Consider the following 144,179-nt stretch of genomic DNA (forward strand, 5'->3'; position numbering starts at 1 on the left):
GGAGAAAAGATTCTCCAAACTTATAGTTATTATTTGTAAATTAAAGTACGGGCTGTATTGTTAAATATTGTACGTTATTAAGTCTCGGAGTTAAAATGACAGATGTCTGGGATTGGTGTACATTTGATTGAGTATCTTTAATGGTATTTCTGTACAAATTATACGTCACTAATGACGTCCAGAACTAAATGTTCGAGAAAACTTTCATTTATCGTGTCACACTTTTCTGACGTTGGTAATCGTTTCTCAGTTGCTGAGATTTATGTATTTCTGGCTCGTTTCGCAAAGCACATAAAATGATTTTATTTATAAGAATCCGAGAGATAATTAATGCTCTTCGTAGCTGTAAAATTTATCGTTTTTGTTTTATCGATTAACGTTCTAGACCGTTAGTGCATAATTATATCGCTAGTAACAAATTAGTCCTAACTAGGACTACAGAGATATAATAGTTACCTTCATCAACAACCTGGCAGTTGCTAGGCGCCTGAAAACACAAAATTCGATATACGTAATTCACCTGATTTCTCATTCACTGATGTTAATGTTCCTTAAAACTAATGAATAGAATTTGAATAAGATTTTCTAGACTGAGAAAATTAGACATTTTCCATTTAATATATTTGTGGTTTTATTGAAAACGAATAAAGATATTTTTTCTTTCTTGTGATAAATGTCAAAGCTAAAGAAACTGATTATGGTTTATCTCCACAAAAACTTTTTTATTACAATAAAGAGGTCATAATTTTTACATCTACATTTATAATACTCGATTGTTTGTTTACGTATCTTGGTGGCCCGGCATTGCCAAGCGTGTTAAGGCATTCGACTCGTAATCCGAGGGTCGCAGGTTCGAATCCCGGTCGCACCAAACGTGCTCGTCCTTTCAGCCTTGGGGGCGTTATAATGTGACGGTCAATCCCACTATTCGTTTGCGGTGGGTGGTGATGACTAGCTGCCTTCCCTCTAGTCTTGCACTGCTAAATTAGGGACGGCTAGCACAGATAGCCCTTGAGTGGCTTTGCGCGAAATTCAAAAAACAAACATACTTATCTTGGCACAAAGCCACAGACAATGGGAATCAAACCATGGATTTTAACGTTGTAAGTCCGTAAACATTTCGTTAACCCACCGGAAAACTTCATACATTCGAATAAATAAGACAAAGAAAAAGAGATTTGTTTAAAGAACAAATGACCTAGCTATTTTCATTGCTAGTTACAGTCTCCTGGATATCCCCTCCCATTTTGCTCCTAACTAACTACGTCTTTGCCTCTTTTGTTCTCTCTCCACCAAAGAATCCTGTAGATGTCATTGCAGATGTTTTAGAAACGAAACGTAAGAAATTCTTTCTCTGAAAATAGCCTATAAAACAGACCGCTCACTAAATATAAACTTCCTTTTAACATGAAGGTTGCCACCCACCTATCTCCACCCCCAACTGCACAGCGGCAAGTATGGACGCTTATAACGTTAAAAACTGGGTTTTGATGGCTGTGATGGTCACATCACAAATAGCCCATGTTGTAACTCTGTGCTTAAATCGAAACAAACCAATATACGTGAAGGACAGCTTAAAGTGTGAATTGCGAGGTTTGTGTCAAACGTGAAAAGTGAGTCATCACAGAAATAATTTAAAGAGTAGACAAAACAAATGTGGATTACATTAGAATCCTTATTTACAATTGGCATTATATTTCCACCGAATTAATAATAGATAAAACAATGCATTTAAAAAAAGAAATATAAAACTAAAGTGAGGAGGTTACTTAACCCTGACTGTCATAAACGTGTCCCTCTTTTCGTTGAGGAGGTTACTTAACCCTAACTGTCATAAACGAGTCCGTCTTTTCTTTGATGGATGAATGTTTTATAATTCCTTTATAGTTGTGTTTGTTATAATTCAATATAATAATTCCAGTATCTATAATTAACAAAACTTTTCAAGCGTCATCACATTAGTTTGGACTAAAAATTCACAAGGATTTTATCCGACATATGTGTCACATCTTACCTGCATAAAGAAGAGATGTTTATAATAATAAATCCATTTACTACACTAAATAGAAGATTTTTATGTGTATTATCGGGGAACAAATAAATAAATCTTTAAAATACGAATTGTAACTAAACATATGTTACTGCACCTGGAACAAATACTTTAAATTCTATTTTTAGGTTAAGAAGGTGAGGACAGTTAAGATGGAATTGTTCCTCCTGGATGGTACAAGTGTTCTGAACGAGCGTTAAGTGAACATTTTAACAGCCCACATTTACAAACTTTATCCCAGGTGGTTGAGGCACTCGACTCGTAATCCGAGGGTCGCGGGTTCGAATCTTGGTCACACCAAACATGCTCGCCCTTTCAGCCATGAGGTTATTATAATGTATGGTCAATCCCACTATTCGTTGGTAAAAGGGTAGCCCAAAAGTTGGCGGTGGGTGTTGATGACTAGCTGCCTTTCCTCTAGTCTTACACTGCTAAATTATGAACGGCTAACGCAGATAGCCTTCGAGTAACTTTGCGCAAAATTCCAAACAAACCAAACCAAATCTTCTCAAGTTACCGTATGCGAAATTAATTGGTGACCATATAAAGGACATCGTAGGGATCATAGGTCATGAAATTATGATACCTTACATACACATATATGGCCAAGCTTTATCCCACTGAAGATGTGAATGAAAGATGAAAACTGTATAACGTGTTGTTTTGATAGTTAAGCAACTGGTGTTATTTATTAAACTCAGATATCACTAACATGTGCACAAATCTGTCAGCTGTGTAAGGACTTCAACTACTTGATATCTTTTATATTAATTTAGATAATTTTCCTTCTTTTTAATTTTTAGTGAAATTGTTTTGTGACATATCGTGTTTCTGCAATGAAACGTCACGAAATTCGTTATAAACGGCCATTTTGTTTGTGCTGCCATCTAGAAACAAATTATAATACTATTATGAAATATGGAAATATTAAATGTTTAAACTCAACTCACTGCTAAATATTAGTTATCCTTCACATTATTTCCCCATAAGACATATGTGTAATAAACAAAGAGAATAACATTACTTGACCTCATCTGATTAATGGAAGGTATTTTTAAATTTAGAAATATGAACAGTAAACAGCAATACGTTAAAAATTCTAAAAGTTAGTTGCCTACAAAATATTTCTACACGTAAAATATACATCACATGCTCCATTATTTATATTGGCAGTTTGAATATACTTAATACAATCAAATTTAGGAGTATTCATACAGAATATACAATATAAATCAAAGATCTATATTATCCATTTCACAGTTTGTAATTATATGTCTTTTCTACACTTAAGTCAACTGATTAGTGAAACAATGAAGATATTTATGAGTAATTAATCGTATTGTTTGTTTGTTTTGAATTTCACACAAAGCTACTCTAGGGCTATCTGTGCTAGCCGTCCCTAATATAGCAGTGTAAGACTAGAGGGAAGGCAGCTAGTCATCACCACCCACCGCCAACTCATGGGCTACTCTTTTACCAACGAATAGTGGGATTGACTGTCACATTATAACGTCCCCACGGCTGAAAGGGGAGCATGTTTGGCGCGACGGGGATGAGAACCCGCGACCCTCAGATTACGAGTCGCACGCCTTCACCCACCTGGCCATGCCGGGGCCTAATAAAATCAAAATTTATACGTTAAAAATTCCTCATTACACGCTTGGCCATGCAGTGCCGATAATTGGAAGGTTTCGGTGCAGTTTGTAACAGAGAAGCACCTCTACCGTTCAACTCGAAAGACAAATCGATATTGCATTGAGACAAGTGATAATAAATTACCTTAAATATTAATTATGTGCTATTTTAAACAGCTTGTCTGCTAAATAATAACTCACAATAACAAATTAGTAAGAACAAGGTTGTATACAGATAAAATCAAACAACAATATAGAATCATTGTGAAAGAAATAAAAAATTTCAGTATAAATCACACATAATACACATCTGAGTACGAAGTTTAGTGTTAGCAATTTACATCTGCTGCTGTTATTATACAAGGTTCCCTTAATAGTCAAAGCCTTTGGACAGTTGATGGTTTTGTATACTCTAAATGTTAAGTGAGTTTTCGTGATACAAGGCTCTTAGTTTTCAAAGCAAATTCGACGATCCGAAAGGTCCGATGCGAGATTGTTGTTTAAACTTTTGAATAACAAGTGGCAATTTAAAACAGTCTTTCGGTCAGTTATGGAACGTTCAAAACTTTCTTTTATTGGTCACTTCTTGTTTCACTTGTGTTTTTCATTTGTTTTCCCAACATCTCAATGGATTATTTACACACATATATTTACATATATATATATATATATATATTTCTCTCCAAGTTAGCACAATTGGAAAAACCAGACAAATTATTTTATAGGATCTTTGAAGTACATTTGGTTTCACATTATCATGTAGCACGTCAGCAAGGCCCGGCACGGCTAAGTGTGTTAAGGCGTGCGACTCGTAATCCGAGGGTTGCGAGTTCAAATCCCGGTCGCACCAAACAGACTCGCCCTTTTAGCTGTGGGGGCGTTATAATGTTACAGTAAATCCCACTATTCGTTGGCAACAAGAGTAGCCCAAGAGTTGGCGGTGGGTGGTAATGACTAGCTGCCTTCCCTCTACTTTTACACTGCTAAACTAGGGACGGCTAGCGCAGATAGCCCTCGTGTAGCTTTGCGCCAAAATTCAAACCAAACCAATAAATATTGTAAAATTAACACGTAAAAAAAACAGTGAAATATTTCGCTAGTTTTATTGTTGTACGTGAAAACTATTCAATACACTTTGTACAACTAATGCTTAAAAACAACAACAGCAAATGTTCTTCAGTTTAACCTTTCAAACCTGGTGAGTATTATATTGGTGCAAATACAATATTCGCACATTGGATATGTCGCGACTGATGCGTGCGAATATGTAACTAGTTTATTTTAATTCGTAAACAATTTAATATTTTATGTGAAATAACTTGAAATATTCTGGAAAGGAAATCTATAAATATTCGGATAAATCATAAATTGTTATATCTAAGTTGTTTTGAATTCCCAAATTATATAAAACACCGTACAAATACAAGTCTACTGCCTGCGCTAAAAGTGTTGTTGCCAAGGGGTTGTCAGTTGTGGTAGGTAAGAGTTTGAAATACGTTGAACGAATAGTGTTACGGTATCCAAGACAACATTTAAAAACCCGTGTATAATCAGCGCTCATTACATTAAACTGTAGTTATAAATGGGCTCTCTGTGCCATGCCCATTATGGGTATTGAAGCCCAAGGCTTTTATTTATTCGCAACCTTTTGTTGAGAGTGTTTTAGCGATGGAGTTTCGGTAAGAAACACCTATCGTGCTTATTTATCTCCTACCTTAAACAATTTATTCGATGATTTAACATACCAAAAATAATCCCTTAGGGGAAAGGTCTTAGTTGCGAATAATTCTGTTTAAATAGGTATATATTTGAAGGGGAAAAAATGCCAGAACTAGTTAGAATATGATTTTGAAAGGTAAAATATTTATGTATGTATCTGTAATAATCTTGTATGAGCTATTTCTGACTACACTGTGCCTTCCGACTTGCATTTCCGGCGACGGATGGGAAGTTTCGATGTGCGATATGCCACTGAACATGCGCTATATATTTTCAGCTGCGGGAAGAAGGGCTCTAATAACTCTTACTTTCAGTTGATATTAAACATTAAACATAGAGGTAGCTGTTGGTGACTGGTTGCATTTTCTCTAAATGAGTGATGGCGAAACCCTAAACTTTGGATGTTCTGACCGATTAAGCTGTGTCTTGTGTAAAACGGTTCAGGTTAAAAATACCACATTGTTTTTGTGTTCAAAATATTTATCACGTATCAAAGTTGTCGCATATTTTTTATAAATATATATACGTGTTTATGATTAACATTAATGTGGTTTTGGTTTTGTTTTACTGGTAAATGAGAGTTTGTTTGGTTTGAATTTTGAGCAAAGCTACACGAGGGCTATCTGCGCAAGCCTTCCCTAATTTAGCATTGTAAGACCAAAGGGAAGGCAGCTAGTCATCATCACCCACTGCCACCTCTTGGGTTACTCTTGTTATCAACGAATAATGGGATTGACCATCAAGTTATAATGCCCTCACGGCTGAAAGGGCGAGCATATTTGGTGTGACCGGGATTCGAACTCGCGGCCCTTGGATTAATAGTCAAATGTCATAACCACCTGGCTGTGCCATGGAGGTTTTGTGTGTTCATTAAGTTTGTTTGTTTGTTTTTCTAATTTTTAATATATTTTTATTAGTATTACCATAATATTAATTAATAATTTTTGTCTACAAAAATATATTAGAATATATTGTATGAATTAGAGAATTAAAATAATTCTAGAAATTTTAAAATTAAATATACTACTTAAATTCAGCACAAAATGTTAAAAATTATTAACTTTCCAGATGTCGCTAGAATAGACATTTCTAACTGTTTCGTGATTCTGATTATAATGCTAAACTCTGTGTCAAAGGAAGTACAGGAATACCACCATAAAGAACTGTAGTAACGAGTTTCCATGTTTAATCTTTTCTCTAAATTTATTCAAACTTGTAGTTCAAATTTCGCCCTAAGTTAAAAACGGAAATAATCATGTAACGTATCGTACTGGCCAGATTATGATGCGATATTGTTTTCATTAAAAATTATACTGTAAAATTAATGGTCGCCTTATATTTGCGGCTGATACGGTAATAAAAATAAATGGTTAAAATGAGTGAAATCAAACTTCTTCTATCTAATAATTCTAAACGCCACGATCTTGCACAAATTGCTAGTTTATCCTGACTGCGTTCCGTTGTTAAACTAGTTGCGAAGATTTGTTGCTTATAGTCAATAATAATTTTGAATAATTAAAGATTTTTTTCTATTTTATAAATTTATATAAAACGTTTATTAAAATTTATATCTTCAGCAATCAGTCGCTTTTCTAAAGTGCTTTAAAGCATAATCGAAATAAGGTCTAAGAAGTAACAACGAAAGTTTATTTTTAAATAACATTTTTTCTCGCATACTATGAACTTTGGTGCTAAATTTTAAATATTTATAGAAACAGAGAACAGATGGCGACACATTCATAAATTCTAATTATTTTTCCACTTTCTTTTTTCTGTATTTTATATTTATTTCGAAAACGCTTGAATCATAAAATACTTTGTACAGTTGAAGATGTTTCTATTTTTTTAAACTCTCGACAGGAATATGACACAGTAATAATTTTGTATTTTTAACTATTTAAAAAAAAACACTTCAATTGCCAATATTATTCACGAGATACCAAACCACAGCTGTGTGATATGTATTAGTAAATATGCTGTGTGTTTCATTCTTGCGTAAAAACATTCGGTGTGTTTGACTCGTAAGTCACACACAGATATAATATCTGGGTATAGCAATTATGTTACTTTAGGTGTCAACATAGACTAAGCTAGGTGAAGAAATAGTCCAATATTTCTAACTGTTTCATCCTGATATTTGACTTTAACAAATACAGTACATAACAGAGTACAGCGATATGGATAAGCTTATTTTAAAGTGACAAGATATATTTCATTAAATCGAATGCAAAAGGCTTTGTTAAAGCACCTGTTAAAGCAGTTACATAGATAGTCCTTATACCTTGTATTATTTTTTATTTTTACCAACATATATTGTATTAACTTTCATTCTCTTTCTTAAAATATGTCAGCTGCTAGGATAGCAATTAGTCTACGGACTCACAATGTTAAACATCCGGGGTTTGATTCCCTGGTGTGAGAATAAGCAAACACATTTTTCAAAGTATGGCCGTTATTTTCAGAGTAAGGCTTAAAATTCCCCCTTTATTATTCGGATATTTCAAGTATTTATTGTAACGACGTATTACGGTTTTGTGACTTATTTGAATGTAATATGACACTGGTACTTGTTTCAAAAGATACGAAAATAAGTGAATCAGGGATAATAACGAAATTAGGACTAGTCAAATTGTGAATTTGACTTTAAGAACGGTTTTAGATTTTTAGTGTTAAAACATATACGTTGTCGAAAAGTGCAAAATATCCCTGTTCTGAGGGAAAACAAAAACTTGCCTAACTTCAATGTCACTGGGTTGTCTCAGGGTATTGTTTGTTTCTTTTGTTGTTGTTTTTATTTTCGCGCAAAACTACACGAGGGCTGTCTGCGCTGGCCGTCCCTGATATAGCAGTGTAAGACTAGAGGGAAGACAGCCAGTCATCACCACCCACCGCCAACTCTTGGTCTACTCTTTTACCAACAAATAGTGGGATTTACTGTTCACATTATAACGCCCCCACGACTGAAAGGGCGAGTATGCTTGGTGTGACCGGGATTCAAACCCGCAACCCTCAGATTACGAGTCGAGCGCCTGCCCTAACTTCCTGGCCATCTTGGGCCATCTCAGGGTATCAAATGAAACTTTGACAATGGAATATAAATAAAACATTTTGTTTGCTTGAAGTTTCTAAGATTTTAAAAATTTTCGATATAATGGCGATAGGCTTAAGATATATTTTTATATACATGTGTATAAAAACAGGATTCGATCCAATCCCTGTTGTGAATGATGTTGTTTTTGGAAAAACAACTGGAAACAGTTTAGTGTGTAATTACCCACTAGCACTTACTAGCCACAGAAACACACTCTGCCATGTGAATGCGCTGTGCTTAACGGTCAAATCACACAGCTACGAGTGCAAACAAACCAACTATCACCATGACAGTTAGTGCCATCTATAGACATAAATTGTAACTCTACCTGTTGTTGTTTTTTTTTTCGTGATGACGAGAAACCCACTTGAAATAAAAATGTATTCTCAAGACAGCTGGTATGGGTATCAAAACTTTAATTAAAATAAAGTACATAACAACGTTTCGACCTTCTTAGGTCATCTTCAGGTTAACAAAAGAGTTTGCAAACATGAATATGGTGTTGGATTCCTCGCACACAAAAACATCCTGAACACTGTAACGTATTGTTATCCAATCTACAGCAGGTTCATCACCAACCACCTGAGGGCAATTCCATTTAACATCACAGTAATACAAGTGTATGTCACAAAGTCTGACTACGACAACAGTGAAACGGTTAACATCACAGTTATGCAAGTGTATGTCCCAAAGTCTGACTACGGCAATAGTGAGATGGAAGACTTTTACAACCAACAGCAGGACCTACTCGATCAATCATCCAAAACGAACAAGGATACTCGTCGTACAAGGATACTGGAATACAAAAGTTGGCTAAAGTGTGCACCCAAACTGGCAAGACATCTGCAGACCATTCTGTAATATTAAATCAAATGAAAGAGGATTCTGGAGTTTGCCACATACAATAACATCGTGCTGATTAATAGTTTTAGTCTTCACAAATCATCCAGAAGATGGACCTTGACACAGTCCAAATGGACAACATCACAATTAGTTTGACTATTACATCATTGCGAGAAGATGAAGTAGTCCATTCTTTATGATGCCTTTTTCATTGGTGGACAGAATATTGCTCAGAACTGTACAACCACAAGGTCAGCCAAACCACAATGATGCTACACTGCCTTTGGTAAGAAGTAACAAATACAGTGAGATCACTCAAGAAAGGGAAATCGTCAGGAGTTTACAACATACCAGCAGAACCGGTTCAGGTTGTGCAGAAGTCTTAGTCACTGCTCTCATAACAGTGAGGTCTGGAACACAGGAGGATGACCCACTCCTTAGACCCAATCTGGGTCACCATCCTTCCAAACATAGGCAAGCTACAGCTGTTCCAAAACTACCAAACAGTTATCAGTCATTCGAGTAAAGTCATGTTGAATATCTAATTAAAGATACTTGAGCCCCAAGCGTTAAAAAACATTGCTGAAGAATAGGCGGGGTTTCGAGCAGGACTAAGCACCCCAAAACAGACCTTCAACCTGAGGATCCTTTGTGTGTAGATCTTTGACAAGATATAGCATGTAGGCTTGTGAGAAACCTTGAGGACGTCCAACGTCAATCCCACTCTTGTTTGACTCATTGGAAACCTATACAACAAAGCCATGCAGTCCTCATCAATGGCAGCTTAGAGGACTGGTTTCAAACAACGGTCAGCATTCGACAAGGATGTCTTCTCTCACCTTCTTTCTTTAACATCTTTCTAGAAAAGAATTATAATTAATGCCTTGAAAGCTCATGCAGGTAATATCACTATTGGAGGCAAACCAAAGACTAACCTTCACCTTGCAGATGATATCGATGACCTAGTACAAGATCAAGAACTTGTCATATTGGTGGAAAGTCTCTACCAAACATCTACTGTTTACAGTGTGGAGATCAGAGATCAAACTGATGGCAAACAGCATCAGTGTTGAGATCATAAAAGATTTAATAAGAAAGTTTCAAATATCTGGGATCAATTGGCACAGATGGTGGGGGATTCCAGAGCACGATTTTACGGACAACAACAGCACTGGCAATGTTGAAACCAATATGAAATGACGACAACATCGGTCTTAGTTCCAAAATTAGGCTGTTGCTCTCCCTTATCATACCCATATTTCTGTATGTTCGTGAAACATGGATCCTTGCACAAGATCTAGAAACAAAAATACAGTCCACGAAGATCCAGAAACAAGAATACAGCCCACGGAGATCGAGAAACAAGAATACAGTCCACGAAGATCGAGAAACAAGAATACAGTCCACGGAGATCCAGAAACAAGAATACAGTCCACGGAGATCCAGAAACAAGAATACAGTCCACGGAGATCCAGAAACAAGAATACAGTCCACAGAGATCGAGAAACAAGAATACAGTCCACGAAGATCGAGAAACAAGAATACAGTCCACGGAGATCGAGAAACAAGAATACAGTCCACGGAGATCGAGAAACAAGAATACAGTCCACGGAGATCGAGAAACAAGGATACAGTCCACGGAGATCGAGAAACAAGGATACAGTCCACGGAGATCGAGAAACAAGGATACAGTCCACGGAGATCGAGAAACAAGGATACAGTCCACGGAGATCGAGAAACAAGGATACAGTCCACGGAGATCCAGAAACAAGGATACAGTCCACGGAGATCGAGAAACAAGAAAACAGTCCACGGAGATCGAGAAACAAGAAAACAGTCCACGGAGATCGAGAAACAAGAAAACAGTCCACGGAGATCGAGAAACAAGAAAACAGTCCACGGAGATCGAGAAACAAGAATACAGTCCACGGAGATCGAGAAACAAAAATACAGTCCACGGATATCGAGAAACTAGAATACAGTCCACGGATATCGAGAAACTAGAATACAGTCCACGGATATCGAGAAACAAGAATACAGTCCACGGAGATCTAGAAACAAGAATACAGTCCACGGAGATCGAGAAACAAGAATACAGTCCACGGAGATCGAGAAACAAGAATACAGTCCACGGAGATCGAGAAACAAGGATACAGTCCACGGAGATCGAGAAACAAGAATACAGTCCACGAAGATCGAGAAACAAGAATACAGTCCACGGAGATCGAGAAACAAGAATACAGTCCACGGAGATCGAGAAACAAGAATACAGTCCACGGAGATCGAGAAACAAGAATACAGTCCACGGAGATCGAGAAACAAAAATACAGTCCACGGAGATCGAGAAACTAGAATACAGTCCACGGAGATCTAGAAACTAGAATACAGTCCACGGAGATCTAGAAACTAGAATACAGTCCACGGAGATCTAGAAACAAGAATACAGTCCACGGAGATCTAGAAACAAGAATACAGTCCACGGAGATCGAGAAACAAGAATACAGTCCACGAAGATCGAGAAACAAGAATACAGTCCACGGAGATCGAGAAACAAGAATACAGTCCACGGAGATCGAGAAACAAGGATACAGTCCACGGAGATCGAGAAACAAGGATACAGTCCACGGAGATCGAGAAACAAGGATACAGTCCACGGAGATCGAGAAACAAGGATACAGTCCACGGAGATCGAGAAACAAGGATACAGTCCACGGAGATCCAGAAACAAGGATACAGTCCACGGAGATCCAGAAACAAGGATACAGTCCACGGAGATCCAGAAACAAGGATACAGTCCACGGAGATCCAGAAACAAGGATACAGTCCACGGAGATCGAGAAACAAGAATACAGTCCACGGAGATCGAGAAACAAGAATACAGTCCACGGAGATCGAGAAACAAAATACAGTCCACGGAGATCGAGAAACTAGAATACAGTCCACGGAGATCTAGAAACTAGAATACAGTCCACGGAGATCTAGAAACAAGAATACAGTCCACGGAGATCTAGAAACAAGAATACAGTCCACGGAGATCTAGAAACAAGAATACAGTCCACGGAGATCTAGAAACAAGAATACAGTCCACGGAGATCTAGAAACAAGAATACAGTCCACGGAGATCGAGAAACAAGAATAGAGTCCACGGAGATCGAGAAACAAGAATAGAGTCCACGGAGATCGAGAAACAAGAATAGAGTCCACGGAGATCGAGAAACAAGAATAGAGTCCACGGAGATCGAGAAACAAGAATAGAGTCCACGGAGATCGAGAAACTAGAATACAGTCCACGGAGATCGAGAAACTAGAATACAGTCCACGGAGATCTAGAAACTAGAATACAGTCCACGGAGATCTAGAAACTAGAATACAGTCCACGGAGATCGAGAAACAAGGATACAGTCCACGGAGATCGAGAAACAAGGATACAGTCCACGGAGATCGAGAAACAAGGATACAGTCCACGGAGATCGAGAAACAAGGATACAGTCCACGGAGATCGAGAAACAAGGATACAGTCCACGGAGATCGAGAAACAAGGATACAGTCCACGGAGATCGAGAAACAAGGATACAGTCCACGGAGATCCAGAAACAAGGATACAGTCCACGGAGATCGAGAAACAAGGATACAGTCCACGGAGATCCAGAAACAAGAATACAGTCCACGGAGATCCAGAAACAAGAATACAGTCCACGGAGATCGAGAAACAAGGATACAGTCCACGGAGATCGAGAAACAAGGATACAGTCCACGGAGATCGAGAAACAAGAATACAGTCCACGGAGATCGAGAAACAAGGATACAGTCCACGGAGATCCAGAAACAAGAATACAGTCCACGGAGATCCAGAAACAAGAATACAGTCCACGGAGATCCAGAAACAAGGATACAGTCCACGGAGATCCAGAAACAAGGATACAGTCCACGGAGATCCAGAAACAAGGATACAGTCCACGGAGATCCAGAAACAAGGATACAGTCCACGGAGATCCAGAAACAAGGATACAGTCCACGGAGATCCAGAAACAAGAATACAGTCCACGGAGATCCAGAAACAAGAATACAGTCCACGGAGATCCAGAAACAAGAATACAGTCCACGGAGATCCAGAAACAAGAATACAGTCCACGGAGATCCAGAAACAAGAATACAGTCCACGGAGATCCAGAAACAAGAATACAGTCCACGGAGATCCAGAAACAAGAATACAGTCCACGGAGATCCAGAAACAAGAATACAGTCCACGGAGATCCAGAAACAAGAATACAGTCCACGGAGATCGAGACACAAGGATACAGTCCACGGAGATCGAGACACAAGGATACAGTCCACGGAGATCGAGAAACAAGAATACAGTCCACGGAGATCGAGACACAAGGATACAGTCCACGGAGATCGAGACACAAGGATACAGTCCACGGAGATCGAGACACAAGGATACAGTCCACGGAGATCGAGACACAAGGATACAGTCCACGGAGATCGAGAAACAAGAATAGAGTCCACGGAGATCGAGAAACAAGAATAGAGTCCACGGAGATCGAGAAACAAGAATAGAGTCCACGGAGATCGAGAAACAAGAATAGAGTCCACGGAGATCGAGAAACAAGAATAGAGTCCACGGAGATCGAGAAACAAGAATAGAGTCCACGGAGATCGAGAAACAAGAATACGGTCCATAGAAAAGTTGTTGCAGGAAAATCTTGCACATCTCGTGTGAAGATCGTGTTACCAATGGAGGGATCCACAACAAGATGTACGACCATGCGAAGATCTCTTGACCACTGTCAAAAAAACGCAAACTGAAACAGTATGGTCACGTCTTACGGTCATCTGGTAAAGGCCATATTGCAAGGCACCATGAGAAAGAAATGAAAAAGTGGCAGACATAATAATACTTATTTATTACTGAACTCCAATGGTACATCTGCGGATTTACAACACTAGAAAGCGTGTTTTGATATCCGTGGTGGGCAGAGCACAGATAGCCAATTGTGTAGCTCTGTGCTTAACTACAAACAAACAAGTGTTGAAACGTTTGTCGATGTTTTGGATTTCAGTTCTAAACCCACGGAGGCAGCTAAGAAAATGTTCTTCAAAACAAGTTTCTTTTTATTTTACTTTATTGATTGATTTTGACGTTCATATACGTGCTTGTGAAACCCATCACATGTTAGAAGTGGTTATAAACACAATAGCTCTTCACGCTAGTTAGTCAGTTAGTGGTTATAAACACAATAGCTCTTCACGCTAGTTAGTCAGTTAGTGACTCACAGATCTATCTGAAAATATTCAATTTTTATCTAACCTTGTACGACCAACACGCAACGCGAACAATTGAATTTGTCATTGTTATCTCATCTATCCAGCGAAACGTTAGGAAATTTCAGTTTGGTATTGTCTTTGTGGCCAAAATGTCCCTAATTACCAACCAACAGGAAAGCACCACCATATCAACCACCATCCACACTGACTGTTACCACCATATCAACCACCATCCACACTGACTGTTACCACCATATCAACCACCATCCACCCAACAGGAAAGCACCACCATATCAACCACCATCCACGACTGACTGTTACCACCATATCAACCACCATCCACACTGACTGTTAATCCTCTTATAGCTCATCGACAGCTTAAACTTCAAGGAATATTCTGTGTTACCGCGTGAGTTCGAATTTGTGGCCTCGTTTATTATTGTCTTTCATGCTCAAATTATATATTCACTGGCATAAAATAAGAGGGTGGATTCCCATCACTGAACATGCTCGTTATTTCAGACATGACGTGGGGGCGTAATAAACTGATGATCTGTCCCACTGTTGTGTCTTACTTCTAGTTTAAACCTGCTAAATTAGAGACAATTAACACAGATGACCACCAACATGTTGAAGTTAACATGTTAAAGGAATTTATAATAGAATTAACACTCTATACTATGGAACATTAAGTCTAGGTATTATTTTTAGGTGCTTAATATAATCTATTTCATACTACTGTCCAAATATACATCTCGGGTTAACTTAACCATCAGCATGTAAAAATAACTTGAAACGACGTTAACGGCTTCAGTCGGTTTGTTTGTTTTGAATTTCGCACAAAGCTACTCGAGAGCTATCTGTGCTAGCCGTCCCTAATTTAGCAGTGTAAGACTAGAGGGAAGGCAGCTAGTCATCACCACCCACCACCAACTCTTGGGCTATTCTTTTACCAACGAATAGTGGGATTGATCGTCACATTATGACGCCCCCACGGCTGAAAGAGCGAGCATATTTGGTGCGATGGGGATTCGAACGCCTTAACCCACCTGGCCATGCCGGGCCGTTTCAGTCGGTATTAAGAAATAAACAGCTAAATTTCTGAGACATGCTTCATCAATATTTTCCGAACGCGAGGAATCGTATAGACATTCAGGGCCCTCGATGTAAGTTGGTCATTATGTCGCTTGTTCTTTGCCCATGTCAGAAAACTATAATTTTTTTTTTCTACCGATTTTCAATAGTAGGAACACAGTTTCTCGTCGGTAGACGATCACGCACGTTGTCACGGACGTATCTGTATTTGACTACAGATACAATAAATAATAAAAAAATAAGTACTTATAAATGTTAAACTATTCCAATATTTCTTATTGTTTTACCGAACGTAAGGAAATCATTATTGGTTTTATCCAATGACAATTCAGTATTTCATTGTTTATGTTCTGCTTTGTATTCTCAAGACGGCCGGTATGGGTAATAACACTTGTATTAGAATAAAGTGCAGAACAACCTTATGTCATCTTCAGGTCGAAACGTTGTTCTGTACTTTATTGAGAATATATTTTTTACTTCAAGTGGGTCATTACAAGTTGTTCTGCTTCTTTTCCATTGTGCTTGATTTTTATTATTGTCTTTATCAGAATCGCTTAATGAGCGCTAGTTTCTTAATTTGGTTCGTTTATAGTTAAGACAACGTTTACAATCAATCGTGAAATGACTTAAAGGTTGAAGGTGTTTTGTTTTTTGAAACATACTTTTGTTTTCAGCTGTTTCGAGCATAAAACTGTGCTGTGTGTTTACATGTGCTGTGATCGAGTGTGTTTCTTTTTGTATTTTTTCTTATTGCAAAGCCACATCAGGCTATCTGCTGAGCCCACCGAGGGGAATCGAACCCCTGATTTTAGCGTTGTAAACACGTAGACTTACCGCTGGACTAGCAGGGGGCCGCTGTGATTGAACCCCGAAGTTTAACCTCTTAAGCTCTCTGGCTTATCGCAGAACCACCAGGTTGTTTAGGACGAAAACTGGTCAGACTTTTAAAGCGCATCTGCAAAACGAACTGACCTATCGTTGACACCAAGAACTGTTCGTTTCTTGGAGCATTATATTGGCTATCGAACATGTACAAGTTTCACGTGACAAAGTAGTTTTAAACAATAGGAATAAAATGTTGAGTACTTCAACACATTCAGATTTCTTAATAAAATGTTGAGTACTTCAACACATTCAGATTCCTTCAACAGTAACACATGTAATCCAGATACACACAGTCTGTGGTAACAAACGTTTGACAAGAACTAAGCCTTTTTAGTGATACAATAACGCCACCTAACCGTGCTTTAACTGATCGTATAGAAACGCTTAGCATGTTTCGTCTGTCATTCAGTTACGAGTACTAGATCCTAGTGCTATTATTATATGGACACGTATGTAACAAAACTTCGATGTTTTTACAGAAATTATAAATTTCCCGTATTAAGTGTATTAAATACAGACTTCTAGTTGTGTTATTTTCCCCTAGGATATGCCAGATGACTGCTTCCCATTAAATATACAAACCAGCATAATTTGGTATTGTCATCGTCTCCCTCTCACCCCCATACAAAAAGGGTGTAGCGCTAAAATAAATAAACACTCGACCCCCAGATTGGAGTCGAGATCCATAATCACCTGGCTATGCCAGAACAAATAGAGTAATAATAATAAGACAGATATAAGTGTGGATAATTCTATATATATATTAACATTAGGCCCGGCATGGCCAAGCGTGTTAAGGCACTCGACTCGTAACATAAGGGTCGCAGGTTCGAAACCCCGTCACACCAAACATGCTCGACCTTTCAGCCATGAGGGCGTTATAATGTTACGGTAAATCCCACTACCCGTTGGTAACAAGAGTAGCCCAAGTGTTGGCAGTGATGACAAGTTGCCTTCCCTCTAGTTTTGCACTGCAAAATTAGGGACGGCTAGCGCAGATAGCCCTCGCGTGGCTTTGCGCGAAATTCAAAACAAAACAAACATATAAATTAATATTTAATTTGTTTTGCTGAAAACAATAAAATTTGAACATAAAATCGCTATTTACTTCACAAACAATTAAAACCAATTTGCATATTGGTATAAGTTACTGAACTTACGCCTTTATAAGCTCTGTTCCTCAAACATTCGTTGGTTTAAAACCAAACAAATAATCTATATACATACCTCGCATATCTGCTTAATTATTCAAAAAGTCGTCTTTCATTATTCAAAAACGATTCATTGATTTCTCTAAACCGTAATCCAAAACCTAGTCTTACAGTAATAATGAATAATTTATTACTTTTATAAATGTAATAATCCAGTAAGTGAACAATAGGTATGCAAACAACAGTTTATAAGCATAGGGAAAAATTTTATTGATGGTGTAACATACTTGAATATTAATAAATAATTTATTTATTTCTATAAGCACGATAATCTAGTAAATTATCTACCAGCTATGCTAAAATATCGATTGGCAAAAAGTTGGTTTTAACACTGCTCAAGAACACAATTCAAATAAGCACGAATGTCGTTAGAAGGGCCCCCCGCTAGTACAGCAGTATGTCTCCGGATTTACAACGTTAAAATCTGGGGTTCGATTCCCCTCGGTGGGCTGAGCAGATAGCCCTTTGTGGCTTTGCTATACGAAAAACACACACGTTAGAAGGACTATTTTTTAATGCGGTTAAATTCTAAACACATGCTAGTAGATCTTAATACAGCTTTTATCGCTTCAATTCTCGCCGCTAGGTTGAGTGATTGGTTTTGTCACGTCATTTCAAATTGTTTCATATTCGTCATAATACAACATATTATTAAAAAACTTTTCTTGTAATAAAGTTTCGGGAAAAAAGTACTTTTAAAACTCAATTCAGACTTTAGTAAATATTATAGTAACTTTTCACATTTATAGTACAAACTGCTACTCTCGTTAACAGAATACCATATTTTAAAGAAATTTTTTTTAGCGCGTGTGTCCATAGGTACGTATACGAGCCATTGTTACTGTTTCTCTGGAGAAGCCAATAAAATACAATGATTTTTGTAATCGCTACGTGTTTACATATAGAACACACAGTAAACACGATTTAACATTTTGAGCTAGAAAATAATTTCTACTGTCACTTTCACCACACTAAGAATACTCTAATGGGTCCAAGGTTCGAGAAGACAGAATTTTGTGTTTCTATTTTTTTTATTTCACTTCAAAGCTATTAAAGCTATTTCTATCGTTCATAATTTTGAACTACCCATCAAAGTAAAGACATTCAGACAATAGCACTCTATCATCCACGCTAAGGGATTGACTGTCACTTGTATAGCGCACTCACAGCTTAAAAGTGCGCGAAATATTCTTTGTTATCACATGGATTTGAACACGCGCTCAACACTATTTAAATTAGTTTTTAATAATTAGTGAAAACGTAAAAACGAAACGTGCAGCGATAGAAAGTTTTTGGTTTTTTTTAAACAGACGTATATCACAGAAAATAGTCTAGATTTAGCTAAGTGAAGCTACATTAAGTTAGGTTAAAATAGTATTAATTATTTTATGTCAGCATAAAAGAAACTATGGTTGGTTGTGTTCGGTTATATTTACTATAACTTTAAATTAAGCTTATCAACAGTTCTTTATTGGTGAGCGATAAGTTTATGGAGTTCCAACGTTAAATTCACGGTTTGATTCCCTGTGGTACACAGAACCCAGATAGGTTATTGTACAGTTTTGAACTAATAAAATGAGCACCTTGAACCATACATATTTTATTTACGATTTTATAATAAGAGAAACATATTTACGTTTTAATATCATAAATTCAGCGTCATGTAAGTGATATAATTGGGAACGTTTAAAATCTTCAAAATAGTTTTATTAAAATATGTAACTGTAATTAACTTGTACGAAACTATCTAAAGGAGCGTATAAACAAGTAACTGTTTTCTTAAGGTAAGCAGATGTGGTAAACATATTTTATTTATTTGAACATCTAAAAAAGCTAACTGGTTGCTTTTAACGGTCTCGCACGAACAAACAATCCCACTTTAAAAAAACAAACAAACAAGTCAAATAATCACTAAACAGTTATTCCTAACCGAAATAAATTCGAACAGCTTTTTTTAAAATTAGTCCACAAGGACAATTACTTCGTTTTTAACGGTCAGTTTTGTGTCCAGAAGTGGTAATGGGATCCCTTTGAGGTCAGAGGTCAGACTCTTTATGAATATTGTTTTCCTCTGTTATTAAGAAATTCGATGACTAGATAATTGCCCCTTTACTTCAAATCAAAATTACAGAAGATACGTTGACGATATCCACTCTTTCAACAAGCCAAGAAGTTATTAATATTTTGTTTGTTTATTTTGTGAATTTCGCGCAAAGCTACACGAGGGCTATCTGTGCTAGCCGTCCCTAATTTAGCAGTGTGAGACTAGAGGGAAGGCAACTACTCATCACCACCCACCGCCAACTTTTAGGCTACTCTATTACCAACGAATAGTGGGATTGACCGTCACATTATAACGCCTCCACGGCTTAAAGGGCGAGCATATTTTTTGGAACTGGAATTCGAAACCGCGACCCTCAGATTACGAGTCGAGTTCCTCAACCATCCGGCCATGCCGGGCCAGATAAAATTGTAAAAAGAACTGTGACGTATAGACCTAATGTATTCTTTGACTGACAGCACCATCTGGTGTACACTGGAGTTTTGCCTATTTAAGACTCGTCAAAAAGCCAAACCGATACAGTTTGGCTTCGTATAACAGTGAAACTAATATAATATTTATAGGATTTTGAATCCTTTTTAAATCGCAGATTTCCTTTCAATTTTACCTTTGTCGAAAAATAAATGTTTAACACAGACACTTACAAAGTTTTTATTCACATTTTTAATAGTTGTATATCTAGAACTATTGTTTAGCAAAACATTAAACATCTGTGAACAATTTCATTTGAAAACAATATTTATAACCGGTTTGTTTCTTCTTTCGTGTTACCCCCGAGTACAGCAATAAGTCTACGGACTTACAACGCTAAAAACAAGGTGTTCGATTCCCCTCGGTGGACTCAGCAGATAGCCTGAGGCGACTTTGCTATAGGAAAACACAGACACACACCACTTCTTTGTAAATACTGGTTTAAGCGTGTTCTAGTGGTTCACGTCCCACTACCGCATAATCGCGATTTACACTTTGGGGCCGTGGGTACTTTATAAGAGTGACAGTTAAATCTCACTATTCGAGTAGACAAACCCCAAGAGTTGCGAGAGTCAAGCTCCACTAGCGATTAGACTAGCCCAAGAGTAGGCGATGGATGCTATTGTGGTAATCTTCTTATATCTGTTTAAAATTAGGAACTGCTTGGGTGGCTTTGTGCGAATTTCCGAAACAGACAAACAGGTAAGGGTCAAAGATTAATTTGCTGAAGATTAAAGAAACAACATTAGCGAAATATTGCGCCCTCTATAGTCAAAACCCTTAATTGAAAATATATCGTTTTTCTTTAGGACTTTTTTTCCATAATTCTCGGGCATTCTACAACAGTATTCAAATAAACCTTTATTTTCCTTTTTGTTCTTCGTTTATTAGTTGTTTTTTTTCTATCTTTACGGAAAACCAAAATTGTTCCGATGTTTAAAAAAAAGTCAAATGTTCGTTTGTTAAGTATGGGGTTGATGTTACGAAATGTTGCTTTCAACACATTGTTTCTCAATACAAAGATTGGAATACATTTAAACCAAAGATCACAGAAGCGCTACATTAAAATCATATCAAAAGATTTGGTTGGTTTGTTTTGAATTTCGCGCTAAACGAGGGCTATTTACGCTAGCCGTCCCTAATTTAAAAGTGTAAGATTAGATGGAAGGCAGCTAGTCATCACCAACAAATATTGGGCTACTCTTTTACCAACGAAAAGTGGGATTGACCACAACATTATAACGCCCCCACAGCTTCAAAGGCGAGAATGTTTGGTGTGATGGTCGAGTGCCTTAACCAACTGGTCATTCTGGGTCCCCTTATAAGTTCTATTTTTGTATATAAAGATAATCCTAGATGTGTAACTACATTTGATTTTATAATGATAGTCGTGATTTGTGCATGCTAATTGAATCTTTCTAAAAAGTCCTGAAACTTGTATTACACGGTGTTTATTTATTCCGTAAAATGGATATGGTTTTGTTCAGGGGACGATCTGGAAAGTTTGTCATTAAACCTTAACAAACAAACAAAATATTTTAAGACTTAACCCTTTCTGCCTTCGTTCTTTGCTTTAATATTTTCAAGTAAACACATGATTCTGTAATAAAAAAGATCGTTGATAAACCTAATCCGGTTGACAGACAGTAGAAAGCACCTCGAAGATCTTCAATCGCGAGTGGACGAAAAGTGGACGGAAGAGGCGTGATACATCTTTCATAATTTCTCATCATCATGTGGACCCAATATCCAAACAGATCGTTGTCCACCGCAATAGAGATTCTGTAGAACATAAAAATAAAAACATCGGCATACGTTTTTATAACCCTACTATTAAAACCACAACGTTATGTTTTTCATAATAGAACAGGTTTTGTAAAAAAGTACATTATAAAGTGCATTGTTTCTTTTTAAGTTATTTTTTAGCATTTCACATTTCAATATTTATTTGCGTGAGAATGATCAAATGTATCAGTTTTGATGATGGAAATAATTATCTCGTAAAATTCCTGCCATTGAATATACAGCACAGTTTTAGCCTAAAACACAGGAATATTTTAGCGTGATGCACAGCACAATTTTAGCCTAAAACACAAGAATATTTTAGCGTGACGCACAGCACGGTTTTAGCCTAAAACACATGAATATTTTAGCGTGACGCACAGCACGGTTTTAGCCTAAAACACAGGAATATTTTAGTGTAATGTATAAGAATATCCGTCAACCTGTCACGCACGTTCTCATTACCGGCAGTTCGTTAATTAAAAAAAATTGATTGTTTAATATTACCCAAACAACAGCTTTGTAAACGAATGGTTACATAAACTTCTGGAAATTTATTTATTTTAAGGCATTGCAACCGATGTAATATCCTGAATTACCAGAAGAATAATTTGAATGAATTTCGTTACTAGGCGAAAGTTGCAAACTTAGAACGAGATAGTTGAGTAAGTTTCAACGAAACAGTTGAGGTTTACACATCATATGTTGATATTATATTGAATTATATATTCAGACACGTTTACCTGAGGGTAAGATATCAGACCTGGGATGGTTGTAAGTTACTTATAATATTCTTAGTTTTTAAAATTAAACCATCTACTAACTTTTGCTTTATCTGAGTCTTCAAGATATTTGGAAGACCTCTCCTCATGGCGGCGACTGTTGTCTTTGGAAAGAACTGTTTTTTAGCAAGGTACAAGGAACATGAACCTTTATCGTTGAAACGGGTGTTTATTCTCGACCTCAGGGTTATGGACTGCAGTGAAATAGCATGTGTTCTGGCTTCTATTTTATCAATCATTTCATCTGTTAACATATCTCTCATTGGTTTTCGATTCTCTGGGGACTTGGACAAAACATCCCAAAACCGTTTGTACACTCCACTCTCTTTATTCTAGAATTAATATAAAAATGTATGTGGAATATTTCTTTCTGGAAGATGACCAAATTACTATTTTTACTGCAACAGTAATTCTTTAAATACAAGATTTCTAGAATAATACAAAAAATTCTGACCTCGGATACCGAAATCTGTAAGTCCACATGTCTTAGGCCTAACAACATTAGTTAAGCCTATATTTGATAAAGATAAAAATTAGCTCTATACTTTGTGTACGTTGTTTGTTTTGATTTAATTAAGCCTAAGCATTATCATTTTTAATATTGTTAATAACTAAACTTAAAATGTTATTCTCTGTCCCAGTATTTGATCTTTTAAAAACTTTAAAGTTTAATGTTTTAGTTCAAAATATCTACTAAAGTTTTATTTACATCAGTGGATATGTGCGCGTATTGTCAGAAGAGATAAAATCTGAATGTTATTATAACAGATGCATACGTTGTGAAGTGCATTGAGTAACGCACACTATAGTTATTATAAATGCATTTAATCGAGAACGCAAGAAATATTTTTTATTTAATTACTTGGGCCCTAGCATGGCCAGCTAGTTAAAGCACTCGACCTGTAATCCGAGGGTTCGAATTCCCGTCACACCAAACATGCTCACCCTTTCAGCCGTGGGGGCGTTATAATGTGATGGTAAATCCCATTATCCGTTGGTAACAAGAGTAGCCCAAGAGTTGGCGGTGTGTGGTGATGACTAGCTGCCTTCCCTCCAGTCTTACACTTCTAAATCAGGGATGGCTAGCGCAGATAGCCCTCGTGTAGTTTTGCGCGAAAATCAAAATACAAACGTGTATAAATTCAGCTTAAGTGGTGTATCCAAGCACGTGCTCGGCAGATGTCTGAGCGAACAGTCATAAATCATCGACCTATAAGGAACTGAAATGCGAAACATCTAGTTCGCTGATTGGATGTTGAAGGCGCTGAAGAGCTCACTCGTTAGTAGATAACTGCTTACGACATTTAGATTGTGAGATTAAGTTTCATCCAAGCATATGACGAGCAGCATTACTACTTGCTTATAAAATATTGTTTTTATGTAGTTGCATACAATTCCAAAGCATTACACGTTTTTTCATTTCTCTGGGCCACAGAATCAGTTAGATTCTGTACATACATTCGTGTAAAGAGACCAGACCAAAGTGGTTCTTAGTGTAACCTGGTGGTTCCGGGCAACATTGTCTTTTCTATGTCTTGTTTGCACTACCCTCATTCCGTCATCAGTGATGTCTGAAAACGAGAGGTTTTAGCACAAATTCAGTAAAATCCAAACGGAAACATCAAATTTATAGCCCTTTGTACGGTTTTGTATTTTAACTAAAAACAACCAATCAAAACATTCATAATACTGTGAAACTGAACAATAAAGCAAATAAGTACCTACCAAAAACAGCACAAACTAGAAATAAAACGTTAATATATGTTGGTTTCCCTACTAATCGTCTCCAAGAGACATTTTAAAATACATCCGAACAAATTTGCAAGTAAAATTTTGCAGAAAACGTAACGAAACTTTATAATTGTTACCTCAGATGATACTGACCGAAAATTTTGCAAACAAAAGAAATTGAGAAAATTCGTTATTATACAAACTTCGTTATTCACTTTTAGCCTTGAAATGTTTCTACTCAAAATACGCAATGGTTGGCGTGTCCAGACTGTAAGTAAGAGGGTTCATGGTTCTTCACTCGTTGACGCAAACACACGCGTCACGCTTTGGAACCACAGGTGCTGTGAACGCGGAATACGAGTGACTGTCAATTCCTACTATTCGGCCAGAGAACAGTTGTCCAATACTTAGCAGAGGGTGCTGTTGACTTACCTGAGAAGTACAGGCCTATTTTTGATTTTTGTTGTTGTTGATTTTGTATAACCATTCTCTTAAGAATTGATTTTCTATACAGAGGATGGAAAAACAAAAGTTACCTTTATAACGGACTCGAAGAAACCTCCTCTTTCAATAACTGGAGTAATATGTGGTCGATCTAGGAGATCTTCCAAACTATCAATCCTGTCCGTGGATTTTCGTAGTGTTAGTTTCGAAATTAACTGACCACTGAATGCTGTCATGGTCACGAAACAGCCAACCAACCAAACTGCGATCAGAAGCCGTTGTGAGGAACGGGAGGGCACGTGCTCGAAACCTGTTTAAAATGTAAGTTACTGGCACTGTGAAGATGTTTCTAACGTAGGATGTTGTGGTATTATAAACCTCTGAAAAAGTATTAAAAACACTGAACTATATTTGTATACCAATTACGTTACAGCAGGTACAGCAGTAAATTTACAGATTTATGATGCTAACATCAGAGGTTATATTCCTTTCAGTGGACACATCAGACAGCTCACTGTTGCTTTGCTATAAAAGAAACACATACATGTATCATTTAACAAGTGTTATACACAGAATAACATACTGACAGTAGAAGTCGACAAACTTAACGACAAATAAAAGGGGCAAACGTTTACAAACAACCCTCTTTTAAAAAAAAATGTTTCTTTTTCTGAACCTGTATGGGTTTCTAGTATCATCCTGACCACAGACATTTTGTTCTGCACGTCACTGCTGACAAGGTTTGTTCGTTCGTGCTGGAACTCATCAGATCAATTGATCGTGCAACACGCAAAGCTTCAATGTAAATGTTTATAACTTAGACCTAACAAGCAAAGTAATAGTGATCAACACACAAAGATTGTAGGCTTGATATTTTGTCCTAAACTACTCGCAACCCGCATAACAGTAGTAAAGAAAAATTCGTTAAAATTATTATTACTTCTATTCTAATGTCATTTTTACACAAATAACTAAGCTATGGATTACGTTTCGCCAGAAAAGGCCTTTATATACCATAACAATAGAACACGACCCTATATCAAAATATATATCGTTTGGGTGCAGATATACAGATATTTTACCATATCTTGACTTCGCTTGTTTTATATTTGGATACGAAATTACGTTGAATTAGATACATATTATAATGACCTGCACGTGGCGTAATGGTTAATGCGCCCGTATGTGAATGGAGTCAATCGTAAAGAAACTGTATATAAAACAAAAAACAACCAAGATGATAAGATATACTATCTTCAGAAACGGAACATTGATATAAAATATTTCACCCAAAGTGACTCTCTTCGTTCTACGCAGTCATTTCAATGCGGATATTCGAACTTCTCATTTTAGCGTTTCAACTGCGTAAAATTACCGCTGACTCACTGGAGAGGGGTATACATTAGAAGATACATGATCAGGATGGGTGTACAATCAGTTAGAACAGTTAATCCAACGTCTTATGAAGTCGGCCATCTTGGTAAGTTCTAAAACCATGCAGTAAACAATTAATACAAAATATTATTCGTAAAAGAAAAAATGAATAATAGAAATAATAACAATAATATTAAAAATCAATTTAAATTAATTAATTAATTAATATGGTAATAATAATAAATATACTGATTCTAAAGAACGATCATTGGTTTCATTGGAAAAACAATTGTTTTGAATTATTTGTATTTACAAACCTGAAAATATAATATTTTATGTGTGTTTTTTATATTCATCCTAAGCTACGATAGGACTAGCTATCCATAGTTGTCACGCATTTTTCAGGCCCGACATGGCCAAGTGTGTTAAGGCGTTAGACTCGTAATCCGAGGGTCGCGGGTTCGAATCCCGGTCGCACCAAACATGCTCGCCCTGTCAGCCGTTGGAGCGTTATAATGTAACGGTCAATCTGGTCAAAGAGTAGCCCAAGAGTTGGCGGTGGGTTGTGATGACTAGCTGCCTTCCCTCTCGTCTTACACTGCTAAATTAGGGACGACTAGCACAGATAGCTCTCGAGTGGCTTTGCGCGAAATTCAAAAAAACAACCAACAACAACAACACTCATTGTTAAGTTGTACACACACGTTAACCAGCTGTTTAACACGCCCACCACCAACCTTTGAGCTACATCCAGTCCCAGGCAATATACGTATAAGCTCGTGCAGCTCAGATTCTATTGAAAAAGTAAGTGCTTATTTCCTTGTAAATATTTCTGTTATGTTCCCTGAAACAACAAGTGATGAAGTCCAGTAACTATATCGGTACAGAAATACAAAAGATAATAAAAACTACCCTGAACTTTTGATTCTTTGTAAAAAAAAAAAACCAAAAAAAACTTGATTATACTCTATTAGAACTGTAACAAATACTTCCCACAACTGTAACACGTGTAACAAAAAATCAAACTTTACTGTCTTAGTAACGGGAAGACATTCTCCCCTCAGCTGTAAAACATATAAAAGAAGTAGTGTTCTAATAATTAATATAACAATTAAAGTATAGAAACGTAACAAAATTATTTTCGAATAATTTTACATACATACTCGAAATAAAAAAAAATACAAATAGTTTTATTTTGTTTGTTGTTAGGCGTGAACTTACAAAATGGGCTGTCTGCTCTGTATTTACCATAAATATCGAAATCCGATATTGGGTAATAATAGTCTTACCGCCAAACCCGAAGTTATAAATAATGTTCCTAACTGTATAAGTGAACCAAAAATGATTTGGTATATTTTACGTCCATCTTCACACAACCAGTTAGTCAATATATTTTAAATCGATGTTTTCCCATGTGTGTCGCTACCTGATTTTAGAATAAATCAGTAATGGTAAAAAAAATCAAAAAAAAATCGGTGATATACACATCTATAAATGAATAAATAGCTGGGTAGAAAACAAACAATCTAAAGTTTAAATAAATTCCGATAGGGGATCATTAATTTTATAAATGGAATATATATACACAAACATACTGTTACTGAGTAATATTTATTAAAAGTTAAAATGGGCTCGGCATAGCCACGTGGTAAAGGCGTTCGACTCGTAATCCGAGGGTCGCAAGTTCGAATCCCACTCGTGCCAAAAATGCTCGCCCTTTCAGCAATGGGGGCGTTATAATGTGCTGGTCAATCCCACTGTTCGTTGGTAAAAGAGTATCCCAAGAGTTGGCGGTGAGTTGTGATGACCTTCCCTCTAGTCTTTACAATGATAAATTAGTGACGGCTAGCGCAACTAGTCCTCGTGTAGCTTTGCGTGAAATTCAAAAACAAACAAACAAATTTAAAATGATTTTTAAAAATATAAATTTAACCCATGTAACTGTTTTTCACTTTCATTTTATTTTTGCTAGAACCAACTAGTTAGTTTTCCTATCATTTTAAAACTTATTACAAATTTGAACGACATTGGTCCATTTGTTTCAACTTCAAACTCTGCTAACAAAGCGAAACGTTGTCTCCAAATACGTTTCGGTCAGGTGGACAAGAACCTACTCTAGCGAATCTAATTGTTGTCATACCGAAACGTTATTTTTGTTCCACCATTGTTCTGAAATGTGTTTAATACTGAACTACATCATCCTTACCTTGTAGTAAAATACAAACACAGAAGTTCCACCATTGTTCTAAGATGTGTTTAATACTAAACTACATCATCCTTACCTTGTAGTAAAATACAAACACAGAAGTTCCACCATTGTTCTAAGATGTGTTTAATACTAAACTATATCATCCTTACCTTGTAGTAAAATACAAACACAGAAGTTCCACCATTGTTCTAAGCTGTGTTTAACACTAAACTACATCATCCTTACCTTGTAGTAAAATACAAACACAGAAGTTCCACCATTGTTCTAAGCTGTGTTTAACACTAAACTACATCATCCTTACCTTGTAGTAAAATACAAACACAGAAGTTCCACCATTGTTCAAAGCTGTGTTTAACACTAAACTACATCATCCTTACCTTGTAGTAAAATACAAACACAGAAGTTCCACCATTGTTCTAAGATGTGTTTAACACTAAACTACATCATCCTTACCTTGTAGTAAAATACAAACACAGAAGTTCCACCATTGTTCTAAGATGTGTTTAACACTAAACTACATCATCCTTACCTTGTAGTAAAATACAAACACAGAAGATCCACCATTGTTCTAAGCTGTGTTTAACACTAAACTACATCATCCTTACCTTGTAGTAAAATACAAACACAGAAGTTCCACCATTGTTCAAAGATGTGTTGAATACTAAACTACATCATCCTTACCTTGTAGTAAAATACAAATAAAGAAGTTCCACCATTGTTCTAACACTCCAGAGGTCTCCTCTTTAGGGAGTTGTTTCTCTTTAAGAAGTTCAAAAGTCCAGCTGACAACTGACAGACAACACGTGCTGGCCAGAAGTGTAAGCCACACCTGGAGTTAATAGCAGATACATTCTAAAGAATTCGGACTGAACAAGTTAATTTTTCACTTCAGGTTGTTTATAAATGTGACTGAAGAAAAGTGTTTTTGCACAGTGATGAATAAAGTAGTGCCCTCTATGTTAAATTGAACAGCTTATACTAGTATTTATAAACACAGTCTCAGGTAAAATGGATAACAACTCTGTGTTTCTAATCTAGTAGCTGGGTGTAATCATAACATAATTTAGAGGAGGTTTGTACTTACCTGCCAGTTCAAAGAAAAGAAGAAACCGAAAGCATCGTTGGCCTCAGCTGGACTAGCTACCAACAAGCCTTGTGAGTCAACCATCAATGGTACTGTAAAGTCAGCTACCTCAAGTCTGTGAAAGTTTGCTGAGACAGGTGTCACAAGGAACTCTGCTTCCTGGAGAAAAACTTAAAGTTATAGTTACGATGTTACTGAGACAAGGTCCTTATTGTAGTTGCGATGTCACTGAGTCAAGGTCCTTATTGTAGTTATGATGTCACTGAGTCAAGGTCCTTACTGTAGTTGCGATGTCACTGAGTCAAGGTCCTTATTGAGTTACGATGTCACTGAGTCAAGGTCCTTATTGTAGTTCCGATGTCACTGAGTCAAGGTTCTTATTGAGTTACGATGTCACTGAGTCAAGGTCCTTATTGTAGTTACGATGTCACTGAGTCAAGGTCCTTATTGTAGTTACGATGTCACTGAGTCAAGGTCCTTATTGAGTTACGATGTCACTGAGTCAAGGTCCTTATTGTAGTTACGATGTCACTGAGTCAATGTCCTTATTGTATACAAATGGTTGTCTAGCATAAAATTACTCTAATCGAGGTTTTCATAACATTATAAAGCTTTATCCAACCACAATACCGCACTATGTTCCATCAAGGTTTCGCCAAGTGATGAACCCTTAAAAGAGCTTAAAGTCTTATGAATAACTAGAACTTTTCGTTTCTTTCTTTTATAATTTTTCGCCCAAAGGTTATGATGTTTCTTCTTAAAGGTATTATACTTGTTGCCTATGGATGATTCTCCAGATGTAACACACATGAAACATCAATCACACCACAAACGGATATAACTCTATTACAAAGTCATCATCATTTTTAATGTTTATAGAAGTGTATACTTTGTACCACGAATGGATGCTTTGGATGTAGGTTTTTGTTTATGTTTAGAACTTCGAGGAAAGCTACCCGAGGGCTATCTGCGCTAGTCGTCCCTAATTTGGCAGCGTAAGACTAGATGGAAAGCAAGTGGTCACCATTATCCTCCACCAACTACTGGACTACTTTTTACCAACTCTAACATAACTTAAAGTTTACTGTCACATTATAATCTACAGAGCCGAAAGGGTGAGTACATTCAGAGGCAGGATTCGATCCGAAAACCGGCAGATTGTGAGTCGGGCACCCTGACCACCAAGAAATAAGTAAACGTTTATTGAGTCAAACTAGAGATGAGTGAGTGCTTATTGAGGATAGGCTAGAAACAGACGAAGGCTTCAAGGGTCATTTGAATCTTTGTGCTAGTCATTTTCGGTTTGTGTTTTAGTGAACGTTTCTAAGGAAGATGTAAAGAGAAACGTTGAGTGCCTAATTAATTAAATGAAAATATGTTTGTGTTATAAGGTCGTTTCTTTCTATAATAAAGGCTTATTGAATAAAATTAGAGACATACAAGACTGAACAAAGAAATGTCTAAACAAAGAAATTGCAAAGTTTCATGGATTTCTCTTTGTCATACTATAAACAGATATGCTATTTCGATGTATTAAATACCTTAGGCGTGCTGATTCATAAAAATATCAAAATAGATATGTCGTCCATAGTAATCAGATCATCCAAAGTCTTATGGAAGTGCATTGTAACTCAAGCTACAGACAGAAATGGTAGAAACTGAGACAGTGTCAAAACTATGGTATCAAAAGGTGCAAAACCACAAAACCGACTACCTGGACTGTCCACCACAAACCTGTAGTGTAGCGATTCAAATCCATAAACACACTGCTGACCCCTGAGGAATATTCTAAGAAACAGTTTAAACATCTAGAAGACTATGACGTACCTTTCTGTGCAGCAGACCAACCATCCCACTCCACCTACCGTCAGGTTTCTTGGACCCCCACTGGTGGTCGTCAGGCTGAATGACGGTGTAGCTAAGAGACACGTGACGAAATGAAACTTGGTGATTCGTTACTATCACAATTTTGATATACAATGAACATGATATTAAGATAAACAACGTTGTTTATTTCTAACAGAAAGATAAACGTTTAGGAATTCTACAGATTCAATTTTTAGTATTTAAAGCAAAAATTGAAGAATGACGTTATTTCTAAGTAAATAACTAAAATATAGCTGTAACATAAAAATGTGTTAGGACAAGAGAATGTTTTGTTATTATTTCTATTTTCTAGTGCTAGTTCTTCTATATCATTATAGAATGTAAATCTCAACACTATAGTAATGCTTCACTAATCTCTGTTAACAACTGAATGAGCCAGCATGAGAATATTTATCATTCTTTATAATTCCCATATACTTGTACCATGTTATAAGGGTTCTGCTTGAATGAGAATACTGATCAAATTTATCATCTGAAATAACTGTCTTGGTACCCCATGTTGTGTTTTCGCTATATAGAAAGAAGCTAGGAAAGAGCTAGCGTATGGTACACAAGAAGAAGTCAATTTTGTAGCATTCCACAAATAAATCTTGATAAAAACAGAGTTTAAAACTATATATTAAGTTTTGTTTTCATGTCACAGCCAAAACACATAAATAATTGTCAGTAGACCAGAGAATTTACATAAAAACTTTACATAGTGCTGGTTGGACTCTCTGACAAATTTCTGCAGGCTTGAAATGCTCCCCTAACATTGTCAAGTGCAGTGAGACCAAGACAGGTGAATTTGAAAATAGTAAAGGAATAGGTAGAACACCTAAACTCAATAATACTGATGGTAAGTATCTTGGTTTGTGCAAAGCTGCGACTGATGTCAAGCCTGAGATAAACAACCGTCCAGATCTACAGTGTTAAGAAGGCTTAACGAGATTTTATTGATAAAATCCTCGTTTAATATTAAAATAATGTAATTACATTAATTTGTGTATCTTTTGGTTGCATTGTTTCTCTAACAAAACCAAAACCTACCTAAAATTCAAGTTAGTGGCTATGAAATGAAGAATTTCCGCCATTGGTCCTCTGACCGCCAGACACGCCCCAATCTTATCCACTTTGACAAAAGGTAGCCACTGTAACATAAAAAAAAAGAACCAATGATGTTTTAAATGTTTTTATTGGATAAAACAAAGCTAAGGATTTAAAAAAAAAACTAACTAAGTTATGTGAATGAACGTTCTGAACAACTATGTTAATCTACTATAGTAACATGTCCATCATTATTGAAGAAACGAAACGTGAATAGAGTTTCGGTCAATATTACATAGTGAACTGTATGGGGAAAAACCAGAGTACTCGTGTAGAAGCTGATCAAGAAGACACGATTATTTTATATTGTTGTTGTCGTTATGAATCGCAAATTAGTATGTGTACTCGTGCAGAAAGTTTTTCAGAAGACACGATTATTTTATATTGTTGTTGTCGTTATAAATCGTACGTTAACGTGAGCTCGTGTAGAAAGTAATTCGAAGAATAACACTTCGAATGAAAGTTAATATGAAAACTTTAATTTAAAAAATATTCAAATACTTCATATTTTATACGTGCGAGGACACCCTTTCTAAATCGGTGTTCTTTTTCAAACATTATATGTTCATCTGATATTTAGAATCAAGCAAAATAGTATAGTTTTATATATTTACACATACTCACACACACACACATATATTGGAGGTTAAGACTAATATACAGTGTATTCCCACCGTAATGTGGGTCATACTTCTTCAGTCTCCTCCAAAACCTAAGATACATTTTATAATCCCATGTTCATCACCATGAAGACAAACATACATATATATAGGACTAATTACGTCATATGAAAATGATTTTGAACACGAAAATTAGTAAATAATCTGTTTGTTCTCAAGACCTAGATTTTTTTTGGTTGTATAAGTCGTGCGGTCGGCCTCAAAATTATTTTTAAACTCGATAAAAAGGCTTAGGTTTTTTTTATGTTACCGTTGCGGTATCGAAAAGTTGTAGAGATAAAAATTCCGAGTGTCACAGCCTTCTGTGTCTCGCACCGATAGATGTCACTTCTGTAAATAGAACATAGCGAAACAAGATTTTTGAGCGTTAGTGTAGAAAATATGCAGTTTACAACAACATATGAATAGAAAAAAATAAATAAAGAGAATGACTCTCCTTTGACCTTTGACCACCTGCCCTTGACCAAGTTATAACGATATGCTAGGGTAGGGAATTTTGAATTTCCTCTATCAAATAGTATTGGAAAAAAAAATTGTATCAACTTGGGACGAAGGGCCTATCTAAAACGAGACCTGAAAAAAGTCGTACTTTAATTGTTGTAGCGGAGTTTTGAAATGGGTGATAATTAACGAACACAAAGGGAATTGGCAACTGAACTGTAGTACATACAATTGCAGTATAATCAACACAGTTTCACCATCTGGAAACAAAAGATTAAGTGGGTGTGAGTCCAGTCATAACAAACATACCTCAAGCAGCAGAATCAAACAGATAGTCATCAGGCCCAAACGAAATATGATGAAAACAGCGAAACACACTGACGTCTACGGAAAATGTGTGGAAAAACAGAATTCGGTGAAATTGAATGGATTTAAGTGATGTGTGAAATAAAAGGTGTTGACATCTGTCACACTGCCATAATTCATATTCATAAAACAACATATTCACTCACATAAAATTACAGATGTTTGTTTCTGCGAAATCTAGGTAAAATGTTCCCCAGGTTCTGTCTAGGTGTGATACTAATCATACTATTCTATACACAGACATACTGTTCAATACGTACAGTCGTTATGTGTGACCGGACACAGTGACATGAGCTTTAACGACGTGGTGTGGCTCCAAAATAGTTCTAACATAACGTTCTGTATTATCACTGTTACTCATATCTCACGACATTACTTATTTTAGTACTGAAATCTCGCTAAAATTTATTATTGAGACTAGTATTTTTATAACAATAACATACGTGTCACGTTTCCTATCCAAAGATATATAAATCTTCCAGGGTAAAATAGGAAGATCAACATTACCCTTTTTGAATACCCCAGGAAAACCCTAAAATGTCGATGAACTGTGTTATAGTAGGCTGTTTAACTAGCTTATTTATTTGTTGTTTTTGTTTTTAAGTTATAACCTAGTCTGGTCAGTAACCGTAGTTCTTAACCGAGATATAAAACCGAAACTTTAGATTGTAAATAAAATAAATGTTATTTTAATTAGTGATGACGAGAAAACCCACTTGTAGAGAAAAATATATATGTAAAAACGGCTCGTTTGGGTTGTGAAAATTTTTATGTAGAGGAGCGAACAACGTTTCGACCTTCTTAGATCATCGTCAGGTTCACGAAGAAGGTCGAAACGCTGTTTGCTCCTCCACATAAAAATTTTCTCAACCCAAACGAGCCGTTTTTACATATAAATGTTATTTTAGTTTAACAAAAAACAAACAAACAAGAAAACAAAACAGTTTATTTAAAAGTGTCACAACCCACCCCAAACTTAGCTTCTAATATTGTATTTCTTCCTGTACCAGTACCAAATTCTATTGGATGATTACTACTTGTATCTATATCTTACATACGAAGGTCAAAGATAAATGAATACACGGAATGTAGGAAAACTGTTGTGGTTATTTTGAACTTCTTTAAAAGATTTTTGTCCAAATAAAAATATCCAAAATTTATATCATTTTCCATCGTTAAAGACGGACATTTTCTCTGACTGTTACAGTAAACAGCGGACATGAACAACCATTTCTGTTTACTCTTACCTCCTCCGCTACAACCCTGATATGTCGTGGTTGACTGGTTGTGTTTCTCGGGGGGAACGAGTAGTCCAGACTGGTGTTACAACTGGATTGACGGACTGGGAATATTCGCTGGAATATGGGATCTGGAAGAAGAAAAACATTTGGAAAACATGTTTATGTTTGTAATGCAAACATAGACGTACATTTAAGATAGTTACTGTCGTTTTATCCTTCATTGGTTATTTTGTAGTCTCCATATGGCTCAGTGGTTTGCTGAGGGGGCTTGTAGTCCTCATGTGACTCAATGGTTAGCTGGGGGGACTTGTATGTGGCTCAGTGGTTAGCTGGGAGGAGCTTGTAGTCCTCATGTGACTCAGTGGTTAGCTGGGGGAACTTGTATGTGGCTCAGTGGTTAGCTGTGGGGCTTGTAGTCCCCATGTGACTCAGTGGTTAGCTGGGGGGCTTGTAGTCCCCATGTGGCTCAGTGGTTAGTTGGGGGCTTGTAGTCCCCATGTGGCTCAGTGATTAGTTGGGAGGGGCTCAAAATACTTTTCTTTATTTAACAGAGAAAGCACTTCTCTGTTATGAACCTGACCGAAGAGAACATAAAAACTGAAAGTATTTTAAGTAACTAGAAATTCTATTTTAAAAAACATACTCATCTGTCACATTACTGTGTTTAATGTTTAAAACTAGTTTCGTGGTTATTATACCAATGACGTCTGCACATGACCTGCACATTGTTTGTTTGTTTAGAACAACGTCACATTGAGCTATCTACTGTGTCCACCGTGAGGAATCGAACCTCGGACTTTACCGACATAAATCCGTAACCTTACTGCTGTCTCACCAGGAGACATGAACGTACATTCTCTTACGTCTTAAACAACTACATTTGCAAGCACTGAGTTTTCCAAATGGATTTAAAAGCTACGGGTACCAAACGTATATATATACACAGTTATTAGGGTTTGTGGCACATACAAGTATCTGATATTGTGAAAGCAGTACAATTTATGTGTAATAAAGTGAGTCGGGCGTTGCCTAGTGATTATCATTTTCAGACTGCGAATCCTTAGATTCGTGGTCCATCAGCCGTAGCCGAAAAAATACACCCTACACTTCGGGTCCGTGAATGCGCTATAAGAGTGTTTATTTTGAATTTCGCGCAAAGCTACTCGAGGGCTATCTGCGCTAGCCGTCCGTAATTTAGCAGTGTAAGACTAGAGGGAAGGCAGCTAGTCATCACCACCCACCGCCAACTCTTGGGCTACTCTTTTATCAACGAACAGTGGGATTGACCGGAACATTATAACTCCCCCATGGCTGAAAGGGCGAGCATGTTTGGTACGACTGGAATTCGAATCCGCGACCCTCGGATTACGAGTCGAACCTTAACACGCTTGGCCATGTGACAGTAAAATTCTGTTATACGACCAAACAAGAGTGGGCCGATAAACGGCATTAACTATTCTTATCTGTCAGCTCAAAAACAGAGACAGCCGTGGATAAAGAGCACAAGCATGAAATCCTGGAGGCGAAATTCTGGAAAATAAAAAAACGTAACTTAAAGTACTGGGTAGTTTTGAAATAATACAATATTAAACTACATACTAGCGTGTGAAATGTTAGTACATTCAATGTGAAGTAACGGTATAAATGTTTGACCAATTGGAGTATCGTGAAACAAATTATATAGAATTGTTGTTGTTTGTAGTTAAGCGCAAGCTATCTATCTCTGCCCACCACAGATATCGAAACCCGCTTTCCAGCAGTATAATCCGCAGACCACGGTAAGGAAAATTATTAATAAACTAACTAACAGAAGAAAAAGGAATCATAATATGCAGTTCGATTTTCTTAATAGTTTGATTGTTTTAGTATATAGCCACACAAATGAATAATTGCATTGTGTTCACGTCAGGGATTGAGCCCCATATTTTAACGCTTTAAGTTTATCGAAGTGTTGCTGGAGGACACTTCCAAGAAAGAACATTTTTTTTTCTCGCATGGTTAAGAAAGGTGATGTCAAGACGTGTATAGTGTAACCTGTGTGTGTTTTCTTAATAGGTAACAAATTTTAACAAATTAAAATTTAAAAATCTAGATGTACTTACCGTCTAAAGACGCCTCCGTACTAGGAACTACGTATATTAGTGGCGTACACCACACTAATACAATGTTTTCTAACTTAACGCTTCTCATATTTGAGTGACAAAGTTTTACTCCAGTTTGTGTCGAAGGAGTGCTCGGGTTTTATACTGATTCCTATCGTAAAAAAAAGTTTAAAGCGATGACGAATAGGTTTTAGCCTATGAAGTTATGTGGAGAAAGACGAGCACGTGATGTAACTCGATAAAATATACGATAAAATATGTGCCACCTGTCACACACACGAATGTACACACAGCAACCACACAAATATAGGCTTGAAACTAGCGATTTTGTTTTATAGTGAGGTTTCAATATACAAATGGTACACGGTTTTAGCTCACGTTTGAAATCGAATCTTTAGTAAGGAATTATGTTTAGTCAAATAACGAAAAGTGAAACACTGTTATAAATGAAGGTACATGAACTTATTAGTGGTCAGTAAAGCTGTTTCATCTTTATTTTTTAGATTTTAGGTTAAACAGTTGTTACTCAAGATCAAATAATCTTTAATGAATAATTACAAGTTCATTATGTTATTTAAAAGAAAATTAAATATGAAAAGGTCAGCGTATCGCCAATCGCTTAATCTCTGAGTTTAACCGTTTTAATAATTCGTGTATTAGACATAGTTAGCATCACGTGTGTCAATCTTTCGTAATCAGATTTTATTAAAGTTACCGGATCAGACACTGTTAAACATTCTACTATCAGTCTGTTGTAACGATTCTCAATTAGACACTGTTAAACATTCTACGATCAGTCTGTTGTAACGGTTCTCAATCAGACACTGTTAAACATTCTACTATCAGTCTGTTGTAACGATTCTCAATCAGACACTGTTAAACATTCTACGATCAGTCTGTTGTAACGATTCTCAATCAGACAGTGTTAAACATTCTACTATCAGTCTGTTGTAACGATTCTCAATCAGACACTGTTAAACATTCTACTATCAGTCTGTTGTAACGATTCTCAATCAGACACTGTTAAACATTCTACGATCAGTCTGTTGTAACGATTCTCAATCAGACAGTGTTAAACATTCTACTATCAGTCTGTTGTAACGATTCTCAATCAGACACTGTTAAACATTCTACTATCAGTCTGTTGTAACGATTCTCAATCAGACACTGTTAAACATTCTACTATCAGTCTGTTGTAACGATTTTCAATCAGACACTGTTAAACATTCTACTATCAGTCTGTTGTAACGATTCTCAATCAGACACTGTTAAACATTCTACTATCAGTCTGTTGTAACGATTCTCAATCAGACACTGTTAAACATTCTACTATCAGTCTGTTGTAACGATTCTCAATCAACCGTTATTACTGATAACAAAATACGATCAACTCTTATTAGCACTTCACAATGATCCATTATTAACATGAATAGATCCGTAATTCTCAGCATTACTGAACTATAACACTAATGTGTCACACTACAAGATTAGCCGCTGCTGAAACAATTCGATTAGCGTTACACGATTATCCATTGTGAACGTGATAAATGATGTAATTCACGATTTATTAACCATAGATATTTGTTTTACAAATCTAACGATAAAAAACCCTTTTCAATTTAATAAAAAAAATTATCACAGCCCTTTGCAAGCAGAATTCCTATAGATGATATCATCCACCTATTATTGTAATCTATTTTTCATTTACCTTCTTGTATGTTTGTTTTGTTCACCTATTGCATCACATGATGGGTGATCTTATATTTCTTACACTTACATGTAAAGAAACGAACAAAAATAAGACGAAATCAATATGACCCGATAAGACCCGATGGTTAAGGCACTCGTTTCATAATTAGAGGGTCGGGGGGGCGTTATAATGTAACGGTCAATCCCACTATTTGACTATTTGTTGGTAAAAGAGTAGCCCAAGAGTTGGCGGTGGGTGGTGATGATTAGCTGCCTCCCCTATAGTCTTACACTGCTAAATTAGGAACGGCTAGCGCAGATAACCCTCGTGTAGCTTGGTACAAAATTCAAAACAAACCAAACCTATCACTTATCTACTATCAGCTTTTAAGAAAGTTACCTGAAATTAAGATCATATTAACAAGATATGTGTGTTTTCTTATAGCAAAGCCACATCGGGCTATCTGCTGACTCCACCAAAGGAAATCGAACCCCTGATTTTAACGTTGTAAATCCGTAGACTTACTGCTGTACTACCGGGGGACAATTAAGAAATTTACATATAGTTAAAATCAGGTTAATTATATGCCCACATAGATGGATATCATCCACCTATTATTGTAATCTATTTTGTATTTACCTTCTTGTATGTTTGTTTCGTTCACCCACTTCTTGCATGTTTGTTTCGTCCACCTATTGCATCACATGATGGGTGATTTTATATTTCTTACACGTACATGTAAAGAAACGAACAAAAAATAAGAAGAAATCAATATACAGCACCCTGCAGGGGGCGTGTTTTCTTATAGCAAAGCCACATTGGGCTATCTGCTGTTTCCACTGAGGGACATCAAAACTAATTTTGTTATCCAAAGACATACCGCTGTCCCACCAGGTGGCCATTCCACTATTTTTGCTTTAATTTATTTTCGTTAAAAATGGGTGTTAAATGGAACATTGTACTTAACAAAGCCGTTAGACCCACAATGCATTTGTTGTATTAATAATTTAGAAAATTGTGTCTTCAGAATTCGGTAGGGACCACGGATCCAGTCAGAAACTCAACAGGGTTAAACCACATTTAATTTAAAGTATAAATGTTACCTATTAATTGTGCAATGCAAAATATGTTGAGTGCATTTCAGAACATGAATCGATCGTTGAGAAGGATCAAAGTTGGGTTTTATTCACTTTATATTAAAACGAAAGAAACATTCAAACTATTGCTGTATCCACAACGCAGATAATTTCATAATATATAAGTTACTTTAAAACAAAATATTGTTGTTATTTTAATCGTTAATTTAACTATAACATTCATACCTTTCTTCACCGGCATGTGCAGAAACTTCCAGAAGGTACAAAATAGAAAGTTTGATTAGCACAAATCGTAATAAAAGGGTTTTATTTTCTGATCATGTTTATATCTTTGTTCTGTAACATTTCTTCAATATAACTGGTCCGGCACGGCCAGGCAATTAAGGCACTCGACTCTTAATCCGAGAATCGCGGGTTCGAATCCATGTCGCACCAAACATGCTCGCTTTTTCAGCTCTGGGGGTTTTATACCGCGACGGTCAATCCCACAATTCGTTGGTAAAAGAGTAGCCCAAGAGTTGGCGGGGGGTGGTGATTACTAGCTGCCTTTCCTCTAATCTTACACTGTTAAATTAGGGACGGCTAGCACAGATAGCCCTTGTGTGGCTTTGCGCAAAATTCAAACGTAAACGTTATTCGAAATATATAATGTGGGCTAACGAATAAGGCACGAGCTTTAACGTTATTCAAATACCTAAATTATTTTAGTTCACTTTATTGGTAACTAAAAATGATTTTAAAACATCATTGATGAATAATACATAGTTTAGCAGCAAGATATCTGCACAGTAATTGCGGTCCTGGCTCGAACGATGGAAAAACTAAATGGAAGAAAACGTTTCGTTAATGGAAAAGACAAACTGGGATAAATTTCATGTTTCAGTTGTAACTTTATAGAAAAGATAGCACGTAAAATTACTGAAGTTGATAATAGAGTTGGTTCAGTTGGAAACCCTGGACTCTCCAGATGTGATATTTAGTAACTCTTTATGTGATATACGATTATTAAATAACCTACAGGTTTTAATGCTATATCTGTAACAGTAGGATGGATACATGTCAGCACAGAGAGGTCTCGACTTGTGTGTAACTGTTCAGAAAAAGCACTGTCCTTCAACTTTGCTCCTTTCGTATTTTGAGTTCTGGCGTTTTTTGTTGTTTTTTTTTTTTGGTTTGTTAATCTCTCCTTATGGATAAATCCAAATTAGAAACATTTTGAAAGAATCAACAGTAGTTTGGTTAAAGATAGGGAAAGAAAGATTTCATGGTCAATGAATCAATGGTGAAACATGATGATGGGAGGATAAATAAGGCATAGGCTATATGTGAAAACGTCTAAAAAATGGATGGCACCCTGACAGCAGAAAGGTACAGCATTTCATTTCATCTCGAACAAAATATGTTGAGCAAGGAGTTACTTTCCAGCAAGACAATGATTCTAAGTATTCAATAAACAATGGTGAAACAATATCTAAAATTAGATACTGGCTTATAGAACAGTATGTCATGACATGCATCATGTCTTGGTGTGAAAGTTCTTGAGAAAGTAAAACTGCAATCAAACAAAGTTAACTGATTAGTGAGTAGTAGTAAAAATGAACAGCACTTCAAATCATATTTGATAAATTTATACAGCACTGTGTACTACTCTGTTTAAAGGAAGTAAAAATATTGTGCATTGAACAACATATTTTATTTTATATTTTCTGCAAAGTTGCATTACAGTAGTAATAAACTGACCATCCAGTTGCAATTACTCATTTTTTGCGACTACTGTACGTTTATGATTCAAGAATATCCACAACTGTTTCCAACGCTATTTATTAATGATAATATGTTGATAGAAACTATCATCTTTTGGTTTTAAGTAAGCTGTGGAAAAACAGACCACTAGAGATTAATGTGTCAGGCTGCAGATTGGAAGGACCAAAGTTCTAAACGCGATGCTGCTCGAAATGCCTAATTTAGCAGTGTAAGACTAAAAGGAAGGCAACTAGTCATCACTACCCCTAGCCAACTCTTGAGCTACTCTTTTATCAACGAATAGTGGGATTTACCGTCACATTATAACGCCCACACGGCTGAAAGGGTGAGCATGTTTGGTGCGACGGAGATTCGAACCCGCGACCCTCGGATAACGAGTCGAGTGCCTTAACCACCTGGCCTTTCCAGGTCACCATGAAAAGAAACAATGGTGTCATAAGTTATCTTCACATAATCTCCTTATGACTCGAGCCTGACAAACTCTTTCGTAGAGTTGGTTTAGGTTTTGTTTCAACTTTATTGCGCACGTCCGATCGTTTCACCAGCTGTATCGTAGTATAAGTTTAGGTTTTGTTCCAGTTTATTGTGTCTGATTGAATACTTTTCTTTATCCATTATAAACACGCCATTTTTTGAGTTTCCAATCCATATATAGATTTACATCTGTTGAGTTCAGTTGTGCACTTGTCCTTTCGTTCTTCAACTGAACATAGAAACGATGTACAAACTGTTCTTTAGCTGTTATCGAGTTAACAATCCCATCTGACCATGTCACTTTATTTGTACTATACAATGCAAAGTATCAGAATTAATGGACATATTCGTTCTTGTCTTGACAAGTAATCTTTGTTAGATATAGCATTTTTGTCTTACCACGTCCTTCTGTTTGTAGTCGGTTCATATTATTGGAATTACTAAACGTATAACTTCTTCTGGGTTACCTTACATAACAAATCTTCGCGTACTCGTGTATTGATTGTGTTTCTAAACCAGGCCTTATAACTCCTCCTAGTTCTGTAGGAGCCCCAATGTTCTTTGTCAATGTCGTAACACAAACACTTGAAACGGCACAACAAAGGGCACGTGTTAGGTGTTAACAGTAAAAGAATCTAACGCTGTCTAACGCTTAAAATCGAACACATACTTCGCACCATTCAATAAAGAACTTCTAAAGGAAAAAAAAAACACCTGGATTTTATTAAAGCAATATTGAAACTAAATGCGTTAGATTTTATTAAGGCAACACTAAAACTAAGTGCATCTATTCAAAACGAATACAAATTAAGATATTATTTACCAGTACGCTATCAAAACAACAATAGAAACTTACCTTTCCATAATATTTTGATTATTATTGAATAATTCCTCAAGGATTTCCTTTCAAAATTAACACGTATAAAACCTTTTTAATTCCCGACTTACGCATCGGATATAATTATTGTTTCTACTGGAAAACACGAGGAAATAAAAAGAACATCATATTTCTAGGGTGTTTTATAATCAGAACACTTCTGAAAATGAAACTGGGTACAAATATAATCATTAACTTAATGAATTGGATCTCAAATCTTTGGTTTGTGTTCTGACAAAAATATTAAATTAAAACCCTCATGAACCCCCAAAAATTAGGATATCGGGTTGAACGTGTCTATTGAAACACTTTAGTCATATGAATATATCTCCAAGCAGTGGCTTAGTTAGAGGCAGGATTGAGGTTTAAATATCAGGGTTCGAACACTGCAACAGTCACAGCGTAGGTGACCAATTATGCAGCTTTGAGCTCAACAACAAACAAACAAGTACATGAAATTATGACCACCGTGGCTCTGCAGCAAGTTCGGAATTCGATCCCTTCAGTGGCCAAAGCGTATATAACATAGTTTGCAGTTTTGTATTTGACTATAAACCAACACATCAATAAAATCATTTGTAAGTGTGGGTGTGACATTATAATACAGTTTCTAACAAACAAAATAAATAGTACTCAAACATGTAAATATTGGAAGTACGTCCACCTGTAGTCATTTCGTTTAGACCTTTGGTCTGCACATGGATGACAGATAATAAAGGTGTGAAATACAACGTTATATAGTAATCCTGTAATAATATAGTAATTATATAGTAATTTTTTTCCCATTTATTACATTACTTACTCTTCCTGTCTCATTTGTTACTATCCTGCGTGACACTGGATTCCATGTCAATTAATAACACTATGTAACAAAATGTTTACTTTTTATTGTTCCTGGGCAGAAAGTGTTATTTCCCAATTGCTTATGCCTAAAGTAAATGTGAAAGATCTATTTTTATCTTCAAACTTTGCTTTTGTCACCTGGGTAATGAAATTTTCAAATTTACCCATTTTCCAGAACATTCCAGGTAGATTCAGTGCTGAGTAGCTGATAGAGAATTTTCTCGAACTTATAAGAATTTTCTAGAATGTTGTAGAACTTACGAGAATTTTCAAGAGCATTTTATAATTTTCTAGAACTTTCCACAGTAATATATATACTCACCGCTTCAGTTTAGTTCTAGCTGTCTAAGTGAACACATAGACCTATCTGATTTTATCAGAGATGGCATCAAGAAGCTACAATCATTCTCCAGACGCATTCTGCTATGTACGTGGCCAACTTATCAAGACATGAGTGAAAAAGTACTCTGTGACAGCATCTATTAAAATGTGTGAAGCCTACAAGACATATTTTATCATGTCTGTCTGGTATCAAGACAAACCCTGGGTATCTCATTTTACCTGCGAGCACTGCAAAAAACTCTAGAAGGTAAGAGGGACAATTTTTGCTTGAATAGTAATATTTTATATTATATAAATTTTAGACCTTTTAAAATTTATATATCTTTTAATTAGTTTATTTTTTTAAATTTCCAACAGTTTAGAAAAAACATCACATATAAAATATTTTGCATGAACCTCTTACACATTAGTTGTGGATGAAATAAATTTATTCTTCATAATAACAATTTTATTGTGATCTTTTGCAGGATGGTACAGAGGGGAAAAGAGAGCCATGAAGTTCGTTGTTCCAAGAATTTGGCGTGAACCCACTGACCACTCAAGCAATTGCTAATTCTGCCTGGTGGACCATTTCGAACGTCTGGCTGGCAAGAATACATCTGCTATCATGTATCCGGACCTTCCATCATCCGTCGTCCCAGTGCTACACTGCCCTGAGCTCTCTGTACCCACTACACCAGAGAGAAAGCAGCCATCCTCAAAAGAGAGCAGCAAATCAGAAGAGGAGGTAAACGTTGAAGATACAGATTAAAATTTCAGAGATGCAGCTGGTTAGAGAAACCCACACTACCCCAACCAAAGAGACCTCAATGACTTGATTAGAGATCTTGGTCTAACTAAGTCGAATGTCGAGCTTTTGACATCTAGGCTCAAGGAGTGGAATTCGTTAGATAAAAGTGTGCAAGTCGTAAGTCAGAGAAAGCGTCACCGACATTTTTCAAGCTTTTTCACTAATCAAGATGTGCTCTGCTTTGGCCCCAATGTATCCGGTCTGTGCAAAGCAATTAGAATTGTCTGTAACTTGAACGAGTGACGCCTCTTCATTGATAGCTCATCCAGAAGCCTCAAAGCTGTGCTGCTCCATAACGGGAATAGGTATCCGTCTCTTTCCCTGGCTCATTCGGTGCGCCTCAAAGAGGAATAAAACAACGTCAAGACCTTGCTAGAAGCCTTTAAGTATGATAAATATGGCTGGGAGGTTATCGGAGACTTCAAAATGGTGGCATTCCTGATGGGTCTCCAAGGAGGCTTTCCCAAGTTTCCCTGTTGTCTTTGCCTTTGGGACAGCAGGGATACCGCAACGCACTACAACATGAAGCACTGGCCACAACAGAGTTCTTTGTGGGGAGGCACAACGTCAAGTGTGAGCCACTAGTGGACCTCCAGAAGGTGTTGTTCCCACCATTACACATAAAATTGGGTCTTATAAAACAGTCTGTCACAGCTCTTGATGAGGAGTCTACAGCCTTCAAGTACCTTCGAGACTTCTTCCCTAACCTGTCTGAGGCAAAGGTCAAAGGTTGTCTTCGTTGGACCACAAATAAAGAAGATCCTGGAGTGCACAGAATTCCCCAAGAAACTCAGTAGGAAGAGAAAAAAGCATGGGGCAACTTTGTAGCAGTGGTTCGGGGCTTTTTGGACAATCACAAGGCCGAAAATTATGTGGAACTGGTTGAGGCTCTGGTGAAGAACTACGGAAAAATGGGCTGCAGGATGTCCCTGAAAGTCCATATCCTTGACGCTCATCTTGATAAATTCAAAAATAACATGGGAGCATACACAGAGGAGCAAGGCGAGCGCTTCCACTAAGATATACTGGACTCTGAACGCCGCTATCAAAGAGCGTATAACGAAAACATAATGTAAGACTATATTTGGGAGCTGATAGGTGAAAGTGATTTACATTACAGTCGCAATTCTCGAAAAACTACTCACTTCTAAATATTTGTGTTCATTTTTATATACTTTTAGTATAAATACATGTAAATCTTGATTCATATGTTGTTTTATTCAGACCTTATGGCCCTTCGCTAGTACAGCGGTATGTCTCCGGATTTACAACGCTGAAATCAGGGGTTCGATTTCCCTCGGTGGGCTGAGCAGATAGCCCTTTGTGGCTTTGCTATATGAAAAACACACACAAACACAGACCTCATGTAAATAAAAATGTGCAAATGTGTCCGTTTTTACATAGCAAATAGGTTAATTTCTAAATTTCATTATCCAGGTCACAAAAGCAAAGTTTGAAGAGAATAATGACCATTTTCTGTACATAAGCAATTAAGAAATAACACATACTATCAGGAACAAAAAAATGTGTTATAGTATAATACAATGCCTTTTTATATAACGCTGGGTCTTTTCACTGGAAGTTTCATTGGCTTTAGCTGACGACCCAACAAATATCGTAATTTCGATCCTCAAAAAATCGGACATCATAATGAAATCCTCCAACTGTTCATAGTTACTCAGTTCGACAGTTAGACATTTTGAACAGCCTGCACGCTTTCATTTCACGTGCTGTATTTCCAAACAGCTCAACAACTTAGAGACTAAAACATTCAATAAAGAGTTCCCGAAACGTGATCGAATTCTAATTTGGGGTTATTAATTTCAGAGTATATTACACATTTACTAAACCGTTAATGACGGTTGAGATATTGATGTTTTCTAAGCGTTAGGTAATGTAAGAAGATGAATAATAAACAGTTACTAAAGTTATAATAAAAATGGCCTGTATTGACTCGTTTTGTGATAAAACTGCAATTAGTTTGTTTAATTATCTAGAAACTTCGCTTTACAATAAATATAGCATTTCTCTCATAATGAAAATATTTTGTCATATAATCTCGGTGTTATAGTGATATAAATTTATATATTTCATATTAATTTTGTACACAGTGAGCCTACATTAATTATTACTACCGTTTCGGAGAATTTCCAATAACTAGTGAGAGACAGACAGAAAATACAGAAAACTTTGAGTTTTACCTGTAATAGAATTTGAATTTAAATCACGTGTTAATCATGTGATCATGTGTGACTACAAGATTGATTGAAAACGTTACAGAGCCGTTACTGTTTTTAGATCCAAAGTGATCAAATCTTTGTTCTGTGATTAACCCAAGATTCAAAGCGAGGGTCCAGGAGCTGGATATGGAAAGAAATGAAGGTGAGACACAAACATACACAAACACTTTGGCAGTCTCCTAGACCTGACAGGATTGTTTGTTTTTTTGAATTTCACAAAAAGCTACTCGAGGGCTATCTGTGCCAGCCGTCCCTAATTTAGTAGTGTAAGACTAGAGGGAAGGCAGCTAGTCATCACCACCCACCGCCAACTCTTGGGCTACTCTTTTACCAACGAATAGCGGGATTACGAGTCGAGTGCCCTAACCACCTGGCCATATATTTCATAATACAGTATACTTGTTATATTGATTTTACTAAACTTAGCCAGGTCACTGTCTATGGTTAATTAAAAGTGATCAACCTAAATTTCCATTTCTTGTTGAATTTAAAGGTCATATAAAATAAGTTTTGGTCAGTATCAGATTTTACGTTTGCGAGTATATTGATTTTTAAAATAGGATTAACCGTTGTTATTTACACAGCATTCATCAACTTGTACCCAAGTTGTTAATGTTCCTTGAGGCGTGTGTGTCAAACACGACCTGTTTCTCCTCTGTAACATTAACTGGAACATGGATATGTTCCTTGAGGCGTGCGAGTCAAAACACGACCTGTTTCTCCACTGCAACACTGAGAAGTTCCTTGACGCGGATGAGTCAAAACACGACTTCTCTATTCATTATAAAATTGAAATGTTTCTCGATGCATCTGTGTAAATCACGACTGTTTCTCTTCTGTAACACTGACGTGTTCCTTGACCGGAATGAGTCAAAACACGACTTGTCTATCCATTATAAAATCGAAATGTTTCTTGATGCATCTGTGTAAATCACGACTGTTTCTCCTCTGTAACACTGACGTGTTCCTTGACCGGAATGAGTCAAAACACGACTTCTCTATCCATTATAAAATTGAAATGTTTTTCGATGCATCTGTGTAAATCACGACTGCTTCTCTTCTGTAACACTGACGTGTTCCTTGACGCGAATGAGTCAAAACACGACTTGTCTATCCATTATAAAATCGAAATGTTTCTTGATGCATCTGTGTAAATCACGACTGTTTCTCTTCTGTAACACTGACGTTTTCCTTGACGCGAATGAGTCAAAACACGACTTGTCTATCCATTATAAAATCGAAATGTTTCTTGATGCATCTGTGTAAATCACGACTGTTTCTCCTCTGTAACACTAACGTGTTTCTTGACGCGAATGAGTCAAAACACGACTTGTCTATCCATTATAAAATCGAAATGTTTCTTGATGCATCTGTGTAAATCACGACTGTTTCTCCTCTGTAACACTGACGTTTTCCTTGACGTGAATGAGTCAAAACACGACTTGTCTATCCATTATAAAATCGAAATGTTTCTTGATGCATCTGTGTAAATCACGACTGTTTCTCCTCTGTAACACTGACGTTTTCCTTGACGTGAATGAGTCATAACACGACTTGTCTATCCATTATAAAATCGAAATGTTTCTTGATGCATCTGTGTAAATCACGACTGTTTCTCCTCTGTAACACTGACGTTTTCATTGACGTGAATGAGTCATAACACGACTTGTCTATCCATTATAAAATCGAAATGTTTCTTGATGCATCTGTGTAAATCACGACTGTTTCTCCTCTGTAACACTGACGTGTTCCTTGACGTGAATGAGTCATAACACGACTTGTCTATCCATTATAAAATCGAAATGTTTCTTGATGCATCTGTGTAAATCACGACTGTTTCTCCTCTGTAACACTAACGTGTTACTTGAAGCGAAATGTAAATGACACAAGCAGCAATAGCCATCTATTTACCCACAGCAACCTCTTTTGTTTATCTTATAATATAAGATAAACCTTGCTGGTTTGATTCATGAACTATCCTGACGGTGGCAGCAGCTGATAAAAAACTGTCGATACTGTCATCAACTGGAAAGAGTGAGCTAAGCCTAAATAAAGCTGTATTGGATGTTCTTCTGTTTCTGCAATGCTTTCTTTTCTCGTTGCAGGTAAAGGTATTAACTTTATAGAATAATGTAGAATTAATTCAAAAGGTCATGAATAATATGGGTTTTAAAAGGCATGTTGGGTTTATTATATTTGATAATAGCGTGCAGAGTGTGTACATCATTGCGTGTAGGTTTCAGTTTCAATTTGATAAATATGAAGGAATATTTATGTTCCTTTAATAACTGTTTTACTATAGGATTCGAACCGAAGTGTAGGCCTTCTCTCCTATATTTGACAACTTTCAGAGCTGTTTACATGTTGTTCAATTAAAACGTTGTTTTCTAAAATAATTATTGCACTTTGATGACGTCTGTAAGATTTCACATCGAATTAAATTACTGTAATCTATATAATTAATTAGTGCATATGTTATATGGTCGCATATTATGTGTTTTTACCCACTTTTAGTTATTTATAATTTACTTAACATTTTAAATTTATTTAGTTTCTGTACAATTCTCTCACAAACATGTGCTTCAGAAACTCATAGAAGCTGTATTAGTCACCTTGATTTCTTCAGTTGTTCTCTACACCAGATAATGTATATTCTGTAACACAGCACACATGTTGAAAGAATCTGCAACTGTGATATCCTTTATTGGCCAAATTGACGATGTCTATATGGTATAGACGACTAGTACTGTAAGAGAACAAGGATTAGGAAGTGGGTCTGTTGTTTGGACAAAGAAACTTAACTGTTTGTTTGTTTTTTGGAATTTCGAGCAAAGATACACGAGGGCTATCTGCGCTAGCCGTCCCTAATTTAGCACTGTAAGGCTAGAGGGAAGGCAGCTAATCATCACCACTCACCACCACCTCTTGGGCTACTTTTTTACCAATAAATAGTGGGATTTACTGAAACATTATAACGCCCCACAGCTGAAGGGATGAGCATGTTTGATGTGACGAGGATTCGAACCCGCGACCTTTTAGATAGTAACTTTTCTGTATAGGCTCTTCTTTTACTGTGTAAGATATTAACGTATAAAAGAACCTTAAAGGCTGAAGTAATATGTTAAATGTAAGATTTTATTAACCCATACGGCTTTGGAACTGGAATATTTGGAGGTTAATAAAACCTTATAATTTAAGATAGTGCTTGCACCTGGAACTTTATTTTTAAGTTAATAAATCTATGTTCAAACGACATTAAAACAATATGTAGAACATGATTGGTTTACTTAATAAAAGTAGTAATATACCATTTAAACTACAATTATTTTGTACTGCAAAAGCAGAGCTATAGCCAGGTGGGTTAAGGCGTTCGACTCGTAATCCGAGGGTCGCGGGTTCGAATCCCGGTCGCACCAAACATGCTCGCCCTATCAGCGGTGGGGGCGTTATAATGTGACATTCAATTCCACTATTCGTTGGTAAAAGAGTAGCCCAAGAGTTGATGATGACTAGCTGCCTTCCCTCTAGTATTACACTGCTAAATTACGGAGGGCTAGCGCAGATAGCCCTCGAGTAGCTTTGCACGAAATTCAAACAAGTTATTTTTCTAGATGTTCGGGCCATCATCAGACCGAGAGTTAATCGATAAGACATCAGTTTTTAAGAGAGGACAACTTTGAACGTAACAGTAGGTACAGACAAGATGGTTCTTTCATTCAAATGTATTATAAATTGAACACAATCTTCCAGTGAAAAACAAAATTATACTTTGTCGTGCGTAGCAGAACATGCCATTAATTATAAGTATTGTATCCCATGAAATGAAATCGACTTAATGTGTTCTTTGAGTAATTACACTCAACTGACTATATGAAAGTCACTAAAAATAACTAAACACAAAGAATTTTCTTTAAATAAATATTTTTTAACACAGAGCCACAATGGGACATCTGTTATGTCCATCACTGGAAATTTAATCTCGAAACTTAGCAAGTCCCTACATTTGTTGCTGTGCCATGGGTTTGTTTGTATTTTTAGAATTTCGCGCAAAGCTACACGAGGACTATCTGCGCTAGCCGTCCCTAATTTAACAGTGTAAGACTAGATGGAAGGAAGCTAGTCATCATCACCCACCGCCAACTCTTGGGCTACTCTTTTATCAACGAATAGTGGGATTGGCCGCCACATTATAACACCCCCACGGCTGAAAGGGCAAGCATGTTTGTTGTGAAGGGAATTCGAATCAGTGACCCCAGATTACGAGTCGAGTGCCTTAACCCCCTGGCGAAACTGGAGCACGGCTCTCCTGAAGACCATGGGCACCAAGTCCTGTTTGAATATAATACATAGAGTGAAAAAGAGATTTTTTCAAAATACAATTATATTTATATTTTCAATGGTTTTCTTTTGTAGTATGTTTTCTTTGGAATAAAATCAGTAAGAATGTGTGATGTATTAGCTTTCCTGTTTCAAACAGGATGGGATTCCTTGCAGGTGTGATCCAGGGTAACTTTCCTGCAATTATGAAATAGCATGTTTGGTGTGACGAGGATTCGAACCCGTGACCGTCAGATTACGAGTCGAACACCTTAACCCACTTGGCCATACCAGGCCTGAAAAGGTTGAAAAGTTGTTGTTATTCGGGTCACATTTTGTTATACTAAAAACGTTGACAACATCTGGCTGTAGATTTCTCTAGACCAATCACGACGTGAGAGCCTTATTGATCGTTCTGGAACCCAAGCATAACAATATAAAATGTTCATTGTGGTAAAAGAAATAATAATTTGATCTAAGTAATAGCTTTTTTTTTTATTCACGATTTCTAAAAAAAATTCTTAAGTAATAGGAAAAAAAACGGAATATTATTATTGGAATCTGTGTAAAAAAAACGGAATATTATTATTGGAATCTGTATAAAAAAAAACGGAATATTATTATTGGAATCTGTGTAAAAAAAACGGAATATTATTATTGGAATCTGTGTAAAAAAAACGGAATATTATTATTGGAATCTGTGTAGCTGAATTATGGAAAATGCGTTATCAAAACCAAAACAACTTTCATGAAGTTTAAATTCGTTGGCCTGTTTAATCTATAAACGACAGAAAACATGCAGTTATTTACAAGAGTAAACACATATTTACAGAAGTGAAAAATGTTAGTCATGTATTTCATTGCACACAATTCTCAGCCCATTTTATGTATTAAACTTGTATTCACCAACCCGTTTCAATTGTTATAATGTCCTCTATTTCATTTCGTATTATTTGAGTTTCTTGTTTGCAATAGTTCGTTTCGCAGTTCAGTGTTCGTATTTGTAACAAAGTTACTAACGTAATTTCTTACTGATGCTATTTTTGAACTACTGACCAGAGGCAAGCAACACCACACCACCCACCGTCCACGCAACTTAAACTGTGTGAATACGTTGCAATATCACACGGATTCGAACCCCGATTAACATCTACGACAGAAACAACTCACGCCATCCATTTCATAAAAGAATTTTCAATTAATAAAAGATACTTGGACATAACTGAATAGAACCAAAGTAACTTTCAGATCTGGTGAGTCAAGCCGTTATTTTAAATCATTTATGAACCTGCAGTGATTGCATGTTAATAAAACTTACATTTGATAATACGTTGAATTCTATGAAGACAAAGAAAAGGTTGTAATTCTGTTACGTTGAAAAGTATCGGTTATTACATGGCTCACTGAAAACCTTTGGTATTTTCCATTAGTGCAGTAGAAACCTAAGCCAAGTACAATATTCGTAAAGTTGAGGCAATCCAAAAGTAAGAAAAAAATGTTCTATTCCTACAATTTAAAATATTGGAAGTTAACGAATATAATCAGCAAGCGATGACACCTAGTGACGTAAATTGATTTTACATTCGTCACTTAGATATCACGTAACGACTGAGGTGAGCGTTTGTTTCATTTTCAGCTTAAAACTAGACTATCTGTGTTCTTCCCGCTACAGGTATCGAAATCCAATTTTTAGCGTACCAGTTCGCAAATCTACCGCTCAGCTACAGGGTAGCGTGGTTAGTGAAATACTCAAAAATTGCTTTTACCATTAAACATCAATACGAAAAACATATTTTCAAAATGCTGCTGACATAATTGAAAACAGTTCGGATTTATTCTAAGTATGACGAGAAAAAAACAACTCTGACGAGACCATATTAATGACCCACCTCATTTTAAGGCCTTGAACACAAAATAACTGTATACATAACATAAGTGAACCACAGATTAACTGTAAAACCATTGTATACATAACATAACAAGTGAACCACAGGTTAACTGTAAGGCCATTGTATATATAACATAACAACTGAACCACAGGTTAACTGTAAGGCCATTGTATACATAACATAACAACTGAACCACAGGTTAACTGTAAGGCCATTGTATATATAACATAACAACTGAGCCACAGGTTAACTGTAAGGCCACTGTATACATAACATAACAACTGAACCACAGGTTAACTGTAAGGTCAATGTATATATAACGTAACAACTGAACCACAGGTAAACTGTAAGGCCATTGTATATATAACATAACAACTGAGCCACAGATTAACTGTAAGGCCACTGTATACATAACATAACAACTGAACCACAGGTTAACTGTAAGGCCACTGTAAACATAACAACTGAACCACAGGTTTACTGTAAGGCCACTGTAAACATAACAACTGAACCACAGGTTAACTGTAAAGTCATTGTACATACTCATAACAATACAAACAAGAATGAATCATTTAGTCTTTTACGGCTGTTTCTGTACAACTAAGAAACAAGCAAACATTTAAAATTCATTATTTTTTAGGAAACCATTTACTTCTCTATGAAGCTCTTCTTAATAGTTAGTGTTATATGTAAGAATGTTATGTATGTTCCACCTAGTTTTATTAATATAGGATTTTGTGTGTAAACACATGATTTAGAAAACCACCATAATTGTTTCTTTCTAGTTGTCTTTATTTCTCTATCAGACAATATCTAATTCACCTGTGGAGATGTTATATTTTTACACATTGTAGAACAGTTCATTGACAGTGGCTTCCTTCACCAGCCAGGAAGATGACATATAGAGGTTATAAGAATGACCAGCACATGTCAATTGTTAGCATTTCCTTAATTCTCAGACTTTTGGTTCCAGAATCAATAGTTCGATTGAGATGCAACAGTTAAACAGCAAGCCTTTTCAAATCTTCCACAAGTTTGGCTAAGATAACTTCTTTCCTCTGCAAGCAAGCCTTTTCAAATCTTCCACATATTTGGCTAAGATAACTTCTTTCCTCTGCAAGCAAGCCTTTCCAAATCTTCCACATGTTTGGCTAAGATAACTTCTTTCCTCTGCAAGCAAGCCTTTCCAGATCTTCCACATGTTTGGCTAAGATAACTTCTTTCCTCTGCAAGCAAGCCTTTCCAAATCTTACACATGTTTGGCTAAGATAACTTCTTTCCTCTGATTATCTGTAACTTGATGCTTTTTTGGGGCATATCTATCCAAACATGTTAGATAAGTCAACTACCAATGGTTTACAGTCATCATGGCTTTCAGTTGAAAAGTTGCTTAATGTCATTAGGTAAATTTATAAATTTTGTTTTCAGTCATCTGTGATCAAAATGTTGTAACTCTTACACACAGAACAGCCAGATTTTACCAGGACTTTGAAACAGAAAATAATTATAATGTAAGTAAATCCAGGATTCTAATAGAGCAGATGTGAGGCTACAAAAATATGGTTAATCAGACATAGTGATTAATAATTTTAAAACTATGACGTATTTCTGTGTCACTGTATTGAAAATGTGTTTTTATATATTTATTGCAGTTTGAACTGATCATTATATAAATATTCACTTATTTTCTTTAAAAGTGACTAAAAACAAGAAATGAAGCCATCAGGCAACAACTAAAAGTGACTAAAGAACAAGAAACAAAGCCAACAGACAACTAGGAGTGACTAAAGAACAAGAAATGAAGCCAACACACAACTAGGATAGACTAAAGAACAAGAAATGAAGCCATCAGACAACAACTAGAAGTGACTAAAGAACAAGAAATGAAGCCAACAGACAACAACTAGAAGTGACTAAAGAACAAGAAATGAAGCCAACAGACAACAACTAGAAGTGACTAAAGAACAAGAAATGAAGCCATCAGACAACAACTAGAAGTGACTAAAGAACAAGAAATGAAACCAACAGACAACAACTAGAAGTGACTAAAGAACAAGAAATGAAGCCATCAGACAACAACTAGAAGTAACAAAAGAACAAGAAATGAAGCCAACAGACAACAACTAGAAGTGACTAAAGAACAAGAAATGAAGCCATCACACAACAACTAGAAGTGACTAAAGAACAAGAAATGAAGCCATCAGACAACATGTAGAAGTAACTAAAGAACAAGTAATGAAGCCATCACACAACAACTAGGAGTGACTAAAGAACAAGAAATGAGGCTATCAGACAACAGCTAGAAGTGACTAAAAAGAAGAAATGAAGCCATCAGACAACTAGGAGTGAACTGACTCCTTCACCACATCCAAGTATGACAGATGAGGTAGTCTTAACTATACCACAAAAACGATACTTAATGGGAGACCACAAGAAATAAATGGATTAATGACATAAAAACACTAAAAATGAATTGGTGACATGACAATGTAAAATTGTGAATTGGTGCAACAATATCAAAATGTTAATAACTGTCCTCAGCCACCCAAGTGATCAGAAGAAAGACATTTCTCTTTTCAAAACCCATGGGGTCCTATTTGTCTACTAGGAATATTACCAGTTTAGTTTGTCTACTAAATTTTACTAATTCATCTCAATTTAATCAGATTGGTAAGCAATTCAAAACTAAGTGTTAAAAAAACATCATGTCTCTCATATTAACCAGTCACCATTAGTATATTGTTCATTTTGTGTCAATAAATTTCACTGTAAATAGATTTAGGTAAATATAATAATATTTACATAGTATTGTGTCGGAAAGTGATTCAACACATGCACTGTGCACCAGACTCAGTATGTGCAACAGAAAGATGACACTACCAGTACTACCCTTGAACACAAGGTGGTGTTACGTTGTAGGCCTTAATTCACCAACTTCCAAACTTTCATTGTTCCAGGTTTAAATTTCACATATAATGACATGAATATAGATCACCATAATTACAGTGTTAGTAAAATCGTTAAATAATAAGTTAGTTAAACAAAATGACTCGTTGCTGTCTACAGTAAAGCATACTTTGGCAACAGCCTGGGTAAAAATATACTAAAAAAACAAAATAGTTTGAGCAGAAAAACGTACGATTAAATTGCATTGTTTTTCACATTATTAGTCTCACATTTACATATGATGTGTAAACATTAAAAACAGATGTGAATTTCATAATTTTATGTGTCTTTATACTGCCTGGCCTGGCATGGCCAGGTGGGTTAAAGCATTCGACTCGTAATCTCAGGGTAATGGGTTCGAATTTCCCATCTCTCCAAACGTGTTCACCCTTTCAACCGTGGGAGCATTATAATGTTATGGTCAATCCCACTATTCATTGGTAATAAAGTAGCCCAAGAGTTGGGGGTGGGTGTTGATGACTATCTGCCTTCCATCTAGTCTTACACTACTAAATTAGGGACGGCTAGCACAGATAGCCCTCGAGTAACTTTGCGCAAAATTAAAAAAAACAGAAAACTTATACTGCTTCGACTGCTCTTTATTTATCACTTTCACTATTCCAATTTAAACACATAAACATTTTCTTCAACAATGTGTTAATGTATTGTTGTGATAGTAAGGTGTTTTGCTTTCATAAAATATTGATTATTTCACTTTGTTTTTTGTTGTTGTTTTTTTACATTTTACACATAGCAACATTGTTGTACTTATTAAAAGGTTTTAATAAATAACAGGGCCATTTTCATAAAAAGATTATGTGTAGAGATATATACTACAAGATTTTGTGATTGAAAGATATTCATCCTGTAAAACATCCTGGCTTCACATTCAGCAATGTATCATGTTGTCCAACAGTATCTAGTCACGTTGAAGAGTGAATGGTTTCATATCATGCCACTAAACAGTCAGGTAGGTATACCGATGCCCAGCAGAGTAGCCAAACGTTTCTGAAAATATAGATTTGAGACTTTTAAGTGTACAGAAAACATGCAAGAACAAGTGTAGATTTATACACAAAATCTTTCACTGACAAACCTTCATTGTGTTACCAAAACTTACTGATCTTTTCTACCGTGTTGCCTGGCTACTGAGATTTAGGACCAAAAATCAAGGTATGAAAACCATCAACAAACTTGAGAGACAGAATTTTGGAAATACCAAATTTAAATACTGTAGCAGAACAAAGAAAGTCAGATATCCCAAAGTCCACAGAAAAGACTCCACAAATTTATAAAAATATTAGTCACAGTATAGTTGTTTAAAAACAGGTAAATTTTATAATGCTGTCTATTTTTATTTATTAATAAAGAAATATCTTACTAAAAGCACAATACAGTTTATTTCTACATCATATAAATTCATCTTTTTGAATGTGTATTTTTAAGTATATATACACATTTTCCATACAGAAACATGTACATGTTGGTTTAAAACTGGAACACAAGTGCAGTATGTATCCTTTAGCTATGTAAAAGGATTAGTGCATGTGCACAACCCTGAGACGACTAGTCGTCTTGGTACTGATGTGCATGGAAATCTAGAAGAAAAAAAAAAGCAAGTATTGCTGAATAAAGAGAAATTGTACACTAAGATATGAAATAGTAAAATTCATGGATAGTTCAGTTATTACATAAAAATCATACATCTTATAAAAAAAATGGTTCCATGTCTTCTTTTGACTTCATATTCTTCTAATTTTTTGAGAAAATTAAGAAACCCAAACCTTTTTTTTTTCAGAAGTTTACAAGTTCTTTAATTACATTTAAAGAATTTAATTGTAGCAAAGCTCCACAATGTTGTAAAAATATTAGTCATGGTGCAGCTATGTAAAAACAGGTATATTTGAGGATGGGGTCCTTTTCTTACATGTAGAACTATCCAAAACACAGTGCAGTTTCTTTCACATCATATAAATCCATCTTTAAATGCATATTTTAAGTAACTATAAATTCCCTAATAAACTACCTACATCAAGTATGCAACTAAACTTGAAAATCAACTTGCACACACAGGTTTCCACATTTTTATCTTCTCTTCCATGCCCTTTTTATTGCAAAAAACTAAACTAGAAGAAGTGAAAGATGTTTTGCTTCCATTTATTTAAGAAAGCAGAGCAGAGAAATAAACTTTGGTTATGCTATACCAATTAAAACAAATGTGAAATATGACATAGTGTGAAAACAAAACTTCAACTTGAAAAGAAAAAAGTTATTCTTATTTGAGTGGAGAAACTACAAAAATTACAAACTTTTAATTTCTTTACACTGTTTTTTTTTTAATATATTTTGGATATCTTGGTAAAATTATAAGATTTTTATATGTAAGGTTTTCCAACATGAATGTTTCCATTTAGAGATGAGCATTACATCTGTGGAAAATTCAAGCATTTACCTCATTCAAATATGTCTTGAAGTTTTAGCCTTTCAGTAATGAAAAATACATTTTTCCGTTTTACAGTATTCTGAATTGCATACCTTTCTTGTCTATTTAAATTTAGTTTTTTTTCTTTGATATTTTTCTTGAAGCACATTTAAATACTTGATCACGAACAGGATGAACCCATTAATTAAACAAACCAGTTGTATGATATGATAATTGACAAGATGAACCCACTACTTCATTCAACAACACAACCACGAACAAAAATGTATTTACTTTCATCACTTTGATTTAAATACGTTAGAAACCTTTCACTTTACGGATCTTCATAATAAAAGACAGACCATTATTTTATCTTGACTTTCTCAAAACGACTAACCTGTTTAAGTTTCATTTAAAGCATTGTTCATTATTCAACATACAGTATACAAACGGTATACAGCAAAGTTGAATATGAATCTTCTGCTGGCTATCATGTTCAGATGAAAGATAGCCACAGGAATCAGATAGCACCCTCTGGTGATGATTGGCTCGTCCAACACCAGTTATTGCTTTAAGCAAAACAGTATTCATTTTACTGATATTTGAACAAAATCCTTAATATATGCGTTCGCGCACACACTCACACAAAACAATTATCAAAGGTATATGTATGTAATCACAATATTTTATTGTACAGATTAATAACACCACTACAATAAAATAAAAACATAATAGAACTTAAAATACAGAAGATAGGGTATTAAAATTTGCTTACGTGGTTCAGTGTTATTTTTAACAAAATTAAATTCTTCTAGATATATTCTGATTTTTTTCCAGATGAACACATCATAATTTAAATTCACAATGGAAAAATAAGTCAAATGTAGAGATATTGTAACCTCTACAGGTACAGACGTAGCAAACCACAAACGGATTGCTACTTATGGAAATACAGGCTTCGTTTGTCCAAAACCTTTTTTTTCTGCGCCCTCTGTCTAAAAGTATTCTACAGAAAATGTAATTAAAGTATAGTTTAATTACATTTTCTGTAGAATAGTTTAATTTAACAAACCAAAACATACTTGAGTCTTATTACTTAGTATCGTAATTAACACAAAATAATCAATTAAAAACTGTTCGTATGTCGTGAAATATATAGGCAAAAACGGCTCGTTTGGGTTGAGAAAATATTTTACGTAGAAGAGCGAACAACGTTTCGACCTTCTTCGGTCATCGTCAGGTTCACAAAGAAAGAAAGAGGTAACTGACCGGAAGCTGACCACATGTTTGAAGGCAGTTGTGCAATTTTAAAAAATCACGAAACTATATACGGCTGTATACCATATATTCCCGACATCAGCATAAAAATAACCAACATTTGGCAAAAACTAACAACAAACTATGACATTCCAGTTAATAACAAATTTATTAAAAAACCAGGCACAAAACTAAATTCTATACAATGTAAAAACTACACTGACAAACACAACACCGACATTATTTATAAAATACAATGTGATAACTGCCACGACTTCTATATTGGAGAAACAAGTAGAAAAATGGAAATCATATTCAAAGAACACAAAAAATCACCTTCACACGTTTTCGATCACTGCAAATCAAATAAACACAACATAATCATAGAAAACACCCAAATACTAAATAAAGAAACAAACATAAAATTAAAGAAGCCTTACTTATACAACTCAAGCCCAAAAATACACCTTTCCACCTATATTAATAAATATATCCAACATTTAAGCAAGCCCTCTACATTCCTACACTCAGTTAAACAACCGCCTTCAAACATGTGGTCAGCTACCGGTCAGTAACTCTTTCTTTATTTGTGAACCTGACGATGACCGAAGAAGGTCGAAACGTTGTTCGCTCCTCCATTAGTGCCTTCTCTATCCATACCAGCCGTTTTTAAACATATAATTTTCTCTACAAGTGGGTTTTCTCGTCGCTACAGAGAGAACTCGGCTCGGCGAGAATGTTTGTCACTGAGCCCGTACTAGTTCTCAACGCTTCTGGCACAGATAGATTATTGTGTAGCTCTGTGTTTAACTTCAAACAAACAAATGAATCAGTTCTGCTCTGCACATTTTAAGAGAACGTATTTTGAACGTGATCTCACAAAAATGGCTGAAATGGGATACAATGGTATACAAATTAAAAGTAAAATTAGACGTTATATTTATACCAACGATATTCGTGGTGGGTGAGCTATTGCAGACAATGCAAAACGGTACACTTATCTGATTCAAACGATAGATCAGGAAATATAATTTCAATGTGTTTACAACTTAACTCCTCACGAAATATGGCACGTCAGCTTAGATGTTCCTTAATTATCACATGTGCAGAAGCGTAATACATAATTGTCATAGTTTTCTCCGGACCTTTTGATTGATTCAAACTAATATACTTGAACAGTTAGCAGTGGTGTAGGAAGGAATTTCAAAGTATGGATGCTTGGCAAGATATACAACTTTTGCAATGAGAAAATCGAAATATAAGAAGACAGCTCAATCTAGGAAAGTCTGGGGGTATGCCCCCAGAAAATTGATACAATAATATAATTTGAAGTTGCTATATAAGTCAAAAATATAATAGTAGAAGTGTTATAGCACTCCCTATTCCGATGCTTCTGGTTGGGATTGTGTGTGTTTTCTCATAACAAAGCCACATCGGGCTATCTGCTGTTTCCACCGAGGAGAACCGAGCCGCTGACTTTAGCGTTGTAAATTCATAGACTTACCGTTGTTCCAGTGGAGGAACAGGTTGGAATTGAGACATGTATCAATTCGTAATTGGAGGTTTAAGCAAAACATTGTAAAAAATAACGTTAGCTGCGATATGTCGTCGGCTTAATGCATGTATGTCCAAGGAACTACTTTCAAGAGGGGGGCAAAATATATATGTAGAGGATCAGCTTTTACATTGTAAGTCAACAGACTAAAAGAATATATGTCATGTGTGTTTAAATGCAAACACAAGTTTACAATTTTAATAATAATCACAAAACAATACATATTCTACGATGTTAAATTTACATCATAATACGTGTAATTTTTTGTGACGTGTACGGGGGCAAATGTTCCCTCTTGCCCCTTCCTGCAAGCGCCCCTGATTCTATGCCAAAAAATTAAACCTTGAGTAACGTCAAGCCGTTTCTAATATTATGAAATTACGTAAATGGAATCTGTTTAAACTTCGGTAAACTCTGTAATAATTAACACATTTTGTCATGTTATTTTATAATAATGTAAAACTATTTATTTTAAATTGGCTCAGACTAAGACAAAGAAAAAAAATTAATGTCCTGTAACATATTCAGAATGAAGACGATAAAACAATGAAATTAAACATTCATTATGAACTTTAGGCGGCGTTATAAAATAGCTAAAAGTCGTGATAGATTAATGAGATGTACTGTTGACAAGGGCAATCGCTATACCGAAAAAAAATTCCTATCATCGGCACAGCGGTATGTCTGCGGACTTACAAAGCTAGAATCCGGATTTCGATACCCGTGGTAGTAAGAGTGCAGTAGCCCATTGGCCTGTTTTCTACTTAACTTCAAACAAACAACAAAAATGTCGAAACGAGGCTCTCAATGCACTCGTGTAGGCCTATCGTAAACAAACAATGGCGACAACACACAAAAACCTGAGTAATCATTGACGGACAGATAATACAGCTGCTGTACCAAATATTTCAAAGAGTGTTGTACTGCCATCATTCAAAGACATTGAAAATTATTTGCAAAATACGCCATTCATGGTCTTATATGAGTCGTACGTGCATTACTATTTTAATAGTACGTTATGTGTCACAGACATTAACCTAAAAGTGAAACTGTATATTTGAGATTTCTTAAATTCGTTATTGTGTTTATAATTCTTATCTCAATGTTGGTTATTAATTATTTAACATTGTGTGTAACTAATTTGACGAATAAAATTCATAGTACTAAGCATTCAGTGATAACGCGTACACACTGTAAACCTATGCATTGATGGGGGAGACACTGGATTGTTTCTTAACACCTCAACAACAACAAGAATTTTTTTTTATTATCAAGTTTAGACTTAAGTAGCCCACAAATAATTTCGCTATTATTTGGAAAGCTGTTGTTATTGTGAGAGTTTTGCAAATGTCTTTCTGTGTTTCCACCACCAGTATCACTCAGAATTAATACGCCTAGACCACTGTGTTAACGCACCAATTTGGGCTTTATTCACTAAAATATCAGATAATGAAACTACTATTTGGACATTTATTTATGTATCCTTGAAAATTTTTTCAAAGTGTACAGCGGATTTTCTCTCCTTACAATAATAAATGCGTATGTCATATAGATTAGCTAGGAAAATTAAATACAAAGGCCTGTTTGGCACTGTAATTTATTGTATAGGTTTAGAATATCACATAGCCTTATAACAAGCCCAGGAATAGATTGCATAGGGACAATTTGTTTCTTTGTTTTTTGAAATTCGCACAAAGCTACTTGAGGGCTATCTGTGCTAGCCATCCCTAATTTAGCAGTGCAAGACTAGAGGGAAGGCAGCTAGTCATCACCACCCACCGCCAACTCTTGAGCTACTCTTTTACCAATGAATAGTGGGATTGACCGTCACTTATAACGCCCCAACGGCTGAAAGGGCGAGCATGTTTGGCGCGACAGTGATTCGAACCCGCGACCCTCAGATTACGAGTCGAACGCCTTAACACGCTTGCCATGCCGGGCCGCTTGCATAGGGACAAAGCCTATTGGTAGTATCAGTCTAGACCTATGTAAACCTACACGCCACTTTTTCATTATTTACTGGAAAGGAAAGTCTTTCATCACGCCAGTTCTTTACAAGCCACTGTTTCCTCCAGTTATCACTTGTAGGTAATCTGTGAACGAGAGAGATTTCTTGTATAGCGCATCATTAAAGCAGATTGAGGCCCAACAGTGACACGGTACTATTATTTATGTTTGCGTTAAGAATAAACGCTTCGTGCTCTATCTAAGGTTGTAGGCACGTGAATAAAAACATTTATTTTAAAAAATTAACATATTTTGACAATATATAAAATAATTTTCATCTCATTACATTATGTCTAATACTTGTTTGTTTGTTTGTTTTGTAATTTCGCACAAAGCTACTCGAGGGCTATCTGTGCTAGCCGTCCCTAATTTAGCAGTGTAAGACTAGAGGGAAGGCAGCTAGTCATCACCACCCACCGCCAACTCTTGGGCTACTCTTTACCAACGAATAGTGGGATTGACCGTCACATTATACACCCCCACGGCTGGGAGGGCGAGCATGTTTAGCGCGACGCGGGCGCGAACCCGCGACCCTCGGATTACGAGTCGCACGCCTTACGCGCTAGGACATGCCGGGCCTTATGTCTAATACAGATCGACGAAATGTGACACGCAAGTTTATTGTTATTTCTTTTTCTTTTAACAAAATAAATGATTTGTCTGGCACAGATTATTTTCTTTACAAAATAATAATGTCTGTAAATATTCTCAGAAGAGCACTTTCTACTTTAAATGCAGATAAAATTATTGTTAATCACATTATCATTCAAATAAATAATAAATTGTTAACAAATGTAAAAACTACAATATTTATATCACTAATTCTTTCTTACTTTAGCTCTCTCTCATATAATCAATGTAGATTAATCACGTATATATTGCTATTCCTAAACGTCTTTACACTTTATGTGTGTGTTTTAACGAATATAAATAATAGTATTACTGGTACTTTAAACATTGCGATAATTTGTTTGTAATTCGGTACAACGTTACACATTGGGCTATTTGTTCTTTGCCCACCACGTATATCGATACAAGATTTCTAGTGTTGTCAGTCCGAAGATACATCACTGAGTCACTGGGTGGCAAACTGCAGTGGACAACACTTATTAGATATATCAAAGTTCTTTTAATTTATTTTATTTCAATCCGTTTTAATATATTTCAACTAATTTCCATTAAGTAAAATTTAATTGGATGCCCCCCCCCTCAGTGGTACAGCGCCATGCCTGCTCATTTAACAACGCTAGAAACCGGGTTTCGATAACTGTGATGATAGAAGCACAAACGGCCCACCGTGTAGCTACAAATTAATTACTTCGATTTGCGCGCCATCTATTGTACACACTTGAGTTTGTAATCTTGTGAAACGTGTGTTCATTTTGAGGTTATTATTGAGGTTCAGAGAATTAAAGTCTTAGACTCACTTCTTCTTCAGTATCTATCACTAACTCTTTATGTAAATTTATCTTAAATATAGTTTCACGCATAATAGGTTCAGGCCAATTAACAGATCTTAAGAGATAAAAAATTTGAAAGTTAGGTAAGAAGATTAAATTAAACCTTATAGCCATTACAAAAGTAGGCCTAACGTCCCATCAAGTTGTTATATTACATAGATGCGTATAATACTATATTAGGAACATAAGCCAAAAACATATTAAGGTACATTTGTAATAATTCCACAGACCTGTTTTATTATCACCCGTCTTTAAAGCTTTTTGATCTTTTGTAAAATTATGTCAAAATTCTTATAATAATAAAATTATTATTATTATTGTAGAAACAGATAGCTAGCTGTACGATAGAAAGAATAAAATAAACTTCAGTACTAGTGACGGAAAATTTTTGGAATATCAGTCTGGCCCAGTGGGATGCTAAAATAACTTCTGTTTGTTTTTGAGCCTAACATCTATCAAGAGAATTAACGAAAATATAATTTCGGGGCTAATTTGGTGTGTTGAAAAGTAAGATCACGTCCATTGTTTTATTTATTTTTAGAAAATGTTCATACATATTTAATCTATATTTCTTGTTGTGGTTGTTTTGAATTAAGCACAAAGCTACATAATCGGCTATCTGTGCTCTGCCCACTACGGGTATCGAAATCCGGTTTTTAGCGTTGTATGTCCTTAGACATACCGCTAAGCCACTGGGGGGGGGCATATTTCTTACACTACTAAGTGAAGGACGATAATGCGCAGTTCATTCTTTATATTTATATGTATATCTTCTCTGAAACAAAATTATTACTTATTCTTTGTTAATAACGTTGTCAAACACAGAGTCTGACACTTGTACAAATGCAAAATAACAGATTATTTAAATAAAATCTAAACTTATCCATAATAGCTTTCTATGAGCACTTACTTAACCAGTAATATATAGATCGTAAACTAAAAACATGTAATCACATATAATCTTTTTTTTTACTTGTAAGCGTGCCTGAAAGAGCTTTGAAATGCCGCAAAATGATGATACATACAAACGCTCGGTGGGGTGGCTGGTTTGAGCAATTAACAAGCAAAGGCACTGGGAGGAGCATATGTCGCAGCCTGTGGGCCACTCGATATTCCTTGTCGCGTGTCAGCAAAAGCGTTGGAGCCGGAGGACGACCCAAGGATGAATCGGAGCTCCGTAAGGGATATGGTGTATTTAAGCGCCAGTAAAATAAGTATATGAATGTTAAGTTTTATTGCATCTTAGTTTTCAAAGAAGTGTCACTATGAGTAAGAATTAATATTTTTAATCGAAAACGGAAATTGTGGTACCAGATATGTTTTAGTAGAAAAGTAATGAAGAAAATAAACCCATTTTCTTCACTCCACAAGGTTATTTTTGTGACGTCATCAGCGTCAATCCAAGGTGGGCTGTAGTCTGTGATAATTGACGCCGCCATTTTTGACGAAGACTGACACTTAGGTAAGCTGCCACTCAAACAATTTAATAGACTATGTTCTCGTGCACCTGATGATATTCATAATAATTTTGTTTTCAGATTTACTTGTGTAGCAATTCATAGTATATGAAACTATTGTATTTTCATATAAAACGTGAGGTTCATTCGTTAGCCAACAAATCAGAATCGTGTGTTTGACTAACCCTATCACTGTTGGAGGCTGTGCTAATATCAACAGCTTCGTTTAACTAGAAGTTGAAGGAAACTGTGGAACTTAATGGGATAATATTAGGTTTGTCGGCTCGTCGAGACGAAGTTGATTCGTTCTAGTTTATTGAGGCATCGATGTGTTCAGCAGAGGCCTTGAGTTTTGCGATTTTTAATGAGGAGAGATATATTAGTAATTTAATGTACTGTACTACTAAAACGAGTGACAGTGTCATAATTTATTTTGCCTTTGCACTTGGTTCGATGGGGCTTTGCTTGAAAATTCATAATGTAAAGGTAACTAATGAGTAATATTAGTATGTCAAAGTTATTGTTCATCATATATGTATAAAGAAATTGTGTGATCACACGATCGTTTATATCGAAAACTTGAGTCTCCAGTTCACTTTAAGTTACTTGGAAATTGCAATTAACCAAGTCATTGAGCCAGTATTCTTATTAAATAATATATTTATATGATAATTTATCATATTACTAGTTTTATTTTTTAGGTTTTCAAGCATTTGATTTGTAGATTTATTTGTAATTATTAAATCAGGTATCTAACAGTAACATAGTGTAGCTTATGAACATAATTATTCATGAAAAAAATACTGTTTTGTTTGTTTAACTAATAGTGTATCATTTAAACCAAAGTAATTTTTAACGTTTGTTTGGACAGGCAAAGTTTCTTCATTGTAACTTTTGGATATTTTTTCTTAAATTATATTTTTTATTTGCTTTTATGGGATAACCTTTAAAATTCAGGTCCGTTTTGTTATGATATTTACTCATTACGTAGTTACAGCTTGAAAAACCACTTTTTATAAGCAAAAAATATAGTGTCATGTTTTTCGGTTGGCATAGGGACTTCAAAAGTAATTTCTCTTTGTTTGTAAATCTTAACATATCTGTGACACTTATTGTTTAAACGATATTACACAGTCCAGAATTCTGTAGGTATATGCTTGATGGTTTCATAAAATGTGTATTCTTTATCCATACATGTACAAAATAACCACGTATACACATGTATGATTAAAGGACAAGACACCCTATAAGCTGTTTCATCTACTGAACTAAACTTTAAAGTTAATACAAAACATGAAACATTCATAGCCAGCACATACTGCTCAGATATTTATCACACCTTCCCTTAACAACATTCCCCACATTTAAAGACAACCCATTCCACAGGCCAACCACCTTGTCATAAAAATAGAACTGTCTTAGTTGGACATAACTCCTTTTCTTTCAAAACTTGTCAGTTCTCTAGTTGTATCATTTTTCAATATTAAGTACAAAAAGAGCCAGTGCTGTCATTTGTACTAACAGTCGTGAACATCTCAGTACAAAAAGAGCCGGTGCTGTCATCTGTCCTAACAGTCGTGAACATCTCAGTACAAAGAGAGCCGGTGCTGTAATCTGTCATAACAGTCGTGAACATCTCAGTACAAAAAGAGCCGGTGCTGTCATCTGTCCTAACAGTCGTGAACATCTCAGTACAAAGAGAGCCGGTGCTGTCATCTGTCCTAACAATCATGAACATCTCAGTTATGTCCATTCTAACTCTTTGTTTTTCATAATAAAATTTTAGAGATCTAAATCTCTTGTCATATGTCAACCTTTCCATCTCAAGTATCATCCTGGTGAGACCTCTTCTGAATACTGTCAAATACTTCAGTCCACTTGAAATTTCACACAGTGTTGCCAATCCCAAATAGTGATGGACACAATGAAGATATAACTTCTCTAGGCATGTGTTTAGTATTTCTTCAGATACAACCTATGATTTTGTTTCCCTTGCCACTAGCAACAGCATATTGGTTGGATGGCTCAAAGACTTTTTACTTAACTGTATTTATGTTGCAACTTTGTCAGCATATAAATCAAAGTTTTGAGATTATAAGAGCACAATATTTAATATAAGTGGCTTAAGGTTGTTAAACTTTTGAGTATTGCAAATCATTACTGTAAAGTCCAGTCCTATCAAATTAAAAAAATAGTTATGCTAAGCATAACTCTGTAACAGTTATTTATCAATTAAATTATAACAAAAGCAATATTTTTCTAAATATGCAAGACCTCCCCTGTGTGTGTGTGTTTTTTGCATGCTAATCTACATATATGACTATTGAGTTATGTATTTAGCTGTAATGTGTATGTATACTTCGGCTCAGTTTATTTGTTTTTAGAAAGTGGGGAGGTTTGAGAGAAGGGTTCCAACCCCAAAACTACTGTATCAGTATCTAAAGAGGTGAAAGTTGTGGAATTCTTTCTGGAGAAACAAACATAGTTCTTTCATTTCTAAGTTTTCTTTAAAAACCTGGTCATTTTCTTTTCATATACTTATTAATATTTTTTGTTGTTGTTGTATTTCCATATAATGTATTTCTTCACAATTCTTCGATTTAGACAGAGTAGTCATCAGTGTTTCTTAGGTGTCTGTTTTTGGGTTGTTTGTTAGGTGCAAACAATTGTGTGAAAACAATGTCGGTGTGTAACAGTACAACTTCTCTAATGGAAACAAAAAATGGATGCGAGACAGTTCTACTTCAAAGGTAGTATTCTCAAGTTAGTGATTTGAAACGGCACACTCGTGCCATCGTATTCATATTTGCTCTTTATCTGGAATGTTGGATTCGTGGAACGTTAATTAAGCTGCTCCATTAAACACGGGTCAGAAGAGAATAACCACTGAACGTAAGTGTACAAACAAGAGGTCAAAAAAGTTTGCATATTCCAAAAACAGCAGGAAGAAAAGGTATAGGTTTCATATTTGGAAAATATACAGGCTAGGCTCCATTTAAGACAGTTTTATTTTTTAAGTTATTATCTTATGAAAGGATTTGCCATCATAAGGAAGAAGTCAGCACTTGGCAACAGTTTTAAGAGGATGAAATAGGATGACTTCATAAGTTGGTGGTTCACCAGAAAATGGTATGCACCCATAATAAGAAACAAAAATATATGTTGGTGTTTGGGGGATGGTTCAGGGACTGGATGCTATAGGGTTTTTAGAAGCTTTAAAGGCAAACAGAAATCCTTTCTAACTTATAATAATGTAACTTGATTTTTTTTACCTAGTATGTTTCTAAATTGTTGAAGAAATGATCAGAAACCAGATTGAAAGAGAGAAAATCTGTTAATTAAAAGTGAAACCTTCTCTAAATGAAAGAAAAAGTTTTTGTCCTTCCTAAAAAGTGTTAAATATAAATTTACACTCATTTCTGTCCTACACTTCATAAATACAAGTTATTAATTAACATTGTTAGTTTAATTGCAGTGTCACAAAGTCTTGTTGGTACGAGTGTGTACTTTTACAAACTTGTACATGATGAAACCTCTCTCTTTGATAAAAGGTTTAATTAATTATAAAGTTTAATTTTTTTCTCACAACTTTGTGGTTTGCACCAACTTGTCACAAACAAAGAAAGAAAATGTTTTGCAAAAAAAGTATTTTTTGATACTAATTCAGCCAATGGAAATTCTGAGAAATACACATAGCTAGTAATGAAGTATGCTACACAGCATTCTGTATTGAAAAGTGTTTTGTTAATAGCACAGTATATTTTAAAGTGTACGTGCACTGTTGATTTTACTTCCCTTATTTGAGGGGATTTGATGATTTGATAAAAGATAATGGGTTTGAATATTTACTTTGCTCAAGTGTGAGCATGTATGAAAAGCTAAGGTCATAAGTTGTGATGCACTTGAACTTTATTTTACTGTCCAAAAATGATAAGTTTTATGGCAGTTCTTTATGAGATACACCAAACATTTAATTTTTGGAAAAGTAACTGTAGAAATATTGTCTTAAGAGTTGGAGGTTATAACTAGAAGTTTTAGGAGTTGTTTCAAGTTCATCTGTGAAATATTCAAATCTGATCGAATTACGTCTTCTCTCAGATCACTGTATCGCAAAAGCCTTAGCCAAAACTGGTGGTATTTGCTGTCAACATAGATTTGTAGAATCTAGTAAATGAAATTTTGGACAGATATATGCAATGTACATGCAAGACATTTTTTATAAAATTGATGGGTGGTCTCTTGGTATTGACTTGCTTTCTTTAATTGTCTTCACTTCCTGTACTTCTGTATTGTAGATGCAATATCAATTTATGAAATTTAATCACTTGTTTGTTTGAAGTAGCTATAAATAGAATATTTGTTCAATGTGTGTGTAATCTTTTCTACAGATTTTGTGGTATAAGTATGCAAGAACCCTCTTCTGGGACAACCCAAGGAATTACAGTTGTCCCACAGAGTGGTCCATTACCAATTTTTCCAGACACCCCTTCTCAGATGATTGGTCAGTGCAGGGATATGTCAGAGGTGCCTGGACAAGCACTGGTAGGGGGGAATGTGGCATCTCAGCCAGCTATGGACCCAACCACTCAAGCACAGTTTGAGGCAGACAAAAGAGCAGTTTACAAGTAATTTTAATATTTGTGATGAAGATTTTCTTGTTTTATGTTTAAGTGTATACAGCACAGTTGTATTGTGAATTGTTTTTTGTAAACACAAAAATGTACCTCACAAATGTGCAATACAAATTCATGTTAACTTGAAGTGTGAGAAACAAATTAGTGATGAGTTGTCCCTACAACTAATGTATAACTATCAAATTGTATCAGGAGTTATAAATGTAAATAAGTCAGAATTCTAACTTCTAAAGTTTGGACAACTCAAGCTATGGCTACGTAAATTCAAAGTATATTTAAATGGAGCTAAACTGTCTTATGACTTGTAAAATATCAGTCTTAAAGCTTTTAAACATTAAAACAATAACACGTACACTAAAATGTAAAAAGATTATTACAAACTTGTGTCATGATTGTGACAAGGGTAACCTGTGTAAAGGAAATGTTAATAGTAGTTGGATAGTCACCCTATTCAGTATTCTAGGGGCTGTTAAAAGTATTTGAATAATTACTCCATTCAGGAACTGCTGTTGGTAGTCAAGTATTACAGTATTCTAGGGGTTCTCAAAAGTAGTTGAATAATTACCCCATTCAGGGGCTGCTAGAATTAGTCATCATGTAGTTATTTGAACAGAATTGTTATACATGCTGGTATAGTAGTTATGTAATAATTTCATGTACTGGTTGGTAGAAATGGTTATGGTATTGTTAAGTTTTATCCATTATCTTCCACTGGATGTTAAAATTCCAAATATATTTTTAAAAAAGAGCGTCTGTAATGAAAATCTGGTGCCAAACGGTTAGAAGATTGAAAATTAAACACAGATGTGCTCAACTTCCATTTTTATGTGAATAAAACCACACCTCCTTTTGGTTTTAGTTATGACTGCTGACAGTGGAGAATTTTATTGTATGAAAAATTAGATAGTATTTTAAGATTCATCTTAAATTTTTGGGTATTTGACCATTAGGTGTTCCTGGTCTCTTTTGCAAGGAGTGGAGAAATAAAAATGAATTGCTAAAGTGTAAAGACAAAGTGAGAATGCTCAACATTCACATCACTTTTCCATAGCTAATTCTGTAAAGTTTACTGGTCTGGTAGAAATTTCATGATCCATTATTACGTGTGTGTGTGTGTTTTTCGTATAGCAAAGCCACAAAGGGCTATCTGCTTAGCCCACCGAGGGGAATTGAACCCCTGATTTTAGCGCTGTAAATCCGGAGACATACCGCTGTACTAGCGGGGGGCAAACTCCATTATTACAATTTCAATTCTTTACACAATTTATTTCAAAGAAAAATTACTTGAATCCTCTGAGGATTCATCTTTTAATTTTTGGTGGTTACCAGTTGAGATTTTTCATCTTTTTAGTTATCAGTGTCAGTGAGCAGACCTTGTGAAGTAGCAGTGTACAATTAAATATTTTACTTTTGAACCATAATTTTGTCACTCGCTATGCTCTTTGATCATTTTTTCTCAAAATTTTTGTATTTCTTCTGTTGTCTTTGTTGCCTCATCATAAAATAGACCTTTTCTGTTTAGTGTCACCTGACAACTCTTAATGGTCTAACATTGTCAAGATGACAGACAACATCTTTTTGTTTGTACTGTGTACATTTCTAAATACCAGTTGTTCAGTTTCAAATATGATGTATCACAGTACTGATTTTTACTGTTTGTATCTCCATTAGGCATCCACTGTTCCCACTTTTGGCTCTGTTGTTTGAAAAATGTGAAATAGCAATGCAAAGTGCTGAATCACCTCTGTCAGAGAGTTTCAACATGGATATCCAAGCCTTTGTACAACATCAAGAGAGAGACAGAAAACCAATATTTATTGACGACCCTGAAGTGGATGGTTTGGTTTGTAAAATTGGATATTGTGACATATTTTTGGTGAATAAGCAAGCTGTACCTCTAAATAAGGAAAAAATGTTTATTTATTTATTCATGAAGACCAAGACATTGGGATATATAAAAATTAAATATTTGTCTTATCTAGAGGTAAAGGTAATTTAGTTACATAGCGATATTTGTCTTATTTAGAGGTAAAGGTAATTTATTGACATAGTGATATTTGTCTTATCTAGAGGTAAAGGTAATTTATTTACATAGTGTCTAGAACAATATATAAAACATTCTCTGATAAAAAACATAGATTATTAAGCTGAATTTCTATGGTACTTTTTGAACCTTTTATTATTAACATCTCTTTATTGGCTCCATGGCTAACTTAATCCAGTGGATCTGGGTCAGGTAATCCAGGTTTTACTTGAAAGGAAATATGATAGAGAAATAAACCAATACCTTACTGATAAGATACATGTTCACTAAAGTTGCATACTACATTAAAAAATGAAAGGATATTTTTCAAAAATTTGTTTGAACAGTTCTTGTAAATCAAAGAAAACTGGAGTTATATTTAATACATTCTCTATAACTTTTTTCGTATTGCAGATGTTTGGGATCAGTTGTAGAAAAGAAGACAATTTTATTTTTGTCACCTAATTGATTGGAAATATTCTGTATGCTATTGTTTGTTATTGTATAGCCATCCACATGATTAAACGTAATGGTCTTGTAGCTAACAATGTTCAGACAAAAAAAAATTCAAATAAATCTCTGATTTATTTTTCTCCTAGAGATTCATATATACCATATTGACTCCAGACTGTGAAATGGGTTGTAATTATGGCCATAAGAATGTCCCATACATGGCTGAAATAGCTATTTGATCTTCCTTGTACAGGGTTAATACATAACACACACCTTTTTTGTACATTTCTTATAGATGTTAAAGTTTGAAAAATCAGAGTTAATGTGAAGTGGGTTGTGCATGTTTGGATATCCAGTGAATATAGAGGTAGAGGACGTTTAATTGGAATTACAGACCTTTAGTTGAGTCTAAAGAAATTAATAGAAAAGTTTACAGTAGGATTAACTCTTATCTAAAGGACTGACATGTGTCACTTTGACTGGGGAAGGACATTTATACAAAAAACGTGTAACATTTTGTTAAAGTTTGTAAGTATTTTGCACACAAAAAGTGACATTTTAATTACGTCTTTCTAATAAGAGTGTTATTTATCTGTAGCAGTCATTTCCACTCAAACTGATAAAATAGTTTGAATGTAAGGGTAAAGGCTAGAGCTGTTAACAAGGTTGTATTTATGGGGTATTTTCATCACAGGCTTATAGAACAAGAAGTTTTAGAGTTAAACTGTAAAGGAGATAGATGTTTATAAACTATTCGGGATGGTTGTCTCCATGAATTGGTCAGGGAACCCACTAGGTATAACACTGTTTGAAATTTATTGTTAATTTTTAATACAAAAATAGTTGATAAGGGTGGAGATTGGAGAACATCTGAGTGCATATTATACTGATTAGGTATGAAATATTTTTGTAAATAAGTGTTTGACACTCTGATAGAAGAGTTGGAGAACTACAAATGGTCAAGAGAGTTGGTCAAAGAGAGCATTAGACAACTAAAAATGTTTAGCTGAAAATGTGAATATTTATATAAGAATTCCATTAGCTCAGTATGGGGACTCGGTCGTTTTGGTTGATACTGTAACCATGAAACTAACTGTGAGTGAATACACTAAATGTATCTTCTTAAAGTTTAGCAAGCGTGTAGTAAACATTACAAGTCTGTTGTATGAAGAAAACAGTTTTTGGTTTTTTATCAAAGATTTGTTTGCTAATTTATGGAGCCTTCACTGAGTGAGAGGTAATTTTCATGATAGAAATGAATATTTATTCTCACATATCAGTTAAAAACATTTAGAACTTTCTAAATAAATATTAGACATTTTTTTAGATAAAATACCCTTTAATGTTTTTTCTTGGGCAACTGCAGATTGTAACAGACAATTAGAAATGTTAATATGAAGGTTTCTTGGCCTCTTAACTTTCTACATGTACTTTTATTTTAATATCACACCTTATACTATGTCACCTGATAGACTAATACACATGTGACTCTTAGAGTGATTACAAAATATCTATTCAGATTTTTAGATAAATTTGTCTTGTATAATGTAATAAATTTTTAGTTTTTTACAGTTAGTTACTTGTGTTACAAATATATAAAAAACATACATAAAAAAATTTCACACTTAACTTAGCTCTTGGCCTGCTTGCACTTAGATGCCTGCTCTTATAAGCCTTTTATTACTAATTATTGTCCAAAAGATAATAAATGTAGCTTTCAAATATATATTTTGAAATATTAAAAATATTTTAAGGAATTGAACAGAATACCCTAAACCTACTATAATTTACTTCGCTTTCTAAAGCATAAATAGGTGAAAAAAATTCAATTATTCATCGTAGTACCAACTTCAGTCTACATCAAGAAATATTTATGAAACCATGATTTTTATCACAAAAGCATAATATCATTAGAATCACATGGTTACAAACATGCTCGCCCTTTCAGCTGTTGGGGCATTCTAATGTGATGGTCAATCCCACTGTTTGTTTTGGTGCAATGTTTATTGGCATGCATTGTTAGTGAAGTAATTTAATTAGGTTTTGAATATAATTGTACGAAGGTTATAACCCCTATCACCATTTGTGTCAAGGCTGCTAAATACATAGAAGTTTTGTGACTGGTCACTCAATTGTACTGGTGAAAATTTTTCAAAGGGAGTGTACCAGTATGCTGTCCAGTAGAACTTGAGATTACTACTTAGTTTTCCTTCGTAACAAATTTTAAGAAATGTTTATTTTCATCAACAAGTATTCAGTAACTTAGGAAGAAACCTAAATGATGATGTTAATCATACTTTCAACTTATTATGGGTTTTGTATTATGCTCAGTATATAATGTATGTGACGTGAGAAAAGTATAATCTGAACATGTTTTATCATATAAAACAAATGGTAGATGGAAAATATCTGTGTAAGAAACTAAACCAAGCTGTACGAATATTAATCTTGTAAAATAATCAGTTAGATAAGTGTAGTCAATTAATGGATTAGGTATTTCTATTAATTGCCCAGCTTTTAGGGCATAGGATAGGTGGTAACTTTTTAGGGGCAGTAATATTCCTGGCTATTATGAGGTTTCTGGGTTAACAAACTCTTGTTTCTCTTCAGATTTTTATTAATGAATATTTAAACAGTAGTCACCATCCTGAAAAGTTGCTAGAGAGAAACATCATTGATGACCAAGATGATCAAATTAATACTAAACCAGTTAAACATATTTAAAAACTGGAAAGGTAAAAAGAAAAGGATCCTGAACCCAAGGGTTTTTAAAGAAGTTAAGAAATGGATGTGTAAGTCACTGGTTAATATATGTTATTGTTTTCATAAGTCCCTAATTAATGGGCAAGTTCCAGAGGATTGAAAATTGGTCAATGTTTCTATTTTTGAGTGGATAATGTAATAATTTTCAAGGTAATGTAGTCTTACATCATTGGTGAGAAACGTTTTGAAAATCTTACAATGGAGGTTTTGTACAGTTGTTTAAAATTTTGTTAGATAGTCAACATGATTTCATTCATGGAAGACATTGCCTCAGTAATCTTCTGACATCCTCTGATGAGATTACTTCACATGTTGATAGAGGTAAAGCTGTGTATGTGGTGTATCTGGATTTTCATAAACATTTGACGAGGGGCCACATAAAAGTGTTGTTGCAAAAAATTTTGATTGCTCTGTATGGGGCAAAAGTTGGAGAATGGATTAGTGTAATAAATGAGATACCTCGGGATTCAGTATTGGGACCTACAAAAGTTAAATGCTAATTTACAAAATGATTTAGATGAGCTTGGCAAATTACTGGCAGATGGATTTTAATTATAATAAATGCATGATGACATGCCTGGTTTATCATATACTTTAAGTATTATTTTGATGGAAATGATTTTGACATTGTTATGGAAAAAAAGGACCTTGGTGTTTTGATTGATCAATCTTGACCCATCCAAGCAGTGGATGGCAAAAAGTAGGCTTATTTATTTGTTTTTTACACAAAAATATTGAATAGAAACCTAAGAGGGTTGTAATTTCACTGTATAGCTCATTGATTAGGCCTAAATTTGTTCAGTTTTGGCCATCTTATCCTTGTTGAATAGGGTTTGAGGGAGGTCTACTAAGATAATGCCCAAGATGGAAAAGTTGTTATATGTGGAAAGGGTAAAATCTCTGCAATGTTTTTATTGATAAAGAAGTTAAAGGGAATACAGTTGTTGTTAAGAAGTGTTAAGTGAAATGAAAGTACTGTACATGATTTTTTATATTGAATCATAGCACAAGGGGATTTAAAGATATATTTTGACAAAGTAGGAGTTGTATTCAATACAGAGAGTTGTAACAGTTCAGTAGTCTTTATATATGGTAGATGCAGTAAATTTAAAGGAACTTAAAGGTAGGCTTAAGAAATACCTGAATGATCAGAGCTGGATTTGAGCTTGTTTCTTTTAAGTCAGTGGGATAGCCGTGATGATCCAATAGGCCCTTTGTGGTTCTTGAATATTCATTTGGAGGAATGTCTATCTTTAGGCCAGACTTGTGTTTAAGATTTTTCCAAACCTGTTATATCTTAGTGAAATCATTATACTGTTTATCTGTTTTTTTATTATTATTATGAAATTTTAAATGTTCCTGTATTCCCAAAAGTGTTATCATTAAAATGTGACAGTGGCTTCCAAGTTTACCTTTATAAAGCTAGTAAGTCAAAACATTTGTTTTCTACATAAAATTGTATTTTACTTTTATTATCTTGTAAGCTTGATGAAATAAGATAATAACTTAAATATAAAAGGAGTATATATCATTGAATGATTGTTATTATTTCACCATGGAAGATTTCAAAGATTAAGAGGGTATCAGCTGTTATTAGTTGTCTTATTTAAAATATTTATTCAGTGCAGCAACTCTCCTCACAGTTTCATTTTTATATAGCTGATTGAAGAATGTAAGAGTTAAAACATAAGTTATTAACAAGTTGACAAGTTTTCTACGTTATTTCAGTCACATCATTGTTATGAAGTTGTAGCAGTCTTTTTGTCCCTCTCAGATGATAAAGGCCATTCAAGTGTTAAGAATACATCTACTGGAACTTGAGAAAGTGCAAGACCTTTGTAAAGACTTCTGTAATCGGTATATTGCGTGTTTAAAGAATAAAATGCAAAGTGAAAACCTTCTTCGATCAGAATATCCAGCTCTTACTAACGGTACGTCATCGTCAGCCGAGTCCAGTCCTGGCAGTACTCCGGACAATAGTCAACACCAGGTGAGGTTCCAAATTAACATATTTCAATTGTAACTTTTATTTCCACATGTAAAAAAATTTGAATAACACCTACTATAAAAGTCCTTGTATTATTATGAATGTGAATAGCTTTTAAAAAGCTATTATTTTTCATACCACAGAATATAATAGCTAAATCTTGTTTTCATGATTAATATGGCTTAAACAACAATGGATTTACCTTATAGTGGCAGGGTGTAAGGATGGGTGTGAACAAGTTAAAAACACTTGTTTGTGTTTTAGAAGGTTTATACACTGGTGGAGAGAAGAGCTTGTTTTGGAAGTTGTAGTGAGCATGACTCTTGTTGCTCTAACTTGCATCAAGTTTTTGAAATTTGAATGTAAGCGAAAACCCTTATGTTTTTATTTTTATAAAACTACAGTTATTCATGAACTGGTATTACCTAAGCCTTCAAAACTACATAAAAGCTATACACAATGATGACTTCCTAGAGCTTTAGTATTTATATTACCCCATTGACTACTGATTCCCTCATATAGGTTATGGTTTGCGTCTAGCAGGTAATAGGTTAACAAAGTGGTCGTTCACTCTAGTCTACAGCTATCTATCTTGTGCTGTTGAACATCCATTCAGAAACATGGAGAACAACAATATATACAAGTAAGATGTTCTGTTTATTACTGACATGTGAATGTTGTTAAGATAGAATGTAAACTTTCTTTTTACTTATTGCATCAGAGCTTAACAACCAATGGAAACATAGTTCTTCAACAAGGAGTATCCCAGAATTCCGTGTTAAGTCCAAACCAGATTGTTTCAGGTGGAACCGTCTATCAGATGGTACAGACTCCACAAGGCATTGTAGCTCAACCAATTCAGGTCAGCATTTTATGTATCTTTGTGAATTTATATCCATACATTTTGCAAAACTCGACAGTTCTACTTAAACATGTATAGATGCAATGTTTGAGAGCATCAGGTAAACTTTTCACTTAGTGTTTTTCTCCCATGAGCAGCATCCTTAATATTTTAAAACACGATGAAATAGTTTCTGATTCATGTATTTTTCCACTAGCTAATAATAGTGTGTGTTGTTCTTCACTTAAATTAACTGTAACTGTGTTTTTACTATTTTCTGTATTAAATGTTAATAAACATGTATATATCCTGTTAGTGTGTATTGTGTTCAAATATTTTTAATATCAAATCTCGTTTAAATATACGTAGATAATTTTCCACCCTCTTTCAACATCTGTTAATTTTAACAGAACAAGTAAAACAAAAAGATGTTGAATCAGGGTGGAAACTAGTGTAACAAGGCAACAAGCTTCTGGATTGACAAAGTTTACAGTACCTGCTGGGGCCAAAATAAAAATGTTTGTTTGGTCATGAACTACCAACATCTCCTGAGAAAAGCAACTCTACTAAAAAAAATTCACCAAAAACTAAGTTTTTACAATAATTGATTTGTCTCAAACCTTATTTTCTACCTTTGTTTCAACTTGTTATCTGCTCTTTATCGCTGATATGTTATTGTCTAGTTTACAGAGCTAAACTTGAAATAAGAACCTACAGTTAGAATAATTGTTAAAATACTGATAGCAAAATTGTATTTAAAGAAGTTCTTTTTTGTATAAGGACAAAGTTAAAGCACTGAAACTATTAATTCTCAACAATGGCTCAGTCAGTTTTACTGACCATGGGACCTCTTTGTACTTTTTGAAGTCTTTATATTATTTTAATATAGTATGTGTACCTTCACAATATTTGGCAGACTTTTAATAAACATTGCAAGTATTTTATATACAAAGAAAAATTAAAATTTCAATGAAGTGTTTTTAATAAAGTAAAAAATTTATCCATGAACATATCAAATTGTTGTTCTTTTAACTAGTCCATGTGCAAAATGATTTTCACATTAAAATAAAAAATATTTGTCACAAAATCTCAAATTTCTAAAACATCCTATACACATTTCAAGTGTTTGTTTTCAGTAAAAACCTTTTATCTTTTATTTTCTCTACTATAACCTGTACGAGATCAATCAATTTGATCAACTTTGTAACCACAAAAACAAAAAAAACCTACCATTTGATTATTATATTTCTATGAAATATACTCTTGGACAGAGTATTTATAACTGTATGATAGAAGATGGATGGTGCAACTCCAGCCAGCTGGACCACATGTTAATTGCTTTAGTAAACAATCAAACAAGCTATCCCCATAGTATCTTCAGTTTGCCGTACATTTCATATGATTTCAAAAGCAACGTGGCACCATCAAGTAAAACATGGGATGTCGATAATTGCAATAATAATAACATTCTGGACTGAGAATCATGTTAATATCAGTGGCTGAAGTTTATTGTATCACAGGCATGTCAGTGCTCAATCTTTAGATCTATAAATCTTTCTACTGAAATGTATGTTAACAGTTTTTTTTCTAGTGCCTTCTTATGTCTAGTTAATAAAACTAACCAGCAATCTTGTATTGATAGTGTTAATTTTGAGCTTTGTCGAGTTGGGAAAATGCTCTTGAAACTGTATTTTTCTAACATTAAAAATAGCTTAGAAATAACGTTGAACATTTTAGGCTCATGGTAGTTTTTTATTACTACAATTTCAGTTACAACACTTCTGGGAAGCAGTTAAAATGTACCTTGACACACCTGGTCCTGAACCTCATTAAAAATAACATGCATATTTAAAACTAATACAGTACAGTATGAGGCCACATTGGAGAACTTAGTGAAGCTATTCAGTGTGTGTTTGTTTTATCCTTACATTTTAGATTCAGAGTACACAGGTCCAGACAAATACAACAACATCTCATGTAATTCATGGTAGCACTCCTCTTTCTCAGATAGGAGCTTCCTCCAGTGGAGCACCAGGAGAAAACAGGGTCCCACCAATTGGTAAGTGGATCATTCATAAATCTTAAAACTGTACAACAAAAACTACTCATCTTTTAAGTATATGGGTGCTGTGCACCTGATGCATAGCTATATGATTAAAAATGTAAATTCTAATATTTTGTTAATCTTGTAGTGCTGTTGTATAGTATTTACTAATGGTTGTCTGTCAGAAAATACAACATGCACTTAAGGGAATAAGTTGTCATAGTACTAAAGTTAAAAATAATATAAAGTTTTTTAATTTGTAGATGTTAACGAAAGACACGAAACTGGTGCTGTAGATTGATATTTCGTGATTTTTATTTATTAGGTAATGAATGTCTATTTTTAAGTAGCCAAATTAGGCTTAGCAATTTATAAAATCACAGAAGGAAAGTTGTTTTTTTCCATACCCTTGCTTATGATAAATTCTGACAAAAAGTATAAAACATAAGATGTGTAAAATAGAAATTTAAAGTTCAAGGTTTCATTGAAATAGTTGTAAAGATGTAGAATGTGAGGAACTTGTCATACTTAGGATTTTGAATCTAAATATTTTCAAACCTTTCTACAATAATATGTTTTGTTACACACTGTTTGTAGGTATTTCAAAAATTAATATTCTGCTCACAAAAATTTACAAACATTTGGTAATGTTATGACTAAAATCGTGTCTTTGCTTCGTAATTAGTAACGTGATCTTACTGTAATTGTTCAGTCAAAATTTCCTGGCACTAAGTTGTGTATTTTTGTGTTCATGATATAAATTGCATATGTGTTAGTGTATGTGTGTTTGTATATACTAACTATGGCCTCTTCAGTTCTCTTTTTTTAAATTAACCTGCTTTTATGGTCTATTACCATTTGTGAATCTTAGGTTTAAATTCCTGATTTTTGTAGGATTTTGAAAAACAGATTATTGTGGGTAACATTCTGGGAAGCAAAATTTTATTTAAAGCATTTTTAAGTGAAGCACTTAAAGAAAACTTTTTTGTGTTTGTAATTATTATTATTATTATTATTATTATTATTATTATGCACAACTGGGCCTTTAAACTTCACTGAGGTTGAAGTTCAGGTCAAATTTCCAGCTTATTTGATCACCTGCCACAAAAGGTGACCAACAGTATATCAGCGTGTGCACTCAGTTTCCCGAGCTTTTGTCACAAGCCAGTTATATTGCCAAGTCATTACTTACTTATCCATATTTTCCAACTCTGTTCCTCTAATGTAAACATTAACCAATCAGAACACTTAATCTGATCTCCCTACTTAGAACATTTTGGTTTTAGTTACATGCATTGGTTGTTATGGGAAGTTTATTTCAAAGAGAGAAAAGTTGACTGTCAATGATAATTGGTAAAGATGTTGTGACATTTTCAACACATGAATTTCTATATTTTGGTTATCATTAATATCAGGTGTATGTCATTTAGAGGTATAATTTCAAATTGTATTTATTTATTAGTTGACAAACATGATTTCATTTTAAACATGAAATCAAATCTGTACGTTGCTGCCTGTAATAATACTCTTCATTTATTCAATGTGTTTCCAGAAAGTTATTTGATGTAAAACATTTGAGTCCAGTTCTGACCATAAAGAAGGACCAATAAACAATAAAAAAGCCAACAGAGTTTTCAATCAGAATAACTTAGTTTGGAATACAGAATTTACAAAGTGGGGAAGACTTTGGTGCATTAATATGAAGTAGTGTGAACTTTAAGTTAAAGATTCATGTATGTTGATGTTTATGTTAGTACCACTCAGAGTATACAGGTTGTTCTTTATGTAAACATTGTTCGCAGTTTCTGTTCGACTTCTAACAAACATGTTCTGCATGATTTATGTTTAAATTCAATAATATGTGTTGCAAGATTTGAAAAGGAAAACTGAAAATCGTACCAGGTTTGTAGTACAGCAGCAGTGTTTTGAATTGAAACTGTGGTGTTTTGTTTTTATGATCTTAGAAGCCATTAATTTAACAGGTTTGTTTGCACTTAAGTTACCCCTTTCACCAGAAACGAGTATTGAAAGTGGTCACAGTGTTTGAGTTTTCAAAAGCAAAAGTTATGGTGCACAAAATGCTGTAAGTCATAGATTGTTTTTAATTTGTATTGTTATATAATGAACAAAAGGATATTAGATGTCTAAAACTTCAAATTTGACAAGATTCTTCTCTGTGACAGCTCCTAAAGGACTAGTACCACATGGAGAAAGTGATGATGAAGATATAGGAGGTAAAAAGAAACAGAAAAGAGGCGTTCTTCCAAAACATGCGACAAGCATCATGCGTTCTTGGCTCTTCCAACACATAGTGGTCAGTTTTCATTGGTAAAAGTGTTGAGTTTATAGTTTAAAAAACTTTCTTATACTATTGACAGGGGTATCAGTGTTATCCCCTGACCATTTTCTTCTGGCAGGGAAACTTTGTATCTAGTTTCTGCTTTAAGAAACATTTATATAATTTGATTCAGCACTTTGCCAATATTTGGGTTATAAAATTTACAAAATTTTGTTTTTATTGTTTGTAAGAAATTTTTTATATTTTAAAGTAATCTCCACTTTTGGCAAAAGTTTGTGAAAAACTGTCAAAACTGGTTGATTTATCAATGATGTGTAACCTCACCTGTTAGAGTTGGTATCATGATTTTTGGTTATTATCAGTCTGTAGTAAGTTTTCTTAAATAAAAATTAAGATCTCTTATTTTGTACATTTTTAGAATATGACAAACTATACGAATAATTGAGGATTTCAGTCCTAGGAATATTTTGCCATTACAAACCATACTTACTATTCCTAACTAGGCTTAACATATTTATAGTCGTATAATATTATTTCTGTAGATTTCAAACAGATAGATCTGGACAGAGAGGCTTTCCAAATAATGAAAATAACACTTCAAAAAATTATAAATACTGCTGCCAGTATATCAAGAAACTAATTTGTGTACTCTATGGTTGTAAATATAAATTGCAATCTCTTCTATCTATTTATTTGTAGCTACTGACCTAAGCTATTTTGAACTTTGACCTTCATTCATAATTCTTCAGACCACATGTGACATCTTAACAGGGTGGTAACAAAGGGCTGTACTAATGAACTACTGACAAAAACGGAAAGTCATGAACAATTAAACATGAACCTGTTTTCATTGAATGATGAACCAATAGCAAGTATGAACCTGTACTGTAAGGTTAACAGATATATCTTTTAAAAAAATCTGTAAATGCGTTGTTTGCTATTGAAGCTGCTCAGAGTTGCAATGAATGTAGCATTAAATGTAACATAGGTTTTGTATGTTAAATATTTGAAGTCAGTGGGACTTACAATAAAAGCAAATGTATATTTTATTGCCCTGATCACGGGACGTTTCTCTGGTTGTTGAGGAGTTGGTCTGCGGCTAGCTTCTCTTCTGCTGGCAGGCTCTGGACTTGTCCACTTCGTTTTTGCTGCCTTGGTCTCGCTCAGAGTTCTCATCCAACATTTTCATACTGCCTTACCTCACTTCATTGCCTCAAACAAACCAAATTAAAATACAAGGAAACTCCCACGTACAAATAAATAATCTTCCACGAGCTGGGACGAAGAGGAACCACAGCGTTCCTGAACACCCCTGTTGGGGAGAGAATTCCTCAGACTTCTCTCTCTATAAACTAAACCCCTGCCAAGGTTTTGTTTAATTTCGTTATTGCAATGTAATGTTATGGAAACCAGTTTCAGGTCATGTAGACTCGAAACCTTATTGGAAGGTTAATATAAAAATTGCCAAAATAGTAAATTTCATGCAATTAAAAACCTTTTCACTGTGTATTCGACTGTTTTTATGTAATATTTTAAAAACATAGCATTAATTAGTTTTCTACATTCAAAAGTCTTTCACTTGGTATTCTGTGTATTAATTCTTTCTCTCTTGTTTTTAGCATCCATACCCTACAGAAGATGAGAAACGACAGATAGCTGCACAGACCAATCTTAATCTTCTACAAGTAAATAATTGGTATGTAAAGATGCGAAATATTTTGAAAATTTCACAATGCCAGATTTTTGGAAAAGCATTTTTTAGTTCTGAGAAAATGACTGACTACTTGACATCTTATCCAAACAAGCAGTGGTTGTTTCATGGAGGCTGGAAAGTGTATTAACATAATGGAAATTTAAATGTTTAGTAACCTTATTTGCATCATGAAACATAGTTTAAAGTACTAAAGCCTCATTTTTAATTTGATATAAAAAGTTATGTTAGCAACTTAAAACTCGGAAGTTTCCACGAAAAACCTACTGTCTTGCGTAAACCTTTTATGAAAATTATAATGCGAGATGATTAAATAACTGTGTTTATTTTTGTCATTTACTTTCAGTGACAGTGATGTTATAATGATATATTTTCACTCCGCTGCTTGCTGCTAAGTTGCAGTGATAACTTAAGGTATTGCATACTTTAAAATATAAATCACTTTCTTATTATTACATCTTAAAAGACAAATAAATGATGTTAATGATGTATTAGAATGAAATTAGATATTTTAGTTTAAACTGAAACAAGTTAAAAGTAGTAAGGTGTGAGCTCTAGTGTATGTCTCAAACCTGGGCACCTGGTTACTCATCTTTTGTAATTTTGGTTTTGTTTTTTTACTGCAAGGCCTTCTTGTGGCAAACTAATAATTACAAAGTGTATATTTATTGAAATTACTCTAAATCATCCATTGACAAATATAAAATTATATTTTATCAATGGACGATTGTAAAATATAATTTCCTGTTTTGTGTTTCTTTGATTATGATAACATTTATGAAGTATATTTGTCAAGAGATGTGTCATTAAGGTAGGCATCCTAGTCCATATAATATTTCTTCTTCTTCATACCTTATTCAACTGTTCTGAATCATAACCTGTATTGAGGTTATTTTCTCAATCTTTGCTACTTTCTAACAGGATACTTTAACCTTACTGATATATGAATTAAGTATTTATGGTGAATACAACTGATGCATGACTCTGATTATCCTAAAACTCATTTAGAATAATCAGATGCAATAGTTATTAATAATTATCTGATTTTTGACTTAATGTGCCCACATTACTAAAACAAAGTTTGCATTTGTTGGTAACCATGATCAGTATTTCACAAGCATGTAAGCCTTGTATTAATATTGCAAAGAATTGCAAGATATGTGTTCTGTCAACTTTGTGATTTAAAACAATTAAAAATTCACCCAGTAGAATACTAATCATGTGAAGGAAGGTCGTATTTAAACCTTACCAAACCTGGATTGTACACTCAAGGATGGATGTTGTTTTTTGTTTTTTTTATAGAAACAATACTTAAAACCTTTTTAAAACTATTAATTTCAAGCTGATACAATTGTAAAATCTGACTGAACGATACCCGTTGCTCTGATATAATTTTTTTTGTATTGCATTTTTAAGTATTTGTTGTTTCATTGCTATGTTGTTGGAACGTCCACCCATCTTCCCTCAAATGTACAGCATGAAAAGAACTCGGTGCAAAAACTGTTTTTGTAGGTTTATTAATGCCAGACGAAGGATTCTTCAGCCAATGTTAGATGCCAGTAATCCAGATGCAAGTCACAAGGCCAAAAAAGCCAAAACCCAAACTTGTCGACAAGCCCAGCGTTTCTGGCCAGAAAATATTGCTGCTCTTCAAGGAAATATTTCTGATCCAGACACCCAACAAGCAGATGGAAGCGGAGGACAAAACACAAATCATTCTAGCTCACAAGATGGCATCATAAGTAAGTAAAATACATTTCCATTAAGGTTTATTACTAGTTAAAACTTGTAAGTTAATGATATGCTAACAAGTTTTTACTCGTTAGATTGCTGGTAAATAATAAAACTCTAAATTTTATGCTGTGAACTGAAAGCTTTCATTAATCTAAAGTTTTCTTCATCTTCTCTGGAGTTTGCAGCTTGCTCTAATTAGATGTTAATCTTAATTATACATTGTACTCAAACCCCTGATTGTTTTTTCTCGAGTAAGGTGGATTGTGCAAATAACATTTTTTAAACTAGCATTCCTGAATGAAATAAAAAGATGCATTTGCTTGAAACCATCACTAAAATCATACATTTCAAAACTATTGACAGTGAGTTGTATGTTGTAGCAGAATATCTTAAAATACACAGGCCACCATTTGACCTTTCACAACTGTTCTTGCATATCCATCTTAAGAAAAACCTAATCATTCTTCCTTTCTTTCAGGAATACCTCAGTTAGCCTTGTGAATTTTCTATCATGTTAACCTCCAGTGCTGGAGGTGGTAACTTATTCCCATAAATTAAACACCCTCTGAGAAACACGAGAGTTGACTTAAAGATTAACTCGCTGTTTCCAATTGTTGATGTGTTTGGTTATGAGCAAGGAAAAATAAAACTAGTTTAGTCTTGTTTCTTAACACAGTCAGTCAGGAGAAAGGAACTTTAAAATGAACAATGAATTTTATTTTTTAAATTTTTGAAAACTGGTTGTTTATAAATGTAAGTTTTAAATATGTAGCAGCCCTTTAAACATTTGCAATATGTGGATTCAGTCTGATTCACATATTAACAGTTCTTGTTTATGAAAATTGATGTGTAAGGCCTAGACCACTACCATGTCTGTCATATCCCAGCTTTCATGAGGAACTCTGGTATTGGACTGCAGGCCTTGTTTGCACTGTATTACTTATTTGTTCGTGGCTTTGTATACCATTGAACTTTGTAAAATGTTACAGTATATAAATATCGTGTGTATTAATCCATTTAGCAACAAAAATTGATGAGGAACATACACAAAGGAATCATCACACTCCTCCAACATCACCAGAGGGCAGCTCAGGAGTAAGCCACAATGAATCTGATATTGTGTCAGAAGAAGAGAAAATGATTACGGAAGAGAAAACTTCCAAGGACAAGTGTAAAAAGTAACATAATTGGCTGTATTTGTCAGCTATATTCCCTTTGTGATGACAGATTTTATGATAATAGAGAAACATTGTACATTTTTTCTTTGGTTGTTGATAGTTGTACAAAATTATGGTATGGGAGTGTAATATTGTTAAAAACAGTCCTTTTAAAATTTTAATTCAGAGCTGGATATTAATTAATATAATGCAATATTTTGATGCATTTATTCAACAGTAGAAACTGTTCACATTGCATAAATCTGTCATATAGTTTATTATTATTATTATGGAATATGGGCATCACTTGTTCTCTCCTGATATAATTTGTAGTAAAAAGGTAGAAGTGAAATGTTTAAAACCCAATGTAATGGATGGCTTTAGTTGTTAGTTTTGACCTACACTTGTTACAAATTATTTATTAACAGAATATTTTATTACGTACAGTCGTGGGTAAGTGCTTGCAAGCCACCAACTTGAGGAAGTTTACTTAATGAAAAAAGAAACAACTCGGAGATTATGTAACAAAACAAATATCTAATTGAAGAAATTCAGAAAATGTATATCAGAACTGTTCTCTCCAACATTTGGGTATTCCTGTAACAATTCTTCTGATATTAACGTGTCCGTCTTTCTGTAGTCAAAGCGAAACGTAATTATTTGTCTGTGTGGTGATGACATCAGTTAGAGAAGAGAAACGCTGAGTGAGTGTAATTCTGTTTGAAGAGATTTCTATAGATTACTCAAGTAAAGAACATGTCCACAATACTCAGCAAATTTTAAAGTAGTTCAACTGTTACTAGATCCCCATCATGATATATTTTACTCTAGATTAATTAGTAAAGTGTAAAGGCATTTAAACTGATGTGGAGTTTATGTTGCAAAAATTCTTTACAGACGTCAAGTCTGACAGATTCTGAAGGCACAGGAAATTTACTGAAGAACTCCCTACGGTATCTTGAATTCATGACTTTTTATACTTAACAAATTGTATCAGTGTTGTCCTAGAAGGAATAACCAAAACCCTAAGTACGGCACGTTTCTTAAGCTTTTGATTGGTGTTAATGTTGTTCTAAAAGCAATCAGAACAATAATTCCTGGATTCCAGTTAGCTATTTTTCATGTACCATTAAGACATTGCATCAGACATATGTTATCAAAATCATCTGCATGTATATGTATCTCTGATATGCCTAGAATACAAGCCACTCAATCTCTGACCTATATGCATTTCCTTGCATACAACTAAGCTTTCTAGAACTCTAGTGTTTTGGTTTTATTATTTACTTAACAAGGTATGAGATATTTATTCATATCTTGATAGCACACCCTACACTCCATAACTTCCTGTCAACCTATTAATTTTAACAGCATCTGTTTCCTATGGGTAAAATGAATTACTGGTTATTCTATTTTAAAAAATATAACATTATAGGTTTGGAATTTATTTCCAAATGACCCTTCTCTCAGTACTGGGATATGTCTAGTAGAGTTCAGTTAAGTTTTTCTGCTAATCTGTTAGTAGCAGATATAATGAACAGTGGTCAAGTTTTCTATATTCCTAACAGTTTACAGATTTCTTTTATTTGAAATGAAGTTTGTAACTCAGTTATCCAACATTGTGGTATGCCATGCGTGACTACAGTGTGGTTTATAAATGCCTTTGCAGTATAGTCTCTGCATTTTTGTGTAGTAAACATATTGCTTCTGGAAATCTAGTCGCATAGTATGCAACAACTAGTATATACTTCTTTCTAGTGTAACAATCGGTTAATAGATTTCGTATCCATAGCTGTCATATGAACCAGTATTGTTAAGCTTGGTATTCTGTATAAGGGAGCATTTCTTAAATAAGGGACAGGTTTTTGTGTTTTTTGAGACTGTACACTATTTACAACAGATTTTAATATCTTGTTTTCCTAAAAGAAATATTTACTACTTTGGCTGTATATTTTTTCAAGAGCTGTTATGTAGACTGCAAATGTGGTATCACGGTTATGTGTTTGTGACTTTACTTTCAAATTGTCTGGTATTATTATCTGCAGGTTTCTATCTTTCCATTACACAGCACCCTTCTGTATAACACCTGAGAGTGTAACATGTATTCAGTGTTTCTTCCTAGCAGTACTCCGTTTATTATTGTGTGTACTGTAGCAACTAGTATGTCACTGGAAGCTCGTACGCTGGTCGTTTGGGGTTCATCTTTAACACCAGTTACAAATCAAGTTATTTAAATCCAGATTATCCAGTTAGGTAACTGGTAAGTATCTTTAATGGTAATTTGGTTCACCCTCCTAAAAATCAACACAAAACTTTAAATTACATTTCTGGAACTAATACAGCGGGAGACTCATAAGGAACACTACTTTTCTCTGGCACTCCTTGTTCTAGCATCTGTCGTATACAAGCTGCTAATTCTTCCATTTGTTTCTTGGGCACTCTTTTGGATCTTTCATTTTACGTTACTGATGCAGTCAGTAATGCTGCCCTTCACATTATATACCCATACTCTAGAAGGTGTACTAACCCTTCTTTGTGTTTGTTCTCTATATCTTCTAAGATGGAATCTCAGCCTATTGTACTGTGTCGGGCATATTTATTATTGTTTCTTGCATTATGCTGTTAGCTTTAATTACTTGCTTTAGGCAGTACTGCTTTCCTCATTTACATTTAAGACTGTTATAAGCACTGTCTCTCTCTCTCTCTCTCAGACACATTAGTAATACTAGTAGTAATATACACTCGTTCTTTTCTCTCTGTTGGCTGAATTAAAATGTCTTCATTTTGTCTAATGTACTTCAGTTACTTACTCTAACGTATATTATTTCCAGTAAGCTTCTCCTCTTCGGTCACCCGAGGGTTTTTTACAGCTACTTACCTGTCAAAAGTCCTCTTTTGCTTCGTTATTTTGCCTTTTAAATGTAATCAACGTTCCTTAATGTTTTCCTACAGGACCACTAGGTTATGAAGCAGTAGGTAATTCACTGATAAACACTGTTTTAACCCACAGTAATTAACTCGATGAGGAGAGAACAAGTGTTTTTCACACATTCTTCAAGAAACTATTTCCCTTTGAAAGAAAGTATTGAGATAAATGTGACTTCACCAACATTCAGATGTAAAAAACTAAGAATATTTTTTCTTATTTGTTTTTATTATTATTGTTACAAATATGCATTCACCAGCATGTGTGATAATTAACAATCAGTTCAGGTATATACTGAAGCAAACCCTAAAAATTCCTTGCAATTGGTTAAATATATCAATTTCAAAGACTCCATTTTGATCCATAATGGAGCCTAGAATTAAACAGTTATTTCTTAAGTAAAAATGTTTACAATAACTCATTTATAAATAACATTCAAACACTACTATTAAATGTTACTTGCACGTTTTTAATTTCATTAAAGAAAATATTGAAGTAAATGTTGACGATTATTGTATAATTCACTATACATTTTTAAGCTTGTCTAATAACCTGTGTACATATTTTTATTTAGCATGAAAATTATTGTATAAGAAGATTTCTTGTAAATATTTGTGTTTTATAAATAATATAATAGTTATGATTGTGAATTATTTAGACAAATTTGTCTTTGTTTTAAAAACAAAAAAGTCATTTTTTAAGTAGGACAAATTGATAAAAATTATCGTTATAATTAGTTTTTTGTGTACATGAACGTTTTTAACCTAAATGTAACTGTTAAATCTTGAAATGTACTCGATCGTGAAGATTTTCATGGAGGTGATAGCTGTAAAAAAAGACTATGAAAGTCCAGTCAGCATGGCATTCTCCTGAAAATGTTATACGCTTGTTTAAAAACAAACTTATAAAAGGGCTCTCAGATCTGATAAATCTAAATTATTATTGTAGGCCAAACTTTACAGTGTAAAACTGAACAAAGACATCGTCATACAAGCTTTGAAAAAGGCACTGAAACAACTGTAACTTTTGTGCGTTTGACAGGTTTTGAAACGTAACGCAACTTGCTGCAAGTTGTTATGAAAATGTTACTATTTTTTTAGTTTGAAGCGCTTACTAATTTGTAGAGATGTTTGTTAATATCTTCCACAGTAATTTATATAGGTGAGAAAACAAAAAAGATGTTTCATCCAAGACACAAGTAGATTCTTGGGTTTGGGGCTGTAATTCATGTGGCTCAAGTTTCTTTTTTATAGTTAAAGGTAATTTTTGTTTAACAGAGATCAGTGTAACAGTACAGCATGTTTTGTTATTCCTTTTGTTAATTACATTCTTTATCTGCATAGAAAACATATCAACTCCAATAAAACTGTACTAATGTTATTTGTGAAATGTTTTATAGACTGATTTGATTACAATTTTTCATTTTTAAGAGGTTAAACATGATGTTTTAATAATTTATAAGCTTGTAGTAATATTTTTAGCCCTTGTGTAGAGTAATGGATTTTGGAGGTGGTTAGCTGAGTTTAAAGCCATGTAATGCCACAGTCTTCTCCCCCACTTGAAGTAGTGGGTGCATAATGAGAGTGGCAGTCAATTCCTTATTTTTCAGTAAGTGGGTGCTTCCTACTGGCTGCCTCTTTCTCAGTAGTTCAGAATTACTAGCTTTGCCATTAATATAAAACCAATTGTCATAAAGGTAAGCAAATATTCATGATACTAAGTTTTTAATGTCACTCATTGTATTTAAATGATTCTGAAAATATCATGTCAATATCAAATGTAAATCATGTAGTGTAATAACGGTAACAATAGGCAGAGACTGGATTTGTCCCTCGGTGGTGTCTGATAGTATATTATTTAGGCCTGTCATAAGGTACAAAGTTATGCTTATAACTGTATAGTTACTGCCCATCGTTAGTTATAAAAGTTGATCTTGCATAGTCTTTATTCACTAACGTGACCAGTAGACAACAACAAACATTTTCATGCTGACCGGCATTTAGGTTTGTAAAAGAAAATGTGATAAAAAAAGACCAGTTTTTATGACACCATGAAAATCTGTTTTGAGATTTAATACTTTCATTTATATAAATCAACTTTGTGTTTCTTAACAAATAGGTATGGAAGATAATATAATGGTATTTGTTTTTGGGATGGATTTACAACTGGTTATGTTTTATGCTTTGTTTTGAAGCTGTCTATTTTGTGTACTCAGCTAGTTTTATGCTATAAAAAAAGGCTGTAGTTATACCTTGTTACTCCAGTTTTGTATTTTCCTCAAACTTGTAAGCCTTGTTTACAGCTCTAACTATTAACATGATTGGTGCTTAGGTACCTGTTTTGACATTCAGGGTTTCAAACACTGCAATTGTCAATAAAACAGTTTTATTATCTTTTGTTTTTACCTTTTTCTAATTTTGTCATTTAACATGTTCAGTGCCGTAGGTAGGATAACTCGTCCAAGCTGATCGGTAACACAGTGCCACGGACGAGTTAATTCGTTCTCAATAATACCTAACTTAAACGCTAGATGTCAGCACCATACATGCATTTGACCTACTTACAAATTGTTTCACTTTCGATCCAAAATGGCGTCACGAAAAAGTTACAAAATGAAGAAGCATTAGAGTTGTATTGTAGCAGCTGAAGTACTTGGCAGTCAACAGGTTAATCATTTTACTAAACCAGAACTAATTTGAAAAATACCAGTGGATTTATAAAGTGCAGGTTAAAAATACATTATAGGGTGCAAATCCTTATAAGCATTAGAGAAAATGGGAGAGGATCCAGAGGTAATAGCCCCTTCAGTTTTACTTTTCTTAGTTATACCACAGTTGATCTCGTTAAACATTACAAAACAACGTTGGGGGTTGTACTGAACTCCAAAATTCAGTTAAAAGTACACTGCCTACACGTTAAAAGTGGAAATGTTAGTAACGCAGTACGACTAATGTTATTGAAACTCGTTCGTAGTTTGTATTTCAGGGAAATTTTGCTCTGATAGATTGAAGTCCCTTATTTTCTACAATATTAAGTGTAATGCTCATGATATTATAGTCTACGAGACATTTAGATGAGGGTACTGTAGTGTTTTAACTGCTCACTGTTGTACTTGGGAATCCATAAATATTTGGTTGGGGACTAGAAAAGGGAAATTCTTCTCAAACTGACAAATGCTTTTTCCATCTGTATTATAAATTAAATTAATAAACTCATTGTTACATATGAACGTATTTATTCTTAGTGCAGATAAAGTTTCACTTTGGTGTTTAAGTAGGTAGAAAAATAAATGCACTTTCAGTGCCTTCGTTTTAACAACCGGTTGCCCAAAATGACTGCTTTACCTGTAAATGCAATAGAGAAAAATTTAAATTAAACTGCCACAAAAAAAATCGAAAGAATGTTTGCTGTTTCTAATTTATTTTCTCTTATATGTGCAAACACAAAATGTTTTCAAAAACTAACACTAATAATACAGAAATAATTCAACTGAATTTTCAGCTGCCTAAAAAAAAACCAAATGAAAACATTCTCAAAGCTTGTAATTAAATCATACTTAACTAGATAAATGTCTTGTTAAACATGTACATTATAAATTATTGCCTCATATGATAGATCAAAAATAATTTTTGAATGTTGTATAACTTTGCACGGTGGCTTTAAATTTTAGAAAACCTTTATTTATATATTGAATAACCTCCTAAACAATTGGTTTTAATCAAAAATGATTATGTAAAGGATGTCTGTTTAATAGAAAACACTTATCAACCTATACTTTAAGTATTGTGTGCTTTCTTTTAAGAAAAAACCTCCAGCAGCAAAAATTAATATTTTTGACACTTACTCAAAAATGGGAAGGGTGTGCTTATTTTATCTGGAACAATTTTTGTAAATTTGAAAATAGAAAAATCGAAGAGCCTAGATTTGAGGAAAATAATGTATTTGTAAGCTCTGAATTGGCTGACTCTATAATTTTTTACACTAATTGTTTTAACTATCATTAACATCAACTCCAGGTGCTACCAGTGGTACACTTACTTTACTAATCAGTGTGTCAGAACAATAAGTACTTTAACAATGTACAACTAATTACATCTTAAACTTATTTTAATGCTCAACACATTGGCTGTCACATGACCCACCGATGGGTTACAGCTGGCTTTTAGTTGGGGCCTGCATGACAGATGATAGACAATTATGTTTCAAAGTCAAATTTCTCTTCAACAAAATTACTTCTTGGCACCTTTTGAATGTTTAGTTTTAATTATACATAGCTTTATCCTTCACATGTTGACAACCACATAATTCAATGGAGCCACTTCTATTGCCTTTTGAACCAGAATTTAATAATAAAATAAAAAACCTGCAAAAATATTTTCAGAAAGCAGTATGTTTCGTTCATAATATCACAAAGTTTGAAGGGGTGATGCACAGGTTTTGCAACTAGTACACAATGTTCATTGTTTCTACCTTAAATACAATTATGAAGAATAATAAAATATGTTTTACAATATCTAATTTTGTGATCTACTAGCAAATGTACAGCACAATCCTTGGATTACAAGCCTGTAAGTTCCAATTATTAATAATTTTGCACAAAGCTATGCGAGGACTGTCTGCACTACCCATCCTTAATATAACAGTGTTAGCTTAGGCTGAAGAGAAGGTAACTTGTTATCACCACCCACTGCCAACTCTTGTGTTACTTGCTCTTTTACCAATGAACAGTGTGATTGACCATCACATCATAACACCCCCATGGCTAAAAAGGTGAGCATGTTTGGTGGGACGGGAATTTAAACCCACAACCCTCAGCTTACAAGTCGAGCTTTCCAACCACCTGGCCATGCTGGGCCTCCACTTGTTAACGAACTATTATTTCAAGTTTCAAAACTAGAAGAAAGAAAGGAGAATTTAAGACCTTGCTGTAATATGAAAAGTTTCCATAAATACCAATTTTATTAGCAGTGCTTTTAAATTTAACAGTTTTTGTCTTAAACAATCACAATTACAATCTTTTGAGTATTTTAAACATGTTAAATAACAGAGAAAAGTCCTTGATTTGTAATAACAATATAATGTTTAAGTGACTGTTTTAGGCTCTTATGTAACAAAGTCTATGTACATCCTGCTCCAACAGGTAACAAAATTCAGTTTAAATAGTGGTAATGTGGTAGGTAGCAGCAACTATTGATGATGGCTGCCAGTTATGGGTTAACTTCCTATAACCTCTATTATGAAACTTTTAATATTAATTAAAATAGTTTTTTAAAGAATACTTTCTACATCACATTGGCCAAGATCATTGAACATTTGAAAACAGTGTTTCAAGGCATTGTACAGCAAACAGAATAATTTAACCGTAAACACTTGATATCAACCCAAACATCGAGTTACTTTGTGCCACAGTTCTATAGAGAAGGAAAATAACATCATATAACAATGCTTTTTTAAAAGCCTAATTTAAATGTCCAGATTCAACTTGTATACCATTTCAATGATGAATTCTATCTAGACATAAAAGAAACTTTCCATTTCGTGCCCACATTTTTCAAATTTAATAATAAAACATTTCGATTTGGGATTGACAAAAAATATCTGTCTTTATAAGCGAGGTCAGAGGCCAGCAATGAACTCTCAATTCTTTGGCTTAGAAACTCCATTTCAACAGGATGTAGCGAAGCCCAGTAATTCGTTGTGTTGCACAGGAAATGGTGGCAGACAAGAGTTTGACATATTTAAACAACACAATACACTTCCTGATATAGCTTGAAATCGCAATTCTCAGCAAGTTGTGACAAGTGAAGGTAAATATAGCTTTATGAATGAGTAACCAATTGTGTACCCACCGTTCTAATGTTTACAGGGCATCTTTCCTTGTCAACTAGATAGTACGTTTGTATCAACACACAACAGAATCTAAAGTATTGCAGCTATTAGCAACACTGGATTAACATAAGAAGCTATGTCAATGTAAATATTTATATATTGTACAATCTCTAGAATGTGTGGAGACTTTAAGAAAGTAAATTAAGCATCTGTCTCACAAATATGTTACTTCATGTTCCAATTAATTCTTTACACACGAGTTTTCACATTCCTGACTCTTGGGAAAAAAAACAACTATATTAAGATACCAAGCAATGTTGGGAGTTGCATTATGTAGTACACATTAGAAAATAACATTTCATTATCTGTTTCTTTACTGGAAACTTCAATATAAAATTGTCTTGCTTTTAATGAATTTAACTAACTACTTAAAGAACAACTAACTGAAAGTTTCAAAAATTACGTTGGTAACTTTACACAGAACTATTGTATTAATTATAATGCAGAAAATCAAATTCTTAGAGTTTATCATTACATTGTAAACCCGAGAGTTTTTAAGAGGATTTTGATAGTTCACAAGTGGGAGAGTTTCTTAAAAGGCACAGAAACCTGTAGGGGTAGCTTTAATCAATAAAACCAACATTAAAAGTAGAGAAAAAACAAACAATCTAGTGACACTTGAACTTGGTTCATGTGACCATGTTTTTCATTTCACACTAAAGTTATCTTTTTCAATACAGTTGCATGGCCTCACCATCAGTTATTACAACAATGTGCTGCCAGAGTTGGATGGAAATATCGGTTTGTGAATGCTCAGAGAGTTTAACCATTAGCACAATTTGTTCCCACCCATGATAATAACAACATAAAAATTATATATTACAACTTAAATTTCTGATATAATAGTTAATTAAGTGATCTACAAGTGTTTGCAATATTAAACTAAATGATTTATTTTTTACTTGTAACCACAGAGATCTGATTGACAAATGGTGCATTTGAAACTGAAAAGTCCCTATCAAAATATGGCATCAATATTTGTTACACTGGGGCGAGCATTGGCTGCTCTCTGTAGGTCCCCTTTTTCCTTCAACTTAGCTTGTAACAAGGTGTGCAGAGCCACTCCAATCCGAACATCCATCTGGCTGATCTCCGTCTTGAGTCGGACAAGGGCCTTTCGTATGTTTACCAGAGGAGCTATTAAAAAAATAAGATCTCTAAGAAAGTCAAACCAGTGTACAAATACATCATAAAGTACTTCAACGTATGATTTCTCGTGTATTTTTCTTAATTTCTTACCACGATATATTCACTACCCAACGTTAGCATTGACTACAAGTAGTTTTAATGTCCAAGTTCCACTTTGTCTCAAAAACTTATTGTACAGCCTGAAGACATTGGTCATGTAATTTGTTGCCAAGCAACAAAAGACACCAATTCATAATCTTAAATTTCATAGGGTAAAAAAATTTGTCAAACATTAAAACAATTTATTATATTACCCCTCACATCAAAATTTGATAAACAATATGACAAACAAAATCCAGTTTCTGGTGTGTCCTATTCCTCATTCAACATAATAATAATTATGTTCCACAGAGAGTTGTCATGTATTTGACAAATTTCCTTAAGTTATCCTTTTGTCAAGTGCAGATGTTGAAATAGTGTTCTAAAATAGGTATTACAAAACCTCTTCCTCCTGGAACACTCAATAATGGGGATCATCTGAGATGCTGCAATTCTTACATTGCATCCTTGTGCTTCTTGTTTTAAAAGGAGACAACTGTACTACATTTGTCAAAATGTTCTACGGGTGATTGCTTTCTGCAATACACTAAGAACCTAAAGATGTTTTTATTGGATATATTGAAAAAACAAATTTAAAAATACAATTTTTGTCAGTATGTCCAAAACTTCTGCTATATATATTATGAACAAGTGCGACTGTTTTTAAATCATTTGAATATATTTTATTTTTACATGGGTAAACATGAAAGTTCTTTTCAAAAACTGTACAATATACATTTTTAATCTCAGTACATATACAGTTTTTTTTAGTGACATTAAAGCAATTTCATTCAATATTTTAATCTAAGTGTAATTAAGACAAAAGCTTTTTATGAAATTATATATGCCCCAACAGACCAAAAGATTGTCAAAGTTCCTTTGGGGTATGAGAATTGGTTATAAAGAATGAAGAGTGACTGTTGTTCTGTAAAGGTGTATGCAGAAAAAAAAAATCTGTAATAAAAGTGTTGACATATAAGTTAATACAAGCCTAAATGAAAATTTGTTTTTATTTCATCTAAAGGAAAACATTACAATAGAAAAAAGTTTTCATTCAGACTAATTCGTCACTACTTTCTAACATTGTGAATGTACTTATAACTGCCATTATAAGATAGAGTTGCAAACGCAACTAGTAAGTCGTGTATAATCATTAATATGAAACCACATTTTTAAAATAAAGACTTGTTTAGCACAGGTAAATTGACATCACAAGGTTTGTACATATCACCCACCACTGATAATTATTATTATTACTGAACTGCTTGATCGTTCAATGAAACGCTGCTGACGTCAATGTGTAACACGACATTCTACCTGTTTTAGTTTCATGTAATTACTTTGGGATGCTTTAGGTTTTTAATTTTCCCACTTTTAGAAAGAAACAAACATTTTGTTTAAAGTGCAAGTTAAGCTAAGTGAGTTTATGGAAAACAAATCTTACTTCCATCTGTCATCCTTGATCCTCTATCATCCATTTCTTGTTTGATCTGGTCTAGTTCTTCTGTTATCTAGTCAATAAATACTCATATTATAATTACCTTTTTATAAAGAAAAAGTGTTTATCTAACAGTTAAGGAAATACTAGGGGTTTCTTGTTTGATCTGGTCTAGTTCTTCTGTTATCTAGCCAATAAATACTCATATTATAATTACCTTTTTATAAAGAAAAAGTGTTTATCTAACAGTTAAGGAAATACGAGGGGTTTCTTGTTTGATCTGGTCTAGTTCTTCTGTTATCTAGTCAATAAATACTCATATTATAATTACCTTTTTATAAAGAAAAAGTGTTTATCTAACAGTTAAGGAAATACTAGGGGTTTCTTGTTTGATCTGGTCTAGTTCTTCTGTTATCTAGCCAATAAATACTCATATTATAATTACCTTTTTATAAAGAAAAAGTGTTTATCTAACAGTTAAGGAAATACGAGGGGTTTCTTGTTTGATCTGGTCTAGTTCTTCTGTTATCTAGCCAATAAATACTCATATTATAATTACCTTTTTATAAAGAAAAAGTGTTTATCTAACAGTTAAGGAAATACGAGGGGTTTCTTGTTTGATCTGGTCTAGTTCTGTTATCTAGTCAATAAATACTCATATTATAATTACCTTTTTATAAAGAAAAAGTGTTTATCTAACAGTTAAGGAAAACACAACCATCCAACAGATGCTACTGTTTAAATACATAATCACAAAGAAACAGTCTGAACCAACTGTTAAAAACAATCAGTGGTTGGTCTCCCAAATTCAAAATAACAAAACAAATGATGTATTTAAGTAGCATGAAGTACAAACCTACGTTATGTGAAAGCTGATAATGGCTACATGATGCTATTACTAAGCTTATTGTTACAAGCTAATTATTAATTTTCAACAATACAACACCTAAAGTTCCAGATTTGATAACCTGTTGCCCATGAGATTTTTATTTTAAGTAAAAGAAGTCTCTATTTTGGTTAGACTGCAGTAGCAAAGAGAAAACTAAGTCTCTATTTACAAGTTATTAGAAATCATACAACAAAATCTAATTGTGCAGAACATCTGAGCCAGAGAAACTAAAACTACCGAATGAAGTATATACAATCTTTGTTATTCTATCTTGAAAATTAAATAAGAGAAAAACTCATTAGAAATGTTCAGAAAGCACAAGAGAAATTAAAATATTTAAAAACACATTTATCGTTTTGCAATATTTCAAACAAAATCTGCAGATATACTACAAGATATACTCCCCTACCTGTGCTAATGTGCGAGACCTCTCGGTGACCCCACCACTTACAGACCGGTACTGTTCTTTGGACTGTGCTAACTGATCCTGCATGCTTCTGTACTCTATCAGTAACTGTTCTAACTGACTGTTAACATATTTTTCTCTGCTACTTATTTTTTCTAATGTATGACTAATATCAGAGTACAGTTTATCCAGCTGGTTCTTTGTGACAGAAAGACTTTCCTCAATATCTTTTCGATGGTTGTGCATCTGTTCCAAGTGACTCCTCCAGTCCTTAAATACACATTAAATATCTTAAGTTTTACTCTATTCAACTGTACTTTGACTTATAGAAACTTTCCCACAAAATAACATTCAAGTAATCTTAACCAACTGAATTCCAATTTGTTTAGATTAAAGTTTCAAGACTGTAAAAGAGAAACTTGAATCCAATCATTCTTGGCTAACTCAAACCCCAGGTAAAACCTATATACTAGTATAGCACCTTAGTACTATTAGCACCTTATATAAGATGTTAACATGTAACCAAACAAACAAAAACTTTTCAAATAAAAATATATAGTTCAAAATTAAAACTACTGTTTTTATCATTGTTCCTAAACTAGACTTTGACTAGAAATGAGCCAGACATTTAAAACAAACATCCTTTCAATTAGAATAAATACATTTAACTCTTTTGCTACAAACTCAGTCAAATTGACCAACCTTGTAACCATTTTGTCACAGTTTTCATATTTTAATGAAATATTTTTACTGAAGACATGTTTCATGAATATATAGTATTTCTATATACTAATTCATGCAAAGTGATTTTCATGTTACGGTTAAAAATATTTTTCTTCATCTCAAAAAATCTCAAATTTTCTTTGTATATTCCACAATCCTCCGACATAAATTTCAAACTTTTTTTTATAATAAAACTTTATATTTTATCATTCAAAATCGGTTGTGTATGCTGGAGAGGTTTACATATTTTAATAGAAAAGTTTAGAATAAAACGACCTTTACACATTATTTTAACCAATGTTTCTCCTTTGCAGCCTCCCTTATGGTTAATTTGTTTTTAATTTTACACAAAGCTGCTCGAGGGCTATCTGCGCTAGCCGTCTAATTTAGCAGCGTAAGACTATAGGGAAGGCAGCCAGACATCACCACCCACTGCCAACTCTTGGGCTACTCTTTTACCAACGAATAGAGGGATTGACATTATAACACCCTCACAGATGAAAGGGCGAGAATGTTTGGTGCGATTTGAACCTGTGACCCTCAGATTACAATTCAAACGCCTTAACCCTTCTGGGCGTGCTGAGCTGAACTGAAAATGAAATTTACAATTCTATGCACAGAAAACAATGTAATATAACACATCGTTTCACAGAGTTAAACCTTGGGTTTCTATTGGTTATAAAAAATGCCATATTAAATTAAACATCGGAGAGAACTATTGGCATTTTCTGAAATAGAGGATGTGACAGTTGGGTGTTGCAGGAGAGGTCTGGTTGTCTATTTCATGGCTTTTTAACCAAATAAGGTTGAAAACAATAAAAATTATGTATCGACTAAGTAATGACAATATTGTAATAAGTAATTTGCATTAAATGCCACAATTCTCTCACTAAGGGAATATTATAGAATTATTTTCAAATATTGCCTCGTAAAAATCATAACGTAACATATATACTATTAAAATAATGGATTATTAGTTATGTTACTGTGGTATAGCATGAAAAATCAAGATAATCATATTTTGAATGTAATTTACTAAATCCTTTTGACATCCACAGAAACAGATAAGCCTTGGCAAGAGGGTTAAACTAAGACACCTCACCCTAAGCAGCAAGTCACATAATCTTGACTGTTTATTAAAAGCAATATATAAAGTTGATCAGGTAAAATAGATTTTGCTGCTAAGGCATTAACATGCTTTGAACTTCATCAATATTTTCCTTCTTTGAAAACAAAAAAACATAAACTTATTCATAATAAGCTCAGAATAAAAACTACAAATATCAACAGTAGCAACATTTCTTGCTAGTTCATTTTCCTATAATAATTACAACTCTTTTCATTTTAAAGGATCATCCATCAGAAAAATAGTGTTCTTTAAAAGAAAATCTACCACAAAAAATTATAATCCAAGTGCCAATAAAACACATCATAAAAGGCACAATATAGCTTTACCTATCCTTTTCATTTAACAACTGAAAAAGTAATAAAAGTTACTCACTTTGGTATCGGAACGAACAGTAACTTTTAATTGTGGAAGGACTCTTTCAACCTCCAGCTTCCATTCAGCCAAATCTGTGGTGGATTCCATGATTTCTTCTGGTCTGACAATTTCATCATTTATCTGTTACAAGAAAATCAGTTTCGACATTTAATTATCAAAAATTTAAACAACTGGTAAACCATTAGACATTCTTTTCTTGGGTTTAATTTTGTATGCGTAAAGAAAACAACAGAAAACAATAAAGTTGGTGAAGTTGTCACAACATTACTACAGTTATTTGTGTCGATCAGTTTTATACAGAAATGTATATTTAAATCAAAAGTATCATGAAGATTTTCACCTCCTACTATTCACTGTTTAACTTCATTATACTGGATTCATGTGTAATTTAACTAACAACGAAATTAATCCATCTGTAAATAGTCCCTTAATAAACATGTGAAAAAACAGGGTCAGAGTTAGTACTACAACTTCAAACTGTTGCTTCAATTAAATTTTGTTTACCAATACACTGTGAAAGCTCTGCTATGATGTGAGCACAGTTGGGAAACTTCTTATAATGAGTAATGTACTGAAAAATTGATCATGAGAAAGAACTAAAGCGTGTAGAACTTTTGGTTGTTCTTACGCAAACCTCCGAATGTCCACAGCAAAACATGATGTGAGGCTTCTCTTGGAATTAATAATGTAAAATAATTAATAAAACAATAATCACTTATAGTATTTAAGAACTCTAAACATGGCTGTAATTAAAGTTTGAACAAATTAAGCAGAAACAATGAATGGATAGTGTTGGAAATAAATGTGAAAACAGAAAACAAATGAAAATTATATCAAGCAAAAATGCACAAACATAAATACAATGCATTATGACAGAAAATATGTAAAGTCAAATGAATGTGTTGTGTAGAATATAAATATTTGCTTCACAAACATTCTGCTTCATGCTTTCACATAGTTGTTGTTCCAAATGTTCTGTCATACCTTCCGTTACTTGTCCAAGTTGCTCAGTCAGTTTTCCGTATGTCTCTTTAGATTCCAAATACGTCTTCATTACGTTGGCTGTATGCTTGGGGTCACTGTTAAGTAGAAGGATGAAACCCTGCCCAATGAGATATACTCCTTTGGAATGTCATGGTGGGTCAGAATCTACCTGTACCTGTTGACAGTCAGGGTACTTTCAGTTTTGTGCAAGTTCCCCACACTCTTAACAGAGATACAACCTCAAAACTGTACTGATCCACCCTCACACGTTATTGAAGAAGTTCTACATTGAACATTCTCCAGTCAGCCTTACAGCTAACTTAGACTCATCGGTAAAGAGTATTTTTTACCATTTTTAAAAGTCCCACTGTTTCATTTCTGTTGCACATTTCAGTTTTTTGTTTGGATGTTTGTTCTCAGCAACCATACATCCATCGAGATCATTTTGGGCTAATGTATATCAAACTATTCTGGAAGAACTTTAACATCTGTCCTTGTAGCAATGTCATTCACAAGATGTCTACTGGGTTGTTGAGTATCATTCTGAGAATTCATCCTGAGAAACCTTACATCATGTTTGGAGAGTCTGTAACAATGCCATTCACAAGATGTTTACTGGATTGTTGAGTATCATTCTGAGAATTCATCCCGAGGAACCTTACATCATGTTTGGATAGTCTGTAGCAATGTCATTCACAAGATGTCTACTGGATTGTTGAGAAACATTCTGAGAATTCATCCTGAGGAGCCTTATATCATGTTTGGATAGTCTGTAGCGATGTCATTCACAAGATGTCTGCTGGATTGTTGAGAATCATTCTGAGAATTCATCCTGAGGAACCTTACATCATGTTTGGATAGTCTGTAGCAATGTCATTCACAAGATGTCTACTGGATTGTTGAGAATCATTCTGAGAATTCATCCTAAAGAACCTTACATCATGTTTGGATAGTTTGTAGCAATGTCATTCACAAGATGTCTACTGGATTGTTGAGTATCATTCTGAGAATTCATCCTGAGGAACCTTATATCATGTTTGGATAGTTTGTTTACTTCTTTGACTACTTCTGTTGTCAATAGTTCCGTTTTCACACACACCCACAAGCCAGGAATTGCATCTGTTAATGAAAGGGTTTTGAACTGAATCAAAAGTGATTCTTTAGATTTTTACACCAAAAATGTTTTCACACACCTATAAAATTCCGATCTGATAAGGTATGATTTTATTCATGTCATGAACACTGATGTAATTTTCAGTGAAGGATTCTTTGTTGTCAAGACATACAATGCCACAAACGTTTTCTTTGAAACAATTACGTATTGAAAGATTGGATTCACCTACATATGTGGCTGAACACTGTGTACATCATTTAACAGACGGTGTTCCTAACTGCATATGCTTTCTCTAAATCAATGGTCTTACCAAAGCACTTATTAAATTTGCATGAATTATTGTTATTGAAGGCTGAATGAATAAGTAAATCTTTCAGTTTTTACCAGATTTTTGTACGATGTGTAAATTCAAACCAGATGTTCTAACTGCAGTTAAAGCAGTTAAAGGTTTAACCACGAAAGGCAGGACCTATGAAACAGTTTTGACATGGTAATTTCTCTTTTTGCTATCATTTGTTAAAGTCTTCTGATAATCTATTTTGACTTAATCCAAATACTCTTCCACTAACAGATACAATTCCTGGCCACTATAATACTATTATGTTTTTAACAGTTATGATCAGAAACTCTAACTCACCAAACATCACTTTCAGCATGCTTCAACACACAGCATTTCATTATACTGTTGTAGTTTTATATTATCTTCAGATGCTATAATTTAATATCAGTTTTATGTGATGTTCACAGACCCTTAAAAAAAGGCATAACCTGAAACATGGAGTAGAGTAAACAAACACTTCTCTGAAGTATTTGTCATCTTCGCTAAAACAGATTTCCATCATTCAGTAAGCACCGAAGGTCTTCAAAATTTGGTATCCTGAGTAATTTGCTGTATATACCATAATTATTTTCAACTAACTTGTTAATTCTATACATAATTACGTAGTGACTAACGGTAAATTTTTATTGAGAATTTCAATACCTATTTTCCAAAAGTAAGAAACATCAAGCGTGACTCTTCAAAAACACTTTTCTTTTAGATTAATAGTTTTAGTAATACGTTTCTTTCTATACTTAAACTATCAGTTTTCAATAATTTGTCTTCAAACATAAATTTTAAATTATAACTGCATTTTCATTTTATAATTACTTCACATGAAAGCAGTTTAGTAATTACAGTGTAATATAACAATCATATACACAAGAAGTTACAAAGTTTATAACACCTGTGAAACATTAATACATTTTTTTTCATATTTACAGCATTATAATGAAAGACAAAATCTTAATATATATATATATATACATATACACACACACACACCACTCTTACAAAATAATTAACTACTGAAAAATGAAAAATTAATTTTTGTAATAGATCTACAGCTAATATTTTCTACACTCCAGAATAAAGATGTACATACACTGAATTTCACACAGAGAAACTTACAGGTCTACCAGATGATATACTTTTTAGAGTCTCTAGATCCATGAGTGTTCCTTCATCGTCATCGTCTTCATCTTCCTGTAAACATTATAATATTACTGTTTGTTCACAATGATCATGAATACTACCATAATCGACATACTGTTTTATTACACTGTACACCATTTACTTATAGAGAGAATCTTTCTTTTTTGGAAAGTTCTGTCAAAGGTCAAAGGGTGCCACAAAATAATTTCAAGATGATGTATACTTCATATAAAACTATAGTTTTGACTTTTTACAGATTGAAAAAATAAATGTTTTTGCAACTCACTCCTACAATTTCCTCCTCGAAATTTTCAGACGTAACCTCGAGGGTTTCCTCCACGGTACAGTTTCCTTCTTCAGTTTCTTCTGGATAGATAGGTCTATAGGTATCGAATATTTCATAACACAGTAGCTAAAACTTAACATTTAGCATTTTGTTTAACAGAAATTACTTTAGGTTCATAAATGACATAGATCAGATAATCCTTTCATAGCATCGTCAGACCTTACATAAAACTTTGAAAATCATTATTACATCTCAAATAGTTTTTTATATATTAAAATAGCAATAAACGCTGAAATTGTAATGCATTGAACCTTCCTTTGATTAATTAGAAATATTCATTTCAAATACATAAATGAAACAATTCCTTTCATACAAAATTCAAACGAATTAAGTAACACATTGTGATGTAAAAACATATCACAAAATTACTTCATAATTTATAACTTATGCCATGTTTTATCATGCCTACAGTGTAGCAAATTAGAAATAAATACCAGGTATAAGTCAACCCAATCATGTAATCTTCGCAAGCATTACAAAACATTGATAAAATTTTCAGTAAGAATAAAGAGTAAACATTTGAAAATGTAGTTCTGATAACATTGTCTCAGGGGTTCCCTTTGAGGGTATCTTATTAACACCCCCAGTTTATCCTTTCTCCTCTATGTTCACTCTTCAAGTGACAATAGAAAATAAGTGAAACAAATATCACATTAAATATTTAGTTTTTGGCCATCATTTGTAAGCAAAAATCCCACCTTATGAACGAGTGTACCAACAATATTTTTAAAATAACTTAAAAAGTAAAACAACTAAGTATATTGTAACAAAAGTTTATCTTAGAAACAAGAAATGAACAAGGACAACAAGACATTCAAAGCAATGCTGTCTATTTGAAATAACACAATGAGAATCTGAATCACATGAAAACTGTCGATAAAAAGCTAGAAATTATGAAATTATATCAAAATCAAACCTGTTGGGAAGGGGGTAATGATTTAAAGAATTATTCCCCAAAAAAAGTATTCTAAATCTAACTCATCCCATCTGCTATTTCAAATATCCAATAGATAATGCTGTGAATAATAAACATTACTAAATCTCTTACCCCAACAAGCTTAACAGTTGTTAGAGCCACCTGGAAGACTTATGAGGAAAGTAATATTCCTTAACACCAAATTTCTTTATGTCTGACAGTTACATGGAATTTTACAGATACCATATTTCTCACCGTGTTCTACTTTGTAACTAAAAATATAATAAACTTTTTTAATACAAGGAACATAAAAGTGATATAGATAAATACAAAGTTAATAAACCAATTTTAGATGGACAGATAGCAAGCTCAGTTCATTCTATTGACTGATATAACATTCCATTAGTTAATTTAACTTGGGGGTCTCCAAACTATGGCCTGTCAACAGTTTATTAAAGTAATATTTTTTTAATAATATATAAACAAAAAATAAAACATAATTGAGCATAAGCCCATCTAAGTGCAACACACTTTTCTATTTGCAAGGAAACGTCACGTCACTTACTGCCAAGTCATCTTACTTATCAATCACAGTGCCCTGAAGCAGTGTGTTTCTTCCCATGCCTGCCCCGTGTACCTCAGTGTGTGTCAGTGAATGCTGCTGTTTACTTTATGTTCAAGTTCATAGCTATTCCTAGTTATTATGTCAGGATAAGGGAAGAAGAGAAAAGTTGACTCTGAATGTCATGTTTTTAAAGAACAGTGGAGCGTGGACTACTTCGTTGTCGAATCACGTAACAAAGCATTGGGCTTAACACATAGCGAGACTATTGCAGTGCTAAAATAATACAACATTTGTAGACATTATCAAACCAAGCAATCAAATTACTCTTAGTTTATGGGAAAGCTACCTCCAAACAAGTTTGAAATATAAAACCTATGAAGCTACAATAAGAGCAAGTTTCCGAGTGGCACATCTGTTAACCAAGCGAGGAAAACCATTTACCAATGGTGAGCTCATTAAATTACGTATGATTGAAGCAGCTGAAGAAATGTACCCAGAAAAAGTAGACTTATCAGTCTTTCAACAAATACAGTTGCTCATAGTGTTGAGGATATAAGAAACAATATTATGTCTCTGCTGAAAGGCAAGGCCAAAGAGTTTGATGTTTCTGACACTTCACACCTGCTGTTGTTTATTCGCAGAGTAAATATTAACTTTGAAGTCACTGACGAATTACTTCTGTGCACACTATGCATGGAACAACCACAGGTGAGGACATTTTCAAAGAGGTCAAAAAATCACAAATTCAGTATAACCTGGAATGGAAACGTTTGAAGTGTGTTACAACAGATGGCAGTAAAAATATGTGTGGTGCAGGAAAAGGTTTAGTTGGGCAAATTTACAAAGCTGTTAAAAGTACAAGTTATTCCAAGCCTATGGTTCTTCACTGTATTATTCATCAGCAGTCATGGAACCTGTGGTTTCAACAGTGAACTTCGTTCGCTCTCATGAACTTGACCATGTCAATTATGTGAATTTTTGGTAGGAATAAAAGCAACATATCCTGACTTGCCCAACCACACTTCAGTTCAATGGCTTAGCTCTGGGATGGTTATGTTGTAATTTTTTTAACTTAGAACTGAAGCTGAAACTTCCTTCAATAAATAGAACTGCTCTCAAATGTTACTCACAAACAGTGAATGGCTTTGGATATTAGTATTTTCTGTAGACTTGACCATGGACTTGAATTAATTCAATCTTAGATTACAAGGTGAAACAACACTTATCTGTGATATGTACACTGAGGTAAAAGCATTTTGGCAAAAACTAATTTTTTTCAAGTCCCAGTTGATGAGGAGTTGCTTCACACACTTTCCATATTGTCCAAGCAAGAAGCAGGATACCCATTCCCACACAGGTTTGCACAAGATATCCTATCTGACCTGAAACTACAGTTCAAGGAGCGTTTTTCTTATGTTGATACAAGTGCAACAGAAATAAGGATCTTCCAAAACCCATTTGATTGTGTTGTTCATGAACTACCACCTGAAATTCAAATGGAAGCAACTGAGCTGCAGTCCAACAACATGTTGAAGGACAAATACAAAGAAGGAAAACTGACAGAGTTCTATAAATGTCTTCCAAGTGGTCAATATGTTAATTTAAAAAAACTTTGCTCGTGGATTCATTTCAGTTTTTGTCACTACCTATTTATACAAAAAGACATTTTCAAAGATGAAGTACATGGAAATTAGTTACAGATCAGCCTTATCTGATGAGCATTTGCAATCACTTTTAATGATTTGGAGCACTAACTGTGAACCTCACTTAAGTGTAATTTTTCTAGAAAAGCACTAGTCTCATGCTCTTCACTAATGCTAAAAAAAAATGTATATCTTAAATACTTTCAATGTGTGTTCTTAAGAGAAATAAATCAGTGAAGTTGTATTGTGATCATGTATACATCCCTACTTAATTTTATCCTGACCCGTCCAACCTACAAAGCCTAAAAAGATCTACCTTCCAGATCTTGTTCAAAAAAATTTGGAGACCTCTGATCATAAAAGCAAATTAATTTTCAGAGAATCTTTAAAAATTATAAATAACTGAAGTATTATTACAGTTATTTACCTGGATATTTTAAAAAAATCTAATTAATTTTTTGGAAATTATTTTGTAAATATAGAGGGCAGATCAGGTTGGCAAATTATGTACATTATTTCTATCTCGTATGCTTGTATATCTGCTACAATAATAAGTTGCCTTCAACTGTAACTTCTTGCTTCTCCTGACGACAGTTGTGTAGGACAGACAAAATACATCTAACAAGTTCAACAGGGCTTGAAGCTTTTCTCATTAAAAGTTCTGTTGTTTAATGCATTGTACCATTGTGGTATTAACAATTTAATCTTCATAACATATACTTTGTTTTATAAGCAACAAAAGCCAAAGCTTTCCAAGAAATGATGAAAAAAAATCCATGACAAATTGATAGTATAATAAATTTCACAAACGCAAAAAAACAAGTGAATATATCATCATAAAAAATCACATTTATAACTTTTCACACAAACACATGCTTAAAGACATTGATACTTCCATAAGCATAATAGCTGGTAAAATATTTGTTTGTATTTTTATATATATTTACCTTTTCCATGAAAACTGTGTGTGCTTCAGAACCTGATCGGCCAATCGATCCAAGACAAATATGGCTTGTTCTCCATACCCTTGTTTCAACTTGCTTGGAGGAAAATCTATTGTTACTTCCTGCATGAAATATATCAACACTTGTTCACATAATGTTTAAATTCCTGCATGAAATATATCGACGCTTGTTCACATAACGTTTAAATTCCTGCATGAAATATATCAACACTTGTTCACATAATGTTTAAATTCCTGCATGAAATGTATCGACACTTGTTCACATAATGTTTAAATTCCTGCATGAAATGTATCGACACTTGTTCACATGTTTAAATTCCTGCATGAAATGTATCGACACTTGTTCACATAATGTTTAAATTCCTGCATGAAATATATCGACACTTGTTCACATAATGTTTAAATTCCTGCATGAAATATATCGACACTTGTTCACATAATGTTTAAATTCCCCTTCCTGCTATAACTCAGAACGAACGTAAGTGAAAATAAAGGGTGTTCAGAAAATCACTGTGCAGTTCTGAAAGCAGTGAATACAGCATTCATTCAGTCTATTTCAAGCCAGTAACTGATAGTGGTGTTTAGAAACAAAATAAGAAGGATCCAAGCCTGTATTGATGCCAATGGGGGTCACTTTCAACATTGTTTATAACTGTCATTCATATTTACCTCCTGTATTCTATATTGAAACATGTCTGTTAATAAATATATAAGTGCACAGTGACTTTCCGAACACCCTGTATATTGCAAATATGCTGACGTCAACAACCCCATTCAGTATATAAATCATCAGTAGTACAACCGACATTAACAAAATGAAAAATCTTCGGTTTATATTTTGAATTATGTACAAAATAGATCAGTAAAATGGTTTCAAATAAAAACATTTCTCAAACTTTCAGTATTAAACCATACAGTGGGGCTATAACTAAAGTACAACATGTGTGACGTGAGAAACAAGAATCTGAAATTTCTTACCATTTGTCTCAGCACGTCTACAATATTAGAGATTGTTGCATTTGGGTCATCATACTAGATGCAGAAAAATATGGCAAACAATTAAAAATGACTGACATCTAACAAACAAATATTAATGTGTAATACACTCATACCTATTGGTGAACTTTTAAAGAAATCTGTACTTCTATTCACATTCAAGAAAAGATTAAATTGACTTTGTCTTATTTAGATACATTAAACTTAATAAAAAGTCTAATTAACACTCAAGTTATTTTCTTTCTCCCAAAACTTGGTTTGTCCTTAATTTCTGAACAAAAACAAATTTAACTGTAGCTCTGTAGTGCCACAGTGCCTTCGAATCACCAACTACTACAAACTTCTTTTTGATTCTAATGTCGGGATGATACCAAACATAAACAGAAGTAATTTTACAGGGAATAAAAAAACAAAAGGAAATTGCAGTGACTTGCAAGCATTCATAATGAAAACATTATCAGACGACGAACCTTCAAGAGTGATACATTCTTTAATATACAAAGACTAACCAAGATTACAGCATAATTTCCACATTAGGATGGCTAATCCTAGTTAGAGGGGCCACCTGTTTCAACCATTCACACCACAATGCAATAGTGTGTTGTCTGTCAGTCAGTCAGTTAGTTAACATTAAAGTGACATCACATAGAGGACTTTAGCACTGCAATTTGTACTGTTGTTACATCGGCAAAACGTGCACGCCATGAACCACGAGAAGAATTATTCACTCTGTAGGCTACAATACAGCATGACGTATGAACTTCAAAAGCAAGAAATAAAGAACAATACATGTTACCCTTAATTTTAGTTTTATTTAGTCTTGAAACAGAATACTTTCAGGGACTATGTGGAAGTACATCTAGTAATAAGTCCAATACCTTTACATTATATAAACAGAAGCAAACATACCAACTGAATAACACCAGACAATAAAGGGGAAAAACAAAAATGTTTAGGTGTCACAACTCCAGTGAAAACTGTACAACAATAATTGGAATTTAAGTTTTTCATATAAAATAATGCTATAGCATAATCTTGAAAAATAAAAATTAAAAAAATATTTGTGAAATAGCTATTAACAGTTTAAAACTTTTATTAATGACCCCCACATATTATTTTGTGGCATTCATTTGTAATGTAAGTGAGAGTACAGGCTGTCTTATAGTAGTCTGAATTTAGAAGTACAGAAATACAATATTTCTCACAATCTACATTTCAACCATAAATAAATAAAAACAGGGCATCTCTAGCATTTGCTGGATGAAAAGAAACAGCAAGGCTAATTTATAAAACTACCAGGTCCTGAACACAGTGACAGTGTGCACACGTGTGCATTTGGAACCTCGTGAAGTTTGCATACAGAGAATGTTTTCTAATCCTGAATATTTATGAAAGAGTACACATGTCAATCTTTCTGTAGGAACAAGCTTAAGGTTATGAACATGCCTTCATACCTACCTCTTGGGGTGTGTCAAAAGACCTTCCACATTTTCTAATCAACCAAGCAGCCAGTGTTGTGAACATATAAAACTGTTCTCCTGGATTTGTTTGAAGGGCAAAATAATGGCTAGAATATAAATTGTGTATATGAATGTGAAGCCAGAATATTTAATAGAGAAAACCAATTATCTAAAGTTCTTTGTAAACAGCAATAATCAATTGGGGATATGACTCACATAAACTTAAAATTATCTTTAATCTTAGCATATACATTAACATAACCCAAACTGTACTTAGCTAGTTCAGAGTTTGTTTTCCATGTTCCATATTTCAAACTATACCACCACAAGTGAATGAAACCTGAGTGTTAGTCTAACTGGAAAGTTAAAAAGCTTTCAAATTTCTTTAAGAATAAGAAATACAAATAAATATATAGGAAACAAAGTTACACCAAACTACATCCAGTGTTAAAACACATTTAAAGCTCTTTTGAATAACATACCCAACCACTGATTTACTTTTCCTGGGTTAATTTAAAACTGCTGTACCCAACTGACTGTGGTAAGAAATACATTAATCAATCAACACTATAACTATATCAACCAAAAATAACTTGTAAAAACAGAATTAAAACCTTCACATTTAAACCTGGTTTCCTTTATTCAAAATACAACATTTACCAATATAGCTGCATCACAGATATAAATAACTGTGTTCAGAATCCCTGGATAAATTATTACATTCTATTGTTTTTAAAAAATCTTTGCCAGGTTTTTACATTTAACTTTTGTTTCTTTTGTTTACACACAAATATTCAACAAAACTAAGTGAGTTTAAAGTATAAGTTTTGTAGGGTTTTGTTTACCGGTTTAAGGGTTTCAAACGAATTTCCTGGGTAAATTCTTTATCATAATTAAGCAACTTAAGTTTGTCCAGTAAGTCATCCATGACAACAAAGGACATGAAAGCCTGTCCGGGTCCTCCATCTTCCAGAACCTCTTCTCGTCTTCTTTCCTCACCCATTGGTGACAAATAACAACTAGAGAGTAGATTATCAAATCCCTAAAAAGTGGTCAGGATAAGTAGAGACACATCAATGTATCACAAACTCCGTATCACTTAAATAAATTCAAATGAACTTCTATAGAAAAACACCACATAATTTTAAATAAGTATACAATGCAGCCTAATATATTGGTCAATTATCAACCACATAGAGACACATGTAGATAAACACTCTCATACGCTAAACAGTAATGGCTAAAAGTTGCATAAACTGTTACGTTAATAAAATATGTAACCTTACTAGTTTTTTGTTTATTTAATTATGAAGAAATATTTTGCATAAAATGTCAATCTTTATTAAAAGAAAAACAAACAACCATCATATTGAATGCTGGAAAAATTAAATAGTCATGATGGATGAAGGTAGAGGGTTCAATAATTTTCTACATTAGTATTACAGCACACGGTGAGATGTGAATATGTTTCATCATGAAGAAATGGTAAACTAATATTAATACTATTAGCATTACTATTAATTAGTGTTACTAGTGTTGATTTCTACAAGAATATAACAACAGCTTCACTTTTTTTACAAATTTTACAGTAGCCTACTTATATTTTTAAGTTCTAAGTCTAACGTCAGTCGATAAGCAATAAAAGGCCTATGATTAAGGAAATGTATGCCTCAAACTACGCACCTAGTAACTCAGTTTAGTTGAAATAGCCTTTAGCTGCTTAGGCCTAAAATATGGCAAATCACAGTTGTTCTATTCCTGTCGATGTACTATTACTACTACTAGCGCAACTAGCTTATATTATTTAAAATTTTAACACTTTTATTTTCTACCAGTCTTCCATCTTTATCAAATTACTAATCTGATTTTTAACTGGTGTATCAATTAAATAACAATTACAGGCCGAAATATTTCGATAAGCCAAGCCCGCATTTCTGATTTGTTGTCTCTGTTCTGGTTGAAACATACACAAAATTCTTGTCCTCAAACGTGCGAAATTGCCTTAACTTTATATCGTTACTATAGTAACGAGAGCACTAAACAAAAAATGTTTCAAAAATGAGTCTATTTAATTTATAACTATCATAAAAACATATTAAAGACGTTTACATTTCTATGCATATCATCTCGATCAAAATATATTTGTTTGTTTAATTTTAGCTTTACAACTTAATAAAAATACATAAAATATATTTATACGTAGCTGATTTGTTTGTTTTGGAATTTCGCACAAAGCTACACGAGGGCTATCTGTGCTAGCCGTCTCTAATTTAGCAGTGTAAGACTAGAGGGAAGGCAGCTAGTCATCACCACCCACCGCCAACTCTTGGGCTACTCTTTTACCAACGAATAGTGGGATTGACCGTCACATAATACACCCCCACGGCTGGAAGAGCGAGCATAAACCCGCGGATTACGAGTCGCACGCCTTACGCGCTTGGCCATGCCAGGCCACGTAGCTGAAGTTTAATCAGTGATGTCGAGAAAACCCACTTGTAGAGAAAAATATTTATGTAAAAACGGCTCGTTTGGGTTGAGAAAATTTTTTTACGTAAAACAATTTTCTCAACCCAAACGAGCCGTTTTTACATAAATAGTAGCTGAGGTTTGTTTGTTTTGTTTCTTTTTTGAATTTCGCGCAAAGCTACACGAGGGCTGTCTGCGCTATCCATGCTTAATTTAGCAATGTAAGATTAGAGGAAAGGCAGCTAGTCATCATCTCTCACCGCCAACCCTTGGGCTACTCTTTTACCAACGAATTGTGGGATTGACCGAGACATTATAATACCCCCACGGCTGAAAGAGCGAGCATGTTTGGTGTGGCGGGGATTCAAAACCCGTAACCCTTGGATTGCGAGTCGAGTGCCTTAACCCACCTGGCCATGCCGGGCCCTAGCTGAAGTACTTTCCCTGGACGGAAGTTATATAAATTCACGATAAGTGAAAGGTTATTTTAGAACATGAAAAGTTGCTCCCCTTATATATAATTGTAAAAATCTCAAAAATGCCCATAACAGCTACAAAATACAAAAATAAAAGCATAAGATTGTATGTTTCTTCCCATGGACGCAACATACTTTCATACCAAACCTGGTGAAGATCCATTTACCAGAGGCGAATTGGTGGTAAAAAAAATGCCCATACGAACCGCAAAATGCAAAACTACAAATTTGTATGTATCTCCCCAAGGACCCAATAAACCTCCATACCACATTTGGTAAAGAACCATCTACACCCTACGAAGTAGTTACATGAACAGATAACAGACAGTACTGGATTATTTATATAGATGTTGTAAAAATGGTCGCCCATTCAGCGGTGGGGGTGTTATAAACTGACGGTCCATCCCAGTATTCGTTGTTAAAAGAGTAGCCCAAGAGTTAGCGGTGGGTGGTGGTGATTGGCTGCTTTCCCTCTAGTTTTACACTGCTAATATAGCCCTCGTGTAGCTTTGCGCGAAATTCAAACCAAACATTCTCTATATCTCATTTTGTCTTCATTATTCTGGCTCTCTGATGTCTACGCCTAGTTTGAAATTACCCTTGCAGTTGAGCTAATAGCCCTTGTAAACAACCCAACCCTTAACATTCAGTTATCAAGCCCGCCGACAGGGGAAGGGGGCAAAGGGGCCATTTGTCTAAATGAAACTTGGTGATACGGTAAAGGCAGGAAAGCACCTTCAGACAAGACCTTCTAAACACTATGGTTCGTACCGTGCTGCCATCTATGTATCTCTAAAAGCGTAATTTTTGTTTTTCATTACATATAGTGGCTTGATACATTTAAAATAACTGAACTAGTAATTTGAGTGATAATTATCATACATTTGTAACTTTATAGATTTTATAGACATTTGTTGTAAGCATTATTGATGTTTTTGTGCTAACACTATCAGATAAAAATGACTACTGCTATGATTTTGCTTTGTTGCTGTTCTAATTCAGAATCTTTTTTTAAATGAGTTTTTAAAACCATTAAAAACAAGAACAAAAGGGGCCCGTGCTGGTGGACGACGACTCTCCTACCAACTAAATAGTAACCTATTGATAACTTCGTTCCTGCGGTTACGTCTGTCTTCACAGTATCCTTGACAGAATTAGAGTCGAATGGCCCTCTTCTGGTACTCAACACTAACCTCCCTTGACCTACCCTCCTCTAAATCATAGGCACCTCAGGGTATTGCAAAGATTGCATCACTGCAAGCGCCCTTTACTGTATAAATAGCTTTGTCAGTTATATCATCCACTCTTGTTCCTGGATAACATAACCTAATCCTCTTTACTCCAGAATATATCCGATTCAGTAACGAATATCTTGGTTTGATTTCAAATAATAATATTTTTCACTTTTACTAAAAATTCCAAGTTTGAGATCGCGTATTACGCTTATTTTTTCCACAAAAAAATCGTTATGGTTTGTATCGTGCTGTGGTTTATGAATCTCTAACATAAATATTTTCTCATCAACACAAAATAAATAATCACTCCAATAATAATTCACCCCAACAAAAGACTTTCCAACTGAAATTATACTAGCCCAAATTAATATGCACTGCACTTGGAGGTGTTAATTATTCACTCATGTGAAGTGGATATATCTAACATAAATAACACAAAAACACCGCTAATACAGACGAGACATATCTCCCTTTGTACGTCCTGCAGTGTTAACAACCCGATAGACTATAAACGTATTTGTGTCTGTCTGAATTATTGAGTGTTATACTTGCCTGATGACAGAGATCTGTGTAACAACTTTATATTCTGTGCAAGAACTTGTGTAATTCACTTACTTCTTCAATCTTAGCGCTTAGTTAAAAAGATACAAATGAATGTTTTCTTGTTGTAACCTCTCCTTTTGCCAGCTTTCCACACATTTTTGTTTTGGTTTAACTATAGTTAAATGTAACAACAATGTTAGAAACTTTCACACGTGACATTCTCCTAACAACTGTGTTTATATTGATTTTTATTACATTTAATTGAAGAACAATGAGGGCATGGCCACGTGTGTTAAGACGTTCGACTCGTAATCCGAGGGTAGCGGGTTCGAATCCCGGTCGCACCAAACATGTTCGCCCTTTTAGCCGTGGGGACGTTATAATGTGAGGGTCAATCCCACTATTCATTACTAAAAGAGTATCCCAAGAGTTGGTTGTGGGTGGTGATAACTAGCTGCCTTCCCTCTAGTCTTACACTGATAAATTAGGGACGGCTAGCGCAGATAGCCCTCGTGTAGCTTTGCGCGAAATTCAAAAACAAAATACGAATAGCAATGCTTATTAAAACATTTTCAAGAGTTTCATTTTAAAAGTCTTACAAAGATTCATTTTGTAATGGTAATCGTACGACAAAATAAATACTTGTGCACGTTTTATGTTTTATTCGAACTCAGCTCATTAAAATCGCACAAAACGTGCATATTATAAAAAAAACACACGAAATAACATACTTTTCAACCGAATAATTAGCACAGCAATAAAAGTCTTACCAAGAAATAAAAAAAAAAAAAAAACGTGATGCGGCATCCTACCATCACCGAAATTAGAAAACCTCTGACTTTAATAGACTTTCTTTTATATATATGGTACAAAATTTCACAAAGAGTTATCTGTACTTCGCCCACTCCGGTATTGAAACCCAGTTTCTAGCGGTGTGAGTGCACAGACATGACCCTGTGCCACCACTTGTGTCTCTAACATTTGTTTGTTTGTGTTGAATTTCGCGTAGAGCTACTCGAGGGCTATCTGCGCTAGCTGTCCCTAATTTAGCAGTGTAAGACTAGAGGGAAGGCAGCTAGTCATGACCACCCACCAACTTTTGGGCTACTCTTTTACCAACGAATAGTGGGATTGACCGTCACATTATAACGCCCCCACGTCTGAAAAGGCGAGTATGTTGGGTGCGACATGGATTCGAACCCGCGACCCTCGAATTACGAGTCGAACGTCTCAACCCAGCTGGCCATGCCGGGCCTGCTTCTAACGTCTCTACACCAAATGTTATTTAACGTTATAAATTTATGAATCAGTTGGTGTTGTATTTCTAGAAATTCATTACACCAGTTATTCAATAGATTTATTTAAGGTGACTGAAGCATTCGTTTCTTTGTTCAAAGGTCGTTATAAATCAGGTGTATCAAAATAAGTTTATGTGTCCTATTATGTGTTTATTTCAAAAATTCTGTAACTGACCTAAAACTGAACCAAAAGCAATTAATTATTTTGTCTTTTCAACCAATTTGTTGTTGTTGTTTTAGCGCGAAGCTATACAATGGACAATCTGCGCTCTCTTTTATAACGCGGATAATTCGATACCATATGTTAACTTTGTAACCATAAACACGCCCTGACCCTCTAAGAGGAATAACCAGTTTGCAACATCCTAGCTATCTTTCTCATTACATGAAATAAAAAAAAAGTTAACTGAACGTTTTATAAATCTCTCAGAATTATAAAATAGAATAATTTCTTGTGTACTAACTATTTAGGTGCAGACACGAAAATAGTTCCCTAGGACTAATAAAACTCACCAAATTTACTTTTTCATTGAATTTTTAAATAAGCTATACTTGTTTGTTTGCATTTTGTGCAAAACAGTTTGAAGGCTAGATGCACGAGCTGTCCGTAATCTAGAACTGATAGTCTAAATACCTGGGTAGCAAATCAACCACTCACGCCAACTTTTGGGCTACTCTTCAACCAAACAGGATTGACAGTCTCATTATAACGCCCTCACGACAAGTATGTTCGCCTGTGAGACTTGACCCCATAACCTGCAGATTATGAATCAAGCGCTCTAATCATAGGGCTATACTAGAGGACAGGCTATGATTACCAAAGAAAAACCAACAAAATCCACTAGATATGATGATAGTAAAATCTACGGAAATTTCAACCTGACAGAACGTTTCAGGCTTAAAATACATTTCAGGTAACGTGGGCTATAATGAATTTTCTTTTACAGCATATAATATAATAATAACAAAACATACATAGAAATATAAATTTTTATTAGATGGTTTGTTTGTTTTCGTTTTTTTTAAATTTCGCTCAAAACTATACAAGGACTATCTGCGCTATCCGTCCCTAATTTTTCAGTGTAACACTAGGTGGAAGGCACCAAGTCATTACCACCCACCGCCAACTCTTGGACTACTCTTTTACCAACAAAGAGTGGGATTGGCCGTCACGCCCCTAAAGCTAAAAGGACGAGCATGTTTGGTGCGATGGGGATTCGAACTTGCGACCCTCGGATTACGAGTCGAGCGCCTTAACTCACCTGGCCATGCCGGGCCAGTCGTAAAGAATGAATGTGCAATAATGTTTCCACTCCTCCTAACGGAAAAATGGTATAATTACAAGCTGACGTTTGAACGAAGAGAATAATATGGTACTACTACTGGTGAAGCTCAAACTCCCATGCCAGATACGTGTGGAATCTATCAGAATAAGAAACTCTACGAGGTCTTTGAGAAATGTTCAACTCATAGATTTATGTGTACTTGTTTGTTGAATGGCTCATTCTGCACTTGATGAATCTCTAAATAGTCAAGTCAGAGATTCTACAATTCAGGCTTAGCCGTCCCTAATTATCGAGACAGCAGTGTCTGCAACCTGAAGTAGCAATTTTCTCAGTAACAGGACTTAACTCTTTCTTTGCTGGTTCATTTTTTGGAGGATTTTATTCGCTTGCCATAATAATTTAAAAATAATTAATAACAATGAGAAAAGGAAAGTATAATGCTTCGCGATCCACGGTGTAATTTTGAGAAATTCGTGTGTTAATCTTTAATATACGTTGAATATTATTTATAATAATTAGAAATTATAAAATAAACAAGCCGGAACATTCATTTCTGTAGGTCTATGTGAAATATAATAACTGTGATAACGGGCAATAATCCTTTATGTACATTTGTGCTTACCAACAAACAAAGAACCTAAACTAGATAGTAAGTTTAAAATAACAAACGGCCCTGGTATGGCCAGGTGGTTAAGGCACTCGGCTCGCCATCCGAGGGGCGGGGGTTCGAATCCCCTTCACACTAAACATGGTCGCCATTTCAGTAGTGGGGGCGTTACAATGTTACAGTCAATCCCACTATTCGTTGGTAAAAGAGTAGCCCAAAAGTTGGCGGTGGGTGGTCATGACTAGCTGCCTTCCCTCTAGTCTTACAGTGCTAAATTAGGGACAGCTGGCGCAGATAGCCCTCGTGTAGCTTTGCGCGAAATTCAAAACAAACCGAGAACTAATTACGAAATAAGAAATCGCGAATCTTCCGACAAAAGACTACAGTTTGCAATTCTTATTCGTTTTCACAGAATATATTTCGATTTTCGTGTTGCGACTTGGACGGAATATGTAATCACGTTTCACAAATTCAGAATTTGTATAAAATGTTTTTAAAAAAATTAGCCTAAAATGATGATGAACATCAGTTATTACTTTGTCTATAAAATAGAGGACAGTTGTAGGTCTGTCACTTTGTTTTAACTTGTATTACTTCTTCATTATCATATCATTTCTCGTTGAAATAAACTGATTTGTTAAAATGTAACTGTTGTGATAAACGTTTCGTTTTCTAAGTTAAATTTGTAGCCATACTGTATTTCATGGTATTCCGAATGTTTCTTTAAATATTAGATGTAAAAGAGGCAGTGAGTAAATGTACAGAAGGAGCGGCTTTCTGCTGGTGTTTCCCGCTGTGTTTTTTACAGAAGGAGCGGCTTTTTGCTGGTGTTTCCCGCTGTGTTTTTTTCTTGGTTAAGAGCTGAAGTTTTGGGCACCATGCTGTGTACTTTTCATCAAGCGATGAAGCTCTCCGTCAAGGCCGAACTGCTATCTTACACTCCCCTTCTCCTGGTAAAATAGAAACTTGTTGAAGTCTCAGCATGAAGCCAAAAAACATCATCTTGGGATAAAGAAAAACTACAGGATGAAAGTGAGTCCACATGCTGAACGCACGAGCTAACTAGGATATTATGTTAACAAATTCATCAAAATGTATTTTACAATAAGCAGAGGCATCTTTTAGAGAAATATTATTTCATGCACGCCACGAAATATCTGTTGGGGTAATGAAATTCTAGTACTTTTGAAAGTAAGGGTCCAAGGCTCCAATTTCTCAAACATTAAAACAATATAAAATACCTGTTTATAAACTCCTCAGTCCTGGCATGGTCAGGTGGTTAAGGCACTCGACTCGTAATACGAGGGTGGCGGGTTCAAATCCCCGTAACGCCAAACATGTTCGTCCTTTTGTCGGTAAAAGAGTAGTCCAGGAGTTGGCGGTGGGTGGTGATGATTAGTTGTCTTCCCTCTAGTTTTACACTACTAAATTAGGGACGGCTAGCACAGATTGCCCTCGTGTAGCTTTGCGCGCAATTCAAACTACCAATCAGCTCCCCCTGTTGTTGATTTTCTTAACAATGCGAATGAAGATTTGTCACAGCAAGAGCGAAACGACATTTCTAATGGTCATGGAGGTGGGTAAGTATGAATTATAGCCAGGTGGTTTGGGCCCTTGACTCGAAATGTGAGAGTCGCGGGTTCGAATCCCTGTCACACGAAACATGCGCACCCTTTAAGCCGTGGAAGCAATATAATGTAACGGTCCATCCCTCTATTCGTTGGTAAAAGAGTAGCCCAAGAGTCAGCCGTGGTTGATCATGACTAGCTACCTTCCCTCTAGTCTTACGCTGCTAAATTAGGGATGACTAGCGCAGATAGCCCTCGTGCAACTCATAGCACTGAACAGTAAAAGTACGAATTTGCTTTGAAATAAAATTTACCTTTGTTTCGTTTTTAATAAAAAGTTTAATTTTTTACAATATTTTGTGTCGCTTGTGTGGTTACTTTCTATAATTTATGTATACGAAAAGATCAAAATAGGCCACTCCAGGCTCAAACTTTCAAGCTGAAGCTCCCTAGAGCCTACAAGATAGAGATGAGAACCCACACCCTCTCCTATGTGTAATTAAAATGCACGCCTAACTACGTTCCTGTAATAACGTTTATACAACCACTTACAATGATCCACTTAGATTTCAACTGTTCTCTCTCACAAGGAATGAAACTCTTCTGAAAGAGATATTTCTGTGACCTCCATCTTCAAAGATGGGACGTTCTGTTATCCATCCTTTCAAAATTAAGGATAATATACCTTTATTCAGGTACTTTAAACTGTCTCATCTTGCTTCAAAGTGTTCTGAACAGAGAGTAAGAAATGGAAGAAAATAGAAAACTGTCTTCGTAATTCGTGAAATATTTTCAACTCACGTTTTAAACTTAGGTGCTGTTTTATTCCAGTCTTGATTCAAACTACAACAGATCAATGGCAGAAAATAAAATATACTTGTGAACGTGAGTGAAATGTTATTTCAAACGACTCAACACATAGTTTGACCCAAGACCTTATTGTAATAGCAATTTATGTGTTTCGTGTTTTCTTATAGCAAAGCCACATCGGGCTGTCTGCTGAGCCCACCGAGGGGAATCGAACCCCTGATTTTAGCGTTGTAAATCCGTAGATTTACCACTGTACCAGCTGGGGGGGGTAATAGTAATTTAACTGACGGACATTATTGTAATGTAAGTTAATGTTACATGTAATTCGATTTCACCAATTAACATTCATTTTACGGAGAGTTGGTTGTGACATTCGAAAGAAATCATATGATATGTGTTTTCCTTTATAACTTATTTTTGTAATAATCTTAAAAAACAACAGTATATCCAACCATAATATAGCCATTTAGATAAATTACAGTTTTTCAAGGTTGTCATGAGTTTCTGCTTATTTCCAATAACATAACAATCGCGTAGATTTCTACTATGTAACCATCCTCTTCAAACATTGAACTTTATAGATACCATAAAAATTACTATATTCTACCCTATCGAGACTGAAGAAAAATATCTTTATTCGAGTATGTTAACTTATTTTTAGACATCTTTAGGTAGATGTTCTACATTTACGTGGTATATTTGTGAAGAGGATGCGAATAGTCCTAAAGTTCCATCAGTTTTAAACTACTGACCAGGTGGAAAGTTGTCAGTCGGTTGCACCCAATATATACACAAAGGTATTGACTTTCACTTTTATAACACACGCACGGCGTGAAGTGCGGTGGATGCTTTATGCGAATCACACAGAATGAAATCAGGCTCGCCAGATCCAAAATTCTATCACAGACTCATCTAATATTCCCACTTTACTTTTAGACTAAGCCTTTTTGTCAATGAAAAAACATCACAGAAGTCCAAACCTAACTTACCGGAACGCTTTCTTTATTTGGTATCTTTATTACAGACGAACTTAAACGTTAAGTATAGTGTGAGTGTGTTTTCTCAAAGCAAAGCAAAATTAGGCTTTCTACTGTGTCCACCGAAGGGAGTCGAACCCCTGATTTTAACGTTTTAAATCTGTAAACTTACTGCTGTCCCAGTACCGTTAAGTATAATTATAAACACTGCATTTTTTTTACTTGATGTGAAAATTCAAATTAATTTTTAATAGGTGACGCAACCAATATGTATTATGAAATAATGAAACAAATACGTCCATTCTTTCTATGAAAGTTTTTTTTTTTCTGGTTTCGCTGGGGATTTAAAGAAAAGCTGTAGTTTGTTTCACTTGAATAAAACATATCCTGTGATTATGGTTTTCAGTATTCATGATGCTACGTATATTCGTATAGTTAACAGGAGACTACGAAATCCCAACTGACATAGTAATAACGAAATTTGAAAACCGACTTTACATCATTTTCCAACGCAGCATGTGATCCTCTTTCGTTCGACCTGGAGCATGCGTGTCAGGGCAAGCACTCTAAACGCGCTCTCAAACTAGTTTAGTCTTATCAGGCTTACGGCCCGAGGGTAGACCAGTGAGCCAGTTCTACAGGTTCTTGAGACTGCCTTACAAGAAGCTCCCTCAGTGTTTACGAAGTACCGAGATCTGTTTGCGGTGCGTTATGTGAGGGACTGTGTTTGGCGCTACTCGGTGTGGATGTTTTAAATTTCATTTTGAAATATAAAGTAAATTTGTAAAAAATATATTTCTATGAACACAATTAAATGTATCGCAAGGAATTCTGAGACAACTAGTGACGGAAACGTCAAAAAATAGAAGGAAAAACGGTAAGAAAATAATTTTGTATTACTGATTAATAAGTGTGAACACTAGGCCTTAACACGTTACTTGATCCGCTTTTATATATCAATTTATTAGTGCTAACGCAAGAACTAACAGTATCGCCACACCTTGCGTACCTTTCGAGTGTAACACGGAGACCGGTTTTATACTATGGCGCTTGATAATTTAAATATAACGAAACTTAATTGTTACGTTTTATTTGACTTGTAGGAACAAACTTTGAAAAACCAAGCGGTATATTTATCTTTAAAAACGTTTTTAAGTTTGAATATTCGTACTTTTATGATTTACCACTGGAATTGCTCACACATATGTATATTTAATCTCGAAATACAAATGTTGTACATTGTATCAATTATATCAAAATTTAAATTTATTTAAATAATAATTTGAAGGAATACTTGACACTATTAGTTACAAAATAGCACCATTTAGTTATTAGCTTTCCTTACCTGTTGATCCAAAGTATAATGAAAATTGGAAGTATTTATTAGGAGCCATACTATACATTAATTCGAAGTATTGTGAGAATTACAAATATATTTCAAGAGTCGAGTTATTTATTAATTTAAAATGTAGTGATAATTGGAAATATATTGAAAGATTTCAATTGCATATTAATCTAAAGTTTTGAAGCATGTACAACTTTGTCTAATTTGATATTCACAGATAATATTTAAAGAAAATGTGCTTGTTACAGAGTCACCCATCATTAGAACTGTTTATTTTCAAACTGTAGAAATAAACAGAAGAAAACATGAATATACTGCCAGAAAAGCTTAGTTTAAAGCTATAAAAAGTAACGGAAGAGATAATAGCTTTTTTTTTTGCTATACCTTCTCACTAAAGAAGCTCGTTTGTTGTTTTTTTTCAAATCCTGGAGTCGTCAAATTTTAAACTATGAAACCAGTTGTTTTCTGTTAACTTTGTTGTGAAATCGTTTCATTATATTTATTTCTCTTGTAAATAACCAGAAGTGTGGGAAACGAGTTAAAAGTGGGGTGGCGCACGTGAATTAATGGAATGTATATCACAGACGCATTTATTACGGTTGGAATTCAGGGTTCGCTTTAGAGCTGTGGAAGCTCTTAGGTTCTGGATTAAATCTTACGCATTCTCTTGTTTTTCCCGAGAGTAATTTTCTCAAATTTGTATTGCATCACCTGGTGTCATAGGTCAAGATTCGTTGCTCACCTGTCACACCTAACAACTCTTACAAATACTTATACACGTATATACACCCATGCTCACGTCTCACGGTCTGAATAATGTAAAAGATATTTACAGAGGTGGCATTCTTCGCGAACTTTGAGATTTTATCGATTGACACGTTTCTTGAAATTGAATAATAGCCAATGCTTGTGATAAAGTTGGTTTTAATAATGTGTGGACACTGTCGTGACAGTCGTAATCACGTAAGTTCTGATGTGGACTTACATACAAGTATCGTGTATGTGTTATATTGATTAATATTGCATGCTGGGTTTTCGTGGTGTTTTGTTTGTTTGTTTTTGAATTTCGCGCAAAGCTATTCGAGGGCTATCTGCGCTAGCCGTCCCTAATTTAGTAAGACTAGAGGGATGGCAGCTAGTCATCACCACCCACCGTCAACTCTTGGGCTATTCTTTTACCAACGAATAGTGGGATTGACCGTAACATTATAACGCCCCCACGGCTGAAAGGGCGAGCATGTTTGATGCGACCAGGATTCGAACCCGCGACCCTCATATTACGAGTCGAACGCCTTAACCCACCTGACCATGCCGGGCCCTCATTTCGAAATCAGATTGAAAAAAAAAAACAGAGAGACTAAAGCCGTGTTTGTTCACTCGGAATTCGTTACATGATTTCATATCATCAAGAAATAATTTGTTTATTGAATTTCCACAAAAGTACTCGAGCGACATCTTCGATAGTTATTCCTAAGTTAGATGTGGTACAATAAAGGGTGAGTGTGTGTTTTTTGTATAGCAAACCCACAAAGGGCTATCTGCTCAGCCCACCGAGGAGAATCGAACCCCTGATTTTAGCGTTATAAATCCGGAGACATATCGCTTGACTAGCGGGGGGCGCACAATAGAGGATACCACCCATCGTCAACTCTATTGCTTACTCTTTACCAACAAACAGTGACATTGACCATAAAATTATAACACCACTAAGAGATAGGACCACCATGTTTGGTAATGGAATTCGAACCCGCGACTCGCTGATTACGAAGCGTGTGCATTTTCTTCACTCAATTGGATTTTGATTTAAAGAAGCAAGAACAAATCATCATTACACAGGGTGGCCCGTAAGTCTCTACCCATCCATATATCTTACGTGTCCAGTGTATCTGTATGCTGTCCCCCATTCTCGCTGCATAATATTATGCGACGCCATGTTCTGTGAGACATTTTCCTCAACATAGTAGGGGTTATTGTTCCAAATGCCGCGGTAACAGCTAGCTGCCTTCAACTCATCATTAGTATTATAACGTTGTTTAGACACAACATATGGATGGGTAGGGACTTACGGTCCACCCTGTATGACTAAACTAACTGACAAGCTGTTGTAGCCATGCCAGTGAGTGTTTGTTTCTTTTTCTGTTTTACTTTAACTGTTTTGTTTTCCAATACTTTGCTTTTAGTGAGGTCCTTTGGTATTTTTTGTTGTTTTTCTCTGTCACCAGTTGCAAGATAACTGTTTTATGTGTTTCTGTATAGTTGGAATATATATATATATATAAGAGTGGCGTAAAGAAAACGTGTTTGCCTCAGTAATTTCTGTAAACCGAGAGATATTCAAAACAGGTTTGGTTTGATTTTTGATTTTCGCGCAAAGCTACACGAGGGCTATCTACGCTAACCGTCCTTAATTAAGGAGTACAAGATGAGAGGGAAGGCTGATAGTCATCACCGCCCACCGGCCAACTCTTGGGCTACTCTTTTACCAACGAATAGCGGGATTGAGCTTTACGTTATAACGCCACCACGGCTGAAAGGGCGAACGTTTTTGGTGTGACGAGGATTCGAACCCGCGACTCTCTACTAACGAGACGAGTGCTTCAACCATCTGGCCATGCTGGGCTTTTTATTTTGTTATCTTGAAGCTTTGTCTTTTTTTATTTCTTTGAGCTTAAAGTTACACAATGAATTATCTACACTGTACCTGATGGAAAGGATCGAATCCCGAATTTTTTTTCATTTTACGACTTGATGTTCACTTCTAGGCCCCAGGGGTGCGGTTTTTAAAGCGTATCTTTTATTTATTACTTGTTGACAATGTACGTGAAAAATAAGAAACGAAACTTGTGCGAAATAATTCATTTCTTGCTAAAGTCACGTGACCATGACTGTTGGAAAATGACTTCAGAAGCCACGTGATAACGTTACAGCGGTGTGTCTGCTGACTTACATTAATAGCACTACCGTTTTACGGGATGTTTTTTTACTTTTTTGTGTACTATACGTCAATTAAATATGTCGTACTATAGTGGGTATTCCTTTCATCCCTACGTTTTTATACGTATGGTACCAATGCACTAAATTATTTATTTAATTACATAATGCTCGAATAACAGAATTAACGAATTCACTTTTAAAGGAACCTGTTATCCCCCCGAATGGTAATAAAACCTTCTGATCCTTTTCAATGCATTTGAGTACTTTGAACCTTTAACATACAATACAAACGAACCCAACGAACAATGGCGCAGATTGTAATTTGGCATGCCAACATTTCAGGGGGTGGGAGATAACAAGTCCCTTTAAAGTTACATGCGAGTATAACATGTTATGTTTTGTCCTAAAACAATTTGGCTTACCTCCTACTTCCACCACCTCTCCCTGAGTTTTGTTTCTGGTACTGCCATTACTAATGTAGACCATTCACTCAACAATAACTGTACAAAAACACGTTTATTCTATATAAATAGGCCAAGCGTGTTAAGGCGTGCGACTCGTAATCCGAGGGTCGCGGGTTCGCATCCCCGTCGCGCCAAACATGCTCGCCCCTTTCAGCCGTGGGGACGTTATAATGTTACGGTCAATCCCACTATTCGTTAATAAAAGAGTAGCCCAATAGTTGGCGGTGGGTGGTGATGACTAGCTGTCTTCCCTCTAGTCTTACATTGCTAAATTAGGGACGGCTAGCGCAGATAGCCCTCGAGTCGCTTTGTGCGAAATTAAAACAAACAAACAAACAAAAACAAATCGCCCTTTTAGCATTGGGGGCGTTATAATGTGACGGTCAATCCCACTATTCGTTGGTAAAAGAGTAGCCCAAGAGTTGGCGGTGGATGGTGATGACTAGCTGCCTTTCCTCTTGTCTTACACTGCTAAATTAGGGACGGCTAGCACAGATAGCCCTCGAGTAGCTCTGTGCGAAATTCAAAAACAAACAAACTATATAAATAAATGCTCTTTATTCGTATCCCAGCGGTGAACTAAAATTCTACGCTCGAAACGAAAACAATCAAATATTGTTTTCCTGAAGCTATTATTTTGTTATAATAAACGAATGAAATGCTGTACACGTACAGAAGAAGAAATGTGTTCCTACCATAAAGGTTTATCTAGTAATCCTTGTGAATATTCTAAACCACAAAGCCGGTGTTACTTTGTGTCGTTTGTGAATGTAAAAAAAAAAAAAAAAAATATTTGGTTAACTATTTTGAAACGTATAGGTGGGCATAGATCCAAGTCTTTTAACAGTTAAAGAAATACAAGTTTAATGAGCCACAAATAACATTTGAAACAAGCACGTGCGTAGGACACTAAAATGTATAATTAAATGAAGTGATAAAACTACAGCGTGGAGATACCCGGATGTTTCTTTACAGGCTCTTTAGCCTAACTGTGGTTAGTAAGATTCGATTCGTGCTTTCCACACATCATCACGGACTTGGCCCACTTCACGTCAGAAGATTTGTTTGTTATTAATCACGATGGGATATGTGTGTTGTGCTCCCGATGAATATTGAAATTCGATTTTTAGTGGGCGGGGAGGTGGGTGCACTTAGAAAAATGAAGTCTTGCTCATGATTGCAGGCCTGACGAGAGGGTGGCCTAGCGCGTTAAGGCGTGCACTTCGTAATCTGAGGGTCGCGGGTTCGCGCCCGAGTCGCGCCAAACATGCTCGCCCTCCCAGCCGTGGGGGCGTTATAATGTGACGGTCAATCCCACTATTCGTTGGTAAAAGAGTAGCCCAAGAGTTGGCGGTGGGTGGTGATGACTAGCTGCCTTCCCTCTAGTCTTACACTACTAAATTAGGGACGGCTAGCACAGATAGCCCTCGAGTAGCTTTGTGCGAAATTCCAAAACAAACAAACAAACTGACGAGAGGGTGGATCAGAGGGGCTGCAGTCCCGGGGCCCGGAGAAATATGGGATAAAGAATAATATATTTTCATTTTCATAATATACTTGAGAAGAAAAAAAATTCGCAGTGCTGCGGGAAGTCGTTTTGCCTCAAAAAATGTAAATTATCAACACATCCGGCTTTTGTCCACCAGAAAAATTCTTTGTACGTTTATGAATTTATGAAGACTTAAAAAGGGGCCCGTTGACATAACTGTCTCCGCGGCCTGACCTGCCTCTCGACGACCCTGCATGATTGATAAATCTCTTTATGAATTCAACTAGGAAGGAAATTTAACAATGGTTTCTAATCACTATATTCACATCAACGTACTTGTACTAAAATTTTGTTATTAAAATTGAAGTTATCCGTTTCAGGGACCATAGGAAAAAAAATGCCCCAAAGATTTGGTTTTATGTATCCTGTCACAAAAATGCCACTAAAGACTGTATCACTACAACAACTTAGATCCGATGGTTAGGACGTTCAACTCACAGTCTGACGATCGCAGGTTCGAATCCTTGTCGTACCAAACATGCTCGCTCTTTCAGCCGTGGGGGGGGAGTTATAAGTGACGATCAATCCCACTTTTCGTTGGTGAAAGAGTATCTCAAGAGTTGGCGGTGGGTCGTGATGATTAGGTGCCTTCCATCTAATCTTACACTGCTAAATTAGGGACGGCTAGCGCAGATATTCTCGTGTAGCCTTGGGCGAAACTCAAAATAAACAAACTTGTTTTATAGAATTGTGTTTTTCAAGAAACGCATAAAAATACGCGGGATATTTGGTTTTATGCAACTTGTCGTGGAAATGACACTATACATAATGACACAAACAAGTTTTAAAGACCTTCTTTGTCCCAGTGGTGTAATTTTATGGGTGTTTGGTGTACAGTTACTACTGAAACTCTATAATTATTTACACATAATAACAAAAGGTAGGCCTAAAGATGGTGGAGTTGTTTTTTTTTCATCCAACGTATTATTTTCGCCCATAATAAAGTAATATATTATAATTTCGACGCTTTTGTTGGTAAAGATGATTTATGTGAGCATTCATTTATCAAAACGAGTTAAAGAACTTTCCAGAACTGTTTTAGAATAATAACGAAAGGTTCGTTTTTAATTTCGGGCAATGCTACACAAGGGCTAATTGCGATAGCCGTCCCTAATTCAGCACAAAAAGGCTAGAGGAAATCCACCTGCTGGTTTACTAACGAAGAGAAGGATCAACCGTAACATTATAACGGTGCTACCACTGACAATGCAAGCATATATGGTATGGATTCGAACTCGTGACACTCAGATTATGGGTTAAGTACTGTAATCACCTGGCCATGCCGTTCGACAAAAGGTTCCAAACATTAGTGAACTTATATCTAACCTGAACCTCGTGTCAACTTAATCTCAAAGCTGTAATATAACGATCATATATATTATATGTTACACGTCTTCATAAGCCGTCAAGCGTTTTTTTTTAATGAGCAAAACTGAACAATGGGCTACTTACGTTGAGTTCATTGCATTATCTCACTCTCGAATTTTAGCGATACAACCCCCCCAAAAAAAAAATGATGCCATGCAGCCGAGGAAGACATCATTGTGGCAAGGGATTCAACCCCCAAGTTTAACGGTATTTACTCCTCACCTAACCAGACAGTAAGCCACCATGGAAAACATCGTTGTGGCATGAGGGATCCAACCCCCAAGTTTAACGGTATTTACTCCTCACCTAACCAGACGGTAAGCCACCATGGAAGACATCGTTGTGGCATGAGGGATCCAACCCCCAAGTTTAACGGTATTTATTCCTCACCCAACCAGACGGTCAGCCACCATAGAAAACATCGTTGTGGCATGAGGGATCCAACTTCCAAGTTTAACGGTATTTATTCCTCACCTAACCAGACGGTAAGCCACCATGGAAGACATCGTTGTGGCATGAAGGATCCAACCCCCAAGTTTAACGGTATTTACTCCTCACCTAACCAGACGGTAAGCCACCATGGAAGACATCGTTGTGGCATGAAGGATCCAACCCCCAAGTTTAACGGTATTTACTCCTCACCTAACCAGACGGTAAGCCACCATGGAAGACATCGTTGTGGCATGAAGGATCCAACCCCCAAGTTTAACGGTATTTATTCCTCACCTAACCAGACGGTAAGCCACCATGGAAGACATCGTTGTGGCGTGAGGGATCCAACCCCCAAGTTTAACGGTATTTATTCCTAACCTAACCAGACGGTAAGCCACCATGGAAGACATCATTGTGGCATGAGGGATCCAACCCCCAAGTTTAACGGTATTTATTCCTCACCTAACCAGACGGTAAGCCACCACGGAAGACATCATTGTGGCATGAGGGATCCAACCCTGAAATTTAGCGTTATAAAGCCTCCTTCCTAATTTGCCACTCAGCCACCATTTGTGACATGAATAAGTCATACGTACTCGTGGGAAGTAGCCCAACATCCATGTGGTGAACACATCAAACTATACACTTTATGTAATTATTTAATTATATACAAAAATATGCATATTCTCGAAGTGAATTGAGAATGTAGTATAGTATATATCAGTACAGTGGGCTGGGAACAGCCTATTGGTCAACGTGTTTCACAAGTATATTAGTTTGAGCAGATTCGAGGTCCGAATTTTGAACTTCTTGCACCGTCAATGAGACTGACAGTCACATCCACAATACAATTAAAACAGCCCATGAGTAGACGTTGTCGAATACCTGCCTTCTCTCTTGTTGTTCAACTCAAAATTACAGACGGCTAGTATAGAAACCCTAAATAAACTGGAGTAGTAAAAACGAATTCAAACATGCTCGCCCCTTTCAGTCGTGGGGGCGTTACAATATTACGGTCAATCCCACTATTCGTTGGTAAAAGAGTAGCCCAAGAGTTGCCGGTGGGTAGTGATGACTAGCTGCCTTCCCTCTAGTCTTACACTGCTAAATTCGGGACGGCTAGCGCAGATAGCCCTCGAGTAGCTTTGCGCGGAATTAAAAAACAAACAAACAATAACAACGAATTAAGAAATCAATGGCGCCTCTCTTTACTGTAAAGTGTGAGGGAAGGGTAATTGTATTTTGGTTTCCAGTAGGGTGAGAGTGAATCTCTCACGAGGGTTCGAATGTCGCTATTTGCTATCACAAGTTTTCTCGTGATAAAAGATATTTTCTTGTAATTATTAAAAGAAAAACTGTCGGATAATCGTAGCTAAGTGAATAGTGAGACCATTGTTTCATTATTATCCGATTATGACGCAACAGAGTTAGTTTTGTTTGAATTTCTAGCAGAGCTACATGAGGGCTCTTTGGTAGCTGCCCCTAATTTCGCAGTGTAAGACTAGAGGCAGCTAGTCATCACCATCAATGGCTAACTCTTGACTTTGTTTTTTATCAACGAATAGTTGGATTGATCGTAACATTTTAACGCCCCCCATGGTTGAAAGGGCGAGCATGTTTGAGACGTGGATTCAACAATACAATTGTTGCTACATTGCGGGGGGAGAGAATAGAAAGCTCCTTGTACCCTTCCTCATTTTTTATGCAAATTTGCGCCTAAGATTAAATTTCAAAAAGCTCAGATTCTAACAGGCTAATTCTGCTATGAAAACAACAAGAACATATTAAAGCATATCAAAACCTACTCTGATTTCAGGAAAAAAATGTGTTTTGTTATACTTTCGCGCAAAGAAAAGGGCTATCTGTGCTAGTCGTTCCTAATTTAGAAGTTACTGACAAGAGGAAAGGTAGCTAATCGACATCACCCACCGCCATCTCTTGGGCTACTTTTTCTAACGAATAGTGAAATTGGCTAATACATTTTTACGCACCCACGGCTGAAAGGGCGAGTATATTCGGTAATGAGCTCTGAACCTAAGATCCACAGATGTGTGAGTAGGGCGCCCTAGCCAGCAGTCCTCTCGGAAAACGTGGTTAACTTGTTGCAGGCACAGCATGGTCACGTGATTAGGGCGCTTGACTCGCATTTTGAGGGTCACAGGTTTGAATCCCCGTCTCACCAAACATGCTCGCCCTTTCAGCCTTGTGGTCATTATGTTATGGTTAATCCCACTGTTCTTTGGTAAAAAGAGTAGGCCAAGAGTTGGCGGTGGGTGGTGTTGACTAGCTACCTTACCTCTAATCTATCCTTGTAAACTTAGATACAGCTAGCGCAGAAGAACCTCGTGTAGTTCTGCATGAAATTCTAAATAAACACCCTTCAGTGGCACAGCGGTACGTCTGCCGACGTATAATACCTGTAATGGGTTTGGTTTGTTTTGAATTTCGCGCAAAGCTACAAAAGGGCTATCTGTGCAAGCCGTCCCTAATTTAACAGTGTAAGACTAGAGGGAATGCAGCTAGTCATCACCACCAACCGTCAACTCTTGGGCTACTCTTTTACCAACGAATACCAGCAACAATATTATATTTGTTCTGTATTGTTTGTTTTTTAGAATTTCGCGCAAAGCTACACGAGGGCTATCTGTGCTAGTCGTCCCTAATTTAGCAGTGTAAGACTAGAGGGAAGGTAACTAGTCATCACCACCCACCGCCAACTCTTGGGCTACTCTTTTACCAATGAATAGTGGGATTGACCGTCACATTATAACGCCCCAAGGCTGAAAGGACGAGCATGTTTGGTGTGACGGGGATTCGAACCCGAGACCCTCGGATTTCGACCTGTGACGGGGAGAGAGCATAGATAGTCAACTCATTGTGCAGCTTTGTGCTTAACTTAAACAAGCAAACAAATATATATATATTACCCAACCCTGTATCTAACATACTTAGTGGTATGAAACCTCTTCATGTTGAAAATTATATAAACGTTGTCCAATCGGTGAAAGATAAGTTGAAGTGAAGCACCTGGTTTGTATAGAGACGGGACGGTCACGTCACCAAGTGATAGCATTACAATAAAAGGCAAATTATCTGTTATGGACTGATTAAACAGTGCATTATAATCTTTATAACTAAATACACATGGTTGATTTACTACACTGATGGCTGCACTGATATTTTTTATTTCCTTCTGGGTACAGAGCTTACTCTGATCATATTTACTTCTGGTCTGCGTGTCGTGCTGGGATATGAATAGTTTTTGTTTTCGTTTAATATCACACCACGCACGCGCGGTTTAACCTGCATAATCCTTACGCTTCGGTGAATTTCAAAAGCGCAAAAATCGCTTCATACAATGCATTATATCCGTCGTGTTCTGTATAACACTCTGTGTTAACAGGTATGACATATTCGGACCAGTGTTACCCACTGACCATAAGGAACCCGAACGTTCTTATGTCCGAGTTCAAAATTCTTTTATTGCGAAAGGTCGGGCGTTGCCTACTAGTTATCACGCCTAGCTACTGAACGTTTTCTGTAGTTTCAGGCTGTGCGGTTTATAAATGTGATGGTCAAACACACTATTCGGTTAAAAGTAGTCCCATAAAAGCAACGGGCTGTACTGACAGTTTTTATTCTCTCTGATAAGCGATTCTAAATTCGGAACAATTAAGCCTAAAACTAAGGGAGTTTCTGACCAAGCAGTTAACCTCTCTCCTTCCAAATGGACGCCAGATTCAAACTGTTTATATATATATAATGACCTGCGTCACGCGCTATTATATATAAAACTTCTTAAGCTCCTTAAAATTTCATAAATATTAAAAAAATCACAGTTCGTGAAAAGTATTAAGTAATTATCACTTTGACAAAAAAACATTCGTCGATAGAGGTCGCTTTGTCAAAGCGTTAACCACTTAATAATTTTTCTCCTTGCAACAGTTTTCACTGTTTTTTATTCGTGGTAACATAGCATGAAGTTTGGATTCTAACATGTTTCACAGTATCAATCAAAAGAAAAACATGTATTATTTTGAAAACATCAAAAACTTTTAAACCAGCCTAATGAAACACGAAATATTTGCACCAAAATGTTCAAGGTTGTTTTGTTTTGTTTAATTTCGCGCTAGCTGTCCCTAATCTAGCAGTGTAAGACGAGAGGAGAAGGCAATTAGTCATCATCACCCACCGCTAACTCTTGGACTACTCTTTTTCCAACGAATAGTGGGATTGACCGTCACAATTATAACGCCCCCACGGCTGAAAGGGAGAGCATGTTTTGGTTTGGTTTGAATTTCGCACAAAGCTACACAAGGGCTACATGCGCTAGCCGTTCCTAATTTAGCGGTGTAAGGTTAAAGGGAAGGCAGCTAGTCATCACCACCCACAACCAACTCTTTGGCTACTCTTTTACCAATGAATAGTGGGATTGACCGTAACATTATAACGCCCCCACAGCTGAAAGGGCGAGTATGCGTGGTGTGACGGGGATTCGAACCCTCGGATTACAAGTCGAGTGCCTTAACTAGCTGGCCATGCCAGGGCCCAAGTAATTAAACAAAACATATTTCCTGCGTTTACGATTAAATGCATTTATAATAACTATAGTGTGCGTTACTCAATGTATAATAAGTATAGTGTGCGTTACTCAATGTATAATAAGTATAGTGTGCGTTACTCAATGTATAATAAGTATAGTGTGCGTTACTCAATGTATAATAAGTATAGTGTGCGTTACTCAATGTATAATAACTATAGTGTGCGTTACTCAATGTATAATAACTATAGTGTGCGTTACTCAATGTATAATAAGTATAGTGTGCGTTACTCAATGTATAATAAGTATAGTGTGCGTTACTCAATGTATAATAACTATAGTGTGCGTTACTCAATGTATAATAACTATAGTGTGCGTTACTCAATGTATAATGTATAGTGTGCGTTACTCAATGTATAATAACTATAGTGTGCGTTACTCAATGTATAATAACTATAGTGTGCGTTACTCGATGTATAATAAGTATAGTGTGCGTTACTCAATGTATAATAACTATAGTGTGCGTTACTCGATGTATAATAACTATAGTGTGCGTTACTCGATGTATAATAAGTATAGTGTGCGTTACTCAATGTATAATAACTATAGTGTGCGTTACTCGATGTATAATAAGTATAGTGTGCGTTACTCGATGTATAATAAGTATAGTGTGCGTTACTCAATGTATAATAAGTATAGTGTGCGTTACTCGATGCACTTCAGCCGTGGATGCTTTATAATGTTACGGTCTATCCACTATTCGTTGGTAAACGAGTGGCTCAAGAGTTGGCGGTGGGTGGTGATGACTAGCTGCCTTCCCTCTAGTCTTACACTGCTAAATTAGGGACGGCTAGCACAGATAGCCCTCGTGCAGCTTTGTGCGAAATTCAAAAAAACGAAAATGGTATTACCACTTATCTCAACATATGCAACGTTCATCTCAAACCTAGACAAACATCTTCCTTGGATGTTACTGGACGTGACAACAGTGAGAGTTTCCGATAAACAACAAAAAAACCTGGACCGTGGTCGTACTGGATGCGCCTTTGGCCAAATAAACCTCTGAGGAGGGTGGCCCCTTTAATATGCATGCTTTCTACGTAACAGCTCGCATTGTCAAAACCCAGCGCTATTGCGTGATTGGTTTGAAGTAGGAGACATGATGTTAAATAATTGGTAACCGAGCTAACGTTACGACTTTTTGTTGTGAACTGGAACTGAGCTAGCATTTCATAAGAATTAATAAATCTTTAACCCCCTATCGCATGCTATACTATATAGGTAACGATAGAGGATTGTTGTTTAATACACTCAACAATATTATATTTGTTCTGTATTGTTTGTTTTTTAGAATTTCGCGCAAAGCGACTCGAGGGCTATCTGTGCTAGCCGTCCCTAATTTAATAGTGCAAGACTAGAGGGAAGGCAGCTAGTCATCACCACCCACCACCAACTCTTGGATTACTCTTTTTCCAACGAATAGTGAGACTGACCGTCATATTATAACGCCCCCACGGCTGAAAAGGCGAGCATGTTTTGTGCGACGAGGATGCGAACTCGCGACCCTCAGATTACGAGTCGCACGCCTTAACCCACCTGGCCATGCCGGGCCATTTGTTTTGTAATACACGCAACAATAATATTCTTGTTCAGTGGTTGAATGATCTTAGTTTACAGGCAGCAGTTGTAAATAAACCACTAAATTATTGTTGTTGGGTCATCAACTGAGCAATACAGTTGCAACCAACACACCCAATCTTAACCTACCAAAGCACATTTAACAAAAACACGTTTTGTGTGTGTGTGAAATGTAGACCTATTTAAGTAAAAAAAAAAAAAAAAAACAAATTCCATTGTGTTTATTGTTTCGTTGTTTACTCGATTTTATACAGTTTGGAAGCTAAACTCGAATGGGGCCTTGCACGGCCAGGTGGTTAAGGAACTCAACTCGTAATCCGAGGGTCGCTGATTCGAATCCCCGTCGCATCAAACATGGTCGCCCTTTCAGCCGTGGATGCGTTATAATGTTACGGTCAATCCCACTATTCGTTGCTAAAAAGAGTAGCCCAAGAGTTGGCAATGGGTGGTGATGACTAACTGCTTTCCCTCTGGTCTTACACTGCTAAATTGGGGACGGCTAGCGCAGATAGCCCTCGTGTAGCTTTGCGCGAAATTCAAAACAAAACAAAACTCGAGTGGTAATTGTGAAGTTGAGCAACATCTCGTGCACGCACGGCTAATTTAGTGTTACTTGCCTCACCCTTCGAAGAATAACAATTCGTTGTGGTGTGCACTGTGCAACAAAGGTAACATGTGAACCTCTGAGACGAAAAAAAAATGTTGACTTGACGTAGACAGCTCTTCCCCTGTCTATTGCGAAGACAGAAGCTTGTAAAATCTCAGCTTTAAATTGTCGACTCTATCAAGTAATAAAACGAAGTGGTTAACTTGCGTCCCTTTAAAGGAGTGGTTGTGGTACTCATCAACTACAGGATGTGTTACAAGTACAGAACATCGTGACTGTGAAATACCGTTATTTGTCTTAAACGAATGTTGTTGTTTTTTGTAGTCTCAAAACGGCTGGTATGGGTATTAAAACTTTAATTAAAATAAAGTACAGAACAAATATTTCGACCTTCTTAGGTCATCTTCAGGTTATTTTAATTAAAGTTTTAATACCCATACCAGTCGTCTTGAGTTACATTTTTACTTCAAGTGGGTTTCTCGTTATCACGAGTTTTTTCTTGTTTTTTTTTTTTATCCAACGACTTGTTTGTTTGTAGTTTAGCACAAAGCTCAACAATGTGCTATTTGTACTCTGCCCATCACAGGTATCGAAACCGAATTTCTACCGTTGTGAGTCCACAGACATGCCGTTATGCCACTGGGGGAAGGCACTGAAAACTTAAGTGTAACGAGATAACAATGGTTACTTGTATAAAACACTATCCGCTGTCTTAAGTCCATGGATAACTTTGTTTTTTTATTTGTTCGTTTTTCGCACAAAGCTACACGAGGAATATCTGCGCTAGCCGTCCCTAATTTAGTAGTGTAAGACTAGAAGGGAAGCATCTAGTCATCATCACCCACCGCCAACACTTGGGCTACATTTTTTACTAGTGCACAGTGGGATTGTCCGTAAACTTATAACACTTCCACGGCTGAAAGGGCGAGCATATTTGGGGTAACGGGTATTTACAGGATCAACAGAAAATGAAAGGTAAATATGTTGTAACTTCTTTTACATTGAATTTGATAGTTGGAATGTATTCATTTCCTGTCTATTGAATGATGACGTGGCTCGGCATGGTCAGGTGGTTAAGGCACTCGACTCGTGGTCCGAGGGTCGCGGGTTCGAATCCCTGTCACACTAAACATGGTCGCCATTTCAGCCGTGGGAGCGTTATAATGTGACGGTCAATCTCACTATTCGTTAGTAAAAGAGTAGCCCAAAAGTTGGCCGGTGGGCGGTGATGACTAGCTGCCTTCCCTCTTGTCTTACACTGATAAATTAAGGACGGCTAGCGCAGATAGCTCTCGAGTAGCTTTGCGCGAAATTCAAAACAAACAATGATGACGTGGAAATGCATGGTTCTATTTGTAAAGAGGTGGAAAAAATAAGTTTTAATGCTAGCGTATAGATGGCGGGGGGGGGGAATATATATATTCTACACTTTTACCACAATATAGGTATATTTGTGAAAAACTACCACAGGTGGCGATGCAGTGTAACTTTTAATACGGAATTTTTCTTATATCGTCTTAAACATACAGTAGTATCAATGTCAGTTAAACCTGAAGGTCAGTCTATCCTCCATCCATTTTGACGATAGATTCGTATATATGATGGACTGTAGCATAGCTTCAATAACGTGCATCATTTAATGTTGAGTATTTTAAAGTCAAATTTCAACATTGGATGGACGTAGTAATCCTAATAACCTATGAACGAGTTCTGACATCAAACTCACGCACTGAACAACAATTCTCGAGGAATAAACAAATACAATTTCAAGGTTATTTTGCAGCGCCGCCTAAGAACGTTTTTTGCTTGATTTTCTTTTTAACAAGTACGTTCCGCGTGTGATTTTACACACCTGTACGAACTGGAAAAGTTGTACAGTTTTTCACCATCTATACGTTTAGGTGCAAACTCTTTCTGTACCATTTCTGCAGCGCTTGGAAGAATATTCTATCTATGTTTTAAAATGATCGCATCATGAATCTAGCTATTGTCAACAGTATGGATGACTTTCAATGTTATCTAGGTAGGTTTAGTAACTTCAGTCGCTGTTATATGATACGTACAACTACGTGTTTATTACGAAACGTTGTTGATTAGCTTGCACATTTCAATGCATTTGTTGCCATGAGATAAACTTGCCTTTTCTTTTTCCATTCAATTTCACCTTTGTTTTTTATTAAAGCATTTTTTGATAGGACATTGTACGATTGTCTTGGTGTAGATTTTATATATCTATATACTGTTTCAGTTGGGCTTATAAGGACTGATAGACCTCGAAACTATCCATTACAGCCCCTTTTATCCGCTCAGCTATGGGTGTGAGTAATTAATGGCCACCTAGCGGAGTTCTCAATTTACCGAGTGCCTCTGTGTATGTGTGTTTGTGTTTTCTTATAGCAAAGCCACTTCGGGCTGTCTGCTGAGCCTATCGAGGGGAATCGAACCCCTGATTTAAGCGTTGTAAATCCGTAGACTTACCACTATACTAGCGAGGGGTACCTCTGTATGGGGTCATCCCCGTCGCACCAAACATGCTCGTCCTTTCAGCCCTGGAGGCGTTATAAACTGACGGTCAATCCCAGTATTCGTTGGTAAAAGAGTAGCCCAAGAGTTGGCGGTGGGTGGTGATGACTAGTTTCCTTCCCTCTAGACTTATATTGCTAAATTAGGGACGGCTAGTGTAGATAGCCCTCGAGTAGCTTTGCGCGAAATTCAAAGCAAACCAAACAAAACCTGGGATCAAACTGTGGTCTTAAAGGTACAATATACAACCCCTACAAGTCGCCTGTAGCACCCTTCTATATTCCTGTTTTATACAGCATATTAAAATAACATCTTTACACACTAATTTTTACATGTATTTTCTAAACAGTAAAATTCTATATTTTTGATTAACAGATAAGTGTAATATTTAGGACGATGATGAACTTCGTGACTTTTTGTTGCACCACACGGTATCAGAGGTCAAGGTGTGGCGCTGCTGTATATGTGTGCATGTGGCGACATCTGGTGGTAATAATACTCAAATCATGAAACAATACTTTTCTGCCATTTCCGTCAGTAAAACAGATGGCTGAGAAAACAAAGGTCTGTTTATTATAAAGTGGAGGGAAATGTGATAAAACTTAAATTAATGTGTGAATTTTACTCTTTGAACAATTTTTTGATGTGTTAGATGTGTTACAAATGAAAAGGTTTTAATGGTGTGTTTGTTTGATTGTGAATATGTGTCATAATGTGGTCATCAGTGAGGTTTAAATAATCAGTATTAATACAGAACGTCAATGGTCATCTGGTGTGCAGCACCTACAAGACGTGACCGCTATTAGTCAATGTTCCGTAGAGGCCTCACTCTAATTGAGATCTGGCTTTGGTGGCCATAATACCGAATTCAAAGAGCTGGCTCGGGACTGGGAAACAGATGACCACAAGCCAAGATGATCGCAATAAGAATGTCCATAATAGCGGATGTTTAAAAACATAAGATAGAAGGAAATATTTGGGACTGAGCCAAAATGGCTGTAATTAAGGTTGACCACTGCACTCCATTAACCAGTATGTAGGTCTGGACTATGATTCCTAGATGATGGTAATATAAGAATTTGTATTCCAGTAGGTATTCCAATACACATGATTTGTATTTTTTGTGTTAATTAGTAGACAGAGTGGCAGGATGTCCACACACCAGTCTCAGTTAATTGAATTTTTGGGGAATTAAAGAGTATGTTATTAAATTAAACAGAACGCACTAGATGAACCAAAATAAGATACTAACACTCGCTTCTATTGAACACAGTCGCGTGATGTGTTACAACTGATTATTGTTGTTAAAACGAACTTTGTCTCGCACATCCAATCGCGTGGAACTCCATGCGAATGTTTGTTTGCTTGTTTTGAATTTTGCGCAAAGGCACACGAGGGCTACATGCGCTAGCCGTCCCTAATTTATCACTGTAAGACT

The 144,179-nt window shown here is 35.2% G+C and overlaps 4 protein-coding genes and 1 long non-coding RNA gene across 15 annotated transcripts in view; 2 read left to right on the top strand and 3 right to left on the bottom strand.

Moving 5' to 3' along the window:
- Positions 1-19,555: 19,555 nt before the first annotated feature.
- LOC143253878 (glutamate receptor ionotropic, kainate glr-3-like) lies at positions 19,556-37,659 on the bottom strand. Its single transcript, XM_076508426.1, has 9 exons — positions 37,539-37,659; positions 35,443-35,564; positions 32,652-32,752; positions 31,563-31,653; positions 29,736-29,894; positions 29,333-29,480; positions 25,161-25,378; positions 22,936-23,225; positions 19,556-22,111 (listed from the first exon to the last, which is right to left on the bottom strand). Exons 1-9 carry the CDS (start codon positions 37,624-37,626, stop codon positions 21,868-21,870), a joined length of 1,461 nt encoding a protein of 486 aa, XP_076364541.1. The 5' UTR covers positions 37,627-37,659; the 3' UTR covers positions 19,556-21,867.
- A 19,910-nt stretch (positions 37,660-57,569) lies between these two features.
- LOC143222075 (uncharacterized) lies at positions 57,570-60,213 on the bottom strand. 2 transcript variants are annotated; one of them, XR_013011993.1, is made up of 3 exons: positions 60,005-60,206; positions 59,627-59,798; positions 57,570-57,815 (listed from the first exon to the last, which is right to left on the bottom strand). It is a non-coding gene; the product is annotated as an uncharacterized LOC143222075 (long non-coding RNA). The 2 variants fall into 2 exon arrangements; XR_013011992.1 differs by lacking the exon at positions 59,627-59,798 and having other exon boundaries at positions 60,005-60,213.
- A 6,655-nt stretch (positions 60,214-66,868) lies between these two features.
- Positions 66,869-93,930, top strand: LOC143222078 (homeobox protein PKNOX2-like). 5 transcript variants are annotated; one of them, XM_076447968.1, is made up of 10 exons: positions 66,869-66,970; positions 71,354-71,590; positions 73,271-73,442; positions 78,613-78,828; positions 79,547-79,687; positions 81,602-81,725; positions 83,894-84,024; positions 85,629-85,705; positions 87,197-87,462; positions 88,476-88,788. In XM_076447968.1, the coding sequence occupies exons 2-10, from the start codon at positions 71,370-71,372 to the stop codon at positions 88,634-88,636; spliced, it is 1,509 nt and encodes a 502-aa protein (XP_076304083.1). In that variant the 5' UTR covers positions 66,869-66,970; positions 71,354-71,369; the 3' UTR covers positions 88,637-88,788. The 5 variants fall into 5 exon arrangements, with proteins under 5 accessions (XP_076304083.1, XP_076304100.1, XP_076304121.1 ...); XM_076447985.1 differs by having other exon boundaries at positions 66,880-66,970; positions 87,233-87,462; positions 88,476-93,930; XM_076448006.1 differs by having other exon boundaries at positions 66,880-66,970; positions 81,674-81,725; positions 87,233-87,462; positions 88,476-93,930.
- A 1,010-nt stretch (positions 93,931-94,940) lies between these two features.
- On the bottom strand, positions 94,941-116,093 carry IFT57 (intraflagellar transport 57). Of its 3 annotated transcripts, none has more exons than XM_076448031.1 (11): positions 115,759-116,093; positions 114,921-115,094; positions 114,074-114,182; positions 112,598-112,651; positions 111,603-111,721; positions 107,472-107,565; positions 107,162-107,236; positions 103,611-103,733; positions 101,390-101,656; positions 100,098-100,164; positions 94,941-98,563 (listed from the first exon to the last, which is right to left on the bottom strand). In XM_076448031.1, exons 2-11 carry the CDS (start codon positions 115,076-115,078, stop codon positions 98,385-98,387), a joined length of 1,245 nt encoding a protein of 414 aa, XP_076304146.1. In that variant the 5' UTR covers positions 115,079-115,094; positions 115,759-116,093; the 3' UTR covers positions 94,941-98,384. The 3 variants fall into 3 exon arrangements, with proteins under 3 accessions (XP_076304146.1, XP_076304136.1, XP_076304143.1); XM_076448021.1 differs by having other exon boundaries at positions 114,921-115,117; positions 115,759-116,069; XM_076448028.1 differs by having other exon boundaries at positions 114,921-115,117; positions 115,673-115,814.
- Positions 116,094-125,937: 9,844 nt separating this feature from the next.
- Positions 125,938-144,179, top strand: part of LOC143222096 (dixin-A-like) — a 64,161-nt gene continuing 45,919 nt past the window's right edge. For all 4 annotated transcript variants that reach the window (XM_076448055.1, XM_076448065.1, XM_076448046.1 and 1 more), the window contains exon 1: positions 125,938-126,218. The gene's annotated coding sequence lies outside the window, so the exon portion shown is untranslated. The remainder of the gene's footprint in view (positions 126,219-144,179) is intronic.

Source organism: Tachypleus tridentatus, chromosome 1 (genome assembly GCF_004210375.1).
Source record: "Tachypleus tridentatus isolate NWPU-2018 chromosome 1, ASM421037v1, whole genome shotgun sequence".
NCBI lineage: Eukaryota > Metazoa > Arthropoda > Merostomata > Xiphosura > Limulidae > Tachypleus > Tachypleus tridentatus.

Bases quoted from the DNA above. Each gene is read 5' to 3' on its own strand.
- LOC143253878 (XM_076508426.1), bottom strand. From the start codon at position 37,626: ATGAGAAGCGTTAAGTTAGAAAACATTGTATTAGTGTGGTGTACGCCA. The intron at 35,565-37,538 runs GTAAGTACATCT...TTCTTCTTCCAG, and splicing joins TACGGAGGCGTCTTTAGACG to ATCCCATATTCCAGCGAATA. The intron at 32,753-35,442 runs GTAAGAGTAAAC...TTTATGTTACAG, and splicing joins TCAGGGTTGTAGCGGAGGAG to TGGCTACCTTTTGTCAAAGT.
- LOC143222078 (XM_076447968.1), top strand. From the start codon at position 71,370: ATGCAAGAACCCTCTTCTGGGACAACCCAAGGAATTACAGTTGTCCCA. The intron at 85,706-87,196 runs GTATGTAAAGAT...TCAAATGTACAG, and splicing joins CTTCTACAAGTAAATAATTG to CATGAAAAGAACTCGGTGCA. The intron at 87,463-88,475 runs GTAAGTAAAATA...TAATCCATTTAG, and splicing joins CTCACAAGATGGCATCATAA to CAACAAAAATTGATGAGGAA.
- IFT57 (XM_076448031.1), bottom strand. From the start codon at position 115,078: ATGGGTGAGGAAAGAAGACGAGAAGAGGTTCTGGAAGATGGAGGACCC. The intron at 107,237-107,471 runs GTGAGTTGCAAA...TAATGTTTACAG, and splicing joins TCGAGGAGGAAATTGTAGGA to GAAGATGAAGACGATGACGA. The intron at 98,564-100,097 runs GTAAGATTTGTT...TTTTTTTAATAG, and splicing joins ATCAAGGATGACAGATGGAA to CTCCTCTGGTAAACATACGA.